Raw genomic sequence first — 144,179 nt, forward strand, 5'->3', positions numbered from 1 at the left:
AAGACGCGGCTAACTCCTGTAAGGAGATTTTTTCAATTGTGCGTGAATTCACCAGCCCCCGGTCAATCTCTACTCAGGGCGCTCCGGTGGAGACCTGGGCTAACACTATTGCCAATTTCTTCACCACCAAAATCAGGCAAATTCAGGATTCTTTCCCTTTGAGATCTTTAGATGACTTATCTACGATGCCGACTGAGACAGCTTTTCTGTCTCCTCCTGGCCCAGCTTTGCTAGACTTTCCTCCCCTTCCGGTTGCCGCATCCTTAGCCTTGATGAGGAACCTTAAATCGGGCTCACCGTTAGATCCGTGCCCAGCAAAATTCTTAGCGAAAATGGCAGACGTCATCAACCCTATAGCTAATCCTATCCTTAATCTATCCCTGAGTCAGGGTTTTCTGCCCCAGGCCTGGAAGCAGGCCATGGTCATCCCCCTTATCAAAAAGCCCAATCTTGACCCCAGAGGTGCCTTCCAATTATAGGCCAATCTCGCTCCTTCCAGCACTGACCAAGATCCTGGAGAAACACGTGCACAGCGTGCTTTCTAACTTCCTGGAGTCTAATGAGTTACTTCATGAATCCCAATCGGGCTTTCGTTCCAACTTAAGCACCGAGACGGCGCTCCTGGAAGTCTCGGAGATCGTTAAGGAGGTGCTGGACACGGGAGGCAGGGTGATGTTAGTCATGTTAGACCTGTCGGCGGCGTTTGACACCGTCCCCCATGAGGATCTCCTCACTAGACTTCATGACATCGGACTAGGGGGGACGGTGCTCAACTGGTTTTGTTCCTTTCTGGCCAACCGCCGGCAGACGGTCTGGGTCCCGCCCGGGTCCGCCGAGATGCCGCCATTGCGAGTCGGAGTGCCTCAGGGCTCTGTATTGAGCCCCACTCTATTTAACATCCTTACGACCCCTCTGGCGACATTGGCGGAGTCCTATGGGGCCCGGATCGTCTCTTATGCTGACGACACCCAGCTCCTATTCACCTGTCGTAAGAGCGAAGAGTTCGATGGAGAAAGGATCCGCGAGTGCCTTGGGGCTGTCTTTAGCTGGTTTCAACACAACAGCCTCAAGTGCAACTCGGACAAATCCGAAATACTATTCTTCGGATGCCCATCGGAACCAGATTGGCAGGGATGGTGGCCTGCTGACATGTTCCCTCCCACTCAGTCCTCTAAGTGGGCTAAGAACCTGGGAGTTAAAATTGACAACGAGCTCTCGCTCAAATCCCAGGTTTTTACTCTTACGGGAACATGCTTTGGGATCCTCAGAATGCTACGCAAGTTCTTTCCCCTTCTCTCGGAGGAACATCGGAAGATCACTGTTCAGGCACTCATAGGATCCAGATTGGACTATGCAAATGTCCTATATCTGGGTCTGCCTGAATATCTCCTCCAGCGTTTGCAGGTTACCCAGAACGCTGCTGCTCGTGCAATTTTAGGCCTGCACCACCGCACCAGTGCCTCCAATCTCCTTGTATCCCTTCACTGGCTTCCGGTGCGGAAGAGGATACTGTTCAAGGCCATGACTCTCGCCCATAAGGCCTTGCATGGCAATGGTGCCAAATATCTTCAGAGGAGGTTGGATTTCTATCGACCTGCACGGTCCCTCAGGTCAGAAACATTGGCTTTGGCTCGGGTGCCACGCATCAAAAGGGCTCGGCTAGGCGGCCGGTCCTTTAGATTCCTTGCTCCTCAGCTATGGAATTCCTTACCGGTGTCCTTGCGGAATACCGCAAACCTGCTTGTCTTCAGGAAAGACTTAAAAACCTGGCTGTTCGCTGGATAGTCTGTCCCCTCTTTTAGGCCCCTGCTCTTTTACTGTTATGTTTTCCAGCTCTTTCTTTGGTCTGGAGCACAAAGCGCCGGGACACTCCTTTGGAGTAGCCGTTGCGCTATAAAAGTCCCATTTTAACATAACATTTTTAACATTATTGGCTTGACAGTCAAGTCCAGAGACAGCTTCTTTTGCCGTTCTGTTCTCCATGACTTTTTGGTATAATCTGGTTTGCAGACCCACCACCGGGGTTGGTATTTAATCCTGGGCGTAGTAAGCGTAGTAGCGCTACATGTAGCCACGCGAAGTGCGTACTTCAAAATGCTGTTCGCACTGATTGCAGTGTCGGATGCTTGTCCGCACTGTGCAATCCGCATCTTGAACAGTGCAAGCAGTAGTTTTCTGCCGCTCGAGTGGATTTCTACTCCAGTGGCAGCTTTCTCAACGCGGACTGGTAGTTTCTCATCGCGAGCATACGCGACCACTCGCAATGAGAAACCAGACCTCCCAACGTTGAGAATCTCACCGGGAGGTTTATTTTCCACGCTCGCGATTGGCAATGTGATGTTGCTGATTGCAAACGAGGAAAAAGTCTCGCCAGGATGTCATTATCCTCGCTCGCCAACTTGACGTTGAGCACCATGAGCAAGGGAAAAAAATGACTGCTACGCGTGTTTGCACTGTTCTAAGTGCTATTCGCGTGTTGCACAGTAGCGCAAACTACGCGAGTGTAGCGTAATGCTTCGCCCAGGGTAATTGGTATTGCTGGGGTATTTATTCTAAGGTAAGGAATCTATCAACAACGTGTCTCTTTCAGATGCACAAGTTCCTACTTGTGTAACGATATATCTGTAAGAGACATTAGTTAGGGATAGATTCCTTACCGCCACACCCATCCTCCCAGTTATGCGTTTTCATTTCTAGTGTTAAGGTCATCCTTTTAGGGCCATCGTTTCATGGCACCAGTGGTCAGTTTCTTGCATAGCTCTGCATTCCTGGTGCGGAAAGTCGTATACATAACTGACGTCAGCGTGCATTGGTGGCGCCTAAGTAGACTCTGTGATGTCATCTCGGCGCTTAGGACACCCGCGATGGACGCGGAGTCGCACAACGGCAACTACTGACGCGCAGGGGTACTGCTGCCGAAAAACTTTTCGGATCAGTCTGTCGCCTAGGGATATTCTATTTTCAGATGGATGTGATATTTTGCTATTCTGGAAAGAACTGTTGTAGTCTTTCCCAAACAGGTATAGTGTGATTGAAGGGGGAGTGGGGGAGGGGGGCAATGCGAAGTCAAGGTTTGATATTAAAGGAGGTAGGTTTGGTAAAACCTCCTCTACCTCATGAATTGTTTCCCCGATAAGACACTATAATATCCTCTTGGGGAGGATGGGTTTGTTCGATTTTCATAGTAAGAGGTGGATGCCTCAGGGGAGGTGTTTTTAGACCCTCCACAATAAAATGAGTGGTGAAATAGTCCCGTTGTGATGGTGTATGTAACGCGCCCATGGCTTTTGCGGTCTCGTCGTCCTTTTATTTTTTCTACAATTGTATCCATCAGTGGCCCCAATATATTTTCCCCATAAAAAGGAAGTTGTAACAGATTTTTTTGTACCTCGGGTTTGAAACCATATACCCTTATCCAGGCAGGTTTCCTGAGAAGGCTTGAATTGATCGCTCTGGCTCCTGCGTCAAGCCCAAAGCAAATGTTAAGTGTTTGCTATAAGTTTGCCTTCTGCAGCAAACTGGTATGACCTGTATTTGTCTGGGGGATGCTGGAGAATGCTCTCCATTTCGTCCCTATGGGCTCTGTCCTAGCAAGATAAAAGGCCAATGGCGTTTGCAATCCTCCAATGGTTGGTAGATTATCCTGCCCCTCTTACCTGCTGCATCTATTAGTTTACTCTCCTTGTCTGGTGGTGGCTCCTCTCCAAATGTATGAGTGTCCTAATTTTCTTGCTGTTTCCACCACCAGTGAGTCTGGTATAAGCAGACTTTTAATATATGTATGGTCGACTGGGGAAGGTTTATATTTTTGTTGACCCTGGGAGTAAAAATCGTATTGGTCATAAAAAAAATCTCGTTTGCATGAGCATCCCTTCAAACATAGGGAGGTATTGTGTTGAACTGAGTAAACAAGGTTTAAAAAATAAATAGAAGTAGTTGGAGTGAAGGGGTACCTTATGAAATGTGGCTGCCCTAGTTTTTAGCCTGTTGTACATAGTGGTAGCATCTGGAGGGGAAGGTTTTCCCGAGTAGAGATACAGGTAAGTATCTTGTGGATATGTATCATATGTCTCCCAGTCATCTTATGGTGGTATAGAAAAATTACCACCTCCTGCCCCATTGAAGGGGTGAAGTGAATCATCTGGAACTTTGGTGTCTTGAACGGGTGGCATTTGTTGTGAGGGAGTGCGCACTGTAGACAGTGGTGGTGGACTGGTGTACAATAGACTAGTATAACTATCTTCTTTATCTTTGGGGGAACTGGGATATCAAGCGCTTCTGCGAAAGAGCTGTGCTCCAGAATGTGGAGGCCTGGTGAGGATACATGCTGTATCAGGATGAATCATTTAATGTTTTTGTGGAGTCTAAATCGTGATGGAGTCTCTAGTACAGGTTGTATAGTATCTGGAGAATGGTTTGAAGGTTTCTTTGCTTCAGACGCTGGTTTGGGCACTGTAATTTCTGTTGCCAAGCTCTGTGGTTCGGCGGCAGATTATTTTGGTGCCGTAGTATGCTTCTGTACCAAGGTTTTCGGGGCAGCTATTTGATTCCGTAGTAGAGTGCTTCAGTGCCGATAGTCTGCTCTAATCCGATGTGCTAAGCTTCAGATGCAGAGGCTGTTTTTTAGACACCAAGCCTGGACGCTTCAGTAACAGACAGTCGGTGCAGACCATGACCCGAAGGCAGCAGTGGCCCAATGACAGTCTTTGCCTTATGGGGCAGTTGTGGTTTAGTCAGTTCCAGCTGTGGTTGGAGTGGAGGGGGCACAAAACGAATATGCTACTTACCAGTATGCATCTGTTCTTGGCATGTAGGGCTGCTGACATTCATATCTGTGCATAGATCGCCGCCTAGTGTTGGGTCTGGGTGATTGCACATTGTTGTCCTGGAAGAGTCTTCGAAGTATCACGAGATAGGTGGCTCCTCCCCTGGACTACAGTGCGCATGGGCATCGACTCCATCCTCAGATTGTTTTTAGCCATTGTGGCAAAGATGGAGTGAAACTGTGAATGATGACCATGCTGAAAGTATGTGTGAATGCTGCAGCCGCTACAGGCGCCGGGGAGGAGGGCGGGCGATATGAATGTCAGCAGCCCTACATGCCAAGAACAGATGCATACTGGTAAGTAGCATATTCGGTTCGAGGCATGTGGGCTGCTGAATTCATATCTGTGCATAGAATACATAGCAGTCCCTCCATTAACGGCAGCCGCCTGTGCCAGCTGCAGCAGTTCTGGAAAAGTGTTTTTAGAACAGCCTGCCCTACAGCTGCATGCTGTTTGGAGTGCACATCAACACAGTAATATTTTGTAAATGTGTGTGTGGTAGACCATGTGGCTGCTCTACATATGTCTTCCAAAGGAATATCTCCAAGGAAAGCCATGGAGGCCCCCAACTTCCGAGTGGAGTGGGCCCGCGGTGGAATGGTGAGAGTGCGCTTGGCTTTCTGATAGCAGATCTGAATACATTTAACTATCCACCTGGCTATACCAGCCTTGGAAATGGGGTTACCTTTGTGTTGTGGCGCAAAGGCAACAAAGAGTTGTTTAGTCTTCGGCCCTCTTGACGTCAAGTGTGTGAAGCATCCTCTCCGCAACGGACTCTGGATTTTGGAAGAACACAGGTAGTTCTATAGTCTGGTTGATATGGAACTGAGAAACTACCTTAGGAAGGAACTTAGGGTTAGTGCGAAGCACCACCCTGTTGGAATGAATTTAAATAAATGGCTCTTGGATATTTAGTGCCTGGAGTTCACTAACTCGTCATAGCGACGTAATCGCTATAAGGAAAGCCACTTTCCATGTCAAGAACTGAATCTCTTGCCTCCCTTATTATGTCCATACAGTCAGGAGGTAAGTTGAGGTAGCCAAACTCTAAGACCTCAGGAGCCAGATCGCCAGGTTGAGCTGTTGCGGATCTGGATGCTGAATGTCGCCATGGCTCTGCGTCAAAAGCTTGGGTGTGAGGCGCAGCCTTTGATGCGGTACCACGGACAGTTCCAGAAACGTGGTGTACCATGGTTGGCGAGCCCACTTGGAGCAACCAGGATGAGAGTCATCGAGTGCTGTTTCAGCTTGCGTGCTACCAGCGGTATTAGAGGTGCTGGGGGATAAGCGTACGCAAATTTGCCTCACCAGTTAATCCATATCGCATTGCCCTGCGACTGTGGGTGTGGGAACCTGGCGGCAAAGCTTGGGCATTTGGCGTTGTACTTTGTGGCGAACAGGTCTATCTCTGGATGACCCCACCTTAGGAAGTACAGGTGGAGTACTGATGGATGTATCTCCCACTCGTGCATTTGGTGGCTGTACCTGCTGAGCAGGTCCGCCATCCGATTGTCCTTGCCCGGGAGGTGTTCCACCATGAGGAAGATGTTCCTCTGAATGGCCCACTTCCACATGCTCTGAGCCAGATGAGACAACTGTGGAGAGTGTGTACCTCCCTGCTTCTGGATGTAGTACATGGCAGTCATGTTGTCCGTCCGGATCAACACAACCTTGTTGCACAGATGTACCTTGAATGCTTTCATTGCCATGAAGATAGCCATCAGTTCTAGAACATTGATGTGCATCTTCCTTTGCTGTGGTGTCCATAGTCCCTGCACAGTGTAGTGGAGCACATGAGTTCCCCAACCCTGGAGAGAAGCGTCAGTCGTCTGTGGCACAGGCTCCTGGAACGGTCGTCCCTTGCAAAGGTTTTGTGGATTCCACCAATGCAGAGAGTTGTATGCATGACCGGTCACCAACACTAGGTCTTTCAACTGTCCGTGAGCCTGAGTCCACTGACGTGCTAAGCACTCCTGAAGCGGACGCATATGTAGTCTCGCGTGCGGGACTATGGAGATGCAGGAGGCCATCATGCCTATCAACTGCATGAACACTCGTGCTGGAAGCGAGTGTTGAGGTCTGAATTTCTGTATCCGCGATTGAATGCTGCTGACCCTCACTGAATTTGGCTGTGCTGTGGCTGCCAGAGTGTTTATCGTCGCACCCAGATACTGCTGTATGTGGGTGGGTTGCAGGTGGGACTTTGGGTAATTCAGTGAGAATCCCAGATCGTGAAGAAGGTGAATGGTGTGGGACATGGGGGCGGCACACTGCTGGGCTGACTGCCTGGATGAGCCAGTCGTCCAGATAAGGGTAGACGTGAATGTTTTTTCTCCTTAGGTGTGCCGCCACCGTCGCCAGGCACTTTGTAAACACCATGGGTGCCCTGGTGACTCCGAAAGGTAGAACCATGAACTGGTAATGTTGGTATTGGATGGTGAACCGGAGGTATTTTTTGTGTGACGGGTGCAGCGGAATATGAAAATACGCATCTTTTAGATCTAAAGTTGCGATAAAATCCCCCCGACTGAGCAATGGTAGGACTTGCTGCAGTGTCAGCATGTGAAAGTGCTCCGATAGAATGTACTGATTGAGGGGTCTGAGGTCCAGTATGGGTCTGAGGGACCCGTCCTTCTTTGGTATCAAGAAGTATAGTGAGTAAACTCCTGTGCCTCTTTCTCTCACAGGCACAAGCTAGATTGCCCCTTTTTGCAGCATGACGAGGACCTCCTGCTGCAATAAGTGCAAATGCTCGGCGGACATAGGACGGTGTCTTGGGGGTATGTTGGGTGGAGTGGATATTAACTCCAGACAATAACCATACTGGATAAGCTGTGTGACCCACCTGTCTGTGGTGATGGATTTCCAGACTGGCAGGAACTGTTGAAGTTTCACCCGACAGGTGTTGCATGGTCGGGGGGCAGTGACAAGGCGTCACTGTTTGTTAGTGGCGGAGGATCTGGAGTTGTTGTGTCCACGACCTCTGCCTTTGGCGCTGTTTCCACGATATCCACCTCAACTTTTTTTGGTGTATGTGGTCTGCGTGCCGCCTTTATAGTACTGTGTGGTTTGGGAGAGCTGGCCTCTGGAAACACCTCTATTGCTTGAGCGACGAAAAGAACCACCCCGGAACTGCTGGGACTGTAGAGCCCCCATGGACTTAGCAGTTTCAGTGTCTTTTTTGATTTTCTCCAAGGTGGTGTCCACCTCTGGGCCTAATAGATGATCAGGGTTTACTGTCTGATTGAGAATGGTGGTCTGTATTTCTGGCTTGAACCCGGAGATTCTGAGCCAGGCATGTCGTCTCAGCATGACACTAGTGTTGACAGCTCTGGCCGCGGTGTCTGCTGCGTCCAGGGCACATTTGATAGAAGCATTTGATATGAGCTTCCCTTCTTGGATGAGCACCTCAGCCGCCTCTTAGAATTCATCTGGCAGGTGCTGTAACAGGGTCTCAAGTGTGTCGTAATGTGCCCTGCCATACCTGGCTAGAAGTGCCTGAGTGTTTGAAATGCGCCAGATATTGGCCGCTTGAGCTGCCACCCTTTTCCCTGATGCCTCAAACACCTTAGATTCCTTATCTGGGGGAGGAGCATCACCCGTTGTTTGTGAATTAGCCCTCTTCCGGGTATTAGAAACAACAAGAGAGTCCAACGGCAACTGTCCCTTGATGCAAGTAGGGTCTCCAGGCGCCGGTTTGTACTTCTTTTCAATTCTGGGGTTTATCACCCTGGCTCTTGTAGGCTCCTTAAAGATTTCCCCAGCATGCTTCAAGACACCCTTCAACATAGGCAGAGTCTTGCCAGTCCTCTCTGAGACGGAAAAGGTGTCAAAAAGAAAGCCTACTTCAATGGGGTCAGCATGGAGCTGGACGTCATGATTCTTAGCTGCCCTTTCAATGAGGGCATTAAACGCTGCTGAATCTTCAGTAGGCAACTTTTTTACAGCATACATTTGAGTGTCTGGGGTAGAGTGAGGATCACCTGGGTCAGCAGCAGCTGCCCAGGGTTCATTGGTATTATCTGGATCAGTGTATACAGGATAGCTGTATTCATCATCACCTTCCCCGGTGTCCACATCTGAAAAAGTGGGTGACACATCATGGCCACGTGGAGATACCTGTTCTACAAGAACAGGCGTCGAAGTAGAATCCTTTTTCTTCTTTAGTGGAATTTTATAGGACTCCATTGGCTGTTCCGGGGCGATTTTCCGCTTATAAAGAGAAAGTCGGCATGTCTCGGCATTGATAAACTGTTCCTGTTGCTCTTCCAACGAGGATTGTCGATGCTTTATGGCCGGGACCACTATTGACGTCCGCACCGAGGACACCTTCTCGGGCACGTCGGTGGCCATTTTAGGGGCGAAAGCCTTGGGCACCACTTTCGGCGGCAGCGTGAAGTGGATGGGCGTCGACGTCTTCTGAGGTTTACCGGCAGGCTTCGAAGGTGGAGGATCTTTAGGCCCGACACTTGAGGCCTTGTACTTGATGCGCTTTAGGGAGTCCGCCACCTGCTTAGAGAATGAGGCGGACGGCTGCGTCGACTCGACGGAATCCTTCGAGGCACCACCAGACGTGGACTCTTGGGTCGGTCCGCTCTTGGCCTTGTCTTGTCGACGCGGAGGCTCGAGAACCTTCGGATCACCGAGCCCTTTGTTGGTGTCGACAGTCTTCGGCGCCGATTTGTTCGGGTCGACTGCCCTGACCTTTGCCTTCAGCGCGCTAGACTTCGTCTCGACGCCCTTGAGCTGTTTCTTCGGGTCGATAACGCTCTTCTGCTTAGTCGGTGCCGACAGGTCCGAGGACTTAGAGCCGACCAAAGCAATACGCACTTTTGGTTTCGATGTAGGCAGCAGTGCTTTCACTTGTGTCGAGACTGGAGCTTTTACTTTCGGTTTTGATTTCGCAGGTTGCGGCTCCTTAGTAATGTCCGAAGGCGGGGCCGTAGAACTTATTGGAAGATCTTGGGTAAGGCCTAGTGGCGATCCCTCGACCTGAGCCTTATGAAGCGTTTCGGCCCCAATGTCAGTTTGAGTTTGCTCCTCGCTCGAGCTATCTTCCATGGCCCCAAAGGCCCCGTTGTCGTCTACTACCTCGTCGACGACTTCTTCCACTTCGAGCATTTCAACATTCGCGCCGTAGTTGGAGTCGACCTCCGACGCGGGATTCGACAGGTTCTCACGAACCTCCCGGTCTGCTCCTTCATCATCCCCGGCATCGAATATGTCCACAGGCGCCGGTGCAGTCTGCTGGGCTCCCTTGCGCGCAGGGCGTCGATGCAGAAGAGTCTTCTTTGATCGAAAACGGGAACAAGCCATGCAGCTGGCTTCATCATGATCCGGCGACAGACACTTGTTGCACACCGGGTGGACGTCGATGTGGGGATACTTGGAGTTGCACACGGGACATCTCTTGAACGGGCTCCGTTCCATGATGGTTCGTCGATAAGGCCTCTGCCGTCGACCGAGCCTTCAGCGTCGAAAAGCACGCGGCTCTCCTGGAAATCCGGCTCAGAACTGAGCTGGAAGAATCGGGCACCGAACGCAAGACTATACCGACGAAAAACTAAAGGCCTTTTGGCCTTAAGAAAGCTTTTATATCGATTCAGACTAGAGTGAACCAATATACATCCGAACCCAATGGCGGAAAAAAACAATCTGAGGATGGAGTCGATGCCCATGCGCACTGTAGTCCAGGGGAGGAGCCACCTCTCTCGTGATACTTCGAAGACTCTTCCAGGACAACAATGTGCGATCATCCGGACCCAACACTAGGCGGTGATCTATGCACAGATATGAATTCAGCAGCCCACATGCCTCGAACCTCACAAGTTGTTGTCCTGGAGCAATGTCTTCCTGCTCCATCACTGACTAGGAGCTGTAATCTAGAGCGATTTTGCCCTTCTCTATTGACCATGGATGTGCCTGTACCTCAAGCTCTTCCAAACCGAAGAGGTAGAGTGTGTCGTGGACATTTGAAGTCTTCATGCTCTTTGTTCTCATAAGCTCTTTTTGGATTAAAAAAAAAGACCTGTAGGCCTCACAGGATGCCTCCTGGTGTTCTAGAGAGAAGAACAAGTTACACACCTGGTGTAAATTGGTGCGTGGGAACTTAGCATGACAAGATGGGTAGAAACGGATGGGAGTCAGTTTAAGCACCAATTGAACATCCGTTGGAAAGAAAGTCGATGAGAATCGATGCGTCAAATAAAATTTCCCCGGACAAATTTGAAGTTGATGAATAGAAAGAAGTGGATTTATAACTGCGTTCGAAAACAGTAGCGACAGAATTCAGCTAGTAGCCCCTTGATAATGGCCACACTGAGCAGAAGCACACATCTAAGCAGACCATGGGTAGGGGACCAATCCAACAATGGAGTAGAGCATAATGCGCATTGCAAGCAATAGGAGTCACTACACCATGCGACTCGAAAGATTTCTTCGAAGAACTGGTACACTTTTGAGCCCAACATTAGATGGCAGACTTATGCTAAGTATGTGTATCTACAGTTACACATGCCTTCATACATTTATCTCCATATGTTGTGCAGAAGTTCTCAATCCTACCCTGATCAGGTTGACAGGAAACAGAATAGAAAGTAATGTGTATAAATAAGACCAGGAAAGACATTTAGATTATTTGTTTTTATTTAAAATCAGTTTAAAGACATTAAAAGCAAGACCAAAATAAGTTTCATTCACACTAAAGGTTTTGAGACTCAACAGGAATGATAAAGCTTCATATAAATCAATAACAAAACAACAAACCTCCAAGAAATGGGGCCACTCCATTCAGCAGTTCATACATGCACATATATACAGGCACCCAAAAAAAGGGCCAAAGGAGGCTGAGATTATGGGATTCATACACAGACTATCCCACAATCTAAAAGATAACCTGTACAGGAGACTACATTCCCAAGCCAGAACTAAGTGCCTTGACAGACTACAGTAACCACAATAGAGAGGATTCTAAAACCAGGAGTGGATGCAGTCAGCCACTCCTCACCCACTTAGCTCAAGGGCAACAGAAGTCGGTCTTAAGTTTTCAGGGTCCAGATGCAAAGTAAGCAATTGGTGATCAATATCGGGAGCTGCTAATAAGGCAATCTATTCTGTATTGGCAGCAGATATTTTGTCCAAGGGGGGCCTTTTACTTGATCCCCCATAAGCTACTTTATCTGCAGGGAACATTGAGTTAGGGAAAGCCTAAGCAACCCTAACCACCAGTTTGTGCACAGAGCAAGTAATTCCCATGAATCCCAGCCAAATATACTAATGGAACTGTCACTGGATTCCAATACAGGGCCCTTTTACCCTTGAGTTCAATCCAACCTCTAGGCTATAAACTACTCCTCATAACATCAACAAGGCGTACAGCTGCAACAATGCTGTATTTCTTACTGGATATAACCAATTAACCATGCACTCTAACAATCACGTTTAATCTTTGGCCTACAAGAGGGGTTCTCCAAAGTCAGTCTTAGAGGGCTGGACTATGCCAGATTTTAAGTTGGAAATCTCTGGCCCACAATTTAAGACCATTCACACCAAATGCAAGTGTTGTGGTATCCCTAAATAATGCTCTCAACGCACCAAGAGATGTCTATCTCCCGAAACATTGGAACAGACCTCCCGTTGCCTCTTGTGAATCGCCATCCATTATGGATGTATTGTACCTAAGGAGTCCCTACATGACCATTTCCTCATTCCAATTAACCACCTCTGAGAAACCTGCTTAAAAAAAAAGCCAGCAGTTTGTTGTTTCTCTCCTACATTCCTGAGCCCCAAATGAATCACACTCGGCCCCCTCCTTCCTGTGCCTCAAATTCAACCACATCATGTCGCTCATTCAGACCAACAGGCAGGGCATCCTCGAGAGGTAGCAGACTGTTAAAAAACACATTATATACACAACATTCTGATTAAGATGCTCCACTCTGAGGAGAAAACCCTGGAACTACATCCGGTAATTCATGGTCAAATGCAGGCAGTATAGTGCCCATCCCATGAAACATTCTGCAGCATATGTCTTTGGCCAGTCTAACCTACATTTTTGCAGACCGCTTCGAAAAGTAATAGCCAATTAGAACACAATGCTTTCACTCGGTCTAGTTTCAGGTTTTCTCCTCACAGAAAGCGAGCTCATAAGACATCCTATCATTATAATCCCAGAACCTCCCTGGACCAAGCTTGAAGGAATTTAAATATAAAAATAAATTTTCTTTTTAGAAAAATGCTTAAATAATTTTTTTCCATTTGTTTTAAATTTAGATTTAGCCAAACACACAGCCTCATTCACACTTGAGATTGCACTGCACATGGCAATTTGGGCAGGCAGCAAGGTACCCAAATTACTACATCACACTACCATTTACTGGCAAAGGCTTACAAATTCAAATCTTCATTTAAGCTCTCTCCTCACACCACAGCCATCTTTCTCAATCAAAACACTTAGAAATACAGACTTCACACAGGACTTAAACTTGAGGCGCTATTCATCCCTCGGCAGCAAAGCCACAGAGAGGCATAAATCCGGCACTACCAATATGCCGCCAAACATACTTTATATATTCCTCCAAACTTGATTCAGAGAGCGGGTCCTTATTTATATACATTATTATAAAAAATCTGAAAGAACAAATACTCAGCATTGAGTCAGTCTGGTTTAAGACTGTAGACAAACTAACAGTGAATAAGATGAGGGAGGGGTACTTTATTGGCAGGGATATGGGCAAGGACAACAGTGTATTGGGAATTAAGAGGAGAAAAATAGAAATCCCTTCCCACCTTACAGGAATTTGTGTTTGGAAGGGGTATGTTCAGAATTCACATTCATCTGTGTCTAGAAAGTGTGGTTCACCGTTAGGACATGGAGGGATAAAACAATGTCGATCAAGGAAGATAAATAAGAATTGTGGTGGTTATTTTCTCCAGATTAGAGTTAACGATTTGCTTTGGCACTCGTTATCCTTCTTACATTTGCATGTTCTATGTGTAGCCTTTTAGGATTTTTCAACTGTGATCTACAAAATGTTTTTCCTGTAGACCCATAGTGCTTGTAGTAGTGAAAAAGTGGGTGGCAGTCACAAAAAGATGTTTACATGCAATATATATTAAACGTCTTCAAGCACTCATTTTTGCTTACTATATAGCAGTTAGCTTTAGTTTCCTGCATACTACAATTTTTGTACAGGTAATCCAGAATCACTCACACTCTAGCTCATTAGTGTAAGCGAATACAGAATAATGGAGAATGCAGGATAACTAGGCAAATATGCTAACGCTCACAAAATAGAATTTTGAAGAGACAGATACAGTAAGCTACAATGATTCAATTAGATCAAATTAGTGCATCTATTTAGTTACGTTGGCTAATGCATAACTTCTAAACACTGCACAGAACTATAAAAGAAGTCAGCTTTTTTCCAAGTACATCCCATTTGGGTTATCTGGCCCAGAAGCTCTACAAAATTCCAACCCAATAGGACTCTCTCAGACCAACCTCCAGTACATCAGGCAGACCTGTGACATTTTCCTCCATATCATATGAATATGTTCGGCACCCACACGTAGGATTCTTTTCTCTGTCAAAATCAGCCAACATGATCCAGACTCCTGTAGGACCAGGTATACATCATCCCACTAATAGTTTGGCAGAGGGGATTTGCAAAGTGTACACCATATAAATTCTCAGTTGCTGGAAATTCTGCTCCATCCCCCTGCCAAACATCTTCATTAGGGTATCAATGAGGTGGAACACAGTAATAACTGAAACCAATAAGACCGCTATAGGTTAACTCAGTAACTCATGGGCTGAAGGAAAAGTGAGTGTTAAGGGAGCTATACGAGGGTCACTGTATGCAAAGACTGAATAGCCACATATAGAACAGACGTGGGATAGCTATCCAGAAAATTATTATGAAACATTCATTTTGAAGGCTCCTCCATGAAGCAGAGCGGCTCAAAACCACCTTGATGGGGACTAAGGTAGGTGGTATCCAAACGGTTATGGTAGCGGACCAGCGAAAAGCCAAAAAAGACTAAGGAGAAAAGCAAATACACAATCTTGCATGGGCAGTGCCAGGAGTGGAAGTATATTTGATAGTGGAAATGGAATTAGTCACTGGGGGCAAGAACAGTAGATTACAGTCTCATCAACAGAACAGTTCAAGTAAACAGGCATGTTCGGGGCATTTGAGAGGCAGTTCACCAGTTTGAGGGAATTATCCAAGACCTAGTGCTGGTGTTACATAATAGCAAATGTCTAAATTAGAGGTTTTCTCCACCGATCTGCTAGAAATCAAAATGGGGTTTCACTATTGGTCAAAAACTACTGCACCATCTCAGTTCCAAATGGGTACTAGCCCAAAGAGGACGCCAACTCAGACACCACTTGTATACGCACACTTCAAACGTGCATCTGCTATTTCTTTCGTGTGTGTTGCCTCCGTGCCTGCAACCGCTGCCGTGCCCCAGAGGGCTTACTACCAGCTCCGATAGAGAAAGCAGGAGCAGGGGATCCTAGGGAGAGAAAAAATTATCATTCAGAAAAGCATATGCGTGTCAAGGATGGGGTATATTGCATTGCGACAAATACATAATTTGCAAAACTGACAGACATGAAGCACATGTTTAGCCATCTCTATGCATTTCCAAGTAGCAGATGCTTAACAAGTGCACAACCTTATCCAACTCAACTTTAGAGCTTAGTGAAAATGCTGCAAGAACAGAAATAAGGTAATTTCTGTTTATGAGGGCTAGGTTTAAATTACTGCATCTCTGATTTAATCTTAATTAGATAACATGAATGAAATGGCCGTATAGCTTCATATTCGCTGGTATCTTGAATAGCAATCAAGGGAATTTGAGGGAGACGGGTGGACTCAAACGGATCAGAAATGAGCTGGACCTGTAATGATCACATTGGTTTTGTTTTGTTTTTTTGGAAACCAGCATCAAGGTAAAGAACTCATGTGACTGAGGTCTTTGGATAAACTCTGCGCTCATACTCTGACCTTTATGCAGCTCATGATACTATACAGAAGTGGGCAAAAACACCAGCTGCATTTAAAGTGGCTGTTCTAAAATGCATTCTTTTTCAAAACGCAGAGAACGGGTTCATATGGGGTATATGTCATTTTCATCAAATGCTTTACATGCGGAGTGGAGCATCAGTGGCCCTCTTTATACTGCTAGCTAATTAATATACAATTGAAAATTAACACCGAACCTTGAAAAGCTACCTGTGAACCATCAAATATACTCTGATGCCGGTTTTGTTCATTTTCAACAGGAAAACAAGTCAATGAACCAACATAACCTGTTAGAAACACGTTTTTCACTCAAGCAAGATCTTTCTGTATCTGAATGGCACAACCAGAGGTCTTCATGCAGAAAATAATTCAGCACAATTTCTTCAGCTTGGTCCTTAGGTTTGGTGTCATTTGAAGTCCGAGATAAGTTTAAACTATGTCCTCAACTGTGTCTCCAAGAATATGAATATGGAATATGGAGTAAGATTGCTGGGAGTCCAGGGCGCTGCGCTTTGGAAAGCACTAAACCAAAGGCCAAGAGCAGAGCCAAATAACTTTTTTGAAAAACATCCCCATTTGCACCTCAGGTACAGTATGGGGAATGTTGAGGCAGCCCAGTTAAGCAACCAGAAAACACTTGTGTAGAGAATGTCACAGTAGCTCTACAGGAGAAGGGGCAATAGACACCATGGTAGACTGAATAAAGACGGCCTTTGACCCCTGAGCCAACAAGCTCACCTGGGATGCACCCATATGCTTGTGGAGTGGTACTGTGACCTGTGAAGACTTGGGCAGAATAGTCATTGCTGAAATACTGCCCCTCTACTACTACGCACCACTGATAAAGGGCTAAACCAGGAAACACGTCTAGAGATAATAACACTCATTGCTGCAATTTAGGAAACCTCTTAAAACCTGGCTTTTTAAAAACTAAAATTTAACACCTGGCTTTTTAAAAAGAATCTTTAAAAATATCTTTCTCTGCAGTATGAGGTCCGCAAAGCGCCTACACACCTATGGGTAGTAATGCGCGCTATAAATTGGTATAATATAACACTACCTGCACCAACTACAGCAGGTTTGAAGTAAACATACACAATTTACCAGAACGCAATGAGGTGAACTGTGCTGGGATGAGGGGCAGTGTGCTCCATTCACTCTCTTGTTTAAAGGGCTCCCTTAAGCCAACGAGCTCGCGTGGGATACACCTGTAAACTGGTACTGTGACCCACTGAAGAATTGGGCAGCATTTCCTCTTCTCCCCACACACCTGCTGGCCATCTGATGCGGAAGCTCCACCAAACACCATTAGTGCAACACGAAATTTGGGAATAAAATTTGATGAGATGCTCTCTTTCAAACAACAAACTAGAGAAGTTGCTGCCCTTTGTTTTAATATCATAAAAGGCCTCAGAAAATTCTTTGATTTCCTGCCTCTATCAGCCCGCCGTACTGTAGCAATTGCATTAATTACATCAAGGATAGAATACTGTAACAGTCTGTATGCAGGGGTGGCAAAATCTACCCTGCACAAACTACAGATGGTACAGAATTCGGTGGCGCGGCTGGTTCTAAGGTGGCCCAGAAAATCATCAGCATCGGCCGCTTTTGACATGCTGCACTGGCTTCCTATTCAGAAGCGTATTCTGTTTAAAGTCCTTGTGATCACTTTTAGGGCTTTTCACAAGCGTGGTCCACAATATCTGTATAACAAGTTCAACAGATATCACCCTACAAGAGAACTTAGGTCAGCTACTGCCAACTTGATGATTATCCCCAAGTTTAGACTGGCCACAAAGGGAGGAAAATCTCTGGCAGTCATAGGAGCTAAAGCATGGAATAAACTGGCCTCCCATCTTCGCACAATTACTTCAGAACAGACTTTTAAAAAATCCCTTAAAACATGGATCTATGGGCTAGCCGAATCAGTTTGCAAATCACTTGTCTGATCTCTGTGTACAAAACATCTACAATCAGTTAAAACATATCAATTTACCAGCAATGGAGTCGGAGCGCCAGGATGCTCCTTGGAGCGACAGCGCGCTATATAAATATCCCTACATAAACATAAGATGACGTTTCTCTGCTCTGATGAAGGGCCAAACCCGGACACACGTGTCTAGAGACACCAGTACTATCTGCACCAACCTTGGTGAAAAACTACAGCAACTTTGAAGCAAGCGTACTGCACTCATCCCAAATGTGTCCAGCCTCATGGATTCCCTATTCGGGGGAGCGGCAGGGAATACGAGGCTTGAACTACCAAGCTCTCAGGGGTGAGGTGTTGGCTGAGGAAACTTGGATCACCTGTATCAGGGCAATGGCAGCGTACTATTGTACTGTTCACAGGAGCCCCTGTGCTAGGCTTGGACCAAGTGCCTAGAAGGGCATCCATAAGTGGATCAATGAAGGGCAAAAGGGTTCTGCTGAGGAAGCCCCAAGTAGAAGCACTTCGGTCAAGAAGTTAGTCTTGACCGGCATGGAGGGCAGCTCCAGGTCAAGGACCGCTGTTACACTCTACACCACCTTCGCATAAGATGCTCCCTCCTCGGTGGCCACAGTAGGCAGATAGGGCATAACAGCATCTGGAGAGGTGTCCAGTATACTGGTCTCTGCAAGCTTCTCATACCAATCCAAATCCTCACAAGGCGCGTCCAACTAGTTTTCTAAATGGCCATCCCATGCCTGAAACTTCTTCAAGATGAAAAGGCAACGATGCAGACCCCTCTGGGCTCTGTCGGTGCCAGAGTGGCCAGCGACAGACATCAATCCGACTCAGTTGTCGGATATCAGAATGGGGATGGTGCCGCCGGTGGAAGCATAGAATTCAGGATTAGCACTGGGGAAGGTCACGTTGGCACTACAGGCGCAGATCCGAATTCAGATTAATGAGACCCCGCCGAGGCCAGAGGCGTCAGAGAAGAACCTGTGGGGGCCACCTCAGACCCTACAGAGCTCGAAGGCATAACAGAGGGGTCGGCCCGCTCAAATATTCGTTGCATGGTCTTGTAAAATACTTTAACCCTTGCGGAAGCCACTCAGGGGAGGGGGAAGGGGATGCGGTGTCGGACCCAGCAACGATTCCGTGGAACTGTGCCTCGAGAATAGATGCTCTTCACCAATCTGGACGACTGACTAGGCGAAGTCAGTTTGGGCTCCTTCGCCTTACACATCCCACCCACCTCACCAAGGACCTTGAGTGCAACCAAGAGGACTTGGGGCTCTAGGAGCCTTCGGCACCATTGGGTGGCAGTCTGAGCAAGACTACAAATCATGGTAACTCTTGAGACATCATAAGCAAACAAGGCATGTGTTAATGACCGACATGGCGCGGTGACAGGCGCCACACAGTTTAAAACCTACCCATCTACAGGTCATTACTCGAAACAAAGAAAAATTACTCGACAAAACAATGAAAAAAAGTCTGCCAAAAAAGCCAGAGGGGTACAACTTCCCCAGATCAATGTTAACTGGTGCTGAAAGAAAAGAACTGAGCTCTGCGTGTAGCCTATGTAGGTGACCACGACGTCACTTCCTGCGGCAACAAAGCAGACAACGCTGCTCAGAGCTGAAATGAGCCATCCAATGACATGCAGTGGTACTGCTCAAGCAAAAGTATCCAGGTCCAGTCTCCTCTGCCTCGACATTACCAGCGAGGCCAAACAAGTTTGTGCTCTACATCTCATCTATCATCCGCCTGGTGACAATCTCATATTCACCCAACAACTCATGGACATGATCACTTCCAATGCCGGTCGGCAGACCACCCAAGTCTACCTGGGTGACTTCAATCTCCACTGGAACGACCAGAAAGACACAGTGGTAAACAGTCTCAAAACCTTCCTTAATGCACTTGACCTCACCCAAATATGCGATAGACCAACACACGACAAAGGCGCGATACTTGATCTCATCATTGCCAAAGAGAATTCTACACAACTGGAGACGATTCTACCCTGCGACTGGTCAGATCACCACATCATCACCTTCTATATCAATGAAAAAGTTAAACCTAACCCGACACAACCAATCAAATCCAAAATATGGAAAAGGGACATGAAGAACCTCAACGCCACTACTCTGCCTCCCCACATCGGCAATCTGCTCCTTCCCCCTTCAGGTGCCGCAGATGTTCAATCACTGACTGACCACTACCTTGAATCTATGAATACATTAGTCAATGAAGTCGCCCCACTGCAACTGAAGAGAGTCTCCACCAAAACTTCCAACCCCTGGTATGATGATAGCCTCAATGACGATAGGCGTTCGATGCGAATGGCAGAGCGCACTTGGAGAGCGGACCCCTCAGCACTGCACCTCAAAAGGCTCAAAAACAAGAGAAATGCCTACTTCAGGATAATAAAGCGCACAAAACGGGACTTCTTCAGCCGCCAATTGGACCAAGCAAAAAACAGGCCAAGAAAACTCTTCGAACTAATCAAAACCCAAACAAAAGCACAACCCCTACAATCAAGTAGCACAACAAGCGACACCCCACACTGTGAAGACTTCTCTGCTTTCTTTAAGCTAAAGACTGACAACATAAGAAACGACCTCATCATGGATGTAAGCCGATTCCCCAACCACACAAGAATGGCTAACACTCAACCTAAAAACATGGCTTCCTGGCAGTACTTCGATACCTACTCGGAAGAAACAATACACAAATTGCTCTGCACCTTAAAGCCCTCTAACCACCACACAGACCCTCTACCTGCTAATGCCGTAAAAGACTTCATCCCCCTGCTCCTCCCTCTCTGGACCAAAATCATCAACTGCTCCCTGCAACAAGGCCTCATTCCGGACTCCCTCAAGGTGGGGCAAGTCACTCCTATACTCAAGAAACCTACAGCTGATCCAACTGACCTAAACAATTACCGACCCATCACCAATATTCCCACCCTGGCCAAACTGCTGGAGAAATGTGTCCAACTCCAACTAACAAGACACATTGACCAATTTGACCTCCTCAATTCTCATCAATCAGGATTCAGAGCGAAACATAGCACGGAAACAGCTATGACACACATAATTGATGACGCCCTCCAAATTCTTGACCGCAATGAGTCCTGTCTCCTCATCCTTCTTGACCTCTCGTCAGCATTTGACACGGTCAAACATGAGAACCTGCTGGAACTGCTAAGCACTAGAATGGGTCTATCGGGAACGGTTCTCAAATGGTTCTCGTCCTTCCTACACAACCGATCTCAGAAGTTCAAGATCGATAATGTGCTATCTGCACCCGTGCCTGCGGATCTAGGTGTTCCACAAGGATCCTCCCTCTCCCCCACTTTGTTCAACCTCGTCATGGAACCGCTCGCCACCTTGCTCCAAGCTTCTAATGTCCAATTCCATATGTACGCCGACGACACACAACTGTACCTAAAGCTTCAATCTCCGGAAGATATCAAACATCTGAACTCCACGCTTATCAACACTCAATCTTGGCTAGCCGATAATCACCTCAAACTAAATGCTCTGAAAACTGAGTTCCTTCTCATCTCACCCCCGGCGAAAATTTCCACCACCCAAACATGGCTCAACAACCTAACAGCACTTAATGTCCAACCCACCATCGTGGACTCAGCGAAATCTCTAGGCATCACACTGGACGCCAAGCTCAACATGCAGCAACACATCAGCAAAGCCACAAAAGCAGCCAATTTCCAAATAAACACACTGAGGAAAATCAAACCCTTCCTTCCAACTGAAGACTTTCGAACTGCTGTACAAGCGTTAGTCATCCCTCGAATCGACTACGGAATTGTGACCCTCAGTGGACTCCCGCTATCCACAACAGCACCCTTAAGAGCCTCCCTGAACGCTGCCGCAAGACTCATTACTGGCTCAAGAAAACATTCACATATTTCCCCAGATTTAAAGTCCCTAAAATGGCTGCCGTTTGAAGCCAGAATACAACTAAAAATTGCTGTTATGACACACGCGGCCGTGCACCACAATGCACCCAACTACCTCGCTCAAAAATTGTCCATATCAGGAGGTTCAAGGTCCAATAGAAGCTCAAAGAATCTACTCCTGAAACCCCGTAGATTCAGGAAAGAGAAAACCTACAAGCGCTCCTTCTCAGGAATGGCACCCAGGATCTGGAATGCGCTCCCGCCTGAAACTAGGCGTATCTCCTCCGCTGCACTCTTCAAGAAAGAGGTGAAAACCATCCTTCTGGCCAAGATCTCCTGAACATTATAGGTATTGGTTCAGAGACTCTACATTGCCTGGTATCAGTGCTCACCTTGTCCTTTGGCATTATACCTCTACCTGATGGTGACACTACTTCGCCTCATTCGTCCTACCGACCAATATATGAGATACATTGGTCACAGATTCACCCTCCCGATGCCCTCACTCAGTGCGCTCTCTATACTAAAACACTGTTATAAGCTTGCCACACACCCTAGGTGTACCTCAACACCTATATAATGTGATCCATGACTTGTGCAGTTTTATTACCTGTTCACCTGACTGTATATTGATTTGTTTATGTATGTTGTTTTCTTATTATCCTTCATGTTGTGACTACTACATTGCTCCCATTACCACTGTTCTTTCCTACTGCCACTACCCTGCCATTGTGAAGCGCTCTGATATCTGTAAGGATCTTGTTCGCGCTATATAAAACTTTGAATAAATAAATAAATAAATAAATAAATAAAGCATGTGGAAGTCAAAGGTAAGGAAGAGGCATCTAGAAGTCTCATATCAGAAGTTCAATGTACTGTAGTGTAACTGTAAAAGACACCCCCAGGGAGAAATCTGGGGTTGGTGCAAAAGACAACTGCATCCCTGTACATCTAGAAAAAAGGTAAAAGGTTCTTTTAAGGTTAGTCCCTGAAGTTCACCGACACCCTGGAGTGAAGTGATTGTGACCAGAAATGCTATCTTTCAAGAGAGAAACAGGGGGGTGGGGAAGGGGGGGCTGGAGTGGTTAGAACAGAGGACCCATGAGTCTTGTGAATACCATGATGAGAACCGATGTCGGGCTGGTGGGACCAGAGGAGGAATTACCGAAAATATGAAGAGGGAATATGTTGCCTGTTCTGAAGGTAGGCAGCTAGAGCTGCTAGGTGTAGTCGTATGGATGTGAAAGCTAAATCACAAGTTTGCAAGTGAAGTAAGTAAAAGACAATATCCTGCACTTCGCTAAAGGGTCACTGTGTTTTGAATGACAATAGGAGATGAAATTCTTCTTTTTGGCAGCATAACAGGCATGAGTAGTAGGTCTGGACGCATCTTTAAGAATGCTCATACATTCAGGTGGAAGATTGAGGTACCCAAATATTATGACTTCAGCAGTGGCGTCACCCGGTGCAGGTAACTCATGGTGTCACCGCCCCCCCCCCTCCACGACTTACCGCAGGGGCTCGAGTCTCGGCAATGACGCTGAACATCCTGTGATTCTACGCAAATAACGTAATCTCCCCGTGCCTAACAAAAAATTTATGGTGTCTTCATGTAATGCAACTGGTGCTATGTAAAGCACTACTCGCTGCTGGTTAGCGATTGTAGAATCACCCCCCCCCCCCCCTCTTGTTTGACAGAGTTGCACCAATAAACCTTTTAACCCACAGAAGGAGAAATATGGCAGCAGGTAAAATAGTATAAACTGAACTCTATAAGGGGCCTAAAGTCCAGGTACCAACAGATCACTCAGAGGGCTGTGGGTATATGAAATCATACTACTCAGTATCTTGGTTTATCCCAGCAGTGTCACGTGCTGTAGCAGACCCTTACCATCAGTAATACCACTTTTTAAGGTTACCTCCGTTTTTAATGTTGACATAAATAAAATACCTTGAGCCACTGAAGTTCAAAATGTTCAAAGGATGTAAAAAAAATTCAGACATCTGCCCCTGCACTGTCTTCAGCACAATAACAGCAACATGAACAATGAGGTTTTACAAACTTGTAAAGAGACGACATTCATTCTCTGCCCAATTAACGGCCTCTTTTCTCACCTGCGCGGGAAGAAATGCTGAGGGTCTGACTTACTTCAGTCAAAATTCTCTGTTGCCTTCCAAGGAAACGGTTATTACACCCACAAGGATGCACTCACTCTGCCAAGACATTCGGTTTTCAGTGCTGTGCTTGATTCATCTTTTATTCACTCCTTTATTCTCTCATTCCCTGAACTGCTGCACAAGCAGAAAAAGCCGGAGCCCCTCTCCGTTCCTTCGCAGCAAGGGCCATAAAGAATGTTTACTTTTGTGTATTACCTTTTGCAAGTTATATCACTATTCTGCGCAAGCCAGAGACTTGTGCGTGGCAGGTATAAACCCACACACTTTTTAGGTCTCGCGCCTGCGATGCTATAGTTGCCGGGTCTGCTTCCCAGGAGACTGTCAGGAAAGCAATCGGAGCCGGCCGCGCGCGCGTTCCCAATCTCCTGTCTCTCTGGGAAGTACACAAGCAAGCCCAGCAAGCCCCGCCAAGGCACCACGAGCACGTCCCACGTGGGCGCCTACCACGAGGACAACCACAGCAGCAGGGCAGCCCCGCCGGAGAGCGCGTGGCCCCTCGCAGCCCGCAACCTGCAAGCGGTTTCGCGATGGGGCTCTGGTGCACTGTCCGCCCTTCCTTCTCTCGTATAATGCTTGTTTTTCGGCGTGTGGTGTACTCCGCGGAGGTGCTCTGCTGTTCTAGGATCCGAGGAGAGGCTCCTGGTGGAGATAACAGCTAATTACAAAGAAAACCGTATCACTGCAATCACCCCCGTTTACGTTCTGACTTTGAAGTCATGTATTTTTATATATCCCCTTAATGTACAAAAATACTTTTTCGTAGTGTTCAACTGTTAAAAACTGTGAATGTCTCCCGGGCTAGTCAGAGGAAAATGACAAACCTTCCGGAAGCTCTTTTTTTCTCATTTGTTTTTGGCACTCTCGTGACCCTAGGCAAGGGTGCCAGAGTATTTAACACATTTTAGATAGGCAAGTTATGACAGACACTTCGATACCAGTCATACATGCTCTATGCATACAAGCACCTTCCAGAAGTTACATTACAAGGACTCAGCCCGCCTGCAGGAAATGACATCTAGATTCCATTTCGTAAATATTACATCACATGCATGAGCGGAGTGAGACCCTGATCAGATAGGTGTATGGATAACAGTGAGGAGGCACCCTCATCTCCTTGCCCTGTAAGTGGCAAAGGACCGATTAGCGTGGGTCGAGGCTGAGATGGGGTGACACCCGGTGCAGTCCGCACCCCCGCAACTCCCTAGTGACGCCACTGGACTTCAGGAGCCAGGCAGACAGACCTCAGCTCTCTCAATCTTGTGCTCTAATTGTTCAATGGTTCTGCGTGAGAAGGTTGGACTTTTTAGAGAGCTTCTCATGGGGAACCACTAAGTTCAAGGAGGGGGTGATCAATGGTTGGCATGCCCAGATGGCAGTCACCAGGATGAGGGGGAGAGACATCTGCAGAAGCCTCGGGCCACAACCCGAAGTAGTGGGAGAGGAGGAAAAGAGTAGGCAAATATGCCTGACCAACTCCTCCATAGTGCATTGCCCCTGGGTTGCGGGAACCTGGAGGTGAAACTTGGGCATTTTCAGTTTTCTGCTGTGGCATAGAGGTCAACCCCCGGAAGTACTCGAGTAGGACTTACAGGTTGAGACCCCACTCATGGACTGGTTATTGCATCCTGCTGAGGAGGTCGGCAAAGTCATTGTCCACATCCCAGAAGGTACTCAACTAGCAGATGGATCTTGTGTCTGAGAACTCACCACCATATGCTCTGGGATAGGGTAGAGCTGGGGAGATCTGATGCCCCTTGCATTTGAAGATAATACATGGCCGTCATGTTGATATGTCTTGATGAGGACTACTTTGGAAAAGTATAGATTTCAGTGCAAGGTGAACATCTAGTAGTTCCAAGTAACTGATGGGAGTTTCTAGGTTCCCACTGGTTTGGACAGTCAGACCCTGTAACGGCACATCACATCCTAGATTAAACCCCCCACCCCCACCCACCGCCATCTCGCCCCGACGTTGAAGGAGAGGAATGTCTGTCGGTAGTGGTAGCTCATTTAACCCTGCCTTTTAAGTTTTGAGATCTGTTTGACCCTCTAAAGTAGCCTCTAGGAAAAGAGGTGATCTCAGGTGTGTAAACACAGACTGAGGAAAGGAACCTGTATAATCCCAAAAGATCACCACAACAATGTCAAACTAGAGCACATCCAAACCCAAATGGGAAAGAAAATCTAATAATGCAGACAATGACCATGTGCATTACCAGTAAAAGAAGTCAGAGTACCACGTGCCTCAAAGACTTCTTTGAAGAAAAACAACTTGCACACACTAGATGGCAGTAGTATGCATAGCATGTGCATCTACAACCACACATGCCTCAAACATATTTCTATAGATAAATGATAGTCCGTTGTAAATATTGGAACCGGATGCGTTAAGAGGATTGCATCTAAAAAGCCTGGCGATACACTTGTTCTGAGGCTTCTTAATAGGTGGGGAAAGCACCAAATATCCATGCACTCTAAAATACATTTTCCATATTTTATATTTTCTACTTAATGAGATCCTTAAGTCATTTTACGAACTTAACTACAATACAAAGAACCCCAAATAATCCCAATAATTATGCTTTATAGAGGGTTGTATGATAGAACATATCTTGCCAATATCATTAAGATACTAATTGGCTTTATGCTTTATAGGTTGCTAAGGAGTAAGTATTCAGGTTGGAGGAACCATAATAGAAAATGGAGATACTTATTCAATAAGCAGAAAAGTAACCCTCACTTTCTATTTGGAGTAAAAAGACCTCTTCTGCTTTGTGTGTCAAGCCTAGCCTGGAAAATATAGCCATTATTAAAAACGGCTGGATGGGAAGGCTTTTGTCAGAAACACCTTTGTGGTTAAGTACTGTAAATAAGTTTAGTGGACTGCAGGGAACGGGACCATTACGTATACAGGACATATGGGTGTCAAAACAAACTTGAACACTCGATAACTGACATCTTAGCAAAAAATCCACCCCCAAAAAAGTCAATCTTGAATCTTTCCTAATACCATTCAGAGGCAAGCAATACATTGTAATCAGCACCTTTGCAACCAAAATAGACTTCCTCGAATTCACAACCTAAACTTGGGTGCCTCAACTGAACTGAAAAATAAGCTACTGATACTATGAAATGCATACTCTTGCAATTATCCCAGTGGATTAATTCCCCCAACCAACTTAAAAACTATTCTTTTATCATCATCTGCTGCCATCCTGGTTAGAGAGCAACAACTCCTCCCAACATATAGGTGAACTTCAATCCAAACTGAAAACATCATGCTTTAAACAAACACAAAAGAAAGAAGGACTTGCCCGTCCCAACCTACCAAACTACAGACCAACAGCAAATGGGTCCCTTGTCGCAGAATTAATCAAAACAACCATTTGCAATGCAATAGGTCTCGCATTAGGAAAGTTCAAGCTATTGGTATTGTAAATGACACATTTTTTATTTATGCGTTGGTTTTGAAAATTGCTAAATTAATAGCTTTGCATTTACAATGCCAATAGTTTTAACTTTTGCAACTATGACACCTATAGCATTTGTAATGCAATATGTGTTGTATTTACGTGACTTGGATGTATTGATATTACAAATAACAATGGCTTTTATTTTTTTTAAATAATTAATACTTAAATAAAAGTTATTGTAATTTATAATGGCAATATCTTAAACTTTTGTAAATAACTTTTGTGAAGATTATGTTCAGTGTATTTTATTGTGACAAAAATCCAAGAACAGAAGTGAAATATTAACATCTTTTTGAGACATCTATACTACTATTATAAAGAGAGAACTTGCACCTTTGGGCAAGGTAATCTCGGGAACCACAGCGCCAATCCACACACCCAAGACATCTTAGAAAACCTCAGGGCAAGCAGAAGGACATAGGCTACATAAATATAAAAATAAAACGTTGTTTAAAATATTAATAAATTTAAAAAAGTAGTCCCTTGCAACTAGCGCCGACCGCGACGTCTGCGTGAGGGGAGGAGCGGCGTTCACCAGAACCAGGAAGAGCGGAGGACAACAGCGCCGGTAGGAGCTGCGGAGCGGCGAGAACCGGAGGAGCAGTGGCAGCGCGGGGAGGAGCACCGCTCGAGAACATGCTGCCCCAGCCACCTTCTGCCCCGGGGTAAAAATGCCAGATGCAAGCTTGACAGAGTGAGAAAAAAGCAGACACGCTAAAGATGAGGTAAGCCTATCCAAAGACCTCGACTAAACAAAGCCATTGATTTACAGGGTTTGAACACCGTTAAAGGATCGGACAGTTAGCAACACTAGCGACCCCCCACAGAAAATATCTCAAATTCTGGTATACTAAAAGCCTTTGCGTGACATACAAGAATATTAACAATAGAGGTCTTTTTCTACATTAGGATTAATAACACACACGTATTTTCTAACCGAATCATGAGAACGATTACTGCTATGTAAACAGAGACAGAAAGCAGCAGGATTGTCACTGCCACAGCACAAGGTAGGAAAACAGTGAGTCGGGCGGGAGGGGGTCGGGCGGAAACAGGTGTACTGCCCCCAGCCCCTTTCTGCCCCAGGCAACGCTGGGGCGGGCTGCTAGTCTGTAATAAAGCTTGAAACATTGAGAGAACATATTTGAACCAGTTGTTGAATGGTTGCACAGATTGATGCTGTGGTGGCGCTGAGTGATGTTGTGGCGTTCAGTGATGCTGTGGTAGGGCATAGTGATGTTGAAATACCCCTGAGTGATGCTGTTGTAGCGCATAGTGATGTTGTGGTTCCCCTGAGTGATGTTGTGGTTCCCCTGAGTGAAGCTGTGGTGCCCCTGAGTGAAGCTGTGGTGCCCCTGAGTGAAGCTGTGGTGCCCCTGAGTGAAGCTGTGGTGCCCCTGAGTGAAGCTGTGGTGCCCCTGAGTGAAGCTGTGGTGCCCCTGAGTGAAGCTGTGGTGCCCCTGAGTGAAGCTGTGGTGCCCCTGAGTGAAGCTGTGGTGCCCCTGAGTGAAGCTGTGGTGGTGCGATAGATAGAGTGAGGGGGATAGATAGATAGATGGAGGCGATAGATAGATGGAGGCGATAGAGTGAGGGCGATAGAGTGAGGGCGATAGAGTGAGGGCGATAGAGTGAGGGCGATAGAGTGAGGGCGATAGAGTGAGGGCGATAGAGTGAGGGCGATAGAGTGAGGGCGATAGATAGATAGAGAGGGCGATAGATAGATAGAGAGGGCGATAGATAGATAGAGAGGGAGATAGATAGATAGAGAGGGAGATAGATAGATAGAGAGGGAGATAGATAGATAGAGAGGGAGATAGATAGATAGAGAGGGAGATAGATAGATAGAGAGGGAGATAGATAGAGTGAGGGAGATAGATAGATAGAGTGAGGGCGATAGATAGATAGAGTGAGGGCGATAGATAGATAGAGTGAGGGCGATAGATAGATAGAGTGAGGGCGATAGATAGATAGAGTGAGGGCGATAGATAGATAGAGTGAGGGCGATAGATAGATAGAGTGAGGGCGATAGATAGATAGAGTGAGGGCGATAGATAGATAGAGTGAGGGCGATAGATAGATAGAGTGAGGGCGATAGATAGATAGAGTGAGGGCGATAGATAGATAGAGTGAGGGCGATAGATAGATAGAGTGAGGGCGATAGATAGATAGAGTGAGGGCGATAGATAGATAGAGTGAGGGCGATAGATAGATAGAGTGAGGGCGATAGATAGATAGAGTGAGGGCGGTAGATAGATAGAGTGAGGGCGATAGATAGAGTGAGGGCGATAGATAGAGTGAGGGCGATAGATAGAGTGAGGGCGATAGATAGAGTGAGGGCGATAGATAGAGTGAGGGCGATAGATAGAGTGAGGGCGATAGATAGAGTGAGGGCGATAGATAGAGTGAGGGCGATAGATAGAGTGAGGGCGATAGATAGATAGATAGAATGAGGGCGATAGATAGATAGTGAGGGCGATAGATAGAGTGAAGGCGATGTGAGGGCGATATGAGGGCGATAGATCGATAGTGTGAGGGCGATAGCTCGATAGATAGAATGAGGGAGATAGATAGAGTGAGGGCGATAGATAGAGTGAGGGCGATAGATAGATAGAGTGAGGGCGATAGATAGAGTGAGGGCGATAGATAGATAGATAGAATGAGGGCGATAGATAGATAGTGAGGGCGATAGATAGAGTGAAGGCGATGTGAGGGCGATATGAGGGCGATAGATCGATAGTGTGAGGGCGATAGCTCGATAGATAGAATGAGGGAGATAGATAGAGTGAGGGCGATAGATAGAGTGAGGGCGATAGATAGATAGAGTGAGGGCGATAGAGTGAGGGCGATCGATCGATAGAGTGAGGGCGATAGATAAGAGTGAGGGCGATAGATAAGAGTGAGGGCGATAGATAAGAGTGAGGGCGATAGATAAGAGTGAGGGCGATAGATAAGAGTGAGGGCGATAGAGTGAGGGCGATAGATAGAGTGAGGGTGATAGATAGATAGAGTGAGGGCGATAGATAGATAGAGTGAGGGCGATAGATAAGAGTGAGGGCGAACAGCGCATTCTTTCTTTTTCAGTTGCAAAAAATGTTGACAACTCCCATCTTTCTTCTAGGTTTAAACCTTTTTATTTTTCTCGGGGAACAAACACTCTGCTTTCTCTTTGAGGTCTGAAGAGGGCAAGGGAATACAAACACTACATTATGCCAAATAAAAAAAGAAATATGTTGCAACAAAACCCCTTTTGAAGATACTACTAGTAGCTATATGAACCAATAAATGGATTTCATCGCCTGCACGTCCCACTGAGGCCGATAGGATGGCTGCCTAAATCTGCCTGTTCTCCTTCCAGAGGAGGAGGAGGTGGATCACTGGAGAACCCATGGGTCAGCAAAATAACTCAGAAATGCACAAGAGGCCGCTTCCTGTGGTGCCGAGCCTTTTTAAAACTGATAGACTGAAGAGCAAGGACTTAATGATCTCGGCGTCGACTCAACACCCTGTGATTTCGGGCTAATCACTTAATCTCCCTGTGCCTGCAAAAAACAAGGCATTGTCACTTACAATGCCAACAGCTTAAACGCCGAAAAATGCGACACCTATTGCATTGCAAATGCTTGTTTGAGGTCGAAATCGATTTGAAAAGAGGGTGACCCACGGCTGACTTTAGCATTGGTGCCGCCTGGGGCCACAATCTCTTTTGGAGACCCCATTGCATTACTTTTTCCACAGATTCCCTCACTACCACCCTCCAACAGTGCCTCTCTCTGTCTCACATACATTTCATTTGTTGCGCTACTCCTACCCCTGTAGAGTGTGAGAGCACTTTACATAGCACACATTATAGAGAGGTAATGAATCATGTGTGTGTAAATTAGTCTATAGGAAATGTTACATAAAACAGGTGGGATTAAAAGATGTAGTACTAATGGGCAGTATATTTTAAGAGTGTTTGGCAGTTGCGTAATGCAAAATAATGGGGCCACCTTGCAGAATGTGATAGGGGCCCCTTCCTTTCCAATATCCCATATCTTACAGATATGCATTTGTCTGGGGCCGAGTGAGGGCCATTTGAAGGGCTAGGGGCCCCAATGAGCTGTAGGGGACTGTATTACGCCCCTTGTGTCTGGTCTGCAGAAGTACAAACTAAGAATTTGAAATGTACCACAGTGGTTGTGATTGACTATACTAATAATAATGTATTTGTACCCAAATAAACCCTTTTTAACCACAGTAGGATAAAGAAGCACTGGGGAAAATGACAATGTTCTAACTTCTACCTCGCAGTTTGTATGTAGCGGTTTGATAACAGTTTGTAGCTCACTGTACTATATTAGCATTGTAACTGCAAGTAACAAAAGGATCTCTGTGACAAAAGCAGTAAACCACTGAGCTATCTAAATAGATTACAATTCTGTGAACTGCATGGTACACATTCTTTGCAGCAGGCATATTAACCCTCTGCACTAATTTATGATGAGTCTAATACTGTTGATGGGCAAACCCGATGCCTCTTAATCACCAGAGTTAAAGTGACATTTTTATTCTTGCCTGAAAACTGATGGACACATAAGGAACTCTGCAGCAGGTGTCTTTAAATACATACGTTATTTCTGATCACAGCTCCCTCCTAAGCTTAACACCAATTGCAGCTGCCCCGTCGCACAGAACTAAAGCTGGCCCTGGGGTGACCCCGTTGATTCTACTGAGGGGTTTTCTTTGCCAGGAGTGAAAAAGAAAGAGGATGACAGCCGCCGCGTGAGGGTGGGGTGGGAGGTCACTCACTGGCTCTGTGGTACAGCTGACTGGGGCGTGGGGGATGCAGAGGGTTGCGGGTCTACTGTACTGTTACAAACAAGGTCTCGGGAGCAGGGGCTGAAGGGGCTCGCCCAATGTCACAAGCGATACAGAATCTGTGGCAGAGCCGATTGGGGCGAGGTAGATATGAGCTCGTGGGCGTAGCATGGCGTTACAAGCGCAGACACCGGGCAGAGCTTACTGGGGTGCGAGGGGTGCTGGGGACTAGCCTAGCGTCTCAACAAACAGCGTTTTGACAGAGCTGACTGGGACGCGAGGAGCTGGAGGCGGCTTGCCCAGGATCAAACACCTCACAGAATCTGTGGCGGATATGAGGGGCGTGTGCCAAGGCCGGTGTTGCAAGCGCAGGGTCTGGGGTAGAGCTGACTGGGGCGAAGGGGTGCTGGGGACTAGCCTAGCTTCTCAACAAACAGCGTTTTGACAGAGCTGACTGGGGCGACGAGGTTGACGAGGCTCACCGGAGAGTCACAGTCACACACCAGGGTTCGAAGGCACAGGAAGTGAATGGGCTAACCTTTGTCACACAGTAAGCGTCACAACGCGGGGATACACTGAGTTGGGGTGGGAGGAGTAAGAGTCCCAACTGAAATCATACGCATTAAAATAAAAGTCGAAGCACATGTCAGATGGCTGTTTTAAAAAAAATGAGGTAATACAAACAGGCATAGAGCACAGACCCAAATGCAGCCAACAGCTCACACAATGATGTTTAATTGTAGCAGTTACCCTTGATGAAGGTAGGCTGTGTACACTAACTGTGCATAACGTGATAGTGCAATCTCTGTAAGCAGTGAAATGGAATTCGGACGTTTACTGAAACACGCAGTGCAAATTAGTGAATGTAGCCTTTTCCCCGATCTAGGACAAGAGTGCTGCTCACACAGATGTGCCTTGCACTAGAACAGCCAGGGGACAAAATGGATGGTGCCCTATGGAATAGTTGGCTTCCTTATGAGTACCACAGGGCAGCAACATACCTGTAATAATACCGTGAACATAGAGGTCACTGTCACATTAACAAAGAAAGAAGGAAAAAAAATTGCTTGTTCAATTCAGAAACTACCTGCTGCCTGGAGCAGTTTGAGGATCGCTTGGTCTTTCACAGAAAACCTCAGACTCCTCATGACATTGTAAACAAGTCACGGGGGACCCATCGATGTCAAGTGATTTATGAATTTGTGGAGACGCTGAACCTATCACCATGCTATGTAACTCTTTTGCTACATAATGCATATCTTGCTGCCACTCACGACAGTGTACATCCTAAACTACACAGGGCGGAACGTCAGCGAGACGTTCCAAGTTACCATAACCCTTAATGTTTTACCCTGCTAAGACAACACATCCATGCACTAGCCCTAGCTCTCAAATTTATGTGATATATATTTTTGCTGCCATGCACCATGGTGTACGTTTTAACTACACAGGACAGAACGTCCTAGAGATGCTCCCCTTAATGTTTTACTTTGCTAAGACATCGCATCTATGCGCTAGCCCTCATATTTACAAGATGTATATTTTGCTATCATGCACGTATTAATTACACAGGGCAGAACATTCTTAAGGCACTCCCACTCAAAAACTTAAATGTTTTACTGTACCAAGATAACATGTCTATGCGCTACACCCCCCATTCTTACGTTTCTTCATAAAAACGAATCGTGACTTAAATGGTGTTTTGACCGCAGGACTCAGTCAGAGCCGTGCACACTCAGCACTTTAAATGTAATTTCCTGATGATTATGTGTCACTTCCGAAGGCGATTGAAGTGGAGCTCTCTAAAATGCACTTCTGCTACTTTTTCTTTTGCTTTTCATTCTGCCATTGTACCAATGGAGGACGGAAAGTGAAAGTGCGCGATGCGTGTGGTGGGAGCCTGTGAAACAAAGGAGACGCCAATTAAGCACTCGTCATTCATTAAAGAAAACAAGGATGGGAGCTGGAGTTACACAGGCGAGAACTAAAGGACCAGAGCACGGCTTTAAGAACAAGTGCGCAGAACGACTGCCGATATTATATACAAAGTTGCGGGACAGTTCAGTTTCGAAAACGAGACCTGACAAGCAAAAGGGATTTCCGGCCGGGAGAAAGGAGAGGCGTGAAACGCACTGAAGGGGCAGAGAAACAACGGAGCGGGCTGCGGAGTCTGGTCTGACACGGAGGGACAGGACGAGAGGAGCCGGTGAGGGGGGGCGTCGGGGCACATTGACGGTGCCCGCCCCCCGTGATGGAAGCCCTGCTTGTGCCCGGTAAGCGGGGTTGGGAGTGTGTGTGTGCGGGTTTGTAAGAGGGGGGTGCGCACGCTTGTATGTGCCTGCGTGTGTTGTGCCTGCGTGTGTGTGTGTGTGTGTGTGTGTGTGTGTGTGTGTGTGTGTGTGCGCGCGCCCGCGCGCCTGTGCGTGCAGGGGATGGGGCCTGCCTGTGTGCGTGCCGTGTTTGCATGCAAGCCCTGCGGTCTGCGCAAGTGCGCTCGCTCCCGCTGTGAAATCCGACACTGGGAAAGCTCGTGACACTTTGGTGTCCACTTTCCCAAATACGGATAGCATTAGTTGTCTTGCTGACATCATTCATGCTTCGCATGAATGCTAACGTCAGCTCGACCTAAAAAGGCAGTATTCTCCAAGATCTCCGAACATCATAGCCTTCTGACCGAAGCAGGAAATCTGTACTTATCGGTGTCTAGGACAACCTCCGGAAACATCAGGCAACCTCCAATGGAGCAACTACTTTACCCTTACTGGACTTAGGGGCAGCATTTGACATGGTCTATCACCAAACAGTGGCTTAAATACTTTATAATACAAGTATCCAGGGCACTGTGCTTAAAATCTTACTTTAAAGATGGATCCTAAATGTTTACCAGCACAATCAAATCACCTCTATGCAAGTAGGCACCCAACAGGTATTAACAACTTCACTGCTAACTTTGTTGATCTATTCTCCCTCCGCCTCCCCTTCTTTCGCCTGACCTTGTGAAATCATTTAATGTCACAAGATAAAACTACAAAGGATACCCTAGTCACGTAACATAACGACAATGTAAGTAAGTGCCCTCTTTTTCATGGTTGCCCCCACTTTTTGCGAAACTGCTGATGTACCTTGACTAAGTGTGCCCTGGGCTACTGCCAAATAGGTACCCAGGGCCTATGTTCTTTCCCTAAAACTGCAATGAAAACAAAACCCAATTGGCACTCCCCAACCACAGGTCAGCCCCTGGTAAAATGGTACCACAGGTACCCAGGGCACTGTGACCAGAGAAGGCCTATACGCGTTGCAGCACTTATTGTGCCACCCTTAGAGGCCCTGTACCTTTACACACACACCGCCTTTGCAGGCTGCACATTTTGGTGCAGAACAAAGAACAGTCGACATGGCACACCTGTGTGCCATGCCTACAACCCACTGCCCTGGCATAGATCAGCCACCCCTCTAGCTTGGTGCACTATACCAGTGGCAAGGGTACAGGTGCATGAGCCCTGTAGCCCTACAGTGTCCAAGCCAATTCTTAAACATTGTAAGTGCAATAATGTCATTAAGAGCATATGGTGCTGGGAGCTTGTCATTACATAACAATGGCTTTGCTGAAAACTGGTAAGTTTGTTATCAAACTTCTCAGCACATTAAACCCATACAGATGCCAGCTTGGGATTTAATGAAAAATGCACACAGAGGGCCTCTTAGAAATGCCCCCTGAAAGATGACTAACACTACTGTCCAGGCTGAATGGCTGCTCACCAGCTGCCACCCCAGACATGTTTCTGGACCCCTGGGTCGAGAGCCTGCTGCTCTTGGGGGACTGACACAATGCACATCCTGGGACTAGCTGCCAAACTTCCTCCCCCATGATGAGCAGGGTTCATTAATAGGAAGCTTCAAAGGCTTACTGCCTTTGTGAGCTTCCCCAGGCCTTTTGCTGCTTCCAGCAACTGGTCCCTACTGGTTGTGACTCCCACTCTAGGCAGGAGAACCAGCGTAATAACCAAGTGAGGAAGGGAGGTGTGCCCACCTTTGCCAAACCCACCCCTCAGGCGGGGGACGCGAGGTTAAGCACAACTCTCAGTTCCACCATCTTGCAGATGGGGAGACCCGGCCAACCAGAGTGAGGCATATGCCCCCTCCCACTGGTGGGTGGCACAATAGGGGGTGTATCCAACCCAAGGATGGGACACATTGCTCCCAACCTTTACTTACCTGTAACACCACTAAATCTAGTTTTTAGGGGCACCCCTGAACCGCACAAGAAACAACCAAGAAGAAAAGAAGAAGGACTGAACAGCCGTGCTGATGCTAAGAGGAGGATGCCCACTGCCTTGGCCCCAGCCCTACCGGCCAGTCCGACCTCGAACCTGCAGAAGAGAAAATCCGGTGCATCCTGCAGGCAGCAACCCTGAGGACCTGGCCTGCTTTCCAAAGAAACAAGCAGTGGAAATGCAATAGGTCTCGCATTAGAAAAGTTTGAGCTATTGGTCTTAGAATTTTTTTTTTTTAATTAATGTGTTTTTTAAAATAGCTAAATTAATAGCGTAGTCATTTACAATGCCAATAGTTATAACTTTCGCAAATGTGACCCCTATAGCATTTGTAATGCAACATGTTTTGTATTTACGTGACTTAGATGTATTGATATTACAAATAACAATGGCTTATAATTTTTTAAAATATTTAATACTTAAATAATTTATTTAATTTGTAATGTCAATAGCTTAAACTTTTGTAAATAACTTTTGTGAAGATTATGTTCAGTGTTTTTTATTGTGATGAAAATCCAAGAACAGAAGTGAAATATTAACCTCTTTTTGTGATTTGTAATAAAGCTTGAAAGCTTGAAAACAGCTTGAAACATTGAAAGAACATATTTGAACCAGTGATGCTGTAGTGGTGCTGAGTGTTGCTGGAGTGGCGCCGAGTGATGCTGGAGTGGCGCCGAGTGATGCAGAGTGATGCTGGGGTGGCGCAGAGTGATGCTGGGGTGGCGCAGAGTGATGCTGGGGTGGCGCAGAGTGATGCTGGGGTGGCGCAGAGTGATGCTGGGGTGGCGCAGAGTGATGCTGAGGTGGTGCTGTGGTGATGCAGAGTGATGCTGGGGTGGTGCAGAGTGATGCTGGGGTGGTGCAGAGTGATGCTGGGGTGGTGCAGAGTGATGCTGGGGTGGTGCAGAGTGATGCTGGTGTGGTGCAGAGTGATGCTGGTGTGGTGCAGAGTGATGCTGGGGTGGTGCAGAGTGATGCTGGGGTGGTGCAGAGTGATGCTGGGGTGATGCTGTGGTGATGCTGGGGTGGTGCAGAGTGATGCTGGGGTGGTGCAGAGTGATGCTGGGGTGGTGCAGAGTGATGCTGGTGTGGTGCAGAGTGATGCTGGTGTGGTGCAGAGTGATGCTGGGGTGGTGCAGAGTGATGCTGGGGTGGTGCAGAGTGATGCTGGGGTGGTGCAGAGTGATGCTGGGGTGGTGCAGAGTGATGCTGGGGTGGTGCAGAGTGATACTGGGGTGGTGCAGAGTGATGCTGGGGTGGTGCAGAGTGATGCTGTGAGGGTTCTGTGGTGGCGCTGAGTGGGAGATGGGGAGAGGGAGAAAAAGGAGAGCGGCGAGAGGGAGAAAAAGGAGAGCGGCGAGAGGGAGAAAAAGGAGAGCAGGGAGAGGGTAGAGAGAAAGGGGGAGAGGGAAAGGGGGAGAGGGAAAGAGGGAGTGGGGGAGTGGGGGAGAGGGGGAGAGGGGGAGGGAGAGAGAGAGAACCATGTTATAGACTCCAGCACCATGAAATACCAGGAAGGCACGTTTGGTTTAGGAGCTTGATGCATAATAAAAAAAAGAAAATCACAGACGCATTACTCCACTTTAAGGAAGCAACACTTCCAACATTATGTAATTGCCCCTCTGTCAAACAGAGGACTGGAGTTAAGATGCCCCTGAAATAGGCCATACACCAAGTGAATAAGTGGCCTAGATCGTGAAAAAGTGGGATCCCTGGTCACCGTAGCTTGTAATCGACCTCAGCAGCATGAAATCTTGAAGTGCACGTTTGTGAATGTTCGGCCAAATGGCTCCTATGCTTTTTTACAATTATGTACACCCACCACGCTTCGCTTTAAAAGTACACTCGATATCGGAAGGAAGAAAGGCTGCTTGGACTCATCATGAAAAGAAGTGTCCAAATGCTGGGGAAGCTGTAGCGAAAACGAAACTAGTTTAAAAGAGCACGAGAGAAAGTTATCTGCGGATGGGGAGGCCATGGGCAGCAACAGCAGGGGTGGGAGGGGGGAGGAGAAATGAGAGTAAGGCAAAAACGAAACAAGTTTAAAAGAGCACGAGAGAAAGTGATCTGCGGATGGGGAGGCCGTGGGCAGCAACAGCAAGGGTGTGAGGGGGAGGAGAAATGCGAGTAAGGCTGTGGGCGGGGAGAGAGAGGGGAGGGCATGAGGAAGAGGGAGAGGAGAGGAGAGAGAGCAGGCAGAGAGGGAGATGGGGAGAGGGAGAAACAACACCTCCTCGGTGTTACAGACAGCCTTACAGGTCATATCACACGGTAGGAGGACCTACGGTGCAGGCGGCGGTAGGAGGACCTACGGTGCAGGCGGACCGGGGTGAAGTGAAGCTCACATTAAATGCACAGCCCATACATTCCATGAGTCACACAATGTCAATGCCTCGAGCTGACAACGACAAGCAGAGTGGCAAACTAAGTTATACGCAAGTCATAACGCATGACTCTTAAAATTTAGTTGAATTGTGGTCTTACCACTCCCTTTGTGATCACCAAAACTAGGGGAAAAATGGTAGTGCCAGAGGTACAACGAGACAGGAGAAACTGGAGGCCGTGGGCAGCAACAGCAGGTTGGGGGGGGGGGGGGGGGGGAGATGAGAAATGCGAGTAAGGCTGTGAGCGGGGAGAGAGAGAGGAGGGAGAGAGGGAGGTGCAGGCGGACCGGAGTGAAATGAAGCTCACATTAAATGCACAGCCCATACATTCCATGAGTCACGCGACGTCAATGCCTCGAGCTGACAATGACAACCAGAGTGGAAAGGCTTTATACACTTATAATCGGGGGTGACCAAGTGAAAAAGTGGCCTAGATCGTGAAAAAGTGGGATCCCTGGTCACCGTAGCTTGTAATCGACCTCAGCAGCATGAAATCTTGAAGTGCACGTTTGTGAATGTTCGGCCAAATGGCTATTTTTTTTACAATTATGTACACCCACCACGGTTCGCTTTAAAAGTACACTCTATATCGGAAGGAAGAAAGGCTGCTTGGACTCATCATGAAAAGAAGTGTCCAAATGCTGGGGTAGCTGTAGCGAAAACGAAACTAGTTTAAAAGAGCACGAGAGAAAGTAATCTGCGGATGGGGAGGCCGTGGCCAGCAACAGCAGGGGTGTGAGGGGGAGGAGAAATGCGAGTAAGGCTGTGGGCAGGGAGAGAGAGGGGAGGGCGAGGGGGAGAGAGATGAGGCGGAGCAACACCACCACCCTTTTGGACAACCTCACCAACCTCGGACTTAAACAACTCGTCACTACCCCCACCCACATCGCAGGTCACACACTCGACCCTATCTTCACCTCCAGCAAACATGTCTCCTTCAGCCACACCACAGCTCTCCTCTGGACTGACCACAGCTGCGTTCACTTTACCTACAACAAGCCCACATCCAACAACCACCCCCAACCCACTCTGCAAAGAAACTGGAACAAAATCACCATCGACCAGATCTCATCGCTTCTTCAAAACCCCCCAGCCCACTCCTCTAACCCAGACCAAGCAGCCACCAACCTCACCCAATGGTTATCCAACAGCGCCGACATCCTAGCACCTCTGAAAAAACGACAAATCAAACTAGGCAGCAAGAAGGCCTCCTGGTTCAACGATGATCTTAAGAAATCCAAGAAACTCTGTCGCTCCCTTGAGAAGGCCTGGAAAAAAGACCCAACCACCAGCACCAAGGACGCCTTCAAAAACGCCACCCGCATACACCATCAACTGATCCGGAATGCCAAGAAAGCCGCTTTCAAGGACCGACTAGATAACGCCCACAACAGCAAGGAATTATTCAACATCGTAAAGGAATTTACCAACCCCTCGGCCAACTCCAATGACATCACCCCCTCTCAAGCCCTCTGCGACTCCCTAGCCTCATTCTTCCACAACAAAATTGCAGACATCCACAACAGCTTCGACAACCGCCCCATAGACCAATCCACCCAACCCCCTGCAATACCCCCACCCCCCCTGAACATCCTCAATGACTGGAAGCCAATCTCCACGGAGGACACTATCCGTCTGATGAACTCTATCCACTCAGGATCCCCCACAGACCCATGCCCTCACCACATCTTTAACAAAGCAGACTCCAATATAGCACCACACCTCCGAGACGTCATCAACCGCTCCCTCAACTCCGCAACCTTCCCGGAAAGCTGGAAACATGCCGAACTCAGCGCCCTCCTGAAGAAACCCACAGCTGACCCCACCGAACTCAAAAACTACCGCCCTATCTCGCTCCTCCCATTCCCGGCCAAAGTCATCGAGAAAGCGGTCAACAACCAGCTCGCCGCATTCCTTGAAACCAACAAATCCCTCGACTCCTCACAATCCGGCTTCCGAGCCAAGCACAGCACTGAAACCGCCCTCATCGCAGCAACAGACAACATTCGAACTCTACTGGACAATGGGGACACAGTCGCCCTCATCCTCCTCGACCTCTCCGCAGCCTTCGACACGGTCTGTCATAGCACCCTCTTACAACGCCTCAGAAACGTCGGAATCCAAGGAAAAGCACTGGAATGGATCACCTCGTTCCTCACCGGAAGAACCCAGAGAGTTCGCCTCCCACCATTCAAGTCAGAAGCCACTGAAGTCATCTGCGGCGTACCACAAGGATCTTCACTCAGCCCCACCCTCTTCAACGTATACATGAGCCCCCTCGCGGTCATCGCACGCCAACACAACCTCAACATCATCTCCTACGCCGACGACACTCAACTGATCCTATCACTCACCAGAGACCCCAACACTGCCAAAACCAACCTGCATGAAGGAATGAAAGAAGTAGCCGAATGGATGAAGCACAGCCGTCTGAAACTGAACTCAGACAAAACAGAAGTCCTCATCCTAGGCACCTCCCCCTCCGCCTGGGATGACTCTTGGTGGCCAGAGGCCCTTGGAAAAGCACCCATCCCGACGGACCACGCACGGAACCTGGGCGTCATCCTGGATTCCTCACTCTCGATGAACAGACAAGTCAACGCCGTTTCTTCATCTTGCTTCAACATTCTTCGCATGCTCAAAAAAACATTTCGCTGGATCCCCACCGAAACTAGAAAAACAGTCACCCACGCTCTGGTCACGAGCCGACTGGACTACGGAAACACCCTCTACGCCGGTACCACCGCCAAACTCCAGAAAAAACTCCAACGCATCCAGAACGCCTCAGCCAGGCTCATATTAGACATCCCGCGTAAAGAACACATCTCTGGTCACCTGAAAAACCTCCACAGGCTCCCCGTCAATAAGAGGATTACTTTCCGCCTCACAAAGCACTCTACGAAATCGGACCCGAATGCCTCAACACACGACTGTCCTACACCCCCTCCCGCCAGCTACGAACTTCCAACCAAGCCCTCGCCACTGTACCTCGCATCAACAAAACCACCATGGGAGGTAGATCCTTCTCCTACCTGGCAGCTAAAACCTGGAACTCACTTCCCACTCACCTTCGCCTTACTCAGAACCACCTAGCATTCAGAAAGCAACTTAAAACGTGGATATTTGACAAGTAATTCCCCACCCTTATTCCAGCGCCTTGAGACCCTCTGGGTATGTAGCGCGCTATATAAATTTATTGACTTGACTTGACTGACTTGACTTTGAAGAGCTGCTGGAGGCACCACGCTGGGGAACAGATGGCTGGCTTTGATGTGCACGCGCTTTTAAGGTCAATGCGCTTGCGCATTGAGCTTGCTTTTCACGAGCAAAGCATCAAATCGACTGTTTGGTTAAGATCTGGTTAAGCCCCTATATTCTCGCAAGCGCATTGACAGACGAAACCTAAAAACTTTGTCTCCCGTGAACACCAGATTTGTTCACCCACAGACTCTGGCTCCGGCCAAATTTGCACCACTCTGCACCTGCTGCCCATGGCCCAAGTTCAAGGGCCCAACACCACGCATAGGTTTCCCCTGTGATCTTGACCCGAGATCTGGTAATCTCTAACCTGCCTTGAATCTCCCAGCGAAGCCTGCAGCCTCTTTCTGGAGGATCCCACAACCGCGACCAGAGCTGGTAAGAAAAACCAGACGCCTATAGACATCCCTGCACCTGAAGTCCCACGGCCTTGAGTGGTCCAACTTACCTCTCCAAAAAGATCTTCGTCCCGAGCCTGTAATCTTTGTTGAAACCGAGGAATCCCCATTCAAATCAACAGGGCACCCGACGCCAAACCAGCACCCTGCACCTAGCCGCCCCGCGCCAATGCGGGTGTACTTTAGATGCTAACTCTGAACCCACTTTGCCCCGAACCTAACACCAGGAGCTTTGCTCCCACATCAAGGTGGCCCGCTCGCAAGCAGCCACCAACCGGAGGCCTTCTATCCCCCATTGGATCACATTGGGCCTCAGCACTCTGCACCCAGCTGGCCTAGTGCCGCTGAGAGTGCTTTGAGAGTGCATCCTAGACCCTGGGGGAACACTTGTTCTAACCCAAGAAACTCAACCCAAAAGACTGAGTACTTACCTGGTAACCAATAATTCATTTCTCTCCATAGGAATACATGGACTGTTTTTCTGTGAAAAATGTTAAAGTGTGGAATTGATTTGCATGGAAACCTGAAAATGTACAATTGTGCAAAACCAATTTTACTTACCTTTTCTCTAGTAAATGTCCTGGAGTGATATCTAGGCACATAACACAGAGTAGAAAAAGTAACTTAAAAAGTAATCTGTACAGTAATTTAAATACCTTGACTTGCCTGTATTTCAAACAACCACATTTGAATTAGCACTCACTTGTAAACACTGCATAATATTTTGCCAAGCATTTATTTCACTTACTTGTGCCAGGATTGGTTTGGTTTTAGAAATAAAATGACTTAATTTTATACAATTGGTTTGAGTTCAGTCTGAGTGTGTGACATTTGCTGACGTAGTGTGTACAACAATTGCTTAACAGTACCCTCTACTTAAGCCTTGCTGCTCAAATACAGTATCACAAATAGAAAGTAAGGTGCTATATACTTTTACCTCTGCCAACCTTTGGGGATCCACTGGACTGTGCACACTACCTCATTTTAGTATAGTATATACAGATCCAGGTTCCTACACAATACTTAATTATGGGCTAGTCATGGTTTTTACTTTAAAAAGGAGAAAGCTAATATCAGGAATAACATTAAAAAATATATATAAAAAGTTTGATTTGCGAAACAGTACCAACCAGTGGGCAAATTCTCAGTGGGAATATTAATTTAAAACCCCTCCGAAAAGGTGCCTCAGGTAACCAAGAAATAATAATTACGCACTTATATGAGGATAATTACGCACTTATATAGCGCACGACTACCCGGAGGCATCTCGGCGCTTGTACGAATACCGCAGAGGAACCCTTCCTGGCCTTTCCCTGTGAGGAGCCCACTCCTGGGCACCCCCAAGGTGAAGTCGGGCATCCTCAGCGTTGTTGGGGCCGTTGTAGAGATTAAGCAAGCTATTGCCCAGAGGCGCAGAGTGGGGCTCATGATCAGAATAGGCGCCGAAAATTATCAGATCCGAGGAAATTGAGCCCAAGACCCGCCAAGGCAGGAATTGAACCCTGGTCCCGGCCAGACTACTGCATCAGGGTCTGCCGCTCTAACCATTGAGCCACACTTCTCTACTCTAGAAATAATCCACATATCAAGGATTGGTCACAGAAGGGAACCAATTCTCCATCAAACTTAGTCCATTTCTGTCATCTACAAGGCACCAATTGACAGTGCCTGAAAAAGTAAAACAAGTAGTTCTCATTGAGTAAAATTAACATTTAACTCTTTGCACATAAAGTTACACCTACAGACTGTCACCAGTTATTCGTAGTTCAGACCAAAGGTCTTTGGCCTTAAAAAAAATAATTTTGCAACTAATAGTCTGGCCTTCAAACTTTGAATAATTATGAGGTTATTACCAGTCGCACCAAAGAAAAAAAAAGTAAACAGGCTACAGGCAAGCCTAATATTCCAACATATTTATATAGGTATTATAATAGGTTGCTCTAGAAAAGGGGAAAAGTCTCCTCGTCAGACCCAAAAATACATGGGTGCATTAAAATGGCCCCTTGAGAGACAAAGGAAAAATTACACTGAGACTTTACTTCCATCATAGCCACAAATCATGTGTGACTCATTCTGTTTACTGGTTACTTGCAACTCTTCTGGGCAATAGTTGCAGGATTCCTTTGCCAGAGGGCTTTGACAACCAGCAGACAGGTCAAACATACTTTTCTGCTCTTGTGAGCCTGCCTTCTCCCTACTTTGAGGCTCTGAAGCACACTTTTTTCCTGCATAGGTGACGCACACTATGCTAGAACATGGTTATTTTGTGTACATCCGAATTAACTGTTCTATTTACTCTGATGCGGAGTGGCAATGGTGCTACATTGTATTCAAGTTTTAAACTCCCTCAACACCCTGGAGTAAGCTTTGACCGCTAGTCCTCATTACAAAGCACCCAATTCCCCAAAAAACTGGGAATTGATTGGTATTGTGGCCCTGGGATGGCAGCTAAAAAAGACTGAACACACACAAGATATCGCCCAGTTACCACAGACTGGTCCACAAGAATGACTCACACTTTAGTACTAAACATGGCACAGAATATTGGTAAACTATGCTGGGTTAGAGTGGAACCTCGTAGGACCTGCTCACAAGGATCCCCCAGTCATAAGAGTGCCCTCCTAGCCTGGGAGCCAACCCTAGGAGAAAATTATATTAGCATCTAGCCCCTTCCAATTGTCACAGGTTCATGTAAAGTCTTAGAAAACATCTGTCCGCTATACAGAATTAGCCTTGCTTAGGAGGATTGGGTTTAGAGCAGACTGACTACGCCAATTTACAGCTGAATCACAAGACTACCTGGCAGCAGACAAACTATATAAGCAATGCACATTGGACCCTCAATTGGTTACAGGACCTACATCTGAAGACCAGTTCCAGTGATAGTAAACATAATGCATCACAGAAACGTGGGCCAGCAAGTTTAGACCTTGCAAGCACCTCAAATAATGGGGTTAGGCATGTGATAGATCACCATGTGGGTAAAATAGTCATTTTCAATGGTTTCATATTACAGACCAGGCAGAAGGTCGGTTAAAAAAAAAAGACATGCTGCAGAAAGCGCTAGCACAGTGTGGGGGTCAACTGTGAAGAACTGGCCCAAACCGCAACTCTTAAAGCCTGCTGTCACATGCTAAGGTAGAAGCAGAGGAACAAATAGTTTACCTGTAGGTGTAGTTTTGCAGCATGAAGAATTTTCTGGATTCACATGGCATGCATTATTCCACCATCTAGTGGATGGGTCCAGATTTATCCAACTTTCCTTCTTGTTTGTTGGACCTTTCTCTATTTCTTTGGTTTTAGTAGGTGGTGGGCGCCAACAGATTTGCCCCTTTGCTGCTTCCGGTTTACATTGTAGCTCCTCCTCCGGAAGCTCATACCTTCAGATTATTTTCACTGTTTCTCCCAACTTCCTGGTGGAGTCAAGGGGTCGGTTATGAATCCAGAAAATTCTTCAAGCTGCAAAACTACACCTACAGGTAAGAAACTATTCGTTTGCAGCAGGAATCTTTTCTGGATTTACATGCGGTGCATAGATCATGTAGCAGTATCAGTCCAAAAGTGGTGGTTGGGTTGAAGATGAAAGTAGGAGTTATTGACCATGTGGTTTCTAAACAAATACATTGTAATGGTGAGTTTGCTAGAAAGGCAATCGCTGCTCTTTTTCCCCTTGTTGAGTGAGCCTTTGGCACAAAGAAATATTTTCTCCTGCTTTATTATGACAAAATTTAAAAGTCTCAGATCCCCTCTATCCACTGTGCCTTTAGTCACTAATGTGTCCATATCTTTATCTGCGAAGGGCTGTTTTGCTGTCCTGTAGGTCTGTTTTTTCCATATTGCAAATTACTACTCTAGCATCGAATGTGTGAAGAGCTCTTTCTGCACGATTCCTGAGTTTTGAAAAATAAATCAGAATTAGAATAGAATGTGATTCGGGCTTAGGGAGAAATTGTGGATCTGTTCCCCTGACAATTCTATCCGTGTGGATTTGCATATATAGCGCTTGAATTGAGAGCTTGTAATTTGCTCACTCTCCTTAGAGATGTTATGGCCACCACAAACGTGGTCTTTAAAGTGAGCATCTTTTTTGAGTCATAGTGTGAAGGCTTAAAGAGTTTTCATTAGTTGAATTAATACTAGATTATGGTTCCATGTAGGTGCTATAGTTGTCTTGGGGGTGGGGGCAGGGGGAGGGGGATAGGGGAAGCAATCCTTTTGGCTCCCTCCAAGAATATTTTGGTAACTGGAGCAGTGAAAAAGCTTTCCTATAAGCCATCTTGTGTAAGCTACTATGGCTGCTAAATGTGCCTTTAATGAAGCATGTTACTTTAAAGTCTATTAAATAAGATATGTTAATAATGCAGACTCCTCTGTATTCTTAGTAAACCTCTTAAGGCACCATAAAGAATATATTTTCTATTTAGAAATGTAGCCCCTCCTGGTTTGGCTCCTGTAGACGTAGAACTTGGACCACTTAAAAATCTAAGAAAAAATATGGCAGTACTAAAGAGAAGCAAGGAAACAGACTGTTAAGCTCAAGATATCTGGTTCTGGATGAAGAACCCTTCCTTAGTTTAACAAAAACAGATCTTGTTGAAACAGAAGTTTTTTAAAAGTACCCCTGTGCCAGCTAAATTAGATCGGAGTACCAAGTTTGTCTTGCCAATTGTGGAGCAATTCAAATTAATGCCATGTTACTTCTCTTGCATTTGTAGATCACCCTGTGCAACAGTGGAATTGGAGGAAAAGGTGTAGGCAAATGTCCCTGACTAATCTAGCGACAAGGCATTCCCTAGAGATCGATTGTGAGGTAGTCTGGATGCAAAGCTTTGGCATTTTGTGTTCTGAGGAGTTGCAAAAAGATCGTACGAGTCTCCCATATTTTGAAGATTCCTCAGAGGACTTTCTGGTTCAATTCCCATTTGTGGGAGAGGATGCCTATCTGAGGAGCTTATGTCCTACCATATTGTCATCTGGAACATGAATTGCTAATAAATGTATTCTCTTTTTAATTGCCCAAGTCCAAACCTCCTGACCTAACCTTGATAACTGAAGGGATTGTGATCAGTTTGTTTATATAAAACACTTGCTATATAGTGTCGGTTTCGATCAATAAGGTTTTCCCGAACTGCTCCCGAAAGGCTTTTAAGGCTAGGAAAACTGTCTTTAGTTCAAAGAGGTTGATAGAAGAATTGCATCCTTTTCCGGCCATACCCCTCGGATTTTGAGTGATTTCATATGTTCTCCCCATCTGTGGTAATCGTTACTGGCTGCGTTGGTTGCTAAAATGCCACGCTGGAGTTATGTTTGACCTGCTACACCATTTAATTTACTCTTGAATTTTCTGCGTGCTAACCACTCAATCCTACCATCTCCCTGTTGCTGGTGACCATTGCACTGGTAAACATTCCTGAATGTCACATGTGAAGCCACACATAAGGCATTAGTGGGATGAAAGAAGGAGTAGTTTCTTACTTGTAACTCCAGTTCTGTAGTAGGGGTATCTGTTATAGTCATAATCTAGTGAATAGTCCCGCCCATGTCTGTGGACCCCGGAGCAATCTAAATAGTCTCTTAAGTTGTCTTCTTCTGCAGTCCTGCATAGACACTTATAATGCAGCCTAAAACTACAAGTGTACACTGGCCAGCGGTTCATCTTGAAGTGAAAAAGATAGCCAAATAATATTACATTTTAGACACTTTGTAAAGTTTCACAGCTAGAGAAACTCCCCTTCACAAAAATCCTTTGTCATGATAGAGAGGAAGGGTTGGACAGACAAGCCCCATAGGCTGCCATTATGTGTCTGGAAATGGGATACCGTGCCTTTAAGGAACTCTCCAGAGACCCTCGGTATCCCAGGATGCACAGCCAAAGGCCTTTTACTTTTAGTTCTTTTTGAAGGCTAGGCCTGTAGCATTCAGTACATTATTATTTCATCCACTAGGGAGGAGGGCGGGCGCTTATGACTATAACAGCGATACCCCTACTACAGAATGCAAATGCTACTTACCAGTATGCATCTGTTCTTGGCATGTAGGGCTGCTGACATTCATATCTGTGCATAGATCGCCGCCTAGTGTTGGGTCCGGATGATTGCACATTGTTGTCCTGGAAGAGTCTTCGAAGTATCACGAGATAGGTGGCTCCTCCCCTGGACTACAGTGCGCATGGGCATCGCCTCCATCCCCAGATTGTTTTTAGCCATTGGCAGAGATGGAGTGAAGTATGTGAGTGATGACCATGCTATGAGCATATATATATACATATGAATGAATACTGCAGCTGCTACAGGCGCCGGGGAGGAGGGTGGGCGATATGAATGTCAGCAGCCCTGCCAAGAACAGATGCATACTGGTAAGTAGCATTTGCAGTTCGAGGCATGTGGGCTGCTGAATTCATATCTGTGTAGCAGTCCCTCCATTAGCGGCGGCCGCCCGTGCCAGCTGCAGCAGTCTGAAAAAGTGTTTTGAGAACAGCCTGACCAACAGCTGCCTGCTGTTTGGAATGCACGTCTACACAGTAGTGTTTAGTGAAAGTATGTGTGGTAGACCATGTGGCTGTTCTACAGATATCTTCTAAGGGAATGTTACCTAGGAAAGCCATAGAGGCCCCCAACTTCCTGGTGGAATGGGCCCTTGGTGGGATAGTGAGAGTGCGTTTAGCTTTAGCGTAACAGATTTGAATGCATTTCACGATCCACCTAGCGATCCCAGCTTTGGAGATAGCGTTTCCCTTGTGTTGTGTGGCAAAAGCAACAAAAAGTTGCTTGGTTTTGCGAAAATCTTTTGTCCTGTCTACATAGTACATCAAGGCTCTCAACATCAAGGGTGTGGAGCATCCGCTCCGCCAGCGTCTCTGGGTTTTGGAAAAACACCGGCAACTCAATTGTCTGGTTTATATGGAATTGAGATACAACCTTGGGTAAGAATTTAGGGTTAGTACGGAGCACAACCCTGTTAGCATGCACCTGGAAGAAAGGTTCTTGGATGGTGAGCGCCTGCAGCTCGCTAACCCTCCGTAGCGATGTAATTGCTACTAAGAACGCAACCTTCCAAGTCAGAAACTGAAGCTCACAAGAGTGCAGTGGCTCGAAGGGAGGACCCATCAGCCTTGTAAGAACCACATTGAGGTTCCATTCTGGAGCTAGTGGGGTCCTTGGTGGAATGACTCTTTTGAGTCCTTCCAGAAAAGCCTTGATAGCAGGGACCTTAAAGAGTGACAGGTGTTGCCTATTTTGGAGGTATGCTGCCATAGCAGACAAGTGAATGCGGATGGAAGAGTACGCCAGATTGCATTGATATAGGTGGAACAAGTAACAAATGATGTTTTGAATAGAAGCATCTAGCGGGTCAATATTGTGGTTAACACAGTAGATGACAAACCTCTTCCATTTAGCCGCATAACAAGCTCTAGTAGTGGGCTTCCTCGCCTCCCGAATGATGTCCATGCAATCGGGAGGAAGATTGAGGTAGCCAAACTCTAGGACTTCAGGAGCCAGATCGCCAGGTTGAGCTGTTGCGGATCTGGGTGCTGAATGTCGCCATGGCTCTGCGTCAGAAGGCTGGGAGTGAGATGAAGCCTTTGATGCGGTACCACGGAGAGTTCCAGAAACGTGGTGTACCATGGTTGGCGAGCCCACGTTGGAGCAACCAGGATGAGCGTCATCGAGTGCTGCCTGAGCTTGCGTGCCACCAGCGGTATCAGAGGTGCTGGGGGAAAAGCGTACGCAAATCTGCCTGACCAGTTCATCCACATCGCATTGCCCTGTGATTGCGGGTGTGGGAACCTGGCGGCGAAGCTTTGGCATTTTGCGTTCTTTCGTGGCGAACAGGTCTATCTCTGATGACCCCACTTTTGGAAGTACGGTTGGAGTACTGATGGATATATATCTCCCACTCGTGCATTTGATGGCTGTGCCTGCTGAGCAGATCCGCCATCTGATTGTCCTTGCCCGGGAGATGCTCTGCCATGAGGAAGATGTTCCTCTGAATGGCCCACTTCCACATGCTCTGAGCCAGATGAGACAGCTGCGGAGTGTGTGTGCCTCCCTGCTTCTGAATGTAGTACATGGCCGTCATGTTGTCCGTCCGGATCAACACGACTTTGTTGCACAGATGTACTTTGAATGCCTCCAAGGCCATGAAGATTGCCATCAGTTCTAACACACTGATGTGCATCTTCCTTTGCTGTAGTGTCCAGAGTCCCTGCACTGTGTACTGGAGTACATGCGCTCCCCATCCCTGGAGAGAGGCGTCCGTTGTCAGGATAATCTGTGGCACAGGCTCTTGGAATGGTCGGCCCTTGCAAAGGTTTTGTGGATTCCACCAATGCAGAGAGTTGTATGCCCGACCGCTCACCAACACTAGGTCTGTCAGTTGCCCATGAGCCTGAGTCCACTCACGTGCAAGGCACTCCTGAAGCGGACGCATATGTAGTCTCGCGTGCGGGACAATGGAGATGCAGGAGGCCATCATGCCTATCAACTGCATGAACACCTTCGTTGGAAGCAAGTGCTGAGGCCTGAACCGCTGGATCAGCGCCTAGATACTGGCGATTCTCACTGAATTTGGCTGCGCAGTGGCTGCCAGAGTGTTGATTGTCGCGCCCAGATACTGTCGCACGTGGGCGGGCTGGAGATGGGACTTTGGGTAGTTCAGAGAGAATCCCAGCTCGTGCAGGAGATGAATGGTGCGTGACACGTGGTCGACGCACTGCTGTTCTGTCTTTGCTTGAATGAGCCAGTCGTCCAGGTAGGGGTAGACGTGGACGTTCTGGCGACGGAGATGCGCCGCCACAGTCGCTAGGCACTTTGTAAAAACCCTTGGCGCCGTGGTGACCCCGAACGGCAGAACCCTGAACTGGTAATGCTGGTCTTGAATCGTGAATCTGAGATACTTCCTGTGGGAAGGATGCAGGGGGATATGAAAATATGCATCTTTCAGATCCAGTGTAGCCAGGAAGTCTCCCTGCTGAAGCAGGGGGAGCACTTGCTGTAACGTGAGCATATGGAAGTGCTCCGAGAGAATGTACCAGTTTAGGGGCCTGAGGGATCCGTCCTTTTTGGGGATCAGAAAATACAGGGAGTAAACCCCTGTTCCCCTTTCTTGCAATGGAACGAGCTCTATTGCCCCTTTTTGCAGCATGACTAGAACTTCCTGCTGCAATAAGGTCAAGTGCTCGCCGGACATAGGACGGCTCCTTGGGGGTATGTTTGGTGGAATGGAAGTAAGTTCCAGACAGTACCCGTACTGGATAAGAGACTTGACCCACCTGTCCGTGGTGATGGATTTCCACGCTGGCAGGAACTGCTGGAGTCTCCCCCCGACCGGTGTTGTATGGTCGGGGGGCAGTGACAAGACGTCACTGCTTGTTGGCGGTGGTGGACCTGGAGCTGTTTCCACGTCCCCTGCCCTTGACGTTATTGCCTCTGTAGCCACCTCTACCCTTGTTGCTGTACGAGGTTTGGGTGTTACTCTTGTAATACTGTATGGACTGCGATGCCTGACCTCTTGAGGAGCCTCTGGAATTGGAGCGGCGAAAGGAACCACTCCGAAACTGCTGACTTTGGAGGGCCCCCATAGACTTGGCAGTTTCCGTATCTTTTTTCATCTTTTCCAGTGTCGCATCCACCTCAGGGCCAAACAGGTGGTCAGGATTAACTGTTTGATTCAGTATTGTAGTTTGAATGTCGGGTTTGAACCCTGAAATTCTAAGCCAAGCATGCTGTCTAAGCAACACACTGGTGTTGATCGCCCTGGAGGCTGTATCTGCCACATCTAGTGCACATTTTATAGATGCATTCGTGATGAGCTTTCCTTCCTGAATCAGCATTTCTCCTGCCTCCTTGTACTGGTCAGGCAAGTGTTGCAGTAGTGATTCTAAGGTGTCATAATGAGCCCTATCATAGCGTGCAAGTAGGGCCTGTGTGTTAGAGATTCTCCAAATATTAGCTGCCTGTGCAGCAATTCGTTTGCCTGAGGCCTCAAAGATCTTGGACTCTTTGTCTGGGGGAGGAGCGTCACCAGTGGTCTGCGAGTTCGCCCTCTTCCGAGCGTTGGAAACAACCAACGAGTCCAGTGGCAAGTGTCCCTTGATGTATGTTGGATCCGAGGGCGCTGCCTTATATTTCTTGTCAATGCGAGGGTTGACGACACGCGCCCGGGTGGGCTCCTTGAAGACCTCCGTTGCGTGTTTGAGCACCCCCTTAAGCATTGGTAGTGTTTTGACTGACTTCTCAGCCACTGAGAAAGTGTTGAATAAAAAGTCCACATCCACAGGGTCCGAGTGGAGCTCGACGTCGTGGTTAGCCGCAGCTCTCTCGATCAGAGCGTTGAAGGCCGCCGAGTCCTCTGTCGGGGACGTCTTGGCCGCAAAAAGTTGCGTGTCCTGGCCCGACTGCGGGTCCTCCGGGTCGCCTCCGGCCGACCAAGGTTCGTGCTCCTCCTCCGGATCCGAGTACGCCAGATAGTTGTACTCGGCGTCTTCGTCGTCCCCATCGCCTGCGGCGGAATGCGTTGGCGAGTGTCCTAGGGCTTGTGGAGACATAGGTTCTACCAGAGCCGAAGATTCCGCAGAGTCCCTGTTATTTTTGAGAGGGATCCGAAAATGTTCAAACACCGGCTCCGTGGTGATTTTCCTCTTGAGGAGAGACAGTTTCCCGGTGTTGGCGTCGATGACCTCCCGACGTTCCTCTTCAGCAAGCGGCTGGAGCCGAAGCTTTGACACCACCAAGGCAGCTTTCGGCGTCAATACCTCCTTTGAGGGCCCGCCCTGTTTCGGCGCGAAAGCCTTCGGCGTCGACTTGGGCGGCAGGGTAAAACGGATAGGCGTCTGCGCCTTCGCAGGCTTCGGCGTGAGCTTAGGCGCCACAGTGTCCTGATCGGGAACCACACCGCCCTTCCGTATCCGCTGCAGGGATTCCGCTACCTTCTTCGTTAAGGCCGGAGAGGGCTTGACCGGCTCGAGCGATTTTCCCGCGTCGAGAGTCCGATCGATGGCAGGCACCTTCTTCGGGGCCGACACCTCACGCGCCCTGTCCCCAAGGGCCCTGTGCGCGTTGTCGCCCTGACGCTTCTTTGGAGCCGTCTTCGGGTCCACGACCCCTTTCTGCGCCGACGCAGCCGCGTCGGTCGACTTCGCCTTCGGCGCCGACCCCGAGGGCTTCGGGTCGGCCATCTTGGCGTGGCTCTTCAAGTCGGCCATCTTGAATTTTTGGGAAGTTGACGCCTCCAGAACCTTCTGCCCCAGCGCAACTTTCACTTTCGGTTTCGCACCCGAGGGTGCGTGACCAGATGGCTTCACTTTCGTTTTCAACAACGGGAGTGGCGCCTCAGAAATGTCCGTGACCGGGCCCGGAGGCGGGGACGTAGGACTTATAAGTAGATCTTGGGTAAGGCCCGAAGGCGATCCCTCGACCTGGGCCGTATGAAGGGGATTGACCCCTGAGTCCGGTTGGGGATGCTCCTCCTCCGAGCTATCCCCTACAGTGGCAATAGCCCGCTCGTCGTCCCCTACCTCGTCGGCGACTTCGTCAAAGTCCTCATCACCCGCGTCGTAGGCCTCCCCTTCGGACGCGGGACCAGATTCCGAACCTTGTACGTCGTCCTCGTCTCCAACAGATTCTTGGAAAATGTCGTCTGGTGGGGGCGCCGCGGTAGCCGAGAACTTAGCCTGGAGCCTATTGGCCCGACGAATCTTCAGAGTCTTCTTGCACCGGAATTTCGAACACGCCATGCAGCGGTCTTCGTTATGGTCCGGTGACAAGCATGTATTGCACACGGGGTGCACGTCGAGGTGTGAATATTTGGAGTTACACACCGGGCACTTCTTAAACGGTGTCCGCTCCATAGCAGAAATGTAGTGTAGGCCCGTCCGCGCCGAAAGCACGCGGAAGGGTAGCAAGAGTTCGGAGCTGAGAGTCAGACAAGAAACCCGAACGCAACTATACCGACGCCCAGCCTAAAGACCTATTGGTCTCGAGTAGAAAAGTTGAACAACTATCGGTTCCGACAGAGGGAACCGAAACACATCCGAACCCAATGGCGGAAAAAAACAATCTGGGGATGGAGGCGATGCCCATGCGCACTGTAGTCCAGGGGAGGAGCCACCTATCTCGTGATACTTCGAAGACTCTTCCAGGACAACAATGTGCAATCATCCGGACCCAACACTAGGCGGCGATCTATGCACAGATATGAATTCAGCAGCCCACATGCCTCGAACCTGGAGTTACAGGTAAGAAACTACTCCTTCTGTAGTAGGGGATCTCTGTGTATAGTCATAATCTAGTGAATAGAATGGCAAGCCCATCCCAACAAACCAGCGGTGGAGGAAACAGATAAACCTATTACTGTGCAAACCGATTTCTCAACGAAGACTGCCCAACCTGAGCGTCTGCTCTGGCTTCAGAGTCCAGGCAGTAATGTTTGGCAAAGATATGGACCGACTTCCAAGTGGCAGGCCTGCAGATATCTGCAATGGGAACGTTACGTAGCAAAGCCGTTTTAGCTGCTTTGCCCCTGGTAGAATGGATCTTATTAGACTTTTGGTAACACAACTGGATAAAGGACACTCCATCTAGAGATGGACTGTTCAGATGTGGCAAGACCAGTCCTGACTGAACCATAATTGACAAACAATTGGTCTGACCTACGAATGTCTTTAGTCTTATCTAAGTAGAACTTAAACACCCTTCTTCCATCCAGGGAATGAAGATAACTCTCCGCCAGAGAGGAAGGATGTTGAAAGAACGTAGGTAAAGTTATTGTCTGATTGACATGAAAATCAGAAATCATTTTAGGCAGAAACTTAGGGTGAGTCCTCATGACAACCTTAGAAGCATGAAACACTGTATAAGGCTTGTTGTAAACACTTTTGCTGTGTGTTGGCTTTGATGAGCCAATCATCCAGATATGGGAAGACATGAATTTACGGTCTTCTTAGATGAGCTGCTACTACTACTACTGCTAGACATATTGTGAATACTCTAGGTGCAGTAGTCACTCCGAATGGGAGTACTTTGAATTTATGGCGATTTCCTATTTGCGATATGCTGGCTGAACAGGAATATGGAAGTATGCATCTTTCAAGTCTAGTGAGGACATAATGACGCCTTGTTGTAGAAGTGGAAGCACTTGTTGAAGGGTAGCCATATGGTAGTGTTCTGAAAGTATGTATAGGTTTAACGGTCTAAGATCGGTCGTAGAGACCAGTCCTTTTTGGGGATTAGGAAGTAAAGTGTGTGAATGTCTGATCCTTGGTGTTGTAATGGAACTGTTTCTATAGCTCTTTTTGTTAGAAGAGCTTGTACTCCTTGTTTGAGGAGCTGTTGGTGTTGTAGCGAGAGTTTGTGATTTTGAGGAGGAATATTGGGAGGATTTCTGGTAATTTCCAGGCATGAACCATGTTGGATAATGTTGAATACCCATTTGTCTGATGTTACTGATTGTCAAATGGGAAAGAATTGTAGTCTTTCCCCGACAGGTGTTTAATGGGGGGCAAGTGGGGGTGCTGGGGGGAGGGAATTGTAGGAAAGTCACTTTCTTGGGGGATGGAGAGGTTGGTATACCTTTACCTCTGCCTTTAAAATAGTTTCCTCTGTATACACCTTAATAAAAACCTCTTGATGGAGACTGTTGCGTGTTTCACGTGTATGAGGATACATTGACATCTGAGGAATTACCTTTGGATCCTCCTCTATAAAATGAGCCTCAAAAGGAGACTTGGATGGTGACTGAAGGGGCTCACATTGATTTCACCACTTTTTTTCATTTTCTCAAGTGACTCATCTACTTGAGGTCCAAAAAGATGGTTTGTCAAAGGGAGCATTAAGAATAGTTTGGTTAACCTTCAGTTTAAACCCAGAGATTCTGAGCCATGCATGCCTTCGAGAAAGAATGCTGGTGTTAATACAACTTGCTGGAGTATGAGCAGCATCTATTGCACATCTGATAGATTTACCCTCCTGTTTTAATTCTGGTCATTCTTTCTTGTGTTCTCCTAGGAGATATTGGAGTAACTGATCCATTTCATCCCAGTGGGCCCGGTCATATCTTACAAACAGGCCTTGTGTGTTGGCTATACGTCAGTGGTTGGCGGATTGTGAGGCCACCAGTTTCCCTGATGCATCCATCAATTTAGATTATATATGGAGGCAGTGCATCTGCTGAAGTTTGGGAAATTGCCCTTTTCCGAGGATTGGAGACAACTAAGTAATTTAAAAGGAAAATGTCCTCTATTGAAAATTGGACTAGTGGAGGTTATTTCTCGTCAACCCTGGGTGTTAAAATACGAGCCCGTACAGGGTCCTTAAAAATATTATAAGCATGCCGAATCATGCCTTTTAACATAGGTAAAGATTTGCCATCTTATGAGATGTTCCTAAAGTTCAAATAAGAAAATAATCCAAGTATTCCTTATGTAGTGTGGTTCCATGGTATAATACTGCTCTGAAAATGAACTACTGGTATGCTGTATTGTGATCACGGTGATGGCTTTGTAGGGTATAGATCAGGATCATTATCAATTGGAGGATCAATGTTTTAATCATTTCATGGATCCATTGGTGGCTGAGTGTGTGGAGAACCCTGTGGTGTAATGTCTAAAGGGTTTGGGCCTTGTGGTGGTAAAGATGGAGGAGGAATTTGAGGAACAGGGTGGACAGGGCTTATATCCATGTCCTTTTTCTTCTTTAGAGGAATTTTAAAACTTATATCCTCTGAAGGAATGTTTGTTTTAGGTGTGACATGTTTAGCTATGTGTCAAGTGTCTGGATTAATGTAGATTTTCTTCTGCTTAGGATCTAGTTTTTCCTGGCATAATCTCCAACATGGGTTCTGGAGGCTTTTGAGGAACATACTTTGTTTTCAGTACCTACATTTTCAAGGCCAAACTAGTATGGTCCTATTTATCCTTTGGAGCCGAAGGTTCCGATGCCAAAGGTAGTTTTCCCCTCAGTGTAGAGCCAAAGGGTGGGGAGTTAGAAGCAGTGTCTCGGTGCAAACCAGGGCCAGAAGGCAGTGGTGGCCAGAAACCTTTTATCTGGTGGAAGAAGGTTTGAGGGGCAAAGGGGCATGGGTACTCTGTCTCCTTGGAACGTCTTTGGACTCTAACTATTTTCGGCACCAAAACAGATTCTTGGATAGAGAAGGCCCCCTCTTCCTCCAAGGTCTCAATTTCTTTGAGCTCAATATCGTATCCGATGATATCTGAACAGCAGGTTGGGGGGAGGGGGAGTGTTCAATGTTCTGCCACTGCATGTCCCTTCGTCGAGCCAGAAGATCCTACAAGTCTTCTTTGATAGGAAATATTGACAAGCATCACAATCTTCCTTGGGCTCCGGTGAGAGGCACAAGTTACAGACTTTATGCAGGTCGGTGTATGGATACTTGGAGTGGCACTGAGGGCAGAGTTGAAACAGTCTGTTCCATCGGTAAAAGACTGGCCGTTACAGAACGGAGAAGTCTACAGTCGCAGCTGCCCGAAGGCCGGAATCAAGGTCTTCTCTACTAAAGGCAGTTTACGTATTTCACGACATGCAGAGAATGAAGCGTGTACGAAACTACAGACGAGGAAACAGAGGATTGCTCATCGAGGGGATCCCGAAGAACAGTTTTGAACTAGAGCGTCGCAAACCACGTACGCAACAGAGGGCGAAAGAAGACAATCTAACAATGGAGTCGATGCGCCTGTGCACTAGAACCGGAAAGTGGAGTCACCTTGCCTCGTGACTGTGAAAGACTTCTTCATAGAAAAACAACAACTTGCAAACATCCGGACCCAACAATAGATGGCAGGAGTATGTAAAGCACGTGTAACTACAGACACATGCCTCAAACACTATTTTACCTGACAATGGTGACCAAAATGTGATTACAGAGGTGCACAGCGTTCAGTCAGGTAATTAGACCAGCTGTATATGCAGTAAAGACTTACCAAAGGAAGGGCCGGGAGTGGAGAAACCCATGGCAGGTGTGCCAGAGGATCCAAAAGACAGATTGCTGCTAGCTGCTGTGGAGCTCTGACCAAACGTTGGTGTAGAGGAACCTTAAAAAAAAAAAAGAGCAATTACTCATTTTACAGGACACCACTAGACCGCCTGAACCATCCCTGCCCATATACACTTGATGAAATGTAATCAAACAAGGTTACTATCTGTGCTAAAAAGACAACCTTAAGCCACAGGCTATTTGACAAAATCCATCTGAGACTATAAATTTGTGCTTGCTTCCTAAGTCCTACCAAATGATAGGGACTACTGGATACTTCCATACACCAGCTAATACTCACCTTCAGACTGATCCCCAGTCTATAATCACCGTAAAGAATATTCCCTTCCTCATTCTCAGCACTACTGTTTTAATTTACCTGACTTTCTGGGCTAAATATGCCTGGTGCTGCCTTTAAATCCCGATTTCAATAATTGAAACATCCTCATAACTATACAAAAACACAGCAGGTCTAGTGTTTCAATTGTTGTTTAAATAGTGGCGATTTTGTTCATAAAACTTACTCTTATTTGCATTAGTAGTGTTTATTTTATGGTTTTCTTCATTGTAACACAAAAAAGGGTACCAACACTATTGACAACAGAAACGGGTAACCATACAAATAGCTGCACTATTTCCTCCTACATCCACTACTTAAACCAGTGATGCAGTGTATCCATGCAAAAAGAAAAACACACCAATCAGTTATCCAGGATCAAAATTCACAAGTCAGCCTTGTGCCAGTATTTGTAAAGAAGCATAGGCAGTTATCTTCATCTCCTAGTACTTCCTCGAACTCTCACAAAAATAAACACCACATACACCAACAAGCACTGGCATAGCCAACAGGTCTCGCCTTTGGGGCCTTATAAGTGTTTAGAGAGCTATTGGCTTTGTTAACGTTTTTAATGTGTTGCAGAGCATTGTGGATGTTGTGCAGTGCAGCAGTATGTTTAAAAGTTATAAGTGAGCATGGGGCGAGGCTTGCGCGCAGCCGAGATGGCCGCATTTCTTTGAGCTCCGTCGCGTGGCCTGGAGGTGCACGATAAAACTCGCAGACAGAGCCTGTTTTTGCGTGCGAAAATGATCGCATCGGACAGTGGAATGCGGGAAGACTGCTGTGAATGCTTTTGAAGAGGCTGCGACGCTCCCAATATACTTTATTTCACCTGAAGCCTTTCTCCTCAGCAAACTACTCAAAATGGCGGCTCCTATAAGCTGAATGAAACGTCGGAGAATACTTGGATAAGTACTCCCTGTGTGCCTATACTATTTGACTTTTGCCTGCTACTCTTGCTTAAATCTTGTTATTTTTTACGCTTGCGCCACAATACAGGGACACTACGATACAGTGTCATTTCCTCAATCTTTTTGGTGCGTTTATGCTTTACTTCTTTTATTTCTGCAATCTTTTCATTGCTGAAGTGTCCTGAATTTCCTTTCTCCTGTCTTGAGAAAGTGACAGTATTTAGTACCTGGATACTTTAGAAAAAGAGCTTTGTTTTTGTGCACATTATGTAGCTGAAAGGGCTACTCTTTCCAAGTGATTACTCCTGCCCAGCGCTGTGTCTGATATACCGGTTGTGGAGATACCCTTTACGTGGTGACCTTTCATTCTTTTTTCTTGCCTCTTCTCATGGCAGACAATATGGGTCTCTCTCCCAAAACCAAAGACTCCAAAAGTACTCTTAAAAGGTCTAAACATAATTCTCCTACTCCGGAACTTGTCCCGAAAGACTCTGGCACTACTTTGGATGCAATTCTCTCTCGCCTGAATTCTGTTCACGATATTGCCCAAAGTACAAAAACTAATACTGACTTGCTTCAAAGTTGAGGTTGCGGCAATTAGAAGCGATTGTAAGAATTTAACACTTCGAGTTTCCAATGCTGAAGCGCGCATCAGTGCTGTTGGAGACTCCACACACCAGCAGTCTAGGTCTATGCAGAACATGGAGCGCTCCTTGGCTGCATTGCGGAGAGATCTTACGGAGCAGGAAGACAGAACCCGTAGATCCCATCTGCACATTTTTGGGTTACCTGAGGATGCAGAGAAAATGGCGCCTTCTAGGATTGACTTTTTACTCAACTGGATTCCTTCTGTGCTGAATATCTTGTTTCAGAAAGACTTTGAAATAGAGCGTGCTCAGAGTCCCTTCATTAAAATTGAAATCTTCTCCTCACCCTAGATCAGTGGTTTTTAAACCATTGCGACAACATTCTGAGCAAATTTTGGAGCAGGTGCGGAAAGTTAAAGCGATTATTTGGGAGGGTCACAGAATGGCTATATCTCAAGATTTTGCCAGAGATACTGTCATCCGACGGAAAGGTTTCCTCAATTCATGACGGCGTCTTCTTGACATGAACATACCATTCTCTTTTGCTAGTCCTTCAAGATTTCGAATAACTTAAGGGCCGTTCTCAGATTTTCTATGAACCTGTTGATCTGTCTACTTTTTTGGACAATCACGGAGTCTCAGATGGAGTCTTTGCCTTCTTCTAGTGCCTCTGGTTCCTGAATAGTTATTGGATTTTTGTATATGCTATGTCTCTACTGGTTTCTATATTCTTGCGCTCCTTGCGAGAATAATTGTAAGCATTTTGGAAAAAATGATAGATTACATTTACAGTGCTTAATATGTTCTAATCTTTTCTTTTCTTTGCAGGATCAATCTATATGATATTGGCTATGTTTTTTTTTATAATTGGCTTAGTTGTGGCTTTATGAGTGGTCTCTTTTCTTTTTACTTATATGTCTCTTTCCTTTCCTTGTAGTACCTCTTTCTTTGAGTATTCAGTGTTCTAATGGTTTTCTCTTGTCTTCTTATTCATGGTTATTTGATATATTTGGCACGTCTATATCTTATTTTTATGTTGTGTTCGTTATCTTTGCTACCTTCTTTGTCCTTTCTAAATTCTGATTGGTAGAATCTGTTTTTGGCTTGCTCAAAGTTTCGTTCGTCTCTTCTCGCCCTTACTAGGTAACCTATTATCTTTCTTCTCCTGTTCTAGATAATTTTTTGGTATTCTGGTCTTTCATTCTTCGATTGTTGCCTGGTCTTAATGAATTGTAAGGTTTTTCTATAAGAATGCTATTTATAGTGTCAGACTTTTTATGAGTTGGTTACATTATATTTATTCTGCCGATAGTCATATTTTTATGATTTTTCTATCTGTTATACATGAAATGCTCTTTTTTTCTTTGTTTTTACGCTTTACATATCATTTATTATATGTTATGAATTGCTAGCTCCTTTTGGGGTGTATCCCTTTTGCATTTTAATATCATATTCTATTATCTTTCTTCTCCTGTTTTAGATAACTTTTTGGTATTCTGGTTTTTTTATTCTTCGAGTGTTGCCTGTTCTAAATGAATTAGTTTTTTTTTTCTATAAGACTTCTATTTATGTCAGATTTTTTATGAGTATGTTACCTTCTATTTATTCTGCTGATGTAGTCATATTTTTATGATGTTTATTTGTTATACTTGAAATGCTTTTTTTACGCTTTAAATACCATGTTATGAATTGCTAGCTCCTTGTTGACTAATTTATTGCTTATTTGTCTTCATATTATAATGTATTTTTTCTTTATTACGATTTACCCATCTCTTTTTCACTCTCTCTCGTCTTCTGCCTTGACAGTATTAGCTCTTTTCTTGCTTTTTGCTGGTCTCCTTGACTGTTTCCTCCATGTTCCTCCCTTGTATGCATATGGTCTTATAGACTTCCACAGGTGGGTTCTTACTTCTTTTCTCTTCTCTTTCTTTCTCTCTTTTCTGTCTCTTTTTGCAATCTTTCTCTATTTTTTTTTCTGGTGTCGCCTGCTGGTGTTCTTGTTCTCTGCCCTCATTAATTTTGTCTTGTCCTTCCTGTGCGCTTACTGTTATTTTGAGATTTTACCCTCTAGCATCAAATTGTAATTGGTATTTTATCACTTTCCTACCATGCCTGGGTTGAATATTTTATCCCTAAATGTCCGGGGTTTAAATCATCCAGTTAAAAGAGCAAAAATTCTGGATTACTGTAAAAGCCTTTCTAGCGACCTAGTATAGTTACAGGAAACTAAAATTTCATATAAAGAATCTTTGCTGCTGCAGAAAGAGTGGGTTTTGGATGTCTGTTCGGAGGCCTTTGGCAAAAAGAATGGAGTAGTGACTATGATTTCGAAGAATTCAGGGTTGACTGTTGTGGCTGCGGAGCATGATTCTGAGGGAAGGTGGTTGCTGACTATTATCCAATGGGTCTCTTGATTTATATGTCCTAAATATTTATGCACCGAATAGTGACGATACGTCTTTTTGGCGCTCTCTGACTAAAAAACTTTCTGAAGTTCCTCACAATGGGAATTTGATTGTTGGAGGGGAATTTAATCTCCCAATGGATCCTCTTTTGGATAGACATTCTGCTTTCAAATTCCGTCCACCTAGAGCTCATAAACAGATGTCTAATATGTGCTCCTCTTCTAATCTTACAGATGTGTGGAGACTACATAATCCCTCCGGTAGTGATTTCACTTTCTTCTCTTCTCCTCACTCTAGCTTTTCTCGTACTGAATATCTATTAGTCCATTCCACCTTACTTCGACTATCTTCACATCCTGTTATTCATCCTATTCTTATAACTGATCATGCTGCGGTTACATTCAGGCTCCTTAATTTGTCCTCACCCAAGGAACCCCGTACTTGGCGCCTGAACTCAGATTTTATATGATCAAGCTTAAGTGTCCTTACTTACTAAAGATATCAAATACTTTTTTCTTGAAAATGAATCTTCGGTTAGTTCTCCTGTGGTCCTATGGGATGCTTTTAAATGTACGATCAGGGGGTCAGATTATTAACAAAATGGCAAAAAAGAATTCAGATATTAAAAGGGAACTTGCTACATTAGCGGATGACATTAAATACAAAGTCTCTGTACCGTTCTTCTGCAGATAAACTGCTCTTACACAATATCAACATTTTTAAATATTCTTATAACTATTGTAACGAAAAGAGCTCATATTGGTGTTCAGGTTCAGAAATCTAAACGATTGCTTCTAAAAAACCGTGAGGGGAAAGTTTTGGCTGCTACGTTGAAAATTCACGACTCTGCTGTTGGATCAATACAGATATCTTGTATAAATGACGGTGCTGGTGTTAGGAAGTTCCAAACCAAGGAGATCCTTGAGGTCTTTCGTGAATATTATAACAAGCTATATACTCCTCATAACCAAGCTTCTCTGGCTATATGCCAATAATTTTTAAATACAATTCCCATCCAGACGGTGTCTGACTGATGGAGCAAAATTGGGTGGACCAATTGAATCTGATGAAATTCTTCATGCTATTAAGGTCACTCGCTCTGGGCAAGCTCCGGGCCGGATGGTTTTCCCATTCTTTTTTATAAAACTTTTCTCCCCTCTTTTGTACCCCGCCTCAAAGCGGTTTTTGATTTTTATTTCGTCCGGTTCGGTTTCTGGTTCTGCTGTGGAAGCTACTATCTTAGTAATTCCTAAGGAGGGTAAAGATCATTCAGACCCTAAGAACTTTCGCCCTATCTCTCTCCTAAATATGGAAACGAAAATGTTTGCTAAAATCTTGGCCAAAAGTCTGGAACCATATATCCCTCTCCTTATCCATCCTTCGCAGACTGGTTTTGTTAAGGGTAGGTTAGCTTGGGATAACATTCGAACATTTTTCCATATTCTAGGGAAAACAAAAACTATCTCAATTACCTGCGGCGGCGCTTGCCCTGGATGCCCAAAAGGCTTTTGACAAGGTCTCATGGCCTTTTTTACAAGCAGTCCTTCGGGCCCATAATCTTGGTGACCCCTCTGCTAATATGGTGATTTCTTTGTATGCGCACCCTCGGGCAAACATTAGGGTTAATGGGGCTACCTCCCATTTTTAAATTTATGCCAGGGTACTAGACAAGGCTGTCCGTTATCACCTCTTGTTTTTACTATCTATTGATTCTCTTCTTCGTTTACTGAACCTTAACCATGATATTAAAGGTTTTCAATTGGCTCCAATAGTCTTAAAAGAGCTGCTTATGCAGATGACGTACTTATTTTTTCTGACGATATAGTCACTGCAATCCTTGCTATTTCTGAGACTATTAAATCATTCTCTAGAGTTTCTGGTTATACTCTTAAAGATAAAACGGAAATGTTCCCTCTTAATGCGTATTGTTTTCCCGCCCATATGGGTAATGCTGGCTTTAAGTGGCAATCACAACGTCTTAAATATTTGGGGATCTGGTTTTGTAGTACTATTACAAGTACGGTTTCGTACAATGAAGCCCAAACTTTACCTAAAGTTCGTCAACTTTTGGATACCTGGTCACCTAAATATATTTCGTGGTGGGGACGTCTTCAAACTCTAAAAATGATAACCCCAATTATCAATTTTGTGTCCTCAATGCTTCCTGTTAAATTGTCTTCGTCTTTTTTCACAAAATAGATTCCCTCACTTCCACCTTCCTCTGGAGTGCCAAGAGAGCAAGAATAGCATATAAACACTTGAGGAAACCTTATGACATGGGAGGTTGTAATTTTCCGGATTGGGATCGTTATCATGTGGCTTTCTTTGCCTCTCAAGGGGCTCTCTACAGACACTCTTCACACTCCTCCGTGGATGTTTATTGAACGGGAACTATCTTCTCCTCTACCTACTTCATCTTTTTTAACTATGTCCACATTGTCTATCCCCTTCTCTTGTGCTATTATTTTAGATACCATTGCTGCTGTGAAAGCGATTGATAGGAAAGTTTCTAATCCAATTCATAAATCTAGATGTTCTTCTCTATGGCATAATCCTAGACTTAAGATTGAGGCCGACTCCAAGTTGATAGCTTATTGGGCTACCAAAGGTATTACCCTTGTTCAGCATCTTTATTATTCAAATCATGACCCATTACCTTTTTCTGCTTTGGCTCGGCAGTTCTCGCTCTAGTCTTGACTTCTATACTTTTATAAAGATCAAGGTTGCCGTATCTAAGGTCCGGATTCTTCCGACTTCTACTATTTCCCTCTTATCTATATGGTATAAATCAGGTCATGTGGCCTCTAAGATTTATACATTTCTATCTTCCACACCGCCTTTGGTGTCTACTGTTACACAACAAAAATAGCTTCATCATTTTGACCATGATTCTCTTGCACATGTTTCTTCACAAACTTGGCAACTTATCGGGAGATTCTCTCTTAGGAATAAGATTGCCCCCTCCCTAATCCAGTCTAAATTCTTCTCTCTTAATTTGTTACATTGGACACCGGTTCGCCTACATTCTCTTCATCTTAAAGATGATGATCTATGTTGGAGCTGCTAGTACTTATCAACATATGTTTTTTGAATGTTCTCTACTCCAACCTTTTTGGGACTTGATTCATAAACATCTTATGCTAATTTTTAACATTCAATTCCAGCTTTCGCTACCTTTAATTTTATTGGGCCCATGGGCCACGATATTACCATTACTGCTGGATACTTTAGATATGTCTTTATTAGATTTATTACTGACAATTGCGGTTAAAATGGAGACTCCTTACTTACCTTTTACCCGATTACTTTCTTTTTAATTCTGTACGCTTTCTTCTCTTCTTTTTTCTAGCTTTATTCTTCCTCCTTTTCTCTCATCTTTTCCTCTTTTCTTTCCTTTTTTATCTTTTACTCAACCTTTTCTTTTTTTTCAAGCAATACATTCTGACCTTCGAATTTGATCTATTTTTTTTGTTAGTATTGACTATAACATACTATTTATATTGGTATGAAGAAAACATTTCACAGAATTAACTTTGTATTTGTTATTGTCTTATATTAATGTATTGCTTTTTACTATATTTAACTATTTATGCTCTTTTTAATCTAATAAAATATTAGAAAAAAAAGTTATAAGTGAGCATTAAAAAGTGTTATAACTATTTGTTACCTTATATATAACCTAGAAAACATTATATACAACTGTAGTATCCTAAAATAAAAACAGAATTAACACCAAAAATGTGTTGGTTTTTTTTTTATGCAAGGAAGGTGGCAATGGGGCGAGGGGCAGTGGAGGTCAGGGGGGAGCAGGGAGGGGGTGAGAGGAGGGGGAGTGGAGGTGGGGGGGGAGGGGCAGGCGAGGGGGCAGTGGAGGAAGGGGGTGAGTGAAGGAGGTGGAGGGAGTGAAGGTGAGAGTGGAGGTGGAGAGGAGGTGCAGGTGGGAGTGGATGTAAGGAAAGGGGAGTGTAGGTGGGAGTGGAGGTGTAGGGGAGAGGAGGTGTGGGGGAGAGGAGGTGTGGGGGGAGAGGAGGGAGTGGAGGCGGGAGTAAAGGTGCAGGGAGGGGGAGTGGAGGTGGAGATGGGGAGTGGAGGGAGAGGGGGAGTGGAGGTGGAGGGAGAGGGGGAATGGAGGTGGAGTGAGAGGGGGAATGGAGGTGGAGGGAGAGGGGGAATGGAGGTGGAGGGAGAGGGGGAATGGAGGTGGAGGGAGAGGGGGAATGGAGGTGGAGAGAGGGGAGTGGATGTAAGGAAAGGGGAGTGGAGGTGGAGTGAGGGGGAGGGGGGTGGAGTGAGGGGGAGTGGAGGTGGAGGGAGAGTGGAGGTGGTGGAGGGAGCGGAGGTGGAGAGGGGGAGTGGAGGTAAAGAGAAGGTGGGAGCGGAGGAAGAGGGGAGTAGAGGTGGTGGAAGGGGGAGTGCAGGTGGAGGGAGGGGAGAGGGAGGGGGAATGGAGGTGGAGGGGGAATGGAGCGGGAGAGGGAGTGGAGGTGAAGGGAAAGGAAAGAGGAGTGGAGTTGGAGGGGTAGATATGAGGGTGGGAGTTGTGGACAGTGGGAGCGGATCGAGAGGGGAGTAGAAGTTTAGAGAGGCGGAGGGGGGGTGCAGGTGGAGGGGGGAGTGCAGCTGGAGGGAGGTGGGAGTGCAGCTGGAGGGAGGTGGGAGTGCAGCTGGAGAGAGGTGGGAGTGCAGGTGGAGAGAGGTGGGAGTGCAGGTGGAGAGAGGTGGGAGTGCAGGTGGAGAGAGGTGGGAGTGCAGGTGGAGAGAGGTGGGAGTGCAGGTGGAGAGAGGTGGGAGTGCAGGTGGAGAGAGGTGGGAGTGCAGGTGGAGAGAGGTGGGAGTGCAGGTGGAGAGAGGTGGGAGTGCAGGTGGAGAGAGGTGGGAGTGCAGGTGGAGAGAGGTGGGAGTGCAGGTGGAGAGGTGGGAGTGCAGGTGGAGAGAGGTGGGAGTGCAGGTGGAGAGAGGTGGGAGTGCAGGTGGAGAGAGGTGGGAGTGCAGGTGGAGAGAGGTGGGAGTGCAGGTGGAGAGAGGTGGGAGTGCAGGTGGAGAGAGGTGGGAGTGCAGGTGGAGAGAGGTGGGAGTGCAGGTGGAGAGAGGTGGGAGTGCAGGTGGAGGGAGAGAGGTGGGAGTGCAGGTGGAGGGAGAGAGGTGGGAGTGCAGGTGGAGGGAGAGAGGGGGGAGTGGAGGTGAAGGGAAAGGGGAGTGGAGTTGGAGGGGGTAGAGGTGGAGGGTGGTAGTGGAGGGAGAGGGGAGTAGAGGTGCAGAAAGGCAGCAGTAGAGGACCAATCCCAGTCTCCAGAGCCTGGGGGAGTGTGTCTGGACACCTCACTGATAGGAGCTTCTCACTAAAAAAAGAAACTTGTGACAGAACCTAACTAGTACATGTCTGCCCACCTCAGAGGCAGGAATGGCTCACTAAAAAAACCTCTCCAGCTCCAGAGCCTAAGGCAGTGTCTGCACACATCAGAGGCAGGGAGCTTCCCTCAACAACAAACCATCCTTGGTGCCAAAGCCTAAAGGAGTGTGTCTGCACACCTCGGGGTTCGAGAGTTTCTCTTAACAATAACCCATCCTAAGCCTCAGGGCTTTTCTAGCATCATTTGTGGCACACATACAGAATCATATTTAAGCCCTGAAGAAGTTCAGTACATGAACAAAACGTATTGGCTGGGGTTTTTCAGTATGACAATGAAGTAACAATTTTTTTATTCCTGCTAGCTCCCAGTGAGTCACTTCTTCTCTTAATTTCTATTGACCCCTACATCCCACACACCATCAGATTTCCTCCTCAGTGGCCACCCATGACCCCACCTGTGACCTGGCAGCAGGGGCATGTCAGAGTGAAGTGTCATATCTGGCAGGCAGGGAGTATTTGAGAGGAGAGGCCCGTCCAGCTCACACCATCGAGGCTGCCAGGGGGAGAGAGGTGTGACCCCTCCCGAGCTGCCAGGGGGGAGAGAGGCGTGACCCCATCCGAGCTGCCAGGGGGAAGACGGGCGAGACCCCTCACAACATGCCAGGGGACGACAGGCCCCCTCTCTGAGCTGCCAGGCGGAGACAGGCGTGACCCCTTACGAGCTGCCAGGCGGAGACAGGCATGACCCCTCACGAGCTGCCACGGGATGATCACTGCAAACTTGCAGACAAAGTGAAGGAGGGGGTGAAGGAACTGGCTGCAATACAACCCACTATCAAGGCAGACCAAACACTGCAGGATGCTAAGCTGCCTGTGTCCACCATTGAGGAACGTACAAACGACTCGGAAGGACATACGAGCCGCTGCAACATTCGTGTGCTGGGTCTTCCGGAAGGAATTGAAGGCACAGACCCACTGGGATTCATGAAAACTTGGGTGAAATCGTTCACCCCCCCGCAGCGGAGAGGAATGCATTCTTCTCTATTGAACGTGCATACAGAGTACCAGCCCGCAGGCTTCCACCAGGAACACCCCCAGACCAATGCTGGCGAAATTCTTGCATTTTCGGATCGGGATGCTGTGCTCTGACTGGCCAGACAAACAGGCCCCCCTCCACGTGGAAAACAGGCAGATAATGGTGTTCCCCGACTATGCACAAACGGTGCAACAGCAAAGATCTTCGTTCCTGGAAGTAAAACATCGGCTGCATGCTAACAAAATTCAGTACTCTCCTATTCACTGCCCGTCTCAAAATACTCTAACGGCTCGCCCGTCTTCTTCACGAGTGCAGAAGAGGCACACGAATGGGCAGACCAGCACTGCGCGCAACAATCTAGAACAGACTACACGGGCGACCCGACCTCTAAGCCACTGCGACCCAGGAGACACACCCCAAAGAAGCAACATAGCAGGGTAAAGACAACTACACGGTCAGGCACCCAAGACTCCCCGGATCTAGAACAAATCATGAAAGAAAGACGCGGGCCCTACAAGCAGCAATTGACCTACAAGCCTCCTCCCAGGCGGAAGACATTGATCAAGCTCCACACCTTCTCTTCAGGAGGGGAGGACGACAGTGAAGACCGCTTCCGGAGTGGACTCTGTTCCACCCTCCGCAGTTAGTCACCCCCAGACAGCGATACCATGATAGATGGACAAATTAACTCCTCCCCAGCATGAACAGATCTCACTGCCAACCCCAAACGACTAACAATCTGTACCCCCCTCTTGAAAATATGCAACAGACGATTTGATTGGCTCCAGATTGCGCTCCAGGATCCTAAGAAGGCCCGATCGACTAAACTTCTCGCCTAGCGTGTACTGCCACCTCCATTGTTGTACTCTCCTGTTACAGAGAGTAGGTTTGGACGTATTACTGACTGGTAATGGGTCCACAGCATTAGGAACGTTTCCCAACCCCAGTTTTTACAGTTTCCTACACTTGTTCTGCATCGCTCTACCCCCCTCATAGAAAAACACGTAATAGGGTACCCAGGACATATTTATGGGAGGCAGATGGGAACGCATATGTTCCTCACGCAACAGGGAACTCACTGGTCACTAGGTCCCGACAGGCACAGCCAATCCAAACTAGCACTGACGACATCACATGGCTACGAAGCCATAGAATACTGGCATCAATATCCTAACTCTTAGCGCCCGTGGTCTTCACACGCCGCGTAAGCGATATGCTGTATACGCATACACGAAGCGCCAAAATGCCCAAAACGAGTTTCTGCGAGAGGCACCTCTCTAACACCGAGCTAAGCAAGCTACAGTCCAAATGGCAGGGTACCATATGTGCCACGTCATATTCCGCTTATGCACGGGCAGCACTGATCTGGATCCGACCAGGGACCCCCTTCCAGGAACTTAGACGGGTGGTAGACAAGGAGGGCAGATACGCCCTATTAGGGGGCCTCCTCGTTGGCCACTCGGTACTGTTGGGAAGTATATACTCACAGAACGTAGAACAGGACAAGTATTGGGAACATCTCACCGGGGTACTTGCTCAATTTGCCTCCATACCATGGTTTCTAGGGGGAGACTACAATTGCACATTAGACCGCTCCCACCCCCCACCCACACACTCAACCGCCCAGAAACAAACAGAATGCTTCAAAGCCTGGGTCACACAATGGGAACTCACTGACATATGGAGAATGCAACACCCGCAGACTAGGCTATATTCGTTCCACTCCGTCCCACATAACCTTAGAGTCCGTCTAGACAGGTTCTTATGCTCCGCGGCGGTTCTGCCCAAAGTGCACCACACAGACTATTTGGGGGGGGGGGGGTCATTTCTGACCACGATGCTCACGTTTTTCACTTAAACTGGAGACCCCTGCACCCCCAGTCCCTACACGGCGCCTCCCTATGAGACTCCCTAGCAGATTCAGTCTTCACACACGACCAGGAGCAAAGTATACAGGACTACATTGCACACAACGTAGGGACAGCATCCTCCACATTGACAGAATGGGACACCTTCAAAGTGGTAGCCCAGGGAGAATGCATCAAACAAATAGTGGGAGTAAAACGGACCCGGGAGCAAACACTCACCCCCGTTACTAAACCGGATGACATGTCTGAGGAAGCAGTGGCTCATGTCGGAGGAAGCAGTGGCTCGAGTCGCCGAGGCCAGGACAGAATATATGACGGCTTGCGCCGACATTCGACGCTACAACTTCAGGTCATATGCAACTCGAATGCACAAGGAACGCAATAAAACGGGTACCTTGCTAGCATGGTTAGCAGACCAAGACAGCAGCGTTTAACCCCATCACTGAGGTAATAGACCCCCATGCTAACCTAGTACGATCCCAAGACCAGATCCTCTCAGCATTCCACCAACATTACAGAGGTTTACTCTTATCCAACCCTAATCGAGCAGGACAAAATAGACCACTTTCTCTACCCCCTAACAATCCCCAGGTTTACAAGAGAGGATACTACATCATTAGAGGCGAAGATACAACCAGCAGACATTACTCAGGCCCTACGCTCCTTGGCTTGCAACAAAGCAACAGGGCTAGACGGATTCCCCTTAAAATACGGCACAACCTTCTCCTCCCTACTGGTCCCCTGATTGACAGCGATGTATGCCTCAGCATTATACACTGGCGAGCTACGGAAATCCCTCCGGGAATCTGTTATCTGAAACCCAACCGTGACCCACAATTGATTGCATCCTACCGCCCCATCACGCTCCTCTCCACTGATTGCAACATCCTAGGCAAGATATTAGCGGATAGATAAATCATACGGCCCCTAGTACATCCCGATCAGTGCGGTTTCATCCCAGGCAGAAACACATCCCAGAATATACGCCGACTATTCCATGTCCAAGATCAAGTGAGTCACTTACCCCCGAGCAGCCTGCCTTATACTAGACGTGGAAAAGGCTTTTGACACCCTCACGTGGCAGTACCTCTTCTCGGTTCTACAATGAATAGGACTTGGCCTTACTCTCTTGGCATACACTCGTCTCATACACCAGACTCACCTCGCGTGATCGTTTAGGGCGCTACATCTCACCCGAATTGTAGCGCTACATCTCACCAGAATTGTACGTTCAGAGAGGCACGAGGCAGGGCTGCCCACTCTTGTCTCTGCTTTTCGCCCTAGTGGTGGCACCGCGATCCATACGGTTGCAACGAGAGGGGAAACAGTGGGGCATTCCCATAGCAAATACATTGCACAATGTTTCTATGTACGCCAATGACCTTTTAACATATATTAGAAACATCACCAAGGACTTAACACCTATCTGGCCCACGCTGGTAGAATCTGCAGAAGTCTCCGGTTTACGCGTAAACTGGGAGAAATCTACAGTGTACCCGCTGCACCCGAACCTTCACCCCGGATCGTCAGACTAGAAGATCAGACCATCGCTTGGAGCGCAGAGGCTCCCCGAAACCTCTGGATTAGTCTCTATCACACCCCGGCTGACACTTATGAAGCTAACCACCGTAGGGCTCTGGCTGGCATCAGATCCTCGGTAGGATTCTGGAAAAACCTCCAGTTAGCTCAGATTGGCCGCGTGACCATCGCCAAAATGATAAAGATTCTGCGACTACTAAACTACTTCACAAACTTGCCAATAATCCAGCCCAGAACAGTCTTTAGAGACATAGACACACTCCTCGGCTCGCTGATATGGGGGGAAAGGCAGACACAGGATAGCACTAGCGAAATTACAACTACCCACAACACAAGGAGAACTGGCAGCCCCATCCTTCGAATCCTATTTCCTAGCTGCACAACTGCAGTAGCTTTCCTACTGGACGGCAGGCAGACACTTAGGGGAGAGACACACCACGAATTGTCCCGTGCCGATTCCTGAACTCCGGCGACTACTCCTACCAGGCACCAAACCAAAACGTACATATCCGGCACAGGTAACAGTGTCACGCAAATGCATGCAAAGGATACACCGTATGTAGTCAGGGAGACCTCCATATTCCCCCCTTCTTCCGCTGGTCGGATGTCCCAAACGTGAACACTACTATATACCTAACACACTTAGACTGCGGTATCACGGAGGTGGAGTTGCTATTTGAAGATGGCCAGCTCAGGCCCTTCCAGCGACTGGTAGAGGACCATGATCTCCCTACCGCTCAGGTCCTACTCCAACATCAACTCCTCACAAACTATAGCCAATACCATTACCTTTCGACAGGTAAACCAGCCACGCACCCGGTCGTACACACAATCTTACACATAGGAGTGGGACGACACTTGGTTACCTGGATCTATAAAGCAATCAGGGAACTCTGGAACAAACCACTAGAGACCCTACGGGACACCTGGGAAGAAGAATTTGGCCGCTCTCTGCACGAGAAATAATGGGAAATGGCTCTTTAATACCCTAAAAGGTGTTTTGAAACGCACTATTCAAAAAAATATATTTCTAGATCCTACATAGAGCGTACTCGACACCAGCGAGTCTCGAATGCTTTTACCCCGACACCCAGTTCTTATGCCCCAGATGCTAGTCGCAGGCGGCGGACTTCCAACACATTTGGAGCTGTCTCACATTGCAACCATACTGGCAACACATTCATAAGACACTACTGGACCTCACCGGGCTCACATATCATGGGAAGCCTGTGCGTTGGGTATTTATCAGAGGAGCAAACACAAAACGCCCCTTAGATTTGTTTCACTAGCCATTTTACTGGAAAAACGAAACAGCCATGCAATGGCGGTCCCCTGCAGGCCCTGCAATTGCTGCATGGGTGGGGGTGGTACACAAATAGGCACTGGCGGAGGAAGAAACACTACAAGAAGAAGAGACCAAAGGGGCACGCAAACACCCTATATCACTGGACTGGGCTATCCTATTGAATCAATTCAGTCACTAACCCACGACGACCCGGAGAGAGTCCCTCATACACCACAAGACACACAGTCGCAGTTGCAGGCCGCGAACACAGATGCCAGACCTCCCGCAGTGCACAGTTAAAGTCCCCAGGTATTAGTGCTAGGCTTCACGCCTTAAGTGTAAACCGGACCCCCGGAAATAGACCGACCACAGGTTCCCCCACTTCGCCCCTGGTAACTTGTGGAACCACTGTTCACCGGGACACATACCGCCTTAAGTCCTCATCCGACACCTGTACCCAGAATCCCCATGAGCACCCTCCTTTGAAGGAACAAAAGACAATTTAAAAGAAGAAAAATAAGAAAACAAAGACCGTCTACATTGACATTACATAATTTGTATTGATTGTACTTGTGTGTGCTGGGGGATCTTGCTAAATTTGAGAGAAGGATGGTTTTCTCTACTTCTGCAGTACCACTGACTAGAACATTTGACATATTATGTAAACTCACCTGTGAGGTGCCATTACCCCACAAAACTTAGCGCCCATTCCCTTTTTACTGGACTACAACCTACATCTGGCCGCTTCGGTGCCGCTGACGGTGTAGTGTCTGTGCTGGCCATTGGGCCCTTCTGTGCTAACCTTAACCCAAGGAGCTTTTAGTTCTTTCAACCAGGTGGCCTGCCAGACGGCAGTCCCCAGTCCTACAGTTATGCTTAGCCCTTTGGGTGCGGCGTGCAGGGGCCACACATTAGCCAGTTGTCTAAGAGCCGCAGGTGCGTACCAGGTGCCCATCTAACCAAATCCTACTTATGGACAGTACACTCACTTTTGTTCTTTCCCAACTAAGAGGGTCTTGTGAGTAACCTTGCAAAACTGTAAACTGTATGATAAAAGGCCTTAACTTCCTTCCCTTAGGAAATGTACCAGTATGGTATCTAGAGATAACTCACAGAGTAAGAAAAGAAATTATAAAGTAATTTCGACTGCTTATTGGCAATGTACACGTTACTGTAACATAAGGCAATTCAATATCAAATGCATATTTGTGATACCTTGCCTTTGAGAGTACAATATTGCCTATAATTTGGTTCTAGTAATGTAATAACTCCAAATATTTTTATACAAACCAATTGGTCGTAGTTCAGTTTGAGTGTGTGACACCAATTTTTGCCTGAATGTGTACAATAAATGCTTAGCGCTACCGTCTGATAAACCCTTGCTGCTCGCCCACACTACCAAAAATAGAGAGCAAGGTATTATCTACTTTTACCTCTGTCTACCGTTAGAGTTCCACTGGAGTTTGTGCTCACTATGCCTTACTTTGGTATAGCATATAAAGAGCCAGCTTCCTAACCCAATCTTATGAAATGTAAATGTTGATCCCGTTAGCAAGCAGGAGCTTTGAAGTCTGTAGAGAAGAAGGTTACAGAAGGCTGGGAGACAAGTATCAATGCCTCAAAATCATAATTACAAGCATTATGTGCAGTAAGACTTGCTAGAATACTGAAGATTCCGATACACCCTGAGCAGACATTAGGCCCTTAACCCCACTATCTAACCACTGTCTTGCATGACCCTTACCATATACAACAATCAGTGTTGCAGGAAAATAATAAGTAGATTGAATCTAAAATTTACAAACTGTTCTTATAGGGTACAGAGATGTTTAAAGCACCAGGGCAAGAACAATGGCAAGGAGTTTTGCAGGAAGCAGTTGTCAAGAATTGAAAAGCATGTACTGGGTCAAGTAATACTAGAACACCACAAGAGGATCTATACATCCACTACCTAATCTAGAAACTGAGGCATAGAAAAATAGTTTGCATGATCCTAGATTAGCAAGCGGTATGGAGTAAGACTGGGTTAAAATTGTTCCTGAGAAAATAGCATTTTGCCCGCAATTGATTGTAGGCAAGCAGGTGTATTACATTTGCAGACTTTAAAACATTTTAACCTAACACACTAATGTATGGGCTAGAACTAATACTTACCTGGAAGTAAAGACACCTCAGATATACTTACTGTGATGTAAGGACTCCAGACGTAACAAAATGCACAGTAACTACCGATATGCACTGCATACGGCTTAAAGACAACCCATTTGCTCTCCCTATTTTTACCTCCAAACGATAGCCTGTTTTCATTGGTATTGGTGGATCCAAATGCAAATGTTGCGTTGTGGTTTGGGGTGCTCATCACATTTGAAGCCATGGGAGCAGATCCAAAAGCAGAAGTGTTTGTCGGTGCTGCACTTTGTCCAGATCCAAAGCTGAACCCACTGATTGCAGGCGTTGTACTGGTGCTCTGTGTCCCCAGTCCAAAGCCAGAGGTCGTGCTGCACGGCTGACTCGATGCAGTAAATCCAAACTGAGTTTGAGAGGCACTTCCAAACACTGAGCCACTTGTGGTCTGAGGCATTCCAGAACCAAACCCAGGGGCTGAAGTGCTGGTGGATGGGCCCAAGGATAAAACGGGCTTTGCACTACCAAATGACAACTGGGTGTTACCTGCTGTACCAAAGGAGGTCTGTGAACTAGCCCCAAAAGCAGGTTGATTTGTACCTGCGAATGTTGGCTGAGCTGGCTGTTGAGCAGATGACCCAAAATTGAAAGGAGTGGGAGTAATACCAAAAGTCATACTAGCTGGTTTTGTTGTTGACGGCTGGGCCGTTTGGCTAGAGGTGTAAGGAGGATTTGGGTTCATGGTGAAGGAAGATGATCCACTACTGAAGAAAGAGGCAGATGAACCAAACGGGATGGCAGACTGGCTAGTATTTGCAGTGGTAGATGTAGTGGCAGGACCACCACCAAAAGCAAAGCCACTTGCCACTGGCGCACTAACAGAAGGGTCTTGGCCAAAGGTAGTCACCACTGGTTGCGCAGGTGCTGCAGAGACTGTAGCAGTGGAGGACGTTGGCTTGCTGAACTGAAATATGGAGTTTGCCCCAAACGCACTTGTGGTGGTGGTGGTGTTGTTTGAAGCTGCAACAGTGAACTGGAATGGCTGCACTGTAGTGGTAGCGATAGTGTTGCTGGGCACATTAGCAGCTGCTTGAAGTCCAAAAGCAAATGATGGTTTAGGAGCAGAGTCTGCAAAGGAACCAGCTGTGGAGGAAGCAGTTATGGTAGGGGCAGTTTTAGCAAGCTCTGTGAATATGGAGCTGGAAGCTGTGGAAATTGCTGTCTGAGCTGAAGTGGCTGCAGTACCAATATTTTGTCCGAAGGAGAAAGGAGCACCAGAGCTAGCAGACACAGGGGCTGGAGTTGTTAGATTCCCGAAGATTGGTTTGAAAGTAACATTACTTGGAGCCATTGTGCAAGCAGATGAAGATGCAGTGTCATCAGCTTTTGGCAGTGTTCCAAATACTGGTTTGAAACTGTGCGTTTTAGTGCCGTCAATGGGTTGTGGAGCACTTGCAGACTCTTCACTTGGCTTCTCCAGCAAGAGGCTCATCAGAGGAGAAGGTTTGGGTAGTTCTGTACTCCTAGAGGGACTGCTGACAACTGGGATACCAACTGAGAAAGTGGTTTGAGAGGTAGTAGTAGACTGTGCCCCAGAGGATAACTCTCCAAAATTAGAAGAAACACTCCAAGTAGCCAGAGGTTTGGATTCAGATTGAGATTTGGGGAAGGAACTGGAAGCCACAGACATAATGGGAGCAGATTGAGATTTTGAAGATGCTGGAATTGCAGCAATGGCTGGTTCTGTAACAAGAACAAAGGATAATGAGCAACAGACACACATTAGTCCCATAAGCATTACTATCAAAGAATTTACAAACCCATGTAAAACCGAACCCAAAATAATTAGACTGTGGGGGTGAAATACAAATGGCAAATAAAAAGTAACTACAGGAAGGGAGGGAAAAAAACATATCACTTGCTGGTTGGGTTTGTTCCACATCCCTTTAAATGATCAAAATGCAGAGGAGTACCCCTTTGTTTCCACCCCTTAAAATGTATCCCTTTGAAAACCTCAGACACCACTGGATCACACTGCATCTTTGGAAAATCTAATTTATACACAAAAGGTCCCTCACAACCTAGTAAAAAAAACAAACACCTATTACTACAACTTTGTATTTGACAAGTTACGGGACACACAAGAAACCGCTGCATAAAAACAAAATACTTTAAATAACCACTCTATTGCAAAGGAAACTATTTTTACTTCCTCTACACTATTGCTGCAGTGTGTGGGTAGGCTTGGGGTTGAGTAGGCAAGATACCAGTGTAAGGAAGGGGGTATGTGTGATCAGCCCCGGAATAAGTGGCAGCTTTTTTTTTTTTTTTTTTTTTAACTTGCTGGTGCCTAGAGTTTCAACCACACCCTGCCCGTGCAGCAATACAGGTCAGCCCACTGATCAGTTATTTAGTCATTAACATTGTGCTATGTCCACAACATTTAGGAGTCTTTGGTGGGTGGTAGCAAAATGTGAATGACAGAGTAACACTGTCCCATTATGTATGCAATGGTGGGAGAAGTAACAAGCATTGGAAATGCAATAGGGCTCGCATTAGGAAAGTTTGGGCTATTGGTCTTATAAATGAATTTTTTTTATTTATGTGTTATTTTTTTAACTAGCTAAATTAATAGCTTTGTCATTTACAATGCCAATAGTTCTAACTTTCGCAAATGTGACACCTAGAGCATTTGTAATGCAACATGTTTTGTATTTACGTGACTTAGATGTATTGATATTACCAATAACAATGGCTTTTAATTTTTTTAAATAATACTTAAATAATTTATTTAATTTGTAATGGCAATAGCTTAAACTTTTGTAAATAACTTTAGTGAAGATTATGTTCAGTGTTTTTTATTGTGACTAAAATCCAACAGAAGTGAAATATTAACATCTTTTTGGAATTTGTAATAAAGCGTGAAAGCTTGAAAACAGTTTGAAACATTGAAAGAACATATTTCAACCAGTGATGCTGTGGTTGCGCTGAGTGATGATGTGGTTGCGCTGAGTGATGCTGTGTGTGAGGATGAGGGTGTGTGAGGGTGAGGATGAGGGTGTGTGAGGTTGAGGATGGGGGTGTGTGAGTCCTTTTCGAAGGATCCGCTGGGCTGTTTGTCCTTGGATGCAGCTGCGGCCGTCTCGGCACCAGTGCTCCCTTCGAGGACTTCAACTGTTTTTCGAGAGTCCTGATCGGGCTTTCGAGAGTCTGTAAGGGGTTTAGGGGTCGACATCTCTCCTAACTCTTTAGATGCCTTCTTATCGGTCTGTACGACCATGTAGTCTTCTGGTCCCTCAACGATGTTGTCCTCTTGGTCGCTGGAGAGGCCCAGGTCCCGAAGCGACGGAGGTTGGCCTTTGCCTTGCATGGTGTAGTTGGCTCTTCTCTGTCTCTCTCTAACCTCGGGGTGAAGGCGGAGCAGGCGTTGCAATCCTTGCACTCGTGAGCGATTGGTAAGCAGAGTTTCCAGACCGGGTGCTGATCCTTCTGCTCGTATTTGTGGTGGCAGTTACTGCAGAATTTAAAGGGTGCCCCCTGTGTGTGCATTCTACGTTGGACGCCGAAGATATCGAAGTTCTCCTCCTTCTTCGTCGCCCCGGTTTGGTGATCTTGTTCCTAGGTATCTTCTCCAATCTTTTCTGTGAAAATTTCGCCTTTCTTCTTTTCTCCGAAAACTCTGGAGCCTCTCGGTGACGATCCTGACCCAACGGCGGAAAAAAGAATCTGAAGATGGTGCCCAAAGTCGGGCGCTTCCGCAGGAAGCATGCCAACATCACAGAAAGTACACCAAAAGGTGGGACGTCGACGCCCACCTGGGCTATGGCAAAAAAAAAAAGAATATAAGAAAGAAAAGACTTCGATCCGGACCCAACCACTAGACCGCAGAATAATGTACAGCACAGTGAATCCAGAAAGATTCACGCTGCAAAAACAGGGCACCCAACGCCAAAACCAGCACCCTGAACCCAGCTGCCGCTGCACCTGGTGTGCCAACTCTGATCCCCCTTTGCCCTGAGCCTTACACCAGGAGCTTTGCTCCCACAACCTTGTGGGCCTGCTCGTGAGCAGAAACCAACCAGAGGCCCCCTATCATCCTTTGAATAACATTGGGCCTCAGCACTCTGCACCTGGGAGCCATAGTGCCGCTGAGGGTGTTCTAAGATTGCATCCGTGACCGGGAAAGGTGGTGGGCGGGGATGTCTGGTTTTAACCCAGAATACCAACTCCCACAAATAAGTACTTACCTGCAAACCATTAACTTAATTTCCTCCCATTGGATTGCATGGACTGCTTTTTCTTGAAAATGCAAGTGTGGGTGGAGCTGGTTTGTATGAAACTGCAAAGGTACTAAAAGTGAATTACTTACATTTTGGTTATGAAATGTTTCAGTGCGATATCTAGGCATATCACACTGATTACTTTGAAGCTACTTTTGCTAATCTAAAAAGCAATGTGCACAGTAATATGTAAAATAGCTAAATAGTAGTTCCGAACTGTTACCTGTAATTCAACCAACTACATTTGAACCTACATTCAACTGTAAATCACTGTAGAAGATTGTACAAAGTATTATTTCACTTACCTGCACCAGGATTGGCTCTAGAAATATACAGAACCAGCTTCCTACAGCACCTTAAATGGGGTCACTAAATCAATCATGCCACCCTCCTGTGGGAGGGGGGATAGAACTAGCCCTGAATGATGGTTCACCTCGCTTCCTCACCTTAGGGGTGGGAAAACCTATTCTTAGATTTCCCCCCCAAAAGTGGGGGTGTAAACCGGGGTCTGCCATCTGTTGCTAGCAGCAGATGCTGGGTACGGTGGGTTGCATTACAAAGGCAACAGTTGAAGATCCAGTCTGCGAGCACTAGCCCATTCTGGGGGAGGAGGCATGACACCTCTGCCCAGGATATGCATGGATTCTGGTCCCAGAGAGCAGAAGCACTCTACCCAGGGGTCCAGAAACAGGTGGTGACTGTCTACAGGCAGTCGGATCCCACTCCAGGGTTGGCAGGGATTCAGGGGGCATCTGAGGTTTCCTCTGGGTACATGGTGCAATACATCCCACACTGGCAGTTTGGATTTATTGAAAGGAGAAGTTTGGTACCAAACACTCCTGTGTTCAGTGTAGCCATCATGGTGCTGTGGAACTAGAGGAGTTGAGTTTTCAGTCCATGTACTCTTTATGGATTAACTGGCACTTACAATATTAGAAAATGGACCCCCAACAGTTATGGGGCATATCTGCTCATGCCTGTGGTATAGTGCACCCAGGCTTGGAGCGGAGAGGCCTGCTAGAGGAGTGAATTACCTATGCCTTCAGGCCGTGCTAGTGGTCATGGCACCCAGGCAGTGTGCCATGTCAACTGTCATTTTCTCCGTCACAGGGGCATGCAAGCGGAAAGGGCAGTGGCATGATTCCAGTAAGGGGCTTCCTCGGGGACTCTCGTCAGCTCCGACACCCCAGGGGTGTTTATTACTAGTACTCTGAAACGTGCATTTATTACTAGAACTTAACTGTACAATTCATGTCCGACAAGGTAACAAGGCAAATAATAAACAACCTCATTTCTTAAAATACTCCATTGATCATACAACCCCCTTAAAAGCAAAATACTTCCAAGTCCTTTCATGTATCAATGCCATCACAAAAACCTCAATCCTAGTTCTGCACAAGCATCCTGAAACTTAAGATGCTTGGAGGCACGGAACGGACTTAAAGTTCAAGAAAAATTTACACTACACAGGTTTACAATCAATTTCCTTAATTACCATACACTTCCTTAGCCGAATACATTTATTAACATCGAAAACATGCAATTTGCAGTGTAACTAAAAAGCAAGACCATTGCAATCACACCACTAAGCAAGATCAACCTATGTTAAATCTTACAAATGCTTTTCAGGTAGTCTGTGAAGACAAAACAGATCCAAAAGAAGTAGAGCTAAAGGCTGGCGTCCTTTTAAGTTATGTAAAAGGAAATAAAACTGTGCTCATTTTCCTAATTCCTGTGGGGTACTATCACAACATAATGTATTGATGGAGAATCTCTTAAGCACTAGACTACAGAAATCGAAAAATCAAACCTCAATACACGAATGCAAATGCATTGGCAGAGTCTGATGTTGGGATATCTAATACTCTACATTCCCATTAACGTTGTGGCTACCCAAACGAGCACGTCACCCCTGCCAATTATCACCTGTAGTAGTGGCTGGTTTCTGCATCTCTTTCGGAATCTCCAGTGATGTATTTATTCCAACTGATGGTGCAGAGGTCACAGTAGTTTCAACGGAAAAGGCAAGAGATAGCCTGCTTGCCATCGTTTCTGTGGTAGTGCTGGAAGAAGGGGCTGCAGAGGAGACTGTAATAATTAAACAATGCAATGAGATTAAACTATTAAAGTAGAAGACTACCAAGCAAGAGAACGGGCACATCACTCCAGATTGCTTTTAAATTCTGTGCTACCTACAGCTTTTCAAAGCACAAATCAAGCAGATAATATGTATTTGAATGTGGGGTTTTAGAACCACTACGGTCTAAAAAGGCAGCACGTATTGTGTTGGTACCACTCTACATGAACATTAATCCTACTACAAGCAGTGGGATGGCAGAAGCAGAAAATACAATCAGTGTTAAACGCAGAGCCTTGAAAATCCCACATGCTGGTTCAAAGGCACAAGTTAGAAATACAAAACTAGTACTTAGTTACCACTTGGTTCGTCCTCCAAGGCTTTATTAATGTATTGCAGTGCTGCTTTTTTCTCAGCATCGAGGTCTTCTGCAGTCACATTGTAACCCAGCTGTGGAGGGGGTGGCTAGCCAAAAAAAAAAAAACACATACACACTGAGTTGGTCAGTCATTGTTCAAGAAACTTTATGGCTACTACGCCACCTTTGTTCAGTTAAATTTTAATAAGAGAAACTAAGCTTTCAAGAACATTAACATAATGTATTATTTTAGTACACATTTAAATGAAGACAAACGTTGAACAGGAAGGCAGTGAAGATGCCTCTGTCGGAATTCCAACCTCTAAACTTTTCAGTTAGAATCTTTAACAAATGTATCCACTTGGAAAAAAAATAGGACAAATCCAAAACAAGATCTAATGGCCTCTACAGGAAAAATATTTAAATTGAGATTAAGTGAGGTTTCATCCAAAATATAAGCTGGTAAACTGCACCATGCAATCTCAAGCAGTTCTAATATTCAGAGACAATTCAACACATGGGCTAGTCAGTTCTTTCTTCACAGAAGCGGAGAGTGAGGAGAGGAAGTAGCCAGAATTCTGCTACAGGTTATATTTCTGAATGTAAAGGTAAGAACATTTTGCTAGAGTATAAAAGCTAAAGTTTTGAAAGGTTATTTAAAATAACTGTTCTAGTTGCATTCACAAGATACACCACCTTAACGGCTTTCCAGTTTTGGGAGTTCTTAAACTAATTTAAGACCGCTAAATATTTTCGCACGTTTAAGGCATGTCTCTTTAGACAAGTCTAAAGCTGAATGAGATAAAAGCCGGTATCATGGCTGGAGTGCACTGCTGTAGCAGGGCTGCTAACAGCAAAGCAGATTAGCAGAGTGTGCAGTCTTCACAAAAGGAGAGTGAGGACCAAGGGTTTCATGAGACATAAGTTTAACAGGCTACAGAAGGGACCTCTAAAAAGCCCCACTCATACACATTCACACCCTGGAGAAGTCCCCCACAAAGTCTCTTCTGGGTCCATAGGCTCGTTACTAGTGCAGAATAGCACAAGTCGGGTAAGAAGCAAAAGGTCATATAAAGGTAGGAGATATACATTAACAAAAATAGCCGTAGCTCTGCAGCAGGGTCACCAACAAAGAAAGAGGCAACACTATGTCAAACAGGTCTCTTGGAGAGTGCATAGTTCCTCAACAGCTCTTTAAATGTACATATAGCCCTTGATGAGCAGTCACAATGACTAATTTCAAACGAATGTGGAAAACTTCCATGGGCCAGGGGACTTAAGTCGCCAAATGCTTAAGTTACATCTACTAATGGAAGAACGGGAACTACTTGCTGTAACTAAAATGAACCAAAACTATAGGCACCCCATCCAAGACAGCCACAACTTTGAGCCCAACAATGAAAGGATGTTACCTGTGGGTCTCGTTTGACCCAGACATCTGCTTTGCAAAAGACAAAATCAGTCAAAGGATGATGGTCCTCCCATGACTCCAGATGAACTACTTTATTGAACTTCTGGTACTGAAATTAGCTAATCGCAACTACTGGATAAGTATGCATGGGGCCCAAAGACTCGGTCCACAACACCTTCAGATTAGTAACCTTTGATTGCCACTCATGCAGACATCGGAATAATGCAGTATGTGGAAAGGCTGTACCATGATCAGTGGATCCCTGCGTCTCAAAGCCAGGAGCTGCATCTTGCGCTTCCGTTTCCCATCACTGCTGGGAGAGGTGAATAAACTCAAAGAATTTGGCTTCTGCACAAGGACTGGCATGTCTGCAACAATAGGAGAAAAACAATTCTTAAAAGTGTACACCGTAAAGCTGGTCAACAAAATGAGAAGGGGAAGCTTCAAATGGATTACAATTAGAGGGTGCGTGGCTAGGCGAGCTAGCATGGCGGATATGGCTTAGCCGAGCTCCGTCCAGATCGACACTAATCCTGCAATTATCCTGTCTTACCTCACACCCCCGCAGTCCGGAGGGGTGATCCTTCACCAGCTGCGATACTCCGGTGGTGATTTGGGCGATCTAGAGTGCTTAGAGCTGCGCATCCCGTTGTGTGGGGCCTGGTGCGGCTGGACGACGCAGGGGACGTAGATTTTCACGCGTCCCGGCAGCCAGGGTGAGGGAGGAGCTATGGGGTCTGCTGCTGCCTGAGCGGGTCTCTGAGGCAGCAGGGCATGCTGAAGGCACCTGGGAGCAAGTCTGCCCCTCTCGGAGGTCCCGCAGGGTGGTGTGCTCTGCAGGGGGTATCTCTCCCCCCCCCCCCCCTGTTCCCAGGGGCTCCCACACTGTGAGGCCTAGTGCGGCACGGTGGAGCCGGGGGGTCGAGTTTGGCGCGGCCCAGTGGTGGGATCCAGACGCGGCGCCCGAGGTCTGTGTGGCTGAGGGCCTCGCAGCGGTGGGCACTCGGGGGGGGGGGGGGGGGGGGGGGCATATCAGCCATCAGAGGAATACTCCACCTTGCAGCAGAGGAGCGGCTGAACCGGAGGGGGCGGTGCGTCCCTGTTCCCTCCTCTGGCTTGGGCTGTGGGCCTGGGGAATGCACAGACAGGCCGGGCGCCCCTCGCCATGGTGGGCTCCGCGAGTAAGGGGCGGAGTGAAACGTCTACGGAGGGGCGAAGGCTTGCGGCATCACCAGGGTGCTGTACCAGGTGGGTCTCCCTGGAGTCCGGAGCAGGGGCAAGGAGGGCACTGACTCATAGGATATCCTTCGGCGGTTTGATCGGGCCCCAGCGGTGAGGAGTGTGGATCGGGGGCCAGAGCAGTGTCCTGTGGCCCAGTGTAGGCTTTGGCATTCTTCAGGTCTGGAGCCCAGTGAGAGGAGCGGGGCACACAGGTCTGGACTGCGAGCCCTGCCCAGGAGATACTCTCTATCTGGTTGGGAGTGGCTCGGGGGAGCATCTGTGGCCTCGGTGGTGTTTGTGTGAGACTACCTGTAGACGAGACGACCAGTCCTGATTGGGGTGGACTACAACTGGCGGCCATGACGCGGGACAAGGGCTGAAGCGGGACCACGAAACATGGACCCATCGACAAGTTTACAGGACCTGACGGGAATGCAGGGGCTGTGGAAGGCCAACAAGACTCCGGACCAGACAACGGGGCATGGATGGCAGCCATTACCCAGTCCCGGGATATGTTGGACGTGAAAATAGGCGCCGTAGGGTCCGATGTCACGCTATTACGCCAAGATTTGCGAAACGCAGTGTCCCGCATTACGGAGGCAGAGACCCGAATCTCCGGAGTGGAGAACGATGTCGCGGCCCTGAAGAGTTAGGTGGCCAGTAAGGAAAGCATTCAGAAGGGCCTGGCGCTCCGAGCCGAGGATGCGGAAGGGCGGGCCCCACGGAACAACTTGCGCTTCGTTGGGCTCCCGAAAGGCTGAGAGAAAGGCAACACAGAGGGCTTCTTGACACAGTGGCTGGAAAGTTGGCTTCCCCCAATACCGTCTACAGATGCTTTGTGATAGAGCGGGCTCACAGGGCTCTTATGCAGAAGCCGCCGGTGGGGGCTCGCCCGCGGCCTATGATTGCTAAATTGCTGAACTATCACGGCTGTGACACTAACTTGCAGCAGGCCAGGGCCAAGTATCCCTACTATATGAGAACCAACGCATCCTGATCTTTCCGGACTATACGTGCCTGGTGCAACAGCAGCGGCAATTGTTTAGGGCCGCCAAGGCCCATCTCCGAGAACTTAAGCTCCCCTACGCCTTGCTCTTCTCGGCCCGCCTGCAGGTGGTCTTTCAGTCTCGCACCCACTCTTTTGACTCGCCGGAGGCGACATTTAAATGGACTGATGAAACGGTGAAGGTGCGGGTCCACACACCGCCGGGGCTGGAGTCTGATTCATCTCAGAGTGAGGCACAGTCACAGACTTCTCGGGGTCGCAGAGGAGGGGAAACTGGAGATCCAGGTCCAGGCAGCGCTACGCCTCTGGCGATGCCTCAGACAGAGGGTAGGAGGGTCCTGAACAACAGACAGTAGACCCTTGACTTTACTACTTTGCGGGCAGGAGGAAGCTGGTGCGTAGTTTTCTGCAAGGCCATGTGTTAACGTGCGCTGCGAGGGATGGATGGATGGAGATGCCTTTTGGGGGGACTCCCCCTTTAGCTTAAGTGCTTGTTGGGGGTGGGCTTAGGCTCTATGGGCTGTTGGGTGGGGAACCATTGGTGTGGGCGGCCTCAGGTCCCATGTTGGGGGGAGGGGGGGTGGTTTGTCTTGATTGGGTATGAGTCGCACAGTCAAGTGAGGGTCCCAACATTTGTTGTGTGTGCACCTACATGGCCCAGTATCTGGGCTTCGGCTCTGGACGTTCCCTGCTGGCGGATCCTATGGGTAAGGCTCTGAGGTCCAGGGGCTCTCTTCGCGTCCTTAGTTGGAATGTGCGGGGAGTCCTAGACAAGATCAACAGGGGGGCGGTGCTAGGGCAGGCAAAGAGGGATGGAGCTGATGTGTTGATGCTGCAGTGAACTCAGCTACTAGGTACCAAGACACTGTGTCTGCAGCAGTATGGCTACCAACAGGTTTTTCATGCAGGCTTTACTAGGGGCTCTAGGAAGGTGGCCATTTTAGTGCATCGGAGAATCCCCTATGTCCACTCTGCTCAATGGGTTGATACGCAGGGACAATACTTGTTGGTCAAGGGTATGGTCGTGGAGGAGTCGTTGGTGCTGGGATGTGTGTATGCCCCGCCCCCTCTGCAATGGTCGCTTGTTGAGAAGCTGTTTGCTGTATTGGCCGACATCCCTTACGCGCAAGCGGTAGTGGGAGGGGATTGGAACGCAATTATGGATGACTCACTCAGATAGGCATAGGCCCGGGGTGGTCAGGTCACAGGTGGGCTAATCCACCAAATTGAAAGACATGGTTGGGGGCTTGGATTGGGTGGACACATGGCGGCACTTGCATGGTAATGGGCGGAAGTACACATTTCTTTCAGCTGTCCACAAATCCTTTTCTAGACTAGACTATATCTTTGTTCCCAGAGAGGTGGTTGGTAGGGTAGAGCCGGCGGACATCCTACCACGTGGGTTCTCGGACCATTCCCCCCCCATCTCTGTCGACCTTCGTTTGGGCAGGGGGCGGCAGCCGTTTCGATGGCGCCCCTCAGTGTGGCATTTGCAGCAGGAGGACTACCAGAAACATATGGGAGAGGCCATTGCTGAATACGTGGGGTCCATCGCCAGTGCCGGGACGGTTTGGGAAGCCCTAAAGCCCACGCTACAGGGGGTAGATATTGCTTGGTGTGCGGATGCCCGAAAGAGGCGCAGGGTGGAATTGGTACGGGCTGAGATTGAGGCGTTGGGAGCGTCGGGGCAGTGCCAAGGGTGAGGGCCAAGCGGTGGGGCAACTACTCCTGGCGCAGCAGTCCAATGCCTCTCTGCTGATAGACAAGGCGCGGCAGACATGGATTGCGACGTGTAGCAGGATATATCAGTGGGGGGATAAATCGGGAACTATGTTGCACCGGCTGTGTCAGGGCGCCTTCCAAGCGCAGACCCTGCCAGGGATACTGGACGGTGTGGGTGCCTGGATTACAGATCCGAAAGATTTAGCGGAGGGCTTCGCTGCATATTACCCAGATATGTATACCCCGAATGAGTGTCTTCATGAAGTTGTGGTGGACAAGTTTATTGCTGACCTACCGCCTCGTGCGGTCTCGGATGAGGTGCAAGAGCGCCTTGAGCTCCTGCTGACTGATGAGGAACTGGGCACGGCCCTAAGCAAACTTAACACAGGAAAGTCTCCCGGGCCCAATGGGTTCCCTAGTGATTTTTTAAAGAAGTATCACCTGCAGCTGGGTGCGCACTATAGGGCGGCCTTGGAAGAGGCCTGGAAACGAGGTAGCCTCCCTCCAGATTGGAGACACGCCGAACTGGTGGTGTTCCACAAGCCGGGCCGGCCCCCGGAGCACCACACATCCTACCACCCAATCTCTTTTAAATGTGGAGGCAATTATCTTAGCCAAAGCATTAGCAAACCGGCTTCTACCTCATATCTCAGCGCTTGTCCGCTCAGACCGGGCTGGCTTTATGCCCCAGAGGGCGACCAGACAACATCCGGCGAGCGCATGTGGCGGTGGTTCGGAGTATGGGGGAACAGGCGGCACTTCTAGCGGATATGGACAGGACATTTGATTCGCAAGCTGGGTCTATCTGTTTACGCTCCTGCCTCGGCTTAACCTAGGGCCCCGCTTCGTCTCTTATCTGCAGCTTCTATATACGGATCTGACAGCTTCAGTTCGAGCAGCGGGGGCCATATCCTCCAGATTTTCCATCGGGCGTGGTACCCGGCAGGGTTGTCCTCTCTCGCATACCTCTTTGCCCTAGCTATGGAGCCTCTGGCGGCATGGGTGCGCATAGATATGCACTGTGAGGGTTCGAGTGGGCGCAGGGACCGTCCGATAGGACCACGTTGTACGCAGACGATGTCCTGTTTTTCCTTACAGACCTCAATAGGTCGGGCCGTGCCTCCCACGAATTATGCAAATCTTCAGAAAAACATCAGGGCTATGTATGAACCCTCGCAAGACCACCTTATGGGTGTTGGGGGAGCGTTCAGGAGTGGGGGATTGGGCGTCTACACTCCAAGTAGCAGTAGGGAGCATTAAGTACCTAGGGGTGTTTTTATCTGAGGTACCCATGGTCTCCTGGGAGTGGAATTTAGCGCCGGTGTGGGAACGGGTCCGGGCGGATCTCAAGACGTGGTCCCGTATGCAACTGAATCTATGGCAGGTCGGCTATTTTTAAAATGGTAGCCCTCCTCAGGCTGCTGTACCAACTGCAGAACCATCCATACCACATTCCACCTCATTGGTTCCAACGGGTAAATTCTGAACTGGGCCAGTTTCTCTGGGAAGGGGGCACTGTACGGGTAGCGCTGCGCACCTGCTTTTTATCTACATATTGGGGTGGATTGGCGACTTCTGATATTCTCTCCGATTATCAAGGTTCTCTCACCTCCAAGTCTTGAATGAGTGGTGGTATGGAGACAGGGGGGACCCGGCGTATGCCCTGGATCGCTACCTTATGGGGTCCCACACGCTGCACACCATTCTATATACGGCGCCGTTGCGGAAGACACTGCCACCGGTCACGCAGGTGGTGTTTGAGATTTGGAGTCGGGCTCTGCGCCGCATGGGATGGTGGAACACCCTGACTGGTGAACCCCCCCCCCCCCTGTGGCACAATGGGCTGCTACCTGGGCTCGCAACGTTACAGGGCTTCCGGGGATGGGACAGCATTGGTATTTCGACACTAGGGGATGTGTTATCAGGTACGACACTTAAGTCTTTTCAGGATATTTGCAAGGAATTGAGCATGCCTCGCTCTCAGTTTTTTAGATACCTTCAGTTCAGTCATGCTCTCGCCCCTAGCCTAGAGGGCCTGGAGTCCCTCCCAGAGTTTAGCCCTCTGGAAGCGAAGGTGTTCATGGGTGATTTGTAGACGAAAAAGATATCACGCATATACCAGTCACTAGTTACACATTGTTCCCCCACATTGCAGAAGCTCCGGGAGACTTGGGAGGACTATGTGGGAGAATTGGAGGGAGGCGCTGGCAGCCCCCAGGGGTGCAGCCATAGCGATGCGCCAACCGCTCATCCAATTTATGTACCTACATAGAGTTTACTTCACTAGAGAGCGATTATGGTGGGCGGGATTGATCGCATCTCCGGACTGCCTCCGATGTGGCCGGGAGGTGGGGACGTTTATACACACGGTGTGGAGTTGTGGCTCCCTTGATCGGTCCTGGAGGGGGGTGCTGGCCTGCTTGTCTGAGGTTCTGGGGTGGGAGCTCCCCAATGTACGCTGCAGTTAGTCTTATTGCATGTGATGGAAGGGGTGGGCGGCAACGTCTACAAGAGGCATTTGTTGCTGCTGGGCCTCACATTGGCAAAAGGGGACTTGGCCAGAACGTGGAAGGATCCGTGGGCCCCTTCTGTGGTGGCATGGAAAAGAGGGATAGACTTTTGTATGGGGATGGAGCACAGATTTTTGTTGCCCGAGGATGCCTACAAAAGCATTATAGAAATTGGAAGCACTGGGCTGAATTCAGGGGCCTGTGGCTTGAATCGCCAGTGGAATGGGAAGATCTTCTGGAGGTGGCATGAAGGGGACATGTTAGCGGGTACACAACTGCAGTCATTTGGGTGGGCTATATGGGGGGGGGGGGGGGGGGGGGAGAGTATGGGGAGGTGGAGGTGGGGGGTGCCTAGTATTGCTTTGTTTATCAAAGAAAAGAAAGGTTGATTGCATATCAATTGGTGTATATATGTCCTGCAGATGTCTCTGGGGTGCAGAGCTCTGCGGAATGTGTGCAAACTAACAATAAAGTCTGTTTAAAAAAAAAAAGGGATTACAATTCAAATGCCCAATACATTTTTCCTAGTAAAAAGTGACATCTTCTCACAGCACTAAACATGGTTCATCACACTGCAAGTCTTACACTGCGACACAAAAGCATGGGAAGTGCAACCCCACTAAACACAATCATTTATAGCTGGCAATCACAAGCAAGTGCATTTTTAAATCAAAGATCACCAATTACTAAGTAGCAATCACCCAGTGACCACTGCAATTCCCCCCCCATCCCCCTTACCCATCTCAGAATATTTCACTGATGGGCTCACCTTTTCCAATCGGCGGTTCCTTGCCATCTGATTTTGGAGTACTAGAATTGGACTGGTGCAATGCATCTTCCCTGCGGGAGAACATAATTCATGAAAAATGGACAGATCCAAACCTACACTGCAGTCAGTCACATTTCTACGGTTTCTGGCTACGTGACTGCCACTCAAGATCTTAATCTCCTTAAACCCACAAATGTATGTTTAACACCTTCACCGCGGCGCGAATTTTCGCGCTGTGCTGAAGGATCTAAATAACGGGCGTGGCCATGACGGAACGGTTCCGTCATAAGCACAGCCCAACCGGCGCTCGTAACAGAACCGTTCCGTCACAAGCATCGAAGGGGTTAAGAAATATGTTGGTAAGGCACCAAGACAGTCCTCAGTGCACTATTAGCGATCACATCAAGGTACATTCCTTGGTTGAAAAGCCAAATAACAGATAACAGGGTATGTGTGAATGCAGAGAGCAAATAGAAACATGTACAGCTGGGGTCACTAGGCTTCACCTGGTTTTCTTGGCAGGTCTCTCAGGTGTCTGTGAACGAGACGATGAAGGACTGGACAACGGTGATGTCCCACTTCTTGAAGCCTTTATTTAAAAAGAAAATAATAACACGTCAGATTTCCTTTTGTGTCAATATTTGACTGGCTTTGGTCCTCTATTATCACAATATCCCTATTCACAGATTAAGTACCTGCAATCCTTCATGCATACTATTGTCACAATCAACATGAACAAGGAAAGCTTCTGAAATTCTGCCTCTAGAGGCCCCATCACAAGTCTCACACTATAAACCAAACAGTTAGAATCTGTGGAAAGCAAGCAACAATCACCTTGAAAAACACCACAAAATTAGTTTCTTAACTTGGGGATAAGGGACCTGGGGATAAAGGATAGCATTCTCATGGATTAAATACTAGATCCACCTCATATCAGATACTTGCTCTTGGACCTCGCCAAGAGACAAACCGTAAGCTATTCAGCAACGATTGAAATTGCCAGAGTCTTAATGAGAAAAGTAAGACCATGTGCCCTTTGGAACTTTTCCATATCCATTCACTTTGTCCAAAGTATAACAAGGTGGCATGGAACTGAACATTAATTGAAAGAGACCTTTACATGAATATGTAAGTTCGGGCTACCACATGAAAACTTTCCTTTACCACTGCTAGTTCAATGGATTACAGTCTGTAGCACATACATCAATCAATGCCTGTATTGTGATTTCCATAGGGGATCATTGCAACTTAATTTGCAGTACCCTGATCTGAAAATACCCATATACATCCCTGTGATAAGAAAAAGCATGGTCTCCTCCATTATGACTTCATCCAATCACTTTTTGTTGAAAGGTAACAAGAGGTGGCTAGCAACCAAGTAAGCAAACATGGGCCTTACAAAAGAAACCCAACTCACTCATAGCACTTTAGTGCTACAGTGGTACTGCATTCACGTTCCAATGGCACATCTTGCAAGACAAGCCTTCCAACATTGCTGTTGTGATCTGTATCCCCATGCAACTGCTCAATCAACAGATTCTACTACAATTAAGTCCTGAAACTGCAGAGAGAAAAAAAAAAGCATATACTGCATGCTACAAAGTACATGTTCAGAGCACGTATGGAACATGCTTCAGAAGTCTTGCATTGTAAAGACCAAGATAACATTTAGCCAACAGAAATTCTGGTATCTATAGGGTTGTCACAGACTGTGAGCAATTCCCCAGTAAAGAGGCTGAATATCACATGGTGAGCCTACCCGTAGAATCTCATGTCAGTAGTAGTGTTTTCCTGTAAAAAATGCAATTAAAGCCAGAATAAACTGTAGTATTAAGCCAACCATTACCTTCACCATGCCACGCGTAGAGCTATAAGAGCTGGCGATTGCATTCCGCACAGATGAGGGTATCCCAGCAGTGCATGTGTTGTTCATAGAGCTGACTGACGAAGTGCGGGACCTCTTACTGTGGTTATCATCAGTGCTTTGAGAGTTCAAGGTCCTTTTTAGTATGCCTGGTCTAAAGATAAAAAAGGGGAGGATGAAAGGAAACCAATCGCCATCCTTTCAGACCTCATGTCGATGAAGCCAGCAATGCCCAAGAACTTGCCATACACCACATGCGCAGATTTCATATTTCAAACAAGTGTTCTGTTGACAGGGTCTCATTTATCTAATGTCACATCATTGACAGCATCATCACCTATTCCAAGTAGGACTTGGGAGTTCACCTCATATGAACACTGGTTTTTAAATAAGTACACCTGGATATTCCTACATTCCCTTCATGATTTAAGAATATATGTACACATCTTATCAATAGCTTTAATTGTCACAAAATATTCTTTAAGTTAGTCTTCTTAGTAAACCATTGTAGGATATATGGATTCTAGGAAAACAAAGCTAATTGTACAATAAAATATGCTTAGGACTCCACACTATCGAATACATGTAGTACAATGAGATTTACTTGTGCATGCTTTGCTGCTGCACTCATTGATACCAATTCAATTGCTATAAGTGTACTTTGCTTTCACTCACCTTAACTTTCACTATTCGGCATGTGGTACGCCTTGTGAGGGTATGAGCTTCAAATCCACTGCCTACTACATTGATTTGAGCAATTCCATCTTACAATACCAGTCTAAAGAACTTAACAGTGTAAAAAGAATCAATCCTTAAATGCTTACTAGCTTTAACAAATGTTTCACAATAAATATCATACTTGCCGTCAAGCATATTTTTTCATAATAAATACAAATACATCCAGTGGCGGCTGGTGACCTATGAAAGTGGGGGGCGTAAAAGTTAGCAGTGCGTGCCCAGCAGCGAGCAAACGCAGCGAGCTAGCCTAACTGCCATTAGGAGGGGGTCAGGAGGGGGTGTTCTCACCAGAGTATTTTGGAAAAAGGTTAGGCAAGTGGTGCATTTTCAAGCATATTTGAGAAAGCAAGGCTAATAAAGCATGGGTGAAAACGTAGTTATGACATCAAAGATTTCAGGAAGCTTCAAGTGATTCCATCAATTAAAGCCAATACCAGCTTCTAAGAACCCTTTACATTTGCAGATTGACCAGTTGCACACATTTACATTTATTTCCGAGTAGCAGACACACAGGCAAGAAGGTTTGTTTAGCTGTCCACACCCCCTCCTTCTGATCACAGCACAGGAGACTTGTGCCTTACACTTCAACTGAAGCATTTCAACTGTGAGGACAGTTGTCTTTTCATGTCGTGCCCTTCAGATCCCCACTCCCATATGACCACTGGATCACACAACATGACAAAAAGGCTCGGCCTCAGAGTCAGGACAAATGACTCAAGCCTGGCCACAGCACAGGTCACGAGGTGTGCTCTCTGGTCTTGTCTATCCTTCGTGCACATCCTTGTGCAAACAACATTTGGCAGGCGTTTAGCGTATGAATATGGGAGGGGGGGGGGACAAGACTGCTGCGTTTTATTGCTCGCAGAGTCCTAACCCGCATTTGGCCTGTACAAAATATCAAGGTCTGAAGCACAAGTAGTCACACCAACTGTGCAACCAAAATGCCTATTTAGATTGTTCAGTAGACACAGAATATTGCATATACAGAGGTACCTTGCCTGAATTTTCAAAATTCATATCAAGTTATCACCATTATTAACAAGAAGACAACCCTACCTTTAGCAGCCCGAACAAAGCAATAGTTAAACTTTCAAAGGATAACTCATGTCAGATAAACAAATAACGACAGACGTGCTTGCATTTGGTCAACAGTGTGCCAAATTTCAATTCGATGAAATGCTAAATGATGGCATTAAATTACGCTGAAGAGCACAGAATGCATTTTGTTGTGTTGCTATTTTTTTAAGGCAGCAGGACAAAAAAAGCTAACTCCATCATTTGTATGTGTTCCTTCTTGCATAGCATTTCTCAACAACAATATTTTCTTCACATTTATTATGGCGGATGATTGAAATTTTTTATGGCTCTGCCACGAAACAGGCAAGGGCTTGATTAATTTCATTCTGTGATAGGGTTTTCTTGCAGAAGAATTAACTAGGTAATGGCATGCATTTCCATATCCATTACGGTACCTTTAAAATTTTCTTGTCTGCATGGCCATTCTTCTGCATAAGTAACGCTCGTCTATTACCTTGACTATATTTTAAGTTATTATGGCTCTATCAATCTTTACCTGTCTAGTGAGCTTGCGCATTTACCACACAATTTCCCAACGAGTGAGCCCCCCTCTTGGTGAAATAAGCCTTCATCCCTCCAACAAGAAACAAAATATGACAGACCCCCACACCCTTAAAATGGATGAGCCATGCTCTGCCAAGGCACCTAATGAAAAAGCGGACCTTCATTGTGTTTATTATTAACGCAATCATTACATTTGCAGCACAGTAACACAGAAAAATACAAGCTTCTTCTGATCTCCAAGCTTTCTCCAAAACAGACATAACACGCCCATTTTATTATACGATCAAATGAGTAAATAACGGGCTTCGTCTGACAGTGGGAGAATTTTTGCCGACGCATAAATGAGACAATAGGTTTCTCTGGTAACGATTGTAGTACTGTTCCATCCGTGCATACCCCCTTCACTCTCACCGCCAACATACATGCAACTTTTTCACTCAATGAATGGAGATTCCATAACTTAAGAGCAACATTCTGGCAGAACTTGATCGCCCGGGGATACAGCTCGACTCACTATTTTTACATGAATACAGAGATCTTAAAATAACCACAGCCATATCCCCGGGAACCAGAATGAAGCAGGGACACAAACTTTAACGACCAGCCTTCCCCTCTATTTATTACTGGATTAAACTTGCCAAAAGCCAAATTACAACGCACTTTGCAATCCTTTAAACATTAAGCACTCTAGTGATAACGAACAGGGTCTCTCGGAACTAAACAAGGAGAATATCTCAATACATACTGCCAGGACACCACCAAACAGGAGGAGGCATCGCCATCGTCCATTAGAACACCATCCGAATCACGACCAGCTCAGACGATAACCTCGCGACAGCCGAACACCTTCACTTCCAGATCCACACCGACCCCAGGACCACACTTAGAGGCACCCTCATCTACAGACCACCAGGAACCCGCACACAATTCAACGAAGACATCACCGACTTCATCAGCCCACATGCCCTCACATCCTAGAACTACATTCTACTGGGAGACCTCAACTTCCACCTGGAAAAGAAAAACAGCAACACCACCACCCTTCTGGACAACCTGGCCAATCTCGGACTCAAACAACTTGTTGACACCCCCCACCCACCTTGCCGGACACACGCTCGACCCTATCTTCACCTCCAGCAAACAACTCCTTCGATCACACCACAGCTCTCCATTGGACAGACCACAACTGTGTTCACTTCAGCTACAAAAAGACCACGACCCACAACCCCCCACAACCTATTCCTCGAAGAAACTGGAACAAAATCACCACCGACCAACTCTTCACATCACTAAACCAAAACCCACCTGCCATATCATCGGACCCAAGCCAAGCTGCCACCAAACTCACACAATGGATCACCCACAGCGCTGACGTATTAGCACCCTTGAAAAACCATCAGATCAAACAAGGTAGCAAAAAGGCCCCCTGGTTCAACGATGACCTTAAGAAATCCAAGAAGTTAGGTCGTACCCTTGAGAAAATCTGGAGAAAAACCCAACCTCTGACAACCTGACCACCTTCAAGGACGCCAGCCGCAAAAACCACCAATTGATCCGATCCACCAAGAAATCAGCATTCAAGGATCGACTCAACAACAACGCCCACAACAGCAAGGAACTATTCAACATTGTCAAAGAATTTACCAACCCCACCGCCGGCACCAATGACATCACTCCCTCCCAACACCTCTGCGACTCTTTATCCTCTTCCACAACAAAATCGCCGACATACATAATAGCTTTGAAAACCAGTCCGATAAACAGCCCACTCCACCCCCCTCCAAACCAAAACAGCACTCACAACCTTTTCGCCTGGAACCCAATCACCACTGAACACACCATCTGCCTGATGAACTCCATTCACTCAGGATCGCCAACCGACTCATGTCCCCACCACATCTTCAACAAAGCAGATTCCATCATCGCACCCCATCTCCGCAATGTCATCAACTGTTCCTTCAACTCCGCTACCTTCCCGGAAAGCTGGAAACATGCCGAACTCAGCGCCCTTCTGAAGAAACCCACAGCAGACCCCTCTGAACTTAAGAACTACCGCCCCATCTCACTCCTCCCATTCCCTGCCAAAGTCATTGAGAAAGCCGTCAATAGTCAGCTCGCCGCCTTCCTTGAATCCAACAATTCCCTCGACCCTTCACAGTCCGGCTTCCGAGCCAAACACAGCACCGAAACCGCCCTCATCGCAGCTACAGACGACATCCGAACGCTACTGGACAACGGAGAAACAGTTGCCCTCATCCTACTCGACCTCTCCGCCGCCTTCGACACAGTATGTCATAGCACACTCATACAACGCCTCAACAACGTCGGAATACAAGGAAAAGCTTTGGATTGGATCATCTCGTTCCTTGCCGGAAGAACCCAGAGAGTCCGCCTCCCCCCATTCAAATCAGAGGCCACCGAAGTCGTCTGTGGTGTACCACGAGGATCATCACTCAGTCCCACCCTCTTCAACGTATACATGAGTCCCCTCGCATTCATCGCGCACCAGCACAACCTCAACATCATCTCCTACGCAGACACCCAGCTGATCCTTTCCCTCACCAAAGACCCAAACACCGCCAAAACCGATCTACACGAAGGAATGAAAGAAGTAGCCGAATGGATGAAGAACAGCCGTTTAAAACTTAACTTGGACAAAACGGAAGTCCTCATCTTAGGATCATCCCCCTCTGCCTGGGACGACTCATGGTGGCCACCGGCCCTGGGTACAGCACCCATACCTACAGATCACGCACGTAACCTGGGCTTCATCCTAGACTCCTCCCTCTCGATGACCAGACAAGTCAACGCCGTCTCATCTTCATGCTTCAACATCCTACGCATGCTCAAAAAAATCTTCCGCTGGATTCCCACCGAAACAAGAAAGACAGTCACCCACGCACTGGTCACCAGCCGACTGAATTATGGAAATACCCTTTACGCCGGGACCACAGCCAAACTACAGAAAAAACTCCAACGCATCCAAAACGCCTCAGCCAGACTCATACTGGTCATTCCCCGTCATGCTCACATTCCCGGTCACCTGAAGGATCTCCAATGGCTTCCCGCCAACAAGAGAATAACGTTCCGTACCCACGCACACAAGGCCCTCTACCACCTAGGACCCGAATGCCTCAACACACGACTGTCCTACACACCCACCCGCCAACTACGATCATCCAATCAAGCCCTCGCCGCAATTCCGCGCATCCACAGATCCACCCTGGGAGGAAGATCCTTCTCCTACTTAGCGGCCAAAACCTGGAATTCTCGCCCCACTCACCTCCGACTTACACAGAACCACCTCTCCTTCAGAAAGCAACTTAAAACCTGGCTATTTGATAAGTAATGCACCCACCCTCCCTCAAGCGCCTTGAGACCCTCTGGGTGAGTAGTGCGCTATACAAATTCCTGAACTTGAACACTTGCATTGCTCTGACACACACGTATTTAAAGACCATGTGTTTTTAAATACATGCCTGTCAGAGTGCAATGCAAACATGCAAGTGTAAATCTTAGCAGTCGTGCTAAGGCCTTTCTGTTAAGGTTAACACTTGCATGCTTGCATTGCACTGAGACACACATGTATTAAGTGTTGCAAAGGGAGATGTTAGAGGCCAGAGGGGGGGATATGGAATGATCGCAAAACCTGAAAACAGATGACGCCAGGCAGAGACTCAGGCTTCGAAGCCAGCTTGACAAAGGATAATAGTACGCACGCGTTTGGATGATGTAATGGCGTTCCTCCGATCGGCGTCTCTCAGCTGAAGGAAGGAGGAAAATACGGGCACTAGCACAGGCACATGTCACCGAATGCTGCCAGCATCTATGCAGGTGAGTCATAAGTCGACTGACCAGCCCGAGGGAGAAGACAGAGGGCTGCAGAGGCTGATGGGTGACCAGGAGGCAAAAGGCTTCAACAACGGTTATAAAGACGGGACACGTGGAATACTTTGTCCCAACTATGATCCAGCCTCCTCAACTCATAGGCTGACAGTATCAAGGGTCAGCCATTCAGAAGGGAAGGCGGGATCCTGAAAGAACATTACCTACGTAGCAGATCTGGGCGAGGCGATAACTCGACCGAAGACCTAGAAATACTGCTGCTTTAGGAAGCGCTTGACTGCCCTAACCTCTGCCTCACAAACACACTGCGCATGCGGGACTCTGGCGATATTGAAGTCCATGCCACATGCGCACTGTGTGTTTGTAAAATGCAAATATGTATACTGCTGTGGTGTAACTGCTACTCATAGGGTGGGCAGTAGGAGTGCCTCACACTAATCTTTCAGTCTCCTCCTTCTCCTTCCTCCTAGACTAGAAGGGCTCCGACCCAAACACCCTCATACAGGAACCGCCCCTGAATACATCAAACCTACAGCCTTTAAAAATGGCTAGTCAATAACCAACTCAGTCAGATGCGTTGAGCATAAGCATTTGACAAGAACAGTGAAATATACGGGCATGGGAAGCAAACTTCTGCTGTACTTTTATTTATTTATTTTATTTATAAGATTTATAGAGCGCACGGCTGCCTGAGAGCGTCCCAGCGCTAGTGAGTGAGCTAGTGCAGAAAAGGGAAGGAGATTAATGGAAAAGCCAAGTTTTCAGAAGTTTACGAAAAGAAAGAAGGTTGGGCTGGATGCGGATGTCAATTGGAAGTGAATTCCACAGTTTGGAGGCATTGAATGCAAAAAGGCATCCCCCATATCGAACCTTCTTGATCCTGGGCTTAGAAGCCAGGTGAAGGTGAGTGGACCGAAGGGTTCTGTTAGTTTTGTAAGGGATAATGAGATCTTTTAGAACAGGGGGGCCATTGCCATAGAGAATTTTATGGGTGGTACAGAGTTTTAAAATAAACTCTTTCCACTATCGGTAGCCAGTGAAGTGAGCTGAGAGCCGGTTTCACTGAGCACCGATTATTAGTGCCAGTAAGGAGCCTGGCGGCTGTGTTTTGCACAACCTGCAGTTTGGCAGTGACTTTCTTAGGGGCCCCGAGGTGAAGAGCATTACCATAGTCAAACCTGGACAATATAAGGCCTTGGATCAGAAGCTTCCTAGACTGGAGGGGGAGCAGAGGTTGAATTTTACGGGAAGTGCGAAGGAGGCCGTAACAGGTTCCCGCGGTTTTCCTGGCTTGAGTGTTAAACGTGAGGCCTTGGTCCAGCCAAATTCCCAGGCTTTTGATGTCTGGCTTCGGGATCGGAGGCGGACCCATGCAGGGAGACCGCATAGTCTCTGGACGAAAAGGAGATTGGTTACCTATAACCAGAATCTCCGTTTTGTCACTATTTAACTTGAGATGGGACCTATCCATCCAGCTAGTTATGTCTTTGAGACAGGAGTAAAGGTCGGTGGAGGGACGATCCAGCTGGCTCAGTGATACAATGAGTTGGGTGCCATCGGCGTAGGTCAAAAGTTTGACACCATGTGGGGGTAACAATTTTCTCAAGGGGAGACATGTACACATTGAAAAGCGTAGGGCTCAAAGATGAGCCCTGGGGAACGCCACAGCGTACCGGGGTTATGTTGGAGATGGAATTGCCCTCCACCACCTGGAAAGAACGGCTATGGAGAAAGGATTTCAGCCAGGACAGGGCAAGTCCAGTGACCCCCAAACCCTTAAGCCGATGGACCAGGGTAAGATCACTGTCACTGATCCTCCTGAATCTAGGATCTTTCTAGCCTGTTCTACCACCGCAATCATAGCAGTTTCCGTACCCAGTCTTCAATCCACATGGAAAACTTGGTGTTTGCTGATACAGGGTCGGAGTCACAAGTAGGAGGGGAGAGCTCCAAGATGTGTCTCTATTTTTACGATTCTAGTTTTCACCAAGGGTGTGCAAGCATGCTGGGGACAGGGCTAGGGCGAGGAATAGCAGGAATCTACCAGCTAAACGGTATCAGGAAATGGTCTGACCAGGGTACAGGGAGGGGTGCCAGCACTTTAAGATCAGCAAGATTGGAAAAAATAGGATCTAAAAGATGCCCTAATGTATGGGTGGGTTGGCAATTTCCCAGGTGGAGCTGATAGGCCGCTAAATCCAGTGCCAGTTCGGCTGCTAAATTGTCTCCAGCATTATCAAAATGGATGTTTAGGTCTCCTAAGATCATAAGGTTAGGGAGTGTAGTAGACAAAGCAAGCAACGTTTCCAGAAGGGAACTACAGAATTGTCCAATAGAACCTAGGGGGCAGCAGATAAGGATCCCCGAGAGAGAATTACAAGGGGAGACTTGGATGGCAAAATGGGCATTTTTGCAGTCTGTTATGGGGCTGCTTCGCAGGCGGCAGGAAAGATGATCTTTATAAATTATTGCTATCCCCCCTCCCTTTCCCTTAGATCAATCAAGATGTTGGATGAGGAAGCCTGCTGGAGGCAAAGCCTGGGCGATATCAGGGTCAGAGTCTGGGGATAACCACGTTTCTGTTAAAAACAGAACCTCAAGCTGATGGTCTTCTAGAAGTATGGAGATTTCCAGAGCATGTTTAGGCAGGGACCTGCAGTTTAACAGAGCCATGTTAATAACAATATCAGTAGTGTGACAGGGCTTATCAATAGATAGCGTGTATGAGCAGTGGAAGCAGTAGCTGCGAGGGTCCCCAATTGTAATTGAGTGGGCGCAGGGAGGCAGAGGAAGCGGTCTCATTTGAAGCAAGGAGTCCCTAGAATACACTAAAGGGATCTGAGGGTTAGAGGATATAGTGCTGAGCCCTGGGCGCGGACGTGCTTACCTCTGGCGCACCTCCAGCGCGCCAGCTGCGCGGTCGATTCACGGCGTCTAAATACTGCTCCGCCTGCCGCCTAGCTCCAGCGCCGGGCGTGCCAGGGGAAGTCAGGCCGTGTGTCTCCGCCCTCCACTCAAGCAGCGTCAGCTGTGGTGGACCGGGGTCAGAGCACACGAGCCTGAAGCCTGTGCCTAGTGCCAAAATCAATGCAATATAGGCAGCGTGATTTTTAAAAACATGCAACAGTTCCAGGCAGGTACATTTTAAAATAAGCAACGTTCGCGCTAGCAGCACTCACACTAGAAGGGAAGTACTTAAGGGAACAAACATGTTTGTGAAGTTAAAGACTCAGTTGTGTTTTCTATTGTTCACATAAGTTAAGCAACAGCAACTATCAAGCCAGACCTTGAATTAAATAATCAAATACAATAGATCTCGCATTACTGAATGTTTCTGTAACGAGAGAGCGATTGCATTACAAAGCAATCGCAGCACTTGTGCTTTAGCTTGAAAATGTTGCGCTAAAGCTCGGGTCCTGCGATTGCTTCAAAAGCAAAGAAATAGAAAATCTTGTTTTTGTTTACTTTTAAAACAATCACGGCACCAGCACTTTAGCTTAAGGTGTTTGAAGCTAAAGCACGGATGCCCCCATTGTAAGCAGAGGATAAACAGAAAAAATTAAAGCGTGACCACCATTACTGGACGCTTGTTAAATTAAAACATTTAATATTTTTTAATGTAAAAGCATTATAGCCTTGAGCACCATTTTCTTATAAGGTTTTCTCCTGCCTGCTTTAAGAAAATAGTGCTCTAGGCGGTAATTAACATATCAAGAGTAACAATACATGTAACATGGGGTGTCCTCATTGGGGTTTACAAGAAATGAACAAGCATTTGCAACGCAATAGGTCTCGCTTTTACGTGAGTTTTAGCTATTGGCATTGTAAAGCACAATAACTTTTATTTAAGTTTTGGTTTATAAAATGTAAATAAAAGGCATTGTCATTTACAATGGATATAGCTCATACTCGCGTTATGTAGAGACCTATTGCATTGCAAATGCTTGTTCTATAACCCTGACAACCAAAGAATGATCTGTGTCACAATCTTTTCTACCCGCAGTAACGCCATAAAGAAAGTCGTAAACAAGCATTGGAACCTTGTGTCGGATGACATAGGCCAACCTGTACCACCTATGCATTCGTTCAGGAAGGCGAAAAGCATTCGTGATCACATCGTCCGATCTTTTCTGGACACCCCTGAGCCTCCAACGTTACAATCTATGTGGAACCTCCCCCCCCATCATCGGGCACCACCGCAGTGGGCATTGTAAAGTATGTGCGATGACCATACAAACTAAAGAATTGGAGTACAGGCAAACGAAGATCAGTCTGAAAAACTTTACAAATTGCGACGTAGAAAATGTAATTTATGGAATCATCTGCCCCTGCAGTTTAGTGTACATTGGCCAGACAACAAAAAAATTAAGGCTAGAATTTTACAGCATTGCAGCAGGATTCGCTGTGACATGGCAGGAGCACCTCTTGTTGAACATTTCAGAATGATGGGACATGCCCCTGAATCGCTCCTCTGGCTTGTACTTGAAAACGGCCACTCTGGGACCTCGGGGGGGGGGGGCCTGATATCCAACTTATACTGAACATTAAAGAATTGAAATGGGTGTCCCTTTTTGACTGTTGTGAATGGTCTGAATGAAATAGAAAGTAGCCATGCCCAACTGGCAACTATCTGTCCTTGAATCTATCCGGTCTTCAAATTTGGTCTTTCATTCTCTCTCTAAAGTTGCTATGGAGGGCTTTGATTTTTGGACTGAACAAGACGCTCTAACCCTCCTGCGTTGAGAGGTACTGGCTGTAATATGCCCATATAAATTCTTTCCCTGCAATCCCTGCCTTTCCCTAGCAAAAAATGACTTGCTTTATTTCTTGAAATGTACTTCTGATCTATACTGGAGCTTTTACCCTCCTGCGACGAGAGGTACTGGCTTCGATTTGCCAATATATAAATTAATTGGACAACCTTGTTTTGAAGGATGACTTGTTAGACCATTGAATGTTGCCTCAATCCGAACAGACACTTTTACTCTCCTGCGATGTGAAGTACTCAATAGTTCTGTGGCAACGCACTAATATGCTCGTTTGTCTTTAGTAATTTCAAGAAAACTTTATAAATGAATGACGTCATTACATTTTGACCTGCTGTCCTCTCGTATCCAGAGATACGCGTTTGACACAGGTTTTGCACCCCAGTGAATTAGAGACGCGGCCTAAACTATTGGACTGTGATGCTTTATGTGCACTCAACCACACAGTGGCGTCGATCCCAGTAATCGGTCATCTACTACGGCGCATGATAGTCTCTGTCCTTTTAAGCATCGACGCGCAAACACTACCTCTTATCACCTGTAGGTTTCACGCATCTAGCGTTGGCGTGACGTCATCGAGCTCGTGAGCCAAGTGAGTAAAGCCTGTATACTTTGCCTCGGAGTGTGGCTGTTTGTGTTCATACCCCTCCATGCGGGGTCCCACTCTTCAATACTGAGTGGGCTGGTGTAGTTGCGGTCCCCGGACCGCCACAACTATTTAAGTGTTGGCCTTTCCATTTTAGACCACGTCCTATGCCGACCTGCTCCTGGCGGCTTCCGCACTTCTTGAATATTGTGATTATCACGCGGGGTGAGTGTATTGAGTAACTGCCTACCTTGCTGTTCAGATTGCTTTCTGTAAACACGCATAGAATTTAGTTTTTATCTTTTATTTTCCTCCTCCAGACACCCAATACGTCATCTCTTCTCGCTTTGAGTCCTGCGGGCCCATTAATACCATGTAAATCCCACATCGTGATACTGCTGATCACGGTAATTAACCCTTTTTGCCACATTAGCTACCATTTATTGCCATTTAGTGAGCCTATTCGTATATTGATTTGTTGCCTTTGTCTCCCAGGTTACCGGCCCTCCCACACCCCTGTGCTCCCCTTTTTGTCCTCAAGAAGAGCCTTTCCTAAAGTCACACTGCTACCTAGAACCTGTGGGGTTGAAACGTTGACGATCATCCCATGTGCCTGCATTTCAATCAATCAATCAATCAATAAAATGTGTATAGCGCGCTACTCATAAGTAAGGGACTCATGGCGCTGAGGAGGGAGAAGGGGGGGGGGGGGGAAGAGGGGGGTTCGCTACTGCTCGAACAGCCAGGTCTTGAGTTGTTTCCTGAAGGAGAGATGGTCCAGGGTCAGCCGTAGGTGAGTGGGGAGGGAGTTCCATGTCTTGGCTGCCAGGTAGGAGAAGGATCTTCCTCAGACGGTGGATTTGCGAATTCGTGGGACGGAGGTGAGGGCGAGGCTGGCGGATCGGAGCTGGCGGGTGGTGTGTAGAACGTGAGGCGGCTGTTGAGGTACTTCGGGCCCTTGTCGTGGAGAGCCTTGTGTGCGTGGGTGAGGAGTCTGAAAGTGATCCTCTTGTTGACAGGGAGCCAGGGCAGGTCTTTCAAGTCGGCAGAGATGTGGCTGTGGCGAGGGATGTCCAGGATGAGTCGTGCTGAGGCGTTCTGAATGCGCTGGAGTCTTTTCTGGAGTTTGGCTGTGGTTCCAGCGTAGAGGGTATTCCCGTAGTCCAGACGGCTGGTGACGAGGGCCTGAGTGACCGTCTTCCTGGTTTCGGTGGGGATCCATCGGAAGATCTTTCGGAGCATGCGCAGGGTGTTGGAAGCAGGATGACGAGACGGCGTTGACTTGCTTGGTCATCGTGAGGGAGTAGTCCAGGATGAAGCCCAGGTTGCGTGCATGGTCCGGTGGCTTGGGTGCGGTGCCCAGGGCAGGGGGCCACCAGGAGGAGTCCCAGGCGGAGGGAGATGGTCCGAGGATGAGGACTTCCGTCTTGTCCGAGTTCAGTTTCAGACGGCTGATCTTCATCCATTCTGCGACGTCTTTCATTCCTTACTGAAGGTTGGCTTTGGCGGTGTCGTTGGTGAGGGAGAGGATCAGCTGGGTGTCGTCAGCGTAGGAGATGATGTTGAGGTTGTGTTGGCGTGCGATGGCTGCGAGAGGGCTCATGTAGACGTTGAAGAGGGTGGGGCTGAGTGAGGATCCTTGCGGAACGCTGCAGATGACTTCGGTGGCCGCGGATCGGGAGGGAGGGGGGTGGGGGGGGGGGGGGGGGAGGCGGACTCTCTGGGTTCTTCCGGAAAGGAACGAGATGATCCACTCCAGGGCCGCTCCTTTGATTCCGGTGTTGCTGAGGCGCTGTATCAGGGTGCGGTGGCTTCCGGTGTTGAAGGCTGCTGAGTGGTCCAGGAGGATGAGGACAGCAGTTTCCCCATTGTCGAGCAGGGACCTGATGTCGTCGGTGGCTGCGATGAGGGCGGTCTCAGTGCTGTGGTTTGCTCGGAAGCCGGACTGTGAGGGGGTCGAGGGATCCGTTGGTCTCGAGGAAGGCGGAGAGTTGTCGGACGGATTTCTCGATGACTTTGGCTGGAAAGGGGAGGAGCGAGATGGGGCAGAAGTTCTTGAGTTCTGTGGGGTCTGCGGTGAGTTTCTTCAGGAGGGCGCTCAGCTCGGCGGGTTTCCAGCTCTCCGGGAAGGTGGCGGATGCGAAGGAGCTGTTGATGATGTTCCGGAGTTGGGGTGCGATGATGGAGTCGGCTTTGTTGAAGATGTGGTGTGGGCAGGGGTCGGTTGGGGAGCCGGAGTGGATGGTGTTCATCAGGCGGGTGGTATATTTGGTGCTGACGGGGGTCCAGGTTCAAAGGGTGGTGGTGGGGGGCGCTGGTTCGGTGGTTGGGTGCGTGGTCAGCGCGCCGAAGCTGTTGTGTAGGTCGGCGATCTTGCGGTGGAAGAATGAGGCGAGTGAGTCGCAGAGGTCTTGCGAGAGTGTGATGTTGTTGCAGGTACTGGGGTTTGAGAACTCTTTAACGATGCTGAAGAGTTCCTTGCTGTTGTGGGTGTTGTTGTCCAGTCGTTCTTTGAATGTTGTCTTCTTGGCGGTGCGGATCTGCAGGTGGTGTTTGCGGGTGGAATTCTTGCGGGCATGTGTTCTGCTGTCTGGTTGTGGCGCCAGGCTTTCTCGAGGGTGTGGCAGGTATTCTTGGAGTTTTTGAGGTCGTTGGTAAACCACAAGGCTTTCCTGCTGCCGGGTCTGCTGGGAGGTTTCTTCAGTGGTGCGAGTTCGTCTGCGCAGTTGGTGAGCCACTGTGTGAGGTTGCGGGCCGCTTTGTTGGGGTCCGTCGTGTTGGTGGGCGGGTTCTGGCCGGGGGCGGTGGTGAGCTGGTCGGCGGTGATCTTGCTCCAGCTTCCGCGGAGAACCTGTTGCGGGTGGTGGTGGGTCGTGGTTCTCCTGAAGTTGAAGTGGACGCAGCTGTGATCTGTCCAGTGTAGTCCGGTGGAGTGGCTGAAGGAGATGTGCTTGCTAGAGGAGAAGATGGGGTCAAGCATGTGGCCGACGTAGCGGGTGGGGATGTTAACCAGTTGCTTGAGTCCGAGGTTTGCGAGGTTGTCCAGCAGGGCGGCGGTGTTGCAGTCCTTGTTGTTCTCCAGGTGGAAGTTGAGGTCCCCTAGGAGGATGTAGTCTGTGGAGGTGAAGGCGTGCGGACTGACGAAGTCTGCGATGGCTTCGCTGAATTGTGTGCGTGGTCCCGGGGGTCTGTAGATGAGAGTGCCTCTGAGGGTGGTCTTGGGGTCGGTGTGAATCTGGAAGTGAAGGTGCTCGGCGGTGGAGTTGGTCGTGACGCGGATGGTGTTTCTGTGGACGATGGCGATGCCTCCTCCGGTTTGGTTGACACGGTCCCTCCGGGTGATCTTGTAGCCATCCGGGGTGGCTATGGCGATGTCTGGGGCTGAGGAGGCGTTCATCCAGGTTTCTGTGAGGAAGGCGACGTCTGGAGAGGTAGAGTCGAGGCGGTTCCAGAGTTCGACGGCGTACCTGTGGACGGAGCGGGTGTTGAGCAGGATGCACTTGAGGTGGTTGTTGCTGGTGCTCGGCTTGGCAGGTGCGGTGCAGGTTCGGAGGCAGGTGAATTTGCAGGCTTGGCAGGTGAAGGGTTCGTAGGTGCGTTTTGGGGTGGCTAGGTAGCAGGCGGGGTTCCGGCCGGCGTTGAGTGCGTGGAGTCGTAAGTTAGTCGGGTGCGCTGGCATAGTCGGGGACCAGGGGTCCTGGCGCTGGGCGCGGTCCAGGTGCAGACGGGCTTGCCTTTGGTGCGCCTTCGGCGTGTACGCGCGATCCCCGCCATTTATAGCGAAGTGGGAGGAGGAGCGGGGCGGCGAATGGGAAGGCGGGAGCGGGTACAGAAAGAAGAAGGGGCGGGCCACAGGGGAGCAGCGGCGGGGAACGGGAGAAACGGAGGCGATGCAATTGTTTGAACATTCATGTTATAAGTGTGGCTACATTTCTTAGTCAATAAGGGCTTAAGGAAGTAGGTCACCCTGACCGCACTCCTTTCCGATTTCCCAGCAAACCTTTGCACTTACCTTGCATTGACCAAACCTGCCCGCCTCCACCCTCCCTGGGGCACTTCTTTGTCGTATTTTGGAAAACATAATTTATGACTCAATAATCTGCATATGAAACCTATGTTTGGATTCATTGTGATTAAATAACATTGAATCTAAGTTGTATGTATATTTGTTCTGTTAAAAAACGTGATTTTCTATTCAACCTTTCCTGTCAATGGTTCTGTACTGGGACCCCCTACTTATGTACTGTTCTATAAGTCAGCAGGTTTCTCCCCCATGGCCAAGCGTATAAAGTTTTGAAGCACCATACATAGAGCTTTTCATCACACTGGTCCCCTTCCACTTCGACAACAGCTGCAACGCTATCTTCCAACTAGATCATTACACTCTGCGAATGCCAATTTGCTCAGAGTTCTCAAATTTAAGAAAGCTCACCTTAGTGGTAGAACATTTTTTGTATAAGTTGCTTGGCTATGGGACAGTATGCTGGACTATCTTCATTCTGTTAACTATCTCTGTGCCTTTAGGAAAGCCTTGAAGAGCGGGCTCTGTAAGCTCTAAAGCGCTTACATGTCTGGGTCTAAGTTTACAATAGTGTCAGGATGACTTTTTTAGGGGACAGTTTTGCCTCTACAAATAATAGAACCTGGATTGGAGCAATTCATAACTCATGGAACTAGGAAACTTGGTAGGGCTATGGTTAAGGAGGGCGGGAGCACTAGACTGCCCACAGCCTATGCATGCCAGCCAGTGTGTGACTGGTTATCTTCCAGGGCAAGCTGCAGGCAGTAAACCACTTCCTCCCCTTTTCCTGCTCTTCTCTTGTCCTCAGAGGCACAGAACTCTGCCTCACTGCATAACGTACAGATTGGTCACAACTCACAAGTACTAGGGACAGGTCAGAAGGTCGAAAGCAAGACCATCATAGGTAGCACTTTAGTGTGCTAATGGCTCTGCAAAGCGCTAACGGCCCTACTAACCCTGGAGGCACTCAGAAGTGTTTGTTAATCCCCTTTGTTGCATCGCCTTTTCTCCCATGATGTCAAAAACTGGGGCAATATATATTACACCCATGGGTGGAAGTCCTGCCTGCTGGTTGTAGAGGTGGTAAACGGGATAAGGAGGCGAGAAAGTGTGTGCAAGTTTCAGCTCTCCGCTTCAGAATTGATCATACAAATGCACTTATTACCAAATTTGTCCTTCTAGCATTGCCAGATGGGCAGTCGGCATAGGTACCTTGTGATGGCCAAAAAGCAGTCAGTCTTTCATTCACCGAATTCCCTTTCCATTCTAAGCTAACCCGAGGATGTAAGACGGGGAAAGAGATGACGGTTCATTCCATAGACACGACATGCATACAGTCTCGCTGTGCTAGCAGAGTTGCTTTAAACTCGTGCCTGCAGACCCCCGGCGCCGTAATGAAGTGTTTTCAAGCGTGGTCATCTCATGAACAGATTTAGACGACAGGGCCGGAGCACTGTGACGTGATCAGAATGACTTGAAGTGCGACAGTAAATGCTCATTAAACATCAGTTTACAGGCAATAAAACACACAATATGCTTCTCATATCCCCTGGAAGACCTTCATAAACTCTACATTTTCTGTAACGTGGGGGGCGTTCAGTGGGAAATCGGAGTGGCCTGGGGCCAAGCTGCGAAGCGGAACGGTGTTGGGAGGCTGACGAACAAGCGCCCTCAAATCAGCGATGTGCCACCTAAAAACATAGGCTCAGCGGGCTGCATTTTCTTAATAAGGATTTTGGCAGTGCATGCTATAAGAAAGACATGCTGCCGCTATATGAACTGAAAATTATACAATTAAAAACAAAAGATTTGGGTGACCCGCTTTATATGAAGCCACTCGACCGCCATTATTCAAGATTAAATGGGGCATGGGAGATAAGAGAAGTAAAAGTTAACGCAGGCGCAAAATCGATCGTGGAGATGCGCTCTGTGGTGGTGGAGGGGCGGAGCGAGGCGCGCTGCAAGGGTGCTGCGAGGAAAGCCAGATGGCGTCTGTGCACATGCTCGCCCACGTAACGCAAGCTTGAGGCCAGCAAAAGTGTGTGGTTGGACTTTTAAAAGCCCACTTACTAAATGTCTCACCAGTGTATGCGCTGGCTCAGGAGAGACCTAAAAAGCAGTACTAATGTGAGACTACTAAATATCCAGATGACGTTGGATGATTAACCGAAACAGCACCATTTTCCAATCAAAAAGCCGCTTTCCTGATTCAAAGCTGTATTACTCAGACAACTCAAAATTAACAAAAGAAGCCAGAGCTGTTCCAACAATTCCTACACCTGAAGGAGCCTTTCCATCTACTGCAATATTGCTAAATTAAGGCAAAGGTGGTAACCATCTCTGGTGGATAGAGTGCTAGATAGCAAAGTTGTACTCTGCTTGCACTCCGCAATTTTAAAAAGTTCATCAATGAAGATTTAGAACAGCATCCCTACAGACACAAATGCCTCATATTGCTTATGACAAAAGTCATTAAGAGTACCTACTTGTATGGATTCTACCCATCATTTAAAATCCCATACCTCACCGATTCCTCAAGAATCGGTCCTACTCTAGAATGTTCTGAACCGCACTACCTAGTCCCAACTGCCATGCCACAGATAACTCACCCATCATTGAAATTATCTTTTCTTAACTTAAAGAAATTGCAAGCCCCAGCTTAATAATATGTGCTGAACATTATTAACTAAGGGAATTGGTTGATAACCTTGTGTGTTACTTTACTATTCTTTGTCTTGTAACGTACTACATCAGTTATGTAAAAAGCACTTAAAACAATCTTATCTATTAAGGAAATCCATCATGCCTCACAACAAAGACCATCATCGACAAAAAAAGAAGGGAAAAGGGAATACTTAGAAATCAGCTTGAAGAAGAAGGTTGTTGCAATACTGTGAAAAAGGAAAATCTCGAGAAGAATCAGTTTGTCTCTAGACCAGATATGCTCTCGCCTTAGACTAAAACATCAGCAACGACTAACAATCCTTACACGCATCCACTAATATTCCCAATGCAACCACCCCCCCCCCCCCCTATATGAAACAGTTTATCCATGTGACTTTTCCCTTCTTACTTACTTTGGTATCAGGGACGCAGGAGAGCCGTTTGCCACTAGGGATTCAAATGCAGACTGTCCACTGCCACTGCTGTCATGCCGTCTGTAGAAGATGGACAGAGCATAAGCAAATAAAATAGGAGACAACCGAACAAGATTCCATTTCTGAATTTCAGAAACAATCACAACTATTCTAGAGATACTATACATATCACATAGAAATTAAAGCACTTTAAGCATACCACGGTCATGGTAGAATACAGTCCATATGGGCCGTGGGAGAACACATTCCCTACAGCAAAGCCAGTAACCATCTACTGTAGGGAAATCCACAAGCCACATTAAAAGACTAGCTGAATACAACATGCTTCATCACTGATCACTTCTGCGTTTATTAAATTATAACACGACAACTAGTACTAGAAAGGCTTACAATGTTAAAAAAATGGAAGGGTCATGGCAGCAAGCCGGACCCCTCAAAGCGGCTCAGTGAAAACTGAATCATAGTTAGAAAGGCTGCTAAAAAATGGGCTTTGTAACTAGGATCTCTATTGCCCTTAAGGTAATACCCGTTTACCTCCGTTTGTTTTCCTGGCCATCTAAACGTGCTATATCTTCTTCCACAACCCTCTTTCGACTTGCTTTCAGGGCATTAAGCACAGTCTCTCTCGCACATGGGTCTGGTGTGACGTTATCCGCAGATTTAAATACTGGAGATGTCAACTGGTCAAAGCTGCAGAGACAAGAATTCAGTGAGACTAACTTTACATTTTTGGCAGTGACGCTATTCCGTGTTTTTTTTTAAAATTTATTTTTACTTTTTATTTATTGAAGTTTTATATAGCGCTGGCTTCACCCAAGGGTATCAGAGCGCTTTACATTGTAGGTATGATAGTAAAAAGAATACAGGACAAATGTATCAAAAAGAAAAAGCAAACAAGTACAGTACACAAAAATAACTGAACGGAATGGGTATTAAAGAGATGAGCAAGAAAATGTAACATTAAGAGGATGTCGTACCATTATTATACTATACGCATTCAGGTAGGTTAATTTAACAGACTCAGGCTGGCAGGTATGGTGCACGAATAAGGTGAGATGAGAGTTGAATTGAGTTGCAAAGATTAGGGTAAGGGTTATAGTGGGGGTGGGAGTTGGGATGTGTGGAGAGAGGTAGAGATGGGAGGGATTTTCTCGTCAGTTTATTTTGCCGGGCATATATGGTTTGGGGAGAGGGATTAGGGTAAGGGGTAGAAGGGTACTCCCAACTATATAACAAAATCCACTTTTAGATCATCAACAAATGGAAAACAGAACAGGTTATAAGAATTAATTGCAAAAAAGCATGCAGCAATTTAAGCAAGCTTTGAGTTGAACAACAGCTATAAACAAAATGCACAACGCTCCAACAAAAGAACCATCGGTACCACCAACAGTTTGATTTAAAGTTGAAGTCTACAAGACATCAGGATCAATCACATCAATGCATACAGGAGGCCGCAATGCATACAGGAAAGCCAAATATGTAGACAATTGAACAAGTGTTGAATAAGTCACTTAAATCAAAATGCTCACATTCAATGCAAGGATAGCTACAAAATATTAATGCTTATTGAAAATGTCCAGCTGTCTGCACAAAAACAGCAAACAGACGCTATACACTTACATGGGAGAGCGGGCAATCTTGTTATCTGGGGGAGCAATCTTCACTGTAACTGGACTGTGGATCACCGTGGCGTTTTTAGCAGTTAACACGTTCTTGCGTTGGTAGCCATCCCAGCGCACCGTAGGCATTGCCCCCGTCATAGCATACTGTGTCTGTTGAATAGGATACCGCCGTCTAGGTGTCAGAGCAAAGCGGTTCATACTTGGGAGCTCTCTGAAAAGAAAATAATGAAATACTGGCAACTAAGCAAGGCCATTCAAGCACGTGACACTATCAGATGCTGGAGAAAGCAGCAGCAAACTCCGAGACTCGCCAAGCATTATAGTTAATACAATCGTGTGTAGAACAGACACAATGCAATGTATTTAGATGTTAAAGATAACCGGTGACAAAGCGACGGGCCAAGCGACAATCTCCAGATTTGCGCTACGTGAAGAAATATATCCCCCTCATTAGAAAATTACTTTGCAAACTTTAATGTTTGTAATCCAAAGAACTAGCCGGGAGCCTCTAACCTGGCAGATGTTGAAAGGAGTGCTTCGTGTTCACCCTGGCATATTGATCCTCACACTTTGAACCCCACCCGCCCCAGAAAAATGCGTTCATCCTTCGAAAATATATTGCTAGGTCAGTAGGATGTGATGCAGGGCTTGGATTGTGTCGTCACAAAAACAGTGCGCAAAAGATCGAAAACATGCGCCACTCAAGACGTGTATTACCCGCAGGTGAACTTTATATAGCTTTTGACAACACCGTCATTCGCAGACACCTATCAAGAATCAAGCATACATCAATCACATCCACAGCAGAGGGCAACATTTTCTACTCAGAGCGGATGTCTCCTGTATGACTTACAGTAGCAAATAGGTACTCTGAAACAGTGAATGCCTTTCTTGTAATCACGGTTACTGCCAGCTGTCACAATAAAGCTTCATTTATCGAACCGAACTCCGGCGGACCCGCTCCATTATTACAGACGTATTTTATTTCTATGTAACGCATCGCCTGTTACCCAACAGACGTGCCAGTAAATATTGTTCACCTACTCAAAATGAAAAGAGTATCATACGGCTCACGTGGCAATTCGAATTGCGTCCCAAGAAACACCTACAGAGGGCTCACTGTAATATGTACACTCACTCACAATCTTCTAAGCATCTAGATATTCTCAAGCTGCTTGTGCTCGCGTTGATCCCAACATCAACCAAACCGCAGGTGCGCTCTCCCATGCATACCACTACACCTTTCAACGCACGCCACCAGCTCAACAAGCAAAGTGCCCCCCCCCGCGCGCTACAACTAGATCGCCAGCCTGGTAGACCGTGTTTACCTTAATTTACTTCAATAGAAACACCCTCCAAAACCACTTGCCCCCATCGTGATTGTAAACTCATGGGTTAAAAGAGATGCTCTTAGGACTGCTCTTTCCAAGTTTATTGCTACACAGAACCCTTCCAATTTTATTATGGACACTAAAAGAACCTATCTCCCTGAGCTTTAGAGTCATATGGCACGAACACACACTATGAATTAAAGATCCGCACTCTCAAGTGCCATCGCCCTTACCCGTAACTAAGCCTCCGCTGCGGGCTTGGTACGGCGGGGTTCGGCCGATGTAATGCCTCTCGCAAACGCTGCTGCTGACCCCGGGCCCCCTCGACGCCTGCCTCAGGGTGGCTGAGATAGCTGCCCATAAGCATTACGCGAGGAGAGGGAGAAGGGCCGCCGTTTGCACAGGCTTTGGGCGGGGGCTCCGGCAGCAGACACAGCCCGGGAGGCCCAGTGTGCAGGCACCAAGCGCCGCCCGCAAGCAGAAGAAGTGACACCACTGCCCAGGCGGGTAGGAGCAGGCCAACCCCGAGTACCAAAACCGCGGCCCAGACAGCCCCCCGCGCGCGGTGCCGCACGAGCACCAAGGTCGCGCTCAGGCGCCCGGCTGCAGGAACCATCACGGGCCGCGCGCGGGACACCTTAAATATCCCGACCTGCCCCGCGCTAGGGAGCACGGCCCTGCGTGCCGCGTCACCGCAGCTTAGCAACACTTCGGAGTCTCATGCACAATTTACCCGAACACAGAAGAGGGACCAGAGGTACAGATGTTCACGAACGGAACAGACGTATAGGCTCACAAACGATTGACAGCGAAGAAAGACTACAACAGCGTAGTCCCCCTAAAGGAAAACAAGATGAAAAAGACAACCGTTTGGACAAAACCAATAAATCTAGCTGGCCCGTTAAGAATTTCCGATTGCACAGGACCGGAGGCTCAGATTATGCGTTAAATCAAAGAAGAAATATTACATACTAAAGTACAACATTTTGCTACTCATTTCTTTACTGCAAACCCAGAGCAGCCACTAAATAAACAGTAAAACAAAAACTACATTTCCCATAAGCATGAGAACGAGTCATCACAGTTTCCACCAATCACGAGACTATGCTCCCTTCAAATAGGGCTGACGCGCTTTTCTAGCGGCTGCCGGCTGGTAGTCAGTCTGCCGCTTAGCTGATTGAGTGGTTATGTCTATACTGTAATTGGAACTACGTTTATATAGCACGTCCTGTCACTGACGAGTGTACGTGTTTTCTGGTGATTTATTGCTCTGTTTATTGTGCTTGATTATACTTTTATGCTGAATTGTTGAGCCCTTATAGTGTGTGAACGTAACAGACGTTTTGGAGCACTTACCTTTGCAACTGCTGTTCGACGCACATTTGCAGTGTGTGCGGAGTGCCTGCTAATTTCACTGATCTTGGCTGCTTTGCATAGCATGTTCTGGTGAGTGGGAGCCGACGCAAGTACTAACCCACCACTTCATAAATTATTTTTGTTGTCGTTGCAATTTTGGTGCTTTTAGGGTGTCTGTCTGGAGGCTATGGTTTAACGGCTCGTCTACGTCCAGGAGCGTGTGATCCCTGCACATGTATGCGTATTGATGATCTACATAAAGTATACGCAGCCACTGATGACGTCAAAAGAAGGAAGGGCCGGGCATCTTGGAAGTTTCTGTTCTGTATTTTTCCAGCGGTCCAGTGTGGCTTGCTACATGTTCACATATTTACGTCTAGTACATGCCACCACCTTTTGATTTCGGCACAGTCTTCAGATTTGTGCACCAATATCCAGCGGTGGTTACGGAGAACCTGAAGCAAAGTTACGTCCGTTTTGGATGTATTTCTATTGGGAATGCAAGTTCTCCCCAAAATTCCCGGATTATACCACTATCAACGACTATTACTTCGATTCTGAGTGAGGTACTTTTATTTTCCAGAAACTTTCTTCGACGTGGGTACTATTGTTCATTTGTCATATTTATAGTACTCCTCACTTAACGTTTGGGTAATCTTTCTTTGCCTTTTGCATGTTGTCGAGACTATAATGGAGAGCGCAAATCCTTCCTGAGGAATCTGCAGAGGACTGCGACGTAGTTCTAATATACAGATTTACACAACTTGGGAGACTTTACACAACTTGGGAGACTTTACTTTTCAGTTTTTTCAGATTTACACAACTTGGGAGATTTTACTTTTCAGAGTTTTTTCTCCATTTCTCTCCAAGTGAAGGAAACCTGTTTTGGGTATTAACTAAAAGTTAAAAAGTCTCAGTCGGATCTGAAGTTGTAGTTGCATGCTACTACTAGGGTGTAGTAGCATGCAACTCCACTACAGAATAATTGATCCACCTGTACAGTTTTAGTGTATAGTTTCAGAAGAACTTCTGTTGTGGTTGGGTTGCATTTAGGTCATATTTTGTGCCAGTATGTGTACATCTCATACCTTTTCCTTAACACCTCCTTAACCATTTTTAGGTCGAGCTATTTATTGCTCTGACATATTATAGGGGAAACAACACTCTTGAACAAGCGGATTCCTCCCAATGCATGCGCGCTTGGCCTCACTCACACCCCATATGCTCGTTCCCTCCCACTCACTCGCTCCCCCGCCCGACTTGCAAGTAAGCCTCGCACGCCACCAGGCTCTTGAAGCGCGACGCTTCGCCAGCAGGCGCTTGGCCTCACTCACACCCCTTATGATCGTTCCCTCCCACTTGCTCACTCCCCTGCTACCCCGCCCACCCCTCACCCCATCCGACTTGTTTCGCTCTTATGGTTACCTCTTGTTTCGCTCTTATGGTTTCCTCTTGCCTGTATCACATCACCTCATTATATATATATTTTACCTTTCTTTCTCCTGCCCCTGTATCTTCTGCCCTTCATTTCTCCATCTTTGCCTTTCCATGTTTTCCATATTTCCCTTCCTACCAACACTTTCCCCACTAACTTGGGACTCTCATTTGCCTTTCCCCATTTGTTTCTCGCGTTGTCTCTCCCTTTTGCTTCTCTTACCTGTGTTTTTTGTTTGTTTCATTTTATTGCAAAATCACTTTTTTTTTTTCCTTCTCGTTCTTTTTCCGCTTTGTCTCCCCGTTCTCTGCTCTATGTTCCACGCGGTCCCCCTCTCTCTTGCCTTCCTCTTCCTTCACCCCAGTGCTCTCTCCACGTCTCTCTCAAGTCAAGTCAAGTCAAGTCACAGAATTTATATAGCGCACTACATACCCAGAGGGTCTCAAGGCGCTAAGGGAGGGGAGAAGGATTACTTGTCAAATATCCATGTTTTAAGTTGCTTTCTGAATGCTAGGTGGTTCTGGGTAAGGCGAAGGTAAGTGGGGAGTGAGTTCCATGTTTTAGCTGCCAGGTATGAGAAGGATCTGCCTCCCATGGTGGTCTTGTTGATGCGAGGTACGGTGGCGAGGGCTTGGCTGGAAGAACGTAGTTGGCGGGAGGGGGTGTAGAAGGACAGTCGTGAGTTGAGGCATTCTGGTCCGATGTTGTAGAGTGATTTGTGTGCGTGGGTTAGCAGTCGGAAAGTGATTCTCTTATTGACGGGTAGCCAGTGGAGGTCTTTCAGGTGACCAGAGATGTGTTCGTTACGCGGGATGTCTAATATGATCCTGGCTGAGGCGTTTTGGATTCGTTGGAGTTTCTTCTGGAGTTTAGCGGTAGTACCTGCGTAGAGGGTGTTTCCGTAGTCCAGTCTGCTCGTGACCAGAGCATGGGTGACTGTTTTTCTGGTTTCGGTGGGGATCCAGCGAAATGTTTTTTTGAGCATGCGAAGAATGTTGAAGCAGGATGAGGATACGACGCTGACTTGTCTGTTCATTGAAAGTGAAGAATCCAGGATAACGCCTAGGTTCCATGCGTGGTCTGTCGGGATGGGTGCTTTTCCAAGGGCTTCCGGCCACCAAGAGTCGTCCCATGCCGAGGGGGATGTACCTAAGATGAGGACTTCTGTTTTATCTGAGTTCAGTTTCAGACGGCTGTGTTTCATCCATTCGGCAACTTCTTTCATTCCTTCATGTAGGTTAGTTTTGGCGGTGCTGGGCTCATTGGTGAGAGAAAGGATCAGTTGAGTGTCATCCGCGTAAGAGATGATGTTGAGGTTGTGTTGGCGAGCGATGGCCGCGAGGGGGCTCATGTATACATTGAAGAGGGTGGGACTGAGTGAGGATCCTTGTGGTACGCCGCAGATGACTTCAGTGGCCTCGGACTTGAATGGTGGAAGGCGGACTCTCTGGGTTCTTCCGGTGAGGAACGAGGTGATCCATTCAAGAGCTTTTCCTTGTATTCCGATGTTTCTGAGGCGTTGTAAGAGGGTGCTGTGGCAGATTGTGTCGAAGGCTGCAGAGAGGTCGAGGAGGATGAGGGCGACTGTGTCTCCATTGTCCAGTAGAGTTCGAATGTCGTCTGTTGCTGCGATGAGGGCGGTCTCAGTGCTGTGTTTTGCTCGGAAGCCAGATTGTGAGGAGTCTAGGGATTTGTTGGCTTCGAGGAAGGCGGCGAGCTGGTTGTTGACAGCTTTCTCGATGACTTTGGCCGGGAAAGGAAGGAGCGATATGGGGCGGGAATTTTTGAGTTCGGTGGGGTCCGCTGTGGTTTTTTTCAGAAGGGCGGTGAGTTCAGCGTGTTTCCAGCTTTCCGGGAAGGTGGCGGAGTTGAAGGAGCAGTTGATGACGTCTCGGAGGTGCGGTGCTATGACGGAGTCTGCTTTGTTGAAGATGTGGTGAGGACATGGGTCTGTGGGGGATCCTGAGTGGATGGAGTTCATCAGGCGGATGGTGTCTTTAGTGGAGATTGGGTTCCAGTCGTTGAGGGTGTTTAAGGGGGAAGAAAGTTCAGCATATGGTTGGGTGGGTTGGTCTCCGGGTTGGTTGTCGAAGCTGTTGTGGATGTCTGCAATTTTGTTGTGGAAGAATAAAGCCAGGGAGTCGCAGAGGGCTTGAGAGGGGGTGATGTCGTTGGAGTTGGCCGAGGGATTGGTAAATTCCTTGACGATGTTGAAAAGTTCCTTGCTGTTGTGGGCGTTGTTGTCTAGTCGATCCTTGAATGCTGTTTTCTTGGCCTTCCGGATTAGTTGGTGGTGTGTGCGGGTGGCGTTTTTGAAGGCGTCCTTGGTGCTAGTGGTTGGGTCTTTTTTCCAGGCCTTTTCAAGGGAGCGGCAGAGTTTCTTGGATTTCTTAAGATCATCGTTGAACCATGAGGCCTTCTTGCTGCCAGGTTTGCTTTGACGTTTTTTCAGTGGTGCTAGGATGTCGGCGGTGTTGGATAACCATAGGGTGAAGTTGGCGGCGGCTTGGTCTGGGTTAGAAGAGTGGGCTGGGGTGTTTAGAAGGAGCGATGAGATCTGATCGATGGTGATTTTGTTCCAGTTTCTTTGCAGAGTTGGTTGGAGGTGTTTGATGGGTTTCGGCTTGTTGTAGGTGAAGTGAACGCAGCTGTGGTCAGTCCAGAGGAGATCCGTGGTGTGGCTGAAGGAGACATGATTGCTGGAGGTGAAGATGGGGTCGAGTGTGTGACCTGCGATGTGGGTGGGGGAAGTGACCAGTTGTTTAAGTCCGAGGTTGGCGAGGTTGTCCAAGAGGGTGGTGGTGTTGCGTTCGTTGTTCTTTTCAAGGTGAAAGTTGAGGTTTCCCAGAAGGATGTAATCTTTGGAGGGGAGCGCGTGTGGAGTGATGAAGTCCGTGATGTCTTCACTGAATTTTGCGCGGGGTCCAGGTGGTCTGTAGAGGAGGGTGCCTCTGAGTGTGGTCTTGGGGTCGATGTGGATCTGGAAGTGAAGGTGTTCAGAGTTGGCGAGGTTGACGTCAGAGCTGGTTGAGATGTGGATTGATTTTTTATGGACGATGGCGATTCCTCCTCCTGTGTGGCCGGTACGGTCCTTGCGTGTGATCTTATAATCTTCAGGGATGGCAATGGTGATGTCTGGGGCGGAGGAGGCGTTCATCCATGTTTCTGTTAGGAAGGCGACGTCTGGAGAGATGGTGTCTAGTAGATTCCAGAGGTCAATGGCGTGTCTGTGGACCGATCGGGTGTTGAGAAGGATGCATTGTAGGTGGTTGGGGTCGGGAATCTGTGGTGTGGTCGTAGCGGAAATGTTGTCGGTGCCGATGAATTTGCAAGAGTAGCAAGAGAAAGGTCCATGGGTGTGTCCAGGAGCGGCTTGGACGCAGTTGGGGGCGCGACCGGGGTTAAGGGCTAGGAGCGTGGCGGCATCGTAGGTAATGCGGGAGGGCTGGGCAGAGCGAGGGGCATGGGGTCTGGCTCTGGGCGCGGTCCAGGCGCGGACGGGCGTAGACGGGCTTACCTTTGGCGCACCTTCGGCGTGGCCGTAGCACGTGGACGCTGCGCGTGGGACCATCTGTCATTAATACACTTTGAGGGGGGAGGGGCGTGGGAGGGGCAGCAGGGAGGCGGGAGCGGTGCGAGGAGGAAGGGCTCTGAGCAACAACAACAAACAAAATGGAGGTAGAGACAAGTCGAGTGAGGCTTGGGCACAGAAAAAGGTCACAGGCGCTTTAAATATGCAGATAAAGATTGAAGTAACCAGGTAGAGCGCAGCTCCGTTTCCGTAGCACTAATTAAATGGCCTGAATTATGTTGCGCTGCAGAATGCCTGAAACGTGCCACACACAGAGCGGACTGAGCAGTAAATCACTAGCGCTGAGACAGATTCACAGTTACAAGCGCTAATGCAGGTTAACAAATCGCCAATCACAAATCACAAGTGCTAATGCAGAGAGCAAATCACGAATGTAAATGCACAGGTACACAGAGGTTTGAGGAGAGGGTAACGATACCGTCAGGAGCCAGGGAGCGTGGGAGCGACCGTATCTGACGACCGTATCTGACCGTATCTCAGCTCGCTGCAGCCTCACTGCCAGTCTCACAAGAAGAACAAGGCGGCCCTGGTGATCCAGAGTTGGTGGCGTCGCGCACAGTTCCACCGGCGTGAATGGCGCAGCGTGTGGGTGCTCTCGCAGTACACCCGGTGCCCCGTACATTAACTCAACAACTGTTAGATTAATATTTGTCACTCTACAGCTTGTTTTTCCTTTTGACTCAAATTGCGAGTTATATAAATTCACTGCTGGGACTGGATTAAGAGTCTTGCGAACAGGGTATTTATTTAATGCGATTTTATATAGCGCAAACATTACCCGAAGGTGTCGGAGTTCTCCAGAGGTACTCCATTCCAATTGTGATGGCATTCCCTCTGCCCGCCTAATTTAGAGTTGGGTCGGCAGGTAGTTTTCCACTGGCAGAGCCAGATGTTAGCTCTTGTTACACTCTTCCCCCTAAACCTCTTTCCACAATGTATCGCCTTCCTTCAGGCCGTCATGCCTCAAAGCACAGCGCTCTCCCAAGCGCCTCGCTGCCCCTCCTCACCTCCTCGTCAACTTCCCCGCCCCCCAACCTTTCCTATCCCTCCTCTCCGCCCCATTCCGTCACAATTTCTCACTTCACTTTTGTTCTGGCGCCACCCAAGATCCCCTCTCCGCACTGCTGCATCTGTAAATTCAAACCTCCCCCTTTCCCTGCCAGATTCTTCTCACCTTTCACTTCTGCCCACTTTTAATTATTTATTTAGTTGTGCACGTTTTATATTTAGCTTGGCGCCCGCTTTTAATTATTTATTTAGTTGCACGCATTGCTTGTTTAGTGGTGCCAGCTTTTTACAAAAATTTGTTTGTGTTTGAGCGGCATCCAAGAGCACCTCGCCGCACTGCTACATCTGTATATTTAAACCACCCTTCCCTGCCAGGTTCTCATCCTATCGTGCTTCCTGTGACTGCCCATAGTCCCTACAGCTGTTAGCACTCCTACAATACCGCCACACAAGGCAAAACCTTCTTCAAACAAGCATTTGCAATGCAATAGGTCTCACATTTACGCAAGTTTAAGCTATTGCCATTGTAAATGCCAATGCCTTTTATTTATGTTTTACAAACAAAAACATAAATAAAAGGCATTGTCATTTACAATGCAATAGCTCAAACCCGCATAATTGCGAGACCTACTGCATTGCACCCCACAGCGCCCCTCAGTGCCACAAACACAAAGTCCCGCGCACTCAGATTCAATATAACAAGTAGAGTGCTACTATATGTAATTGACAAAGACAAATGTCCAACGTTGGTTCCTGGAGTATTGATGTATATCTCCTTTTATTAGATCATCACACCAATGGTAATTTACAGCCAGCCGACACGTGTTTCGTTATAGGTCTGTACAAACACAGATGCTATAACTCTTCAGGGCTCAATGGCTGGATCCTTATTTATTAGGGCCCACGTCCGGTGATAATTCCAACCCGGCAGGGTGACCTTATAGTTAGAAGGTGACAATGTATTTTATTCCGATATTTTCGTCTCACGTCGTTTGTAGAAGACGCCAGTCTTACGCACCTCTGTGCCACAAGTATTTAACGGTCCAAATCCAAAAGACGTAAGAGTTTCTTCACAGAACTTCCGGATCCGGGACGCCAGTGTAGCGAGGGTGATTCGACCCTGGAGCCCATACACCACACGTACCCATGTGGTGTTCTGTGAAGAAACTCTTACGTCTTTTGGATTAGAAACACGTGTCGGCTGGCTGTAAAATACCATTGGTGTGATGATCTAATAAAAGGAGATATACATCAAAACTCCAGGAACCAACGTTTGGCATTTGTCTTTGTCAATTACATATAGTAGCGCTCTACTTGTTATATTGAATCTACTTGTTATATTGAATCTGAGTGCGCGGGACTTTGTGTTTCAAGTCTTAGATGTGAATTTTCACATTTAGTTTTGAGGGTATCTTGGGGTCCCCCCTCCCTGCCAGCACCAGTTACCTTTGCATTTACAATAACATTCACGCTAATATTGTCTGAGCGCCCATACTTCCCGAATACTTAACCCCTTCGCTGCTAGGCCTTTTCCCCTCCTGTGTTAAGCCTTTTTTTGGCGATTTGGGGTAGTACCCGCTTAGGCCCCTGTAACTTTTTGACCACATAAGGTATCCACGCCAAATTTGCATACAAAGGCGACCAGGGTTTGTGGATTCCCTTGGAGGGGTCCCAGAAATTATCCAAAATATAGTGAAATTTTTGTTTTTTTCAGAAAAATGGGAAAAACGGGCTGCAAATGAAAGCCTCTGTTTTTTCCCTGAAAATGTTATCAAAAAAGGGTTTGTGGGGCTGAAATCTCAATTTTCTCAGCTTTTAGGGAATTACATTCTTTTGTCAGAGAACCAACATTTTTCACACCGTTTTGGCATTTTTCTGGGATATAGCCTATTTTTGCTATTTTTAGAGCTTTCCACCTCCTTCCAGGTAATGGTAGAAATGAGTTTGAAAGCAATAATGGATCCTAGAAAGCTGTACATTTTCGAAAAGTAGTCAAAATTCTGAATTCAGAAAGGGGTCATTTGTCTAAATCCATGAAGGTTTCTTTATAGAAACTAACAGTTAAATATTGGAATAATTGAAAATGTGTTGAAAGAAACAGCCTTTTGTCTCAACGTTTTCACCTATAACTTTTTCTAATCTTGACAGCTCTTGGAAAGCAATATACCGTTACATCCGTTAGACCTTTCTGGTTGTGGCGATATATAGGACTTGTAGTTTCACCAAGAACCCGACAAACCCAGATCCAAAAACTGAGCAGCAACTTGCAATGGTATTTTTTATTTACTGGGTATAGAGCACTTTGTCTTGGAAAATTTATACATGGAAAAATCTGTATGAAAGACGCCTATGTATTTCTGAATTGGGTACAAAATATAAAGTTCAGAAACAGTATATAATTGCACATTTTCAATATTGGGAATACTCATACTAGCATGAGAATTATTTCAAAAACATTTTTTTTTACACAATGTCTTTCATTGAAAGGGAGAAATGCATGAAAGCTCAATTGGTAATAACAGTCGATTTACAAATCTGAATTACCCGAAGTCTCCCGATTAAAAACGGTACCTCACTTGTGTGGGTCGGCCTTGTGCCTGCGACAGGAAATGGCGCAAAATGCAACGTGGTCACACCTCAATTTTGCAGTTACAAATTGACCCTTTTATGGCAAAGTGCCTACCTGTAGTTTTTGCACCCTAGCTCTGCCGGCACCTAGGGAAACCGAGCAAACCTATACATTTTTAGGTTTCGCCTGGGGCCGGAGCTCCTAGCTCCGCCCAGGAGAAATCTTATGTCCCTACAGTGTAGGGCTTAGTCCCACCTCTGCTTCCATTGGCTAGCTCCATAAATGGAGGCTAGCCATTGGAACAGAGATCTGTCCGTCATGGCCGGACCAGATTCGTGGGCCTTCCCGAGATTTTTTCCCTCTCCGCCTCTGCGATGTTGTCGCCGTGGGCGGGGTTTATTTTTTTTTTGTCGGCCGTTAGTTTTCTTCCCATTCCACGGCCGACCGCCGCCGGAAGAAGTCCAGGTGAGTGCCCGTTCCTGCCCCCCCTCCTCCCGCTGTCCGTGCTCCGTTCCCGCCCCCCACCCCCGCTGTCCGTGCGCCGTTCCCGCCCCCCCACCCCCTCCCGCTGTCCGCCGTGCTTCATGCTTGTTGGTGCGAGTTTTCAATGAGGATGAAACGTTCACCTTGGCCTCCACTTTAGGATCTGAAAATGTAAGCTAAGAATGCCAGTGCCTGAAATACATTGAGTTCATGAACATGATGGCATTGTCAATTAAATCCTGTGGACTTTGCAGTGTGTGATCTCCAGGACCTTTATCCGGGTAGAGCATGAACTTTTACTCTCCTGAGCATAGTCTGTGAACTAGGAGATGGCTGTGTACCTTTCCAGTTCATGGATCAGATGCAGCCTGTAACTAGCCCGTGATGGCTTTCGCCTGGCTTAAGGAAAGACCGCCAGAATTGTACATGCTCTTTTCATATATTTCAAAACACTTTACCCCCTTGTCCAGGCCTTGCTGATTCCTGGTCATCTGAATATTTGACCTATGAGAAGCAATAGTTTTCATAAGTTCATGTTCCCCTTGATGTGATGACTCGTCCAAAAAAATATGCGACCAAAGCTGGAATTGGTTCTTTTTAAATATGGTTCACCCCGAAGCCCTGTCGAGGTGCGGGCTGGGCGGTAGGTAGCCCTCACATACCTCTGAATGCTATGGCCTGTTCGAGGCAAAGAAGGCTGCACAATTCTAATTGTACCTGTGTGATTTATCCCTGCTCAGCTCTTTAATTTCTTCTGGCTGTCTGAGGTTTCCGACACACTGTAAATTTCCCAAACTTTTTCATTATCTGCAATTTCTTTATGACTCGTGAATGGGATTGGCGAGAGAGAGGGGATTTACAGCAGAGATAAACATGAAGTCCATAAAGTGTGTATCGGTGTCAGTGATTGTACTGCTGTCAGGCACCAGCCTGCTTTTGGGACATGGCTGGGTTCACCTTTTCCCCTAAGGCAGAAAAAGGCCTTCTCTTTTAGGATAAACAAGGTGCTGCACTTTTGCTTAAAAATAGAGTTTTTTCTAGGGTTGTTTCTGATAGCCTGCTCTAGGTGTGGGGTTTTTCTACGTCTATCATTCTGTGGAGTTTATTTCCGAGTGTGAGATGTTATTTGGTTGCATAGTTCACTGCTGAATGTTTTTATTTGGTAACCTTATTCTTTTACACTACTTTCTTTGCTCTATACTTTTTTTACATCGCTGTGGGTCAATTGAGAGTATTTTATTAATCTGTTAGAGTATAATCTTTTGCCTGTTTTCGGAGTGCGAAAGCCTACTCCATCCCTGCGCTCTGGGTATTTACTGCCTGCTTTTAGTTATGCATGGTGTTTTTTCTGCTGCAATGCTCGCTATTTCTTACTTCTATACTAAAAGGCTGTAGTGCAGTCTTTGCCTTTTGCAGCAGTAGTGTAAGAGGTGCCTTGTGGATTTGGCAGTAGTAGTGTAAAGGATGGCTTGTTAGCTGCACATCAGCAGTGTAAGGGATGCCTCAGCAACGCAGCAGTGGTGTAACTGATGTCATGTCAACAAGGCAGCCAGTTAATAAGACATTTAATAATCAGTGATGCCTCCTGTCTAAGCAGCAGTGTGAGCAATGCCTCATTAGCTGCACTGCAGCAGTGAAAGGGGATGCTTAGTGCACCAGCCCTAGTGCATTTGGCATTCTTCTTTAAGGTGGAAGTGTCAGGGATGGCTCCTTAGCTGGTGGCAGTAAAGGATGTGGTATTAGCTGGGCAGCAGAGGCACACAGGGAGACTTCGTGTCGATGCAGCAGAGGTGTCATTGATGCCTTACAAGCAAGACAGTTAGTTATTAAGGTGTGGACATAAGCTGGTTGGCTACAGTGGACGGGCCACTAGGGCAGTAGTAGTATGAGATTTTTCACTAACCGGGCAGCAGCAGTGTAGGGTGTGCAGCTTAATCTGCACAGCAGCACGAAATGGATCCCTATGTCAGCAGCAGTAGTGTAGAAGACCATTACCAGGCAGGAGTAGTGCAAGTGATGGAGCTACGGTACAAGCAAGGACTCTTAGTTGTGCAGCATTAGTTGATAGGATCTTAGATCAACTGCAGTAATGAATTAGTGCATTGGGCGGGCAGTATAAGTGTATCTAACGTGAGTCCTAAGAGATGCTATTTTTAATGTAAAGAGTGGTTTGTTAGTCGGACAGCAGTATACAGAGATGCAGTAACAGTGTAATGGACCATTAGTTTGGTAACAAGGACCATTAGCTAGGCAGCAGTCATCTATGGAATGTCTCTTTAGCTGGGTAGCAGTAGTATAATCCATGCATTGAGGGCACCATGTATCCATGGTTGAGCTTTCGTTTTAAGAAGATGGTGCATTTTGTAGCTTCTAGCCTGTTTGCTTCTATTGAACCAACTGCACTAAACACCTGATGGCCATTCACTGTAAAAGAACCCAAAATTGGATACTTCGAACCCAGTTCTCATATAAACAATCATAAATCTGCACTTGCAGTGTTCCAGTCTTGCATAGGTGCAGATTTCCAGTTGTTTGAAATGCAAAAATATGTGCCAGTTACAGGTGTGGTTCTGAAATGTTCTAAATTCCTTTATTGTTTGTGAAAGTGTAGATGGTATACTTTCTCATTTAAAAAGCCTAGTAAGAGCAGAGCCACTTGTTACATTTTTATCTTTCTTGGGGGTGATCTCTTCCCTTTTCAAACTGGGACAGGGATCTACTTCTTTCCTTGGGTAAATTTCGACGATTTGTTAGAAAACCACAAATCTATCACCTACGAATCATAGGCGTTTGTGGGAGGTCACAAACTTTCAGGACATTAAATCTTAACATGTCCCCTTACCCACACATAGGATTGGAGTTATTTACAAGTAATTCACTGATTCACAAAAGTTGTTTTACACTCATTAAAATGTTTCCACATGTAAAAAAAAACATGCGTAAATAGCTTGGTGGTTGAGGTCCTTGGTATCCTTTTTAGGTTTCGCCTGGGCCGGAGCACTAGCTCCGCCCAGGAGAAATCTTGTGTTCCTACAGTGTGGGGCTTAGTCCCGTCTCTGTCTTCCATTGGCTAGCTCCATAAATGGAGGCTAGCCATTGAAAGACAGAGGCGTCCGTCATTCACTAAGGTGACTCGTGGGCGTTCCTGGGATGTTTTTCTCATCCAGCTCCTTTTAGGATGTCAGTGCGGCGGTGGGCGGGGTTTCTTTTTCTGTTCGTCGAGGTTTCTTTTCGTCATTCCGCGGCCGACCGCCACCGGAGAAAGTCCAGGTCAAGGTGAGTGCTTACCGTGTGTTCCCGCACCCCCCTCCCGCTGTCCGTCTTCCCGTTCCTGACCGCCCCCCCACCCCCGCTGTTCGTGTCCCCTTTCCCGCCCCCCCCCTCCCGCTGTCCGTGTGCCTGCCCGCCCCCCTCCCGCTGTCCGTGTGCCTCCCGCTGTCCGTTCATCCATTCTCTGGCAGACAATGCCTTCTTCATGATCAAAGGAGCAAAACCATGGGCATTCACAGTGAAGATCATGCTCACTCTGCAAGGGATATTATGAATAGCATAACCCATTTAGCTGCAAGAAATTATCTGGCTAGTATCTTGGAATATGCATTTCAGTGAGAAGGACTCTGTTCGTCATTAAAAGATGCTTTCCGTTAACCCTTGCTCGCTGTCTGTGTTTGGCTGCATACTTTCTCAGCATATTTTCTCTTATGTTAATACACTTTTTTATTTATGGGTTCTCGTAACTTCAACTGACCCTGCTTTACAGAACTGTGCCGCAGTTTATTACAGCAAGTACATTAGGCAAAATCACATCATTCAGTGAGAACATCTTCTGTCCGGGATACCACTGCTACGCACTAACATCCACTTCCCCTCTCTGACTCGAGCTACCACAGAAATCACTCCTTGACTCTACCTTTGACCTACACCGCTCCACCGCCTGTCAGCTAGGTTCATGCTTTACAAAGGCCACATAAATACATACCTACCATGAGGGACATTTTTGGTGGCAAAGCTCACAAAAAATACCACTGTGACTGCTCCAGAGTGTTTGTGTGTGTATGTATGTGACTGCTCCAGAGTGTGTGTGCGTGTGTGTGTGTGTGTGTGTGTGTGTGACTGCTCCAGTGTGTGTGTGTGTGTGTGTGACTGCTCCAGTGGGTGTGTGTATGTGACTGCTCTGGTTGTGTGTGGGTGTGTGGCTGGGTGTGTGTGTGACTCGGAGTATGTATGTGTAGCTCTGTGTGTATGCATCTGGGTGTGTGTATGGCTCTGTGTGTGTATGAGGCTCAGTGTATATATGTGTGGCTCTGGATATATGTGTGTAGCTCCAGGTGTGTATGTGGCTCTGGGAGTGTGTGTGTGTGTGTGTGTGTATAGCTCTGGGGGGAGTGTGTAGCTCTAAGTGTGTATGTGTGACTCTGGGTGTGTGTATAACTCTGAGTGTGTGTGGCTGTAGGTGTGTATGTGGCTATGGGTGTGTGTGTGGCTCTGGGTGTGTAAGTCGCTCTTGCTGTATGTATGGCTATGAGTGTGTGTGTGGCTCTAAGTGTGTATGTGGCTCTAAGCGTGTGTGTGTGTGGCTCTGGGTATATGCGTTTGTGTAGCTCTGTGTATGTGTTTGTATGTGTGGCTCTAAGTGTGTATGTGGCTCTGAGGGTATGTATGTCTAGAGGGGTGTGTATGTGTGTAAAGCTATTAGTGTGTTTGTGTGTGTAACACTGACTAGATGTATGTGTATGCCTGGCTATAAGTGTGTGTGCCTCTGAGTTTGTGTGTTTGTAGAGCTCTGTGTGTGTGTGTGTGTTGCTCTAGGTGTGTTTGTGTGTGTGGCTCTCTGTATATGTGTAGCTCTAGGTGTATGTGTGTCTCTAGGTGTGTGTGTGTGACTCTAGGTATGTGTGTGTAGCTCTGTGTGTGTGTGTTTGTGGATCTGAGTGTGCGTGGCTCAGGATGTGTGTGTGTGTGTGGCTCTGTGTGTGTATGTCTTTGTGTGGCTCTGGGTGTGTGTATGTGGCTCTAGGTGTGTATGTGTCTCTGTATGTGTGTGTAACTCTGTGTGTGTATGTATAACTATGTGTGTGTGTGTGACTCTGGGTATCTATGTTTAGCTCTGTGTGTGTGTGCATCTGGGTGTGGCTCTGGTGTGTTTGTAATCAGTGTGTGTGTGGGGCTCTGGATATATATGTGTAGCTCAAAGAGTGTGTGTGGCTCTGGGATGGTGTGTGTGTGGCTCTGGGGTGGTGTGTGTGTGGCTCTGGGGGGAGGTGTGTGTGTGGCTCTGGGGGGAGGTGTGTGTGTGGCTCTGGGGGGAGGTGTGTGTGTGGCTCTGGGGGGAGGTGTGTGTAGCTCTGGGGGGGGGTGTGGCTCTAAGTGTGCATGTGTGACTAGAGAGTGCAGAGTAACTAGAGAGTGCAGAGTGACTAAGGAGTGCTAGGAAATGACTAGAGTGTGCTAGGGAGTGCACAATGCTAAGAGGGGTAGAGTGACTAGGGAAGCTAGGGAGTGCACAGTGCTAGGGAGTGTAGAGTAACTAGGGAGTGCTATAAAGTTCTAGAGACTGCACAGATTAAACTAATAACAATGTAAGTGACAATGCCATTTATTTATCTGTTTTCAGAACCAACACCTAAATAAAAATTTTGTCATTAACAATGCAAATAGCTCAAACTTTTCCAAAGGCGAAACCATTGCATTGAAAATTCTTGTTGAAAAGTAGACACCCAGGGGAATTCAGGATGGGGTGACTCGACTGCCTACCACCAGGTTTTGTTACCCAGAATCCCTTGCAAAGCTAAGAATTTGACAAAAAAACACATTTTCCTCACATTTCTGTGGTGGAAAGTTCTGGAATCTGCGTGGATCAACAAATTTCCACCCACCCAGCGTTCCCCCAGGTCTCCCGAAAAAAATGGTACCTCACTTGCGTGGGTAGGCATAGTGGCTGCGACACGAAACAGCGCAAAACGCAACGTGGTCGTACCTCAATTTCCCAGTGAAATCTTGTGCTTTTTTGACAAAGAGACTACCTTTTGTTTTTGAGTCCTAGCTCTGCCAGCACCTAGGGAAACCTAGCAATCCTATACATTTTTGAAAACTAGACACCTAGGGGAATTCAGGATGGGGTGACTTGTCTGCCTACCCCCAGGTTTTGTTACCCAGAATCCCTTGCAAATCTAAAAATTTTAGAAAAAAACACATTTTCCTCACATTTCTGTGGTGGAAAGTTCTGGAATCTGCGTGGATCAACAAATTTCCACCCACCCAGCGTTCCCCCAGGTCTCCCGAAAAAAATGGTACCTCACTTGCGTGGGTAGGCATAGTGGCTGCGACGCGCAAAACGCAACGTGGTCGTACCTCAATTTCCCAGTGAAATCTTGTGCTTTTTTGACAAAGAGACTACCTTTTGTTTTTGAGTCCTAGCTCTGCCAGCACCTAGGGAAACCTAGCAATCCTATACATACATTTTTGAAAACTAGACACCTAGGGGAATTCAGGATGGGGTGACTTGTCTGCCTACCCCCAGGTTTTGTTACCCAGAATCCCTTGCAAATCTAAAAATTTGAGAAAAAAACACATTTTCCTCACATTTCTGTGGTGGAAAGTTCTGGAATCTGCATGGATCAACAAATTTCTACCCACCCAGCTTTCCCCCAGGTCTCCCGAAAAAAATTGTACCTCATTTGCGTGGGAAGGCATAGTGGCTGCGACATGAAACAGCGCAAAACGCAACATGGTCGCACCTCAATTTCCCAGTGAAATCTTGCCCTTTTTGGACAAAAAGACTACCTTTTGTTTTTGAGCCCTAGCTCTGCCAGCACCTAGGGAAACCTAGCAATCCTATACATTTTTGAAAACTAGACACCTAGGGGAATTCAGGATGGGGTGACTCGTCTGCCTACCCCCAGGTTTTGTTACCCAGAATCCCTTGCAAACCTAAAAATTTGACCCAAACAAACACATTTTCCTCACATTTCTGTGGTGGAAAGTTCTGGAATCTGCGTGGATCAACAAATTTCCACCCACGCAGCGTTCCCCCAGGTCTCCCAAAAAAAATGGTACCTCACTTGCGTTGTTAGGCATAGTGGCTGCGACATGAAACAGCGCAAAACGCAACATGGTCGCACCTCAATTTCCCAGTGAAATCTTGCCCTTTTTGGACAAAAAGACTACCTTTTGTTTTTGAGCCCTAGCCCTGCCAGCACCTAGGGAAACCTAGCAAACCTATACATGTTTGAAAACTAGACACCCAGGGGAATTCAGGATGGGGTGACTCGACTGCCTACCACCAGGTTCCGTTACCCAGAATCCCTTGCAAAGCAAAGAATTTGACAAAAAACACATTTTCCTCACATTTTTGTGGAGGAAAGTTCTGGAATCTGCGTGGATCAACAAATTTCTACCCACCCAGCGTTCCCCCAGGTCTTCCGAAAAAAATGGTACCTCACTTGCGTTGTTAGGCATAGTGGCTGCGACATGAAACAGCGCAAAACGCAACGTGGTTGCACCTCAATTTCACAGTGAAATCCTGCGCTTTTTGGACAAAGAGACTACCTTTTGTTTTTGAGCCCTAGCTCTGCCAGCACCTAGGGAAACCTAGCAAACCTATACATTTTTGAAAACTAGACACCCAGGGGAATTCAGGATAGGGTGACTCGACTGCCTACCACCAGGTTTTGTTACCCAGAATCCCTTGCAAAGCAAAGAATTTGACAAAAAACACATTTTCCTACCATTTCTGTGGAGGAAAGTTCTGGAATCTGCGTGGATCAACAAATTTCTACCCACCCAGCGTTCCCCCAGGTCTCCTGAAAAAAATGGTACCTCACTTGCATGGGTAGGCATGGTGTCTGCGACATGAAACAGCGCAAAACGCAACATGGTCACACCTCAATTTCCCAGTGAAATCGTGCCCTTTTTGGGCAAAGAGACTACCTTTTTGTTTTTGAACCCTAGCTCTGCCGGCACCTAGGGAAACCTAGTAAACCTATACATTTATGAAAACTAGACACCCAGGGGAATTCAGGATGGGGTGACTCGACTGCCTACCCCCAGGTTCTGTTACCCAGAATCCCTTGCAAAGTTAAGAAATTGGGAAAAAAACACATTTTCCACACATTTCTGTGGTGGAAAGTTCTGGAATCTGCGTGGATCAACGAATTTCCACCCACCCAGCGTTCCCCCAGGTCTCCCGATAAAAATGGTACCTCACTTGCGTGGGAGGCATAGTGGCTGCAACAGGAAAAGGTCCAAATCGTACAGTGGAGAAATTTAAATAACCAATAGCATCATTACCTTCTTTGGGGGAGGGGGAGGGGTGGACTGAGTTTTTGGACCGGGGCTCGGCGGGCATCTTTGGAAACTACCAAACCCAAACAGTTCGGAAAACTAGACACACGTGGGAGTCCAGGGAGGTATGGCATGCGTGGGTCCCCCAACGTTTTCCTACCCAGAACACCTTGCAAACCTTACAATTAGGTGACAAAATCACTTTTCCAAACTTTTTTGCGTGGGATCTCCGTACCGGCAAAAATGTCCTACCACCCAGCGTTCCCCTTGTTCTCCCGAGTAAAATGAAACCTCACTTGTGTGGGTGCCCCAAAGCATAACAGGCTAAAAATTAATTTTTAAAAATTTACTATTTAGGTTCGTCAAATTAAGCACCCCACCCCAGTCACAGACCTTTTGCCCACCCACACAAGTGAGGTATCATTTCACTCCGGAGATCAAGGGGAACGCTGGGTGGTAGGACATTTTTGCCGGTACGGAGATCCCACGCAAAAAAGTTTGGAAAAGTGATTTTTTTACCTAATTGTAAGGTTTGCAAGGTGTTCTGGGTAGGAAAATGTTGGGGGACCCATGCATGCCATACCTCCCTGGACTCCCCCGGGTGTCTAGTTTTCAGAACTGTTTGGGTTTGGTAGTTTCCAAAGATGCCCGCCGAGCCCCGGTCCAAAAACACAGTCCCCCCCCCTCCCCCAAAGAAGGTAATGATGCTATTGGTTATTTAAATTTCTCCACCGTACGATTTGGACCTTTTCCTGTTGCAGCCACTATGCCTCCCACGCAAGTGAGGTACCATTTTTATCAGGAGACCTGGGGAAACGCTGGGTGGGAGGAAATTTGTGTGAGCCCAGTGATGCCACGCTTTCCCACACAAAAAAGTGTGAAAAAACTGATTTTTTCAGCTAAAATTGAGGTTTGCAAGGGATTCTGGGTAAAGGAAAGTTGGAGGATCCATGCAACCCATACCTGCTTGGAAGCCCCACGGGTGTCTACTTTTCAGAAATGTGTGGGTTTGGTAGGTTTCCCTAGATGGCCGTCTTGCACGGGGCCAAAAACCCAGGTAACCCCTCTTGCAAAAGCTGGTGGATTTGACCTCCCACCCAGCGCTCACCAAGGTCTCCCGATAAAAATGGTACCTCACTAGCGTGGGTAGGCATAGTGGCTGCAACAGGAAACGGTCCAAATCGTACGGTGGAGAATTTACAAAACCCTATACCAACACTACTTAGAATTTTTTTGGGGGGGGGGCGCACATGAGTTTTTGGCCCTGGGCTCGACGGCCACCTTTGGAAACTACCAAACCCAAACATTTTTGAAAACTAGACACCCGGGGGAGTCCAGGGAGGTATGGCATGCGTGGGTCCCCCAATGTTTTCCTACCCAGAATTCCTAGCAAACTTTAAAATTTGGAAAAAAAATCACTTTTCAAAACTTTTTTGCGTGGGATCTCCGTGCCGGCAAAAATGTCTTACCACCCAGCGTTCCCCTTGTTCTCCCGAGTAAAATGATACCTCACTTGTGTGGGTGCCCCTAAGCAGAACAGGCTAAAAATGAATTTTTAAAAAATGTAGTACTTAGGTTTGACAAATTAAGCACCCCACCTCAGTCACAGGCCTCTGGCCCACCCACACAAGTGAGGTATCATTTTACTCGGGAGATCAAGGGGAACGCTGGGTGGCAGGACATTTGTGCCGGCAGGGTGATCCCACCCAAAAATGTATGGAAAAGTGGGTTTTTTAAACCTAAATGTAAGGTTTGCAGGGATTTCTGGTAGGAAAACATTGGGGGACCCACACATGCCATACCTCCCTGGGCTCCCCCAGGTGTCTATTTTTCAGAACTGTTTGGGTTTGGTAGTTTCCAAAGATGCCCGCCAAGCCCCGGGCCAAAAAGTCATGGGAACCCCCTTGCAAAACCAAATTGTTTTGAATGAATTACATTTTCACTTTGAGGGCGTGCGATTCTTGGGACAATATTGCATGGAAATTGTGACAGACATTTTCAAGTTTGCAGGACATTGTGGATAAAAAAAAATAGAATTCACCAGAAAGACATGACCATATACTCACATGGTTCAACAATAATATCTAAATTTAGTAAGTTATTTACAGGTATAATGTACAGAGTTACTCAAAAGTCAAACATTCAAGCACGGCTATCTATTCCTCAAAGACACACACATACAAGTTGGATTTGGCACGAGGGCGAGTGATGGTTCAGTACATAAAATTTATTAACAAGATATTTCAACAAAATGAAATGCTCTGTCAATAAATAAATGCATAAAAACCGAACCAGTGACTCGCAACTCATGAGCTGTAAAGCCACGACAAGGCACCAACCATTTTACAGGCCATTCACGTACCTTTCATACCTGATACACACCAGACCATTGACACCATCTGGAAGGAAAAGCAACACATTACAACATTCACAAAAGGGGACAAGGTACACCCTACTTCAGAAAGAGAATAAAGACAAATATTACTGCACAGCCATCTAATCCGCAAGCACACACACATACTGGTTGGATTTGGCACGAGGGTGAGTGATGATTCAGTACATGCAATTGTATTCGCAAGTAATTTCACAAAAATGAAATAACCGGCGTATAATTGAAAGTATGATAAACTGAACCACTGACTCACAGCTCGTGAGTTGTAAAGCCACGTCAAGGCACCAACCTCTTTACAGGCCATTCATACACCTTTCATACGTGTGACACATACAAAACATTCACACCACCAGCCGCAGACCCATCACATTACAACACTCACACCAGCAGACAGCACCATTCAAGGGCCCATCACTTTCACACGCCCACATTTCTGACTCTGCAACTACACAAAATGATGGACTGCGTGGAGTGTAACTCAACTAGCAGTGTGTGTAGTGACCAACAGAAAGTATCCACTCACACACACCAGCCGAGCGCCAGTCCAACCACACCACCATTCAAGCACCAGACCATGCACACCGCCAGCCAAACACCACTCAGTGCACACCGACAGCCAAGTACCACTCCACACACACCACCAGCCAAGCACCACTCCACGCACACCGCAAGCCAAGCACCACTCCACACACACCACCAGCCAAGCACCACTCCATGCACAGACAGCCAAGTACCACTCCACGCACACCACCAGCCAAGCGCCACTCCACACACTCCACCAGCCAAGCGCCACTCCACGCACACTATCCAGCCAAGCGCCAATCCACACACATCGCCAGCAAAGCTCCACTCCGTGCACAGACAGCCAAGAACCACTCCACGCACCCCATCCAGAAAAGCGCCACTCCACACACACCGCCATCCAATCAGCACTCCATGCACAGACAGCTAAGAACCACTCCACGCACACCATCCAGCCAAGCGGCACACCACACACACCACCAGCCAAGCGCCACTCCACACACACCGCAAGCCAAGCACCACTCCACACACACCGCGGGCCAAGCACCACTCCATGCACAGACAGCCAAGTACCACTCCTCGCACACCACCAGCCAAGCGCCACTCCACACACACCACCAGCCAAGCGCCACTCCACACACACCGCCAGCCAAGCGCCACTCCACACACACCGCCAGCCAAGCGCCACTCCGTGCACAGACAGCCAAGTACCTCTCCACGCACACCATCCAGCCAAGCGCCACTTCACGTACACCGCCAGCCAAGCTCCAGCCCAGGCACACACCAGCCAAGCACCAATCCCGACACACCACCAGGCAAGCACAAGACCACGCACACCGCCAACCAAACAGACCACGCACACCGCCTGCCAAGCACCAAGTCCACAGACACCGCCAGCCAAGCACCAGTCCACAGACACCGCCAGCCAAGCGCCAAACCATGCACACCGTCAGACAATGGACACTACACGCAAACCAACATCATACTTTAGTTTTTTTAAAGCACAAATAAAAAACAGAAACAAATTGCAAGTTGATACAAATCTACTAACACAACAACTAAATCTAAATACACTACACAAATGCCAACTTTGAAGCGGAACAATTAGTTTTAAAGAATAGAGACCAGCCTGTTCACTTTACCACTCATGGATGCTCCCAAAACTTCTTTTGTGTGTGATACAGTCTAAAACAAGCAGGCACACACAGCCCAGGGTTAGAAGGACCGTCGGGGCAGTACATACGAACCTCCTTCCGCAAACCTCTTCGCCAACAGACTCTACATCTCCGACTGGGAAAGTCTTTTGAGGTTGTAGGAGGAATTTGATCAGGAAAGTGGTGATCTTTCAATCTGGCAACATCCTCCACCACTCCAACTCTAGGAACACTTGCCTGTTCCACTAAAACAAGGCTGCCTACTACAGACTCCTGAAACTTCACAAAAGTCATCTTTGACTGAGGACAAGATTGCTGGAACACAACAAAAGCATTAAAGGTTGCCAAGTGGAAAAGATGGATAGCCAACTTCTTGTACCAAATGTAAGACTTACGAAGAGCAGCATACGGTTCCAACCTCTGATCTACTCTGTCAACACCACCCTGTGCCTATTATAGTCCATAATGCACACAGGTTTGTGCACTTCTGCAACCTGACCCCAAATAGTCAACGCTTCAGTGCTTTCATCATGTATGGAAGTCAACATGTAGTCATCTCTCCTGTCTCAAAACTTCACAGCTAAAAGCTCACAACGCAATGCACTGCACTGTCCCCGAGCAAGCTTTTTACAAACAAGTTCTTTTGGAAAACCTTTACGGTTACAGCGGATTGTGCCACAAGCAACAGTGTCCACTTTGGCCAATTCCCTGAACAACCGCACAGCAGTGTAGAAGTTATCTACTTATAAATGATGGCCTTTGTTAAAAAAACCTCTACCAAGTTCCCACACAATTTTCTCAGTCACTCCAAAAGTGGACGGACAACCAGGGGTGTTAATCCTGGATTCCTTAACGGTGTACACCCTGAAATTAGAGACATATCCAGTCTTACTGTCACACAGCATATAAAGCTTAATTCCATAGCGTGCCCTCTTACTAGGAATGTATTGCCTAAATACCAAGCGGCCCTTGAACAACACCAAAGACTCATCCACTGCAATTTCTCTCCCAGGATAAAAGATCTCAGAAAATCGATCAACAAAATGATCAAGGACAGGCCGAATCTTGAAAAGACGGTCACAATCAGGGTGATCTCGTGGCAAAGCATCACCATTGTCAACAAAATGCATCATCCGAAGCAGAAGCAAATACCTATCACGACTCATGACTGCCGGAAATATAGTTGTTGCCATCAAGGGACTAGTAGACCAATATGAAGCCAATGATGGTTTCCTAAGCAAGCCCATCAAAAAAGTTAAACCTAAAAACTTTTTCATCTCCTCCAAATTTGTGGGAGTCCACCGGTTAGCTTGAGCGTGGGGCTTAAGGATGGCACTGATCTCCCTCAAAAACTGTTCTGCATACAAATTAGTCTGCTCTACAATCTCTGCCAAAAACACATCATCCATAAACAACTTGAAAAAATCAATTGGCAAAAAGTTTTCAGTGTTCACCCTACACCCTGGAACATCAGTAAATTCAGGCAATGCCGGCTGCACCATGCCTGGGGCAACTCAGAGGTCAGAAATTTCATCGACAAGTCTCTCAGCCCCAGGCTGCCTCCCAGCTGCCTCTCGCCGCACTACACCAACGTGAAGTCTAGCAGCCCCACGCTGCACCACAGATGCCTCTTGCCGCACTATCGGCACAGCAATGTCCTCCTCTACCGCAGGCACTTCATCCACACCAAAAATAGCTTCATCAGCACTCAGGGTATCTTCATCATCACACGATGCCATGCGCAGAGAAAACTCACTACCAGAATCTTCACCTCCCATCTCTGCCTCAGAATCAGAGTCAATCTCAGCACCATGGTCAGAGGAAGAATCAAAAAGCATTCCAACAACTTGCTGAGCGGTAATCCGGCGGCTAGCCATTATCCTTACAAATAAAGGAGTCTGCACAAACAACTCAACAACCCCAACACTGTGCAAAGTAAGTTAAACAATGGAAGCCTTTATCACAAATGTCTATATTTAGAAAAAATATACAATTCACTTACAAGAGACAACTACACTCACCAGCACCTACTCTGCAAAGACACAGCAAATAGGCAATGATATCCCACTAGAAAGAAGAAAAAAAAACGTACATCTACAGAAGTACACATCAAAAACAAATGCAAAACATGTTTTACAATCACAAAAAACAGAAACCAAACATACTCGTATTACTACACACTTTGCAAAATAAACAATTACATTACAATTGAACAAAAAAAAGGTCTCTCACCAAACGCATGCAACTACAGTAACAGCAGAACAGAACCACCAGTAACGGAACCGCACACTGCAACAATCTAAAGAGAAAAAAAAACAATACACATTAGAAGAAACAAAAACAACACACATTACAACAGGCTATGTTACAAATGGGGTGTCTGTCCCCAAGGGGGGAAGATTATAAATCATTATAAACGTGGGCCCCCTGGAAGCAACCCTACGGAGGGCAGAGAGGCCAAATAAAGACACGGCAGAACATACTTTTGAAAACAAATGGGCCCAAGTAGGCAACCCTTGGCCAAGGGGTCGCTCCCTATAAAAAAAAAAAACCTGGAGTCTAGTGGGCTTTTCTATCCCCCCCTGGGTCCAGAAACGGTAAAAAAACAGCCGATCTGCCCCCAGGGGGGGCAGAACAGTCTACAATATTTATACAATATGTATACAATATTTATAATGCCCCCTGGAAGCAACCCTTGCCCAAGGAGTCACTTCCTTTATAAATATAATCCAATGCCTGGTGTCTAGTGGACTTTTCTGCCCTCCCCAGGGTCCAGATGTGGCCCAAAAAACGGCGGCAGAAAAGTCTAAAAAAAAATTAGGGCCACTAGGAAGCGACCCTTCCCCAAGGGGTCGCTTCCTTTTCAAATGCAAACAAATCCCTGGTGACTAGTGGGCTTTTCTGCCCCCGCGGGTGCAGATCGGCCAAAAAAAAGGCCGATCTGCCCCAGAGGAGGCAGAAAAGTCTGAAAAAATATTTCATCCCCCTAAGGAAGCGACCCTTGCCCAAGGGGTCACTTCCTTTATAAATATAATCCAATCCCTGGTGTCTAGTGGGCTTTTCTGCCCCCCCCCCCCCGGGTCCAGATGCGGCCCAAAAATGGCCGATCTGCACGCAGGGGGGGGCAGAAAAGTCTAAAACAAAATTAGGTCCACTAGGAAGCGACCCTTCCCCAAGGGGTCGCTTCCTTTTCAAAGGTAAACAAATCCCTGGTGACTAGTGGGCTTTTCTGCCCCCCCTGGGTGCAGATCGGCCAAAAAAACGGCCGATCTGCCCCAGGGGGGGGGGCAGAAAAGTCTGACAAACATTATGGCCCCAAAAGGAAGCGTCCCTTGCCCAAGGGGTTGCTTCCTGCACACATACATATGCCCAAACAAAATCCCTGGTGTCTAGTGGAGCATTCCTGGTGCACGATCGCGACGCTGTGCGCGATCGTGCACCAGGAATGCCCTGCATTGGGACATCAGGGGAGAGGAAACACAGTTCCCCCCCCCCCCCCCCCCCCGATGCCTCAAGGCACCGAAAACTGCCCCCTCTGCCCCACCGGAGCACCCAACACCGACCTGTCTGCTGGACGCGCTGGAAACAAATGGCTTCCAGTGCTTCCTGATGACGTCGGTGCGCGCTGACGTCACCAGGAAGCATGGGGGGGGGCCAGGGGGTGGCAGCGGAATGCCTTCCGCTGCCACCCCAACAAAAATAACCGAGATCGCTGCACAAGGGGGGGAGCGCCAGCGCTCCCCCAGGGCTGTACTGATGATGGAGCGGTTCCGTCATCAGCACAGCCCAACCGATGCTGATGACGGAACCGCTCCGTCATCAGCATCGAAGGGGTTAATACCCTTTCTCTGTTGTGTACCCCTCAGCGCCACAACACCCCTCAGCGCCACAGCACCCCTCAGCGCCACAGCATCACTCGGCACCACTGAAGGCCACAGCATCACTCGGCACCACTGAAGGCCACAGCATCACTCTGTGCAACCATTCAACAACAACTGGTTCTAATATGTTCTCTCAATGTTTCAAGCTTTATTACAAATGTCACAAAAAGATGTTAATATTTCACTTCTGTTCTTGGATTTTCATCACAATAAAATACACTGAACATAATGTTCCCAAAAGTTATTTACAAAAGTTTAAGCTATTGCCATTATAAAGTACAATAACTTTTATTTAAGTATTAATTATTTAAAAAAATAAAAACCATTGTTATTTGTAATATTAATACATCTAAGTCATGTAAATACAACACATATTGCATTACAAATGCTATAGGTGTCACGTTTGCGAAAGTTAAAACTATTGGCATTGTAAATGACAAAGCTATTAATTTAGCTATTTTCAAAACCAACACATAAATAAAAATGTGTCATTTCAATACCAATAGCTCAAACTTTCATAATGCGAGACCTATTGCATTGCAAATGCTTGTTCACTGGTGTAGGAGACCTACCCATAAAGTGGAATAAAGGTAAAAAGTATTTTTTTATTTATATTGATATAATTGAAGACAAAGTTGTCACAGGTGGGAAAAAAATCCTATACATTCATTGGTATCACCAGGCGATTGCTCGGACGCTGGCAAGGCATTTACTTAAGGGAACATGACCACTGCACACAGAGATCTGAGAACATTCAGCACAAGGTTATGGCTGATGATGCAGTGGATAGTTATTCTTCTTTTGGGGATATGTGGGGAAGGGAGTGGGGTGGGGAATCGGATGCTAGCTCTCAAGGATAATAGGAGGTATGGCTCTGTATCACTGCCTAGAGAGTGGGGGGGAGGAGGTGGGGGTTTAACCAGTTATGTATGTTCTGCAAAGGTTTAGTGGATCCATGTCTGAAGTACAGTCTATTACTGCGAAGCTCCTCTCTATGGCATTATCCCAATTCTTTGAAGATAAAATCACCGCCATTAATATCTCCTTTCCGTATCATCCTGACTTAACTCAGCCAAATAACTTGGGCACATTTCCTTCTGTACCCCCACACATCATGGAAGAATTCATTAAATGTAATTGTGAGGCAACCATGTCGGCCAGATTAAAAATTAAGGCAGGGACACCTACAGATCTTGTCTCCCCTAAATTTTTTGCTACACTTGCGCCGGTACTGGTGGAATATCTCACTGACCTTTTTCAATAAATCTTTCATAGATGCCGATTTTCCAACAATATGCAAGGCCGCCAAAGTCAGGCCCATCTTGAAAAAACCCACGGCAGACCCTAGCATCTTGTTAAATTATCGACCCATATCCCTGCTCCCATATTTCGGGAAAATGCTTGAATCCATTGTTAACAAACAGCTTGTGAGTCATCTTCAAAACCATGGGCTCTTGGATCCCTCACAATCTGGTTTTAGGGCACAACATAGCACTGAAACCGCACTGGTCGAGGTGGTTGACAACATCAGACTGGCGCTGGATACGCGCCAGTCAGCCATTCTTGTCCTGCTTGACCTGTCGGCGGCATTTGACACCATCTCCCACCGCATTCTAATCCATCGGTTGTGGGAGATTGGTGTCAGAGGAAACGCCTTAAAATGGTTTTCTAGCTATTTGTCCAATCGCACCACAACGGTCCAAATCGGAGAAAATAGTGCAAATGAAAGACCTGTTAAAATGGGCGTCCATCGGGGCTCTATATTGAGCCCGACGCTCTTTAATATCTATATGACTCCTCTGGCCAATATAATCAGAGACCACGGCTTTGATGTTCTATCGTATGCCGATGATATGCAGATTTTAGTCACACTAGATTTTGACCCTAACGAAACCAAACAACGTTTCCAAAACTGCCTGGTACAAGTTGAGGAATGGATGACCATCAACTAAATGGCAATAAGTCAGAAATTCTGCTTTTCAGCAAAGCGGCAGAACATTGGACAGACGACTGGTGGCCAACCAATCTGGGCATCTGCCCAGTACCAAAGGATTCAACCAGTAAATTTGGGCTTCTTTTTGGATAATAAACTGTCACTGAACAGTCAAATAAACAACATCATTGGTACTTGCTTCGGACTAATGCGTAGTCTGAGGAAAATCATCAAGTGGATCCCTGTTTTGGCCCAAAAACCCTTAGTCCAAGGCCTAATAATAAATAGGATGGACTACGGGAACGCACTCCTGTCTTCCATAAATGAACACCATCTGAGGAGGCTTCAGGTTCTCCAGAATACCGCAGCTCGGTTGGTTCTTAACCTTCCACGAAGAACCTCCTCTGCCACCTGTTTAAAAGCCTACATTGGTTGCTGGTAAAAAAGCGCATTCTTTTTAAAATCTTATGTCTGGTCCACACACACCTGTATGATAAGGGTCCTAAATATTGGTCCAAAAACTCAGATGGTATCAGCCACAAAGGGAACTCAGATCTGGAAGCGAACTCCTACTGATACCTTTAAAAATACGCACCTCCTGGAATGGTGGTCGAGCATTTTCGTTTCTGGCTCCGGCTGGATGGAACAAAATGCCTTTCCACCTCCGTAACTCCCCCGATCATGGCTGTTTTCGCAAGGGACTAAAGACTTGGCTCTTTGCAAACTAACTGTGTCCCCTTGTCAGAGACTGCTGCAAGCGCCATGAGACTCCAAGGATGTGATATGTGCGCTATACAAATGTCCCTGACTTGACTTGGAGGGAGGGAAGATGGGGACAAAAAGGCAACACCAA

General features: G+C 47.1%; 1 protein-coding gene across 2 annotated transcripts; it reads right to left on the reverse strand.

Moving 5' to 3' along the window:
• Positions 1-11,453: 11,453 nt before the first annotated feature.
• POM121 (POM121 transmembrane nucleoporin) lies at positions 11,454-115,424 on the reverse strand. 2 transcript variants are annotated; one of them, XM_086954709.1, is made up of 13 exons: positions 114,952-115,424; positions 113,386-113,598; positions 112,297-112,452; positions 111,742-111,822; positions 93,109-93,280; positions 91,769-91,851; positions 91,263-91,333; positions 84,281-84,402; positions 82,625-82,730; positions 82,115-82,264; positions 76,068-77,651; positions 58,414-58,524; positions 11,454-15,347 (listed from the first exon to the last, which is right to left on the reverse strand). In XM_086954709.1, exons 1-13 carry the CDS (start codon positions 115,332-115,334, stop codon positions 15,250-15,252), a joined length of 3,330 nt encoding a protein of 1,109 aa, XP_086810835.1. In that variant the 5' UTR covers positions 115,335-115,424; the 3' UTR covers positions 11,454-15,249. The 2 variants fall into 2 exon arrangements, with proteins under 2 accessions (XP_086810835.1, XP_086810834.1); XM_086954708.1 differs by having other exon boundaries at positions 82,115-82,276; positions 114,952-115,423.
• Positions 115,425-144,179: the final 28,755 nt, after the last annotated feature.

The sequence above is a fragment of the Lissotriton vulgaris genome, chromosome 2_1 (genome assembly GCF_964263255.1).
Source record: "Lissotriton vulgaris chromosome 2_1, aLisVul1.2, whole genome shotgun sequence".
Lineage (NCBI taxonomy): Eukaryota > Metazoa > Chordata > Amphibia > Caudata > Salamandridae > Lissotriton > Lissotriton vulgaris.

What these genes read in the sequence shown, in the direction of transcription:
- POM121 (XM_086954708.1), bottom strand. Translation starts at nt 115,334, where the DNA reads ATGGTTCCTGCAGCCGGGCGCCTGAGCGCGACCTTGGTGCTCGTGCGG. An exon ending in AGACCTGCCAAGAAAACCAG is followed by an intron (nt 91,334 to 91,768) that starts GTGAAGCCTAGT and finishes GTTCTCCCGCAG; the next exon opens with GGAAGATGCATTGCACCAGT. An exon ending in CACTCCCGGCCCTTCCTTTG is followed by an intron (nt 15,348 to 58,413) that starts GTAAGTCTTTAC and finishes TTCTCTCCCTAG; the next exon opens with GATCCCCTGCTCCTGCTTTC.